Source organism: Struthio camelus, chromosome 3, assembly GCF_040807025.1.
Source record: "Struthio camelus isolate bStrCam1 chromosome 3, bStrCam1.hap1, whole genome shotgun sequence".
Classification (NCBI taxonomy): Eukaryota; Metazoa; Chordata; class Aves; order Struthioniformes; family Struthionidae; genus Struthio; species Struthio camelus.
The window spans coordinates 141,963,846-142,108,024 of NC_090944.1; the positions used below are offsets into that span (position 1 = coordinate 141,963,846).

The window sequence follows — 144,179 nt, forward strand, 5'->3', positions numbered from 1 at the left end:
TGGACTGAAAAGCTGAAGGGACCAAGACTGGTAAACATGGCCCCACTTGGATTCAGGCCCTTTAAATACAGTCTGACCCAAATATTGAAAAAAGTAGGAATTTTAAAGGATGGTGTAATGTTCTTCTCACAGTGTATTACCGGTTGTGTTATGACCCTCAGGCCCCCAGTTAATTAAAAAGCATCCAACTCTCCGCTGCTGCCACGAGGCCACCCAAGGTCTGCCCCTACCTCATTGTTCAAGAAGACCACATTCATTTTCTTGGTGGTTTTAAACCATCCATACTGGTTTTCCTATAGGCTTGCCAGTTTCTGTGGGAGCTACTGTGTGCATACCAATGATCTCTGCCCTTTGAGGTCCCCTTTGTTGGAGGAGGCCAGAGTTTGGGGAAGGGGACAGGACGTTTTTGGACTTTTGGTGTTCCAGATGTGACAACCCTAGGGGCAGTCAAGAACTTCCTCACGCTTCAGATCCCATAGGGGTGTCCCAGGTGTGCGGTAGGGCAATCAGGAGCAGAGAAACGGTGGAGGAGTTTAAAATATGTAGTGGACTCCACAGCTTCTTGATGAGTTTGCAGCTAAAGCATTCCCAGCTTCAAGTGCGGGAAATGGCAGTCAGCAGGGTGATGTAAGGAGTTTTGCTCCTCTGCCAGGAGAACTTGTTAAATGCCAGGTAGGTGCTTACTTGTGGGTTTGCAGCAAGTGGAAGAGCAGCAGCAGCTAAAGCTCTTGGAGGCTGTTGCGGTTGAGTGCTCTAACGCAGTGTCACAAGCTGAAGGAGGGGAAGAAAAAAGTAACATTTGCAAGGGATCCTAATTGTTCTGAGTGGTGGCTGGAGGGGTCCTGCAGTGCATTTCACGAGAGTTTACATAGTTCTGGATCCTCTACCACTTAGAATGGAAAAAAGAAAGCCAATCTGTTTGATCAGGCCTCTCCCACTCGATATGTGTATTGGATTCTACATTAAAGCTTTTAACAGTTACGTACACATCTGAGCTGAAGCTATTGTTAGCCCGTGTGATGGATTAAGATCAAGAATGTTAATGTTATCCAAAGGAACGCTTTTTAATGTATATTGCAATTGTATAAACAGGGTCACCAGAGCTAAATGGGATGTCAATGACCTATGAAGATCATAAAGTAAACAAAAGATCTTAAAATAAGCATGTAACCTGAACACGTCGGGGATTGTTGTATATCAAAGGCATTTGCTTATATAAAGTAAGGGAAAATTACTTATGGGTAATGTTGTTTGCCACAAGTCTACCTCTTGCCTGCTCTACAAAGGAAATCTACCCAGAGGGACTGGGCTATGTCTCCGTCTACGAGGAAGCCAGGAGCCCGTGGGCTCTCGTGGAGCAGGGCCTAGCTTTTGCGCACACATAATAAACACAGGCAACGAGCAAAGAGACTCTCTGCCCTCATCCAAAGGGGCTGAAGGCAGAAAGGGAGGGAGGAGCACCGCACTGACCTCCTCTGTTGGGTGGCTTTCAGCGCCCCAATAATTCCTGGACTCGGTTCATGGGGCCGGGCGGTAGCCTGTGCTGGATGGTAGAAAACACTGGGGAGAATGCAACAGCCTGTGTTTATTTGTTAAGTACGTAGCACTGCCCTCCTTTCTTCCACACCATTGGGATTGAAGAGTCGGGCTTTTTTTTATTTTGGTTTGCTCACTCAGTGGCTCTAAATTATTGATTTGGGAAGGGGAGCCCCTTGGTCAAGCTGCCCTAACCTGCAGAGTCTTAAGGGATGTCTTGTTAAGAGCCCAGGGTTTGAATCAGGGATTTGCTCTGAAAAAAAGGCATTTGGGGAACAGCTCCTTAATTGCCTGTTCCTATCCTGTCCTGCAGTTATTCTGCCCAAGTGCTGAGCCCTTCATTTGTCCTCACTGAATTTCATCATACTTTCTTCAAATCACTTCTCCAGTTTTGAATTCTCATCCTGTCCTTGCAGTCCCTCCCAGCTTGGTCTCCTCTGCAAATTTAATAAACATATGCTGTGCTGTTAGCCAGATCACTCACGAAAATAGAGGCCAGGGCCAGGACCGACCCCTGCAGAGCACTTCTGACCCCTGTGCTGCACCTCTGCTGTGACAGGGAATTGTGGAGACACACAATTTCTGGGAACGGTTTTAAGAAGTCATTTTACACTTGTCCTGCAATAGTTCTATCAAGATCACGTTTTCCTAACTTGTTTATGAGACGATCATAAGAAATAGTTTGCTAAAGTCACCATAGATGATACTTATTATTCTTTCTGTAAGGCTGTTATGATATTGTAGAAGAAAATTGTATTAGTTTGTTAAGATTGATTCTTGGAAAAAGTCTATGCTGACTAGTCCACAGCTCCTTATTATCTTCTCAGTTCTTTTCAGATTATTTACTTCTTCCAGAATTTTTTCTAGGTGGCAAAATTACCGGTCTAGAGTCCCCAGCTCTCCTTAAAACAAACAAACAAAAACCAAAACAAAATTAAACAAAACAGAAACAAAAAATAAAAACAAAAAAAAATTTCTAGTCTCCTAGTGCTTTACCTGCCCTCCATCAGGTCTCAAATTAACCTTTCAGAGAAGGCTACAGCCAGCTCTTTAATTGCTATCAGGTGATATTCATCAAGCCCAGCTGAACTGGAAACATCTAGTTTATTTAAGCACTCGGTGAGCTTGTTCTACCCTTGCTTTGGGTTGGGAGCTTGTCCTCTTGCTTCTGAAGTTATTTGTACTGGGTACTGATTTATGGTTGATCTTTTCAACAAGGACTGATGCAAAGCAGAGGTGAGAGAAAAGCAAGCTGGAGAGGATAGGGGATTAGTCAAAGATTTTCCTTCCCACATGGTGCTATTTTGATAGCTCTATGAAAGATCCTGCTGGACAGGAGAGCTGTTGGTAAGAAGACTTTATTTTGTGCTTTAATCTCTGTTGTTCTCTGTCTGAGACTATGTTCTTAGGTACCTAAATGTGATGATGGGTAGCAGCAGAAGTGAAATGAAAGTTTCAGGAAACTCTTGATGTTTAAAACAGTCACTTTAGTGGCAAAGATGCCCAATGATGTCCCTGACTGTTGCTGTACTACCTCTAGGGGTTTCTTTATTTTGGCTTAATTTTTGTTTGTTTGTTTCAGAGAAAGTTGGTTTTCATTTACCTTTGGGAATATGCATTAAGTTAATGTGAACTGGATTATCAGCACTTCAGAAAGCTCGCATAGAGAAATGTGGGCTTAATGCCTGGCCAGTGAAAAAGAAAAGAGTTCACCAGCAACAGTGATAGACCTTTGCTTTTATGCTTCTCATTAGGTGTGGTTGTATAGTTTTGATTTCTAAGATGTATGCAGCAATGCACCACAAAGGAATGTCAATCACCCATGTACAAAATGATCCTTCCTACTCAAGCAAGCTCTTCATAGCATGCAAAAACTCAGCTGTTCTCCATTACAGATATTAAGATAGTAATCAGCAATTTAAAAGTCTTTCAATAATTGTTAGCCCAAAAGGTTTTGTTTGTTTGTTTATTGGTGTTGAATTATGGTTATCAGCTTTGAATGACATTCAGCATTTGTCTTACAGCTCTGTCTGTTGTTAAATATTTGGAGATGTCCTTCTTGGGAATGTTTTCAATGCAATTTCACTCACAGCAACTCTAAAGTGTGCATTTTGCATGTGACCAATTAATCAGGAAAAAAAAAAAACTTGTAATCAGAAAACAAATTCTTTTAACATGCAGAAGCATGAACAACAAAGACCACCTTATATGCCTTTACTTTTTAAGGAAGCAACCTCCCAATATTTTTTAAACTATGTAAATAGGTTTGTGATATGCTGTGAAGTGTTGCTGTGGGGCTTATCTGAATGTGGACCTCTTCAGGGAGGAGCCTTGGGGCGTGGGGCTTTCCATGACTCTGATGGTAGCAGGGCTAGTGTCAATGTGCTGTGGCTTTGGTCTTGGTTTCAGAGACACTAGGAGTGGACACAAGTCTGACTGTCTTGTTTCCAGCCCTTAGACCTGCCTATCAAGTGCAATTACTTAGGAATTAAGAGAGTGCCAAAGGAGGAGACCTAAAAAAGTTATTAGCTCATGGAGTTAATTCAATTGCCAGTAGGGATTAAACATGCATTTGAATTTGTTTCAGGTAACTTAGGAACAACATTTATCTAGACTTTTGGGGAAACTGGGCATCAGACATCATCTGGCTTTCCTGCCCGGCCGAGGGGGTTACTTGGGTGTCTGGAGGTGTGCAGAGGATTTTCCAAGCTTATTGCTATGTTCTGCATGATGTCTGCATAGTCACTTTTTCTTGAGTGCTACCACTGAATGGGAATAAACCAAACTAAAAAGGGAGACAAATCCGGGGGTTAAGGGGAAGAGTTGCCTGTGAGTGATTAGCTGATCCCCTATCTGCCCATCATAGTCTTTTTGTTTGCTTGTCTTCATCATCTTCCAGGACATCTGGTACCAGCCTTTGTCACAACCACGTGCTGCGCAGGTTAGATCCTGTGTGGTCTCGTCTGCCTGAGCAGGCTATTGGGAAGGGAGGGCATTTAGATAAGTTAAGTAGTTGGGAGTTGCAGAAAGAGCCAGTCACAAAGGGAGTTTTCAGCTGAAGATGGATGAGCTCCCCTGTGCTGGGAGCCTGTTCCCCAATTTTACTATGATGTTCTGGCAGTTGTATTAGTCGGTCTCTCGCTGTGAGACAGTCAGCACCACACTCACAGCACCACAGGAAAAATAAACCCATTCAGACCAACTAAAACACTTGCAAAAACATGCAGACATCTTTCTCTGGCAGTATTTTTTGTGTGTGTGTCCTGAGTTGTGCTTCCTCTAAAACCTTTGCATACAAAGACCTTTCTGTGAAGACTATCAGTCTTTGCACTAGATTTGGTGATTTTTCTTCTGAGGGCACTATCCTAGAAAAAGAGAGAGGAAGGGGCTGGTGACAGGAGCTTGTTGATTAAAATTATGTACTGTTTGGCCATTGTCTTGAATAGCAAAATGCCCTGATCTTTTTTCTTCTCTTTATTAAAACAACAGGGGCCTGGTCCTTCCCTGCACCTGATGCATCCAAATGGGTGTCTTAAGAGATCTGGTTAGGCTTTGTGGATTTTCCAGGCAGATTTGTACCATCTGGAAGTCTGGCTGAGGAAAGGATTTGAAGTCTGAACCCTGATATTGGCTTTTTAGTCTTCCATTTTCCTGAAGTGGCTTTTCAGTGGGAGTAAATGGCTCTGACTGTATTGAAGGAGCTTGGCTAATTCACACCAGCTGAGGGACAGGCCCCTGAGGTGTGGGCTGGCCTGTTCTTTGTGTCACTTTTTTCTTTTTAATCTAACTATTTGGGTTATACTGTAAAAATGGAAACCCTAGCTGCTTTGCATGCAGTTCAGGATCCAGCAGTACCTTTTGGGAAGAGTGTGGATTTTCCCAGTTGCTCAGGTCAAAGATGTTTCCATCTATGGAAATGGGTCTTTGGGTTTTGGGCCTCTTCAGAGTAACTCTGGGCTTTCTGTGATTCAGCTGATAAAGCATAAAAATCTCTACATAAATTTTTGTGTGAAAGAATGTACCAAACATCCTTCTTTTTTCCTTTTCTTTTATGGAACCAGAGGGAAAAAATTACTGTTCAGATGTTAAAACTGAAGCACTACTCAATTTTGCTACATTTTCTCTTATTCCCCTTTAGCTGAATAGTCCTTTAAAGAAGAAGAAAAAAATCCCTTGCTTGTCACACTTTCAGATTGTATTAAATGCTGTTAAATTCCCTGCTTGAGCAGGGTGTTGGACTAGATGATCTCCAGAGGTCCTCTACAACTTCAACCATTCTGAGTTGTGAAATGACCTTCCTGTGAAAGAAAGCAAGCTAGTTCTAGGTAGCACTCTGAAGCTTTATTGTTAAAGTTCAATCCTATTTCTTAAAGCAGAAGGAATAAAAGTACAAATGTAAACAAACAGAAGAAAGAGGGGAGAAAACAAAGAGTGAAAGATAAGAATGCAATGTCTGCTTCTGATGCTTACGTTTCACTTGCTGGAAAATCAGTTTGCAATATTTTGCTTGTTGTGGGCTTTAAAGGAATTGGGGCAGATGCTCAGCGCATGTAAACCTTGCTCCTTTGTATCACTCAGTACCTGGCCTGCTGTCTTAGCTTGCCTCTAATCAGACTTGCAAGAGGAGATTTGTCCATGGCTGAGCCAGTCTAACCTTTTAGGCAGGAGGTTGAGGAGAGCAAATGGAAGACAGACAGATTTAGAGTGAATAGTTGTAGGAATCTAGGTTTACTTCCCAGGTATTGCTGAGGTATTTGGCTGAAGCTGGTAATCCTATCTGCTGAATCTGCTCCTACCTGGAGCAGAACTGCCATAAAGGAAATGTCTTATTTCCCTCCCTTCATGAGAAGCCTGCTAGCATATCTTTTAATGTCTGCCAGTAATGTAATGAGGAACGGCTGAGTACCAGCAGGCAGAGGTGGCCAGGTTGTTCAGTGCTCCCACATGGCACGAAATTACATACTACCCATTTAAGCCTTTGGTGAGTTGTTAAAGGGTTTCTTAGAAAAATCTCCAAAAAGCATGAAAACTGTGTCCCAGCAGAATTAGTCACCAAAAGCAAATACCTAGTCATCCTAAGAGCTGTCAGGTTCATGTGGTTATCTTTGTGTCAGCCTGGGCAGGGAGACAATGCACTTCTTGGGTGGTGCAGGTGAGGCTTGCCTCTGCACTTCTCACCACTGCCATCTATCCCTTACTTATATACAGGCAACCCCTTTCATGGAAACACTACCTTGGCGTGGCTAAGACGCTCCCCTGATCTCACTGTGTTTCTCAACAACCATGTGTCTTCCACTTGAAGCCCATCCAGTTGTCACGAGTTACTTGAGCTCCAATTTGGGTTTATTTTTGCAAATAATTTTTACATAGGATGTATGTGTTGAGGTGTCTGCCTGCTGCCTTTCACTCACTTAGGACAAGGAAAGACGTCATTGAAGTTCAGTACAGTGGTTCCTTTAACATAAATCGTTTATAAAGCTCACAAGAGTCCTTTGCGGGTAAGGAACAATTTGTTCCGTCAGTTCAAAATGTTACCTAATACCAATAAATGTTAATAAAGAGCTTGTAGCTGGCATCACATACCAAAGCACTAAGCTTTCATTAGGAATCACCTATGCAAGTGCAAGCCCAGCCAAAATAATCTCCTAATCAGTTATAAAAAGTCTACAGCACTTGTCAGGAGCTTGGTGTGGGGCAATAGCATTGAGAATTGTGGTTTCTGGCTGAGGCACTAAAGCTGCTGCACACGGAGACAAGCCACATTTGAGAGGTTCCTGTCAGGACCCAATCTTCCCCCTTTTTGGGATAAGGGGAATACAAATTAAGAGCACCAAGTCTTCAGTTAACTTTAGACTTGTTGTTTTAAAGGGAAGGACTTGTGTCAGAGGTCTACTGTCTTGTGGGGGTACATCTCCGAGTGTTTTCTAAAATACTGGTCTCCTCCAGAACAGTAGAAGCCTACCTACATGCCACTTATGTGCATTTGATGGTTCATATGACTTATCACACATGAGGATGTGTGAGGGATGCCTCAGAACAGCATGCAGTCTTCAAAGGAAGTCTCCGTACCACACAAGGTCTTCCCAGGTGAGGAAAATCCTTAATTTCTCTGAAGTTCTCTGTGGCTGCTGCCCAGCAGTGCAAAGCTTTTGCAGACAGGAACAAACTGCTCTATCCCTCATATTCCACCCAATTTGGCATTAAAACTCTATTTGATATGTCCGGTGATTTAGGTCTTTTAAGACCCCTTTGGCCTACCATCATTCACTGGTAAATATGTCATCTTTCTGTGCACTTAAATGGAAAAAAGAGTTGAAGCCTCTCCAAAGAATATATTTTTGACTGGAGCTGGAAAGTTTATATGGTAATTTTCTGGGCAGCTTTTAATGGGAACTGAAATCAGGAAATATCAGAATATGGGTCCCAAAGTGTATCCTGTAATCAGAAGGGAATATATTTTTGCTAAACACCCACTTACTAAGCTTGCTATGATGATTAATTAATTGAGAAATCTTTCCCAAGCTTGTTCCATCTTAATGATGATGGGGTTGAAGTTGTACTGTGTGGCTATGTTTGCTTCCATCCTGAGGGACCACAGACCTCCAAGCTACACAGGGGGACTGTTAGTCCATTATTGCCTGGCACTCTCCCTACAACTGAGAACTTTATCTCATACTTCAGTGCTTGCAAAGGAAAGTTCATTAGGGCCTGCTCCTGCAATGAGCTGGTCTGGCAGCATGGAGCTGCGTTACAGCACTGCATGGGTCCCGGAGCTGCACCTGGTAGCCAAATGCCTGTTGTCGTTGTCCTCTTCTGTGTGTCATTGTGGCTCAGGTGATAACAGGAGGCCTGAAAGATGTTTGGCAATAGGAAGAGCAGTGATAATCTCGTCCCAACCTCGCAGGCTGTCAGAGGGAATTATTGAGTTAGATGGTACAGTCTCTCTATCTTGAAATATATGCAGCTTCCACAAGAAGAAAAAATCATTTACTGCAGTGCTGGACCTCCAAGTGGAGAAGAGCTAAGTGATGTGGGGAGCCAAGGTCCCATGCATGGTGGACAAAGCTAAGGTTTGGGAGAGTTTCCTTGGCATGCTTACGTCTCCCTGAGTCTCTGGCTCTCCTCTAGGGTGAGGATAGTGCTTCCTCTTCATCTGGGAGCTGTGAGGATAAAGGCATCGATGATCACAGGTGTTCAGATACCATAGGCAAAAAAGACAGCTAGGTAGGTCATCAAGAGCCCACATGTTGAACCTCCTGAAGTTCAACAAAGACAAGTGCAGAGTCCTGCACCTGAGGAGGAATAACCCCATGCAGCAGTACAGGCTGGGGGTTGACCTACTGCAGAGCTGCTTTCCAGAGAAGGACCTGGGAGTCCTGGTGGACTACAAGTTAAGTATGAGGCAGCAATGTGCCCTTGTGGCCAAGAAGGCCAATAGTATGCTGGGGTGCCTGAGGAATAGTGTTGCCAGCAGGTGGAGGGAGGTGATCCTGCCCCTCTCCTCAGCCCTGGGGAGGCCTCACCTGGAGTACTGTGTCCAGTTCTGGGCTCCCCACTACAAGAGAGACATGGCACTACTGGAGAGAGTCCAGTGGAGGGCTACAAAGATGATGGGCTGGAGCATCTCTCCTATGAAGAAAAGCTAAGAGAGTTGAGCCTCTTCAGCCTGGAGAAGAGAAGACTGAGAGGTGATCTGATCAATGTGTACTGGAGGGAGGGATTAAGAGGATGGGGCCAGCCTCTTCTCCGTGGTGCCCAGCGACAGGACAAGAGGCAGTGGGCACAAACTGAACCACAGGAAGTTCCGTCTGAAGCTGAGGAAAAACTTCTTCACTGTGAGGGTGACAGAGCCCTGGCACAGGTTGCCCAGAGAGGTAGTAGAGTCTCCTTCCCTGGAGATATTCAAAACCCGTCTGGACACGATCCTGGGCAATGTGCTCTAGAGGACCCTGGCTGAGCAGGGAGGTTGGACTAGATGATCTCCAGAGGTCCCTTCCAACCTTGGCCATTCTGTGAAGAGGCATTTCTGGGTGTGAGTTGAGGTGGGTGAAGCAGGATGTAGCCTAATAAGGGGAGCCCTACCAGCACTAGCAGTGGAAGACTGGTTCTCTGCTCCATCCTCAGTCTGTGATTCTGTCCCTGACACGCAAGGAAGATGAGGACTACCTGGTGCTCATGCTGATAAAGGTATGAAGTCCTCAGGGGCCTAGCACCAGCAGCCTGCCTTCACACCTGCAGTTCACATCATTATCAGTCTCACTGGCCATTTTTCCCTTTTGAACTTGGGGCTCTTGCATTGTGGTTCAGATCCAGAAGGGCTATGGCTTGCAGCCCTTTCATAGTGCTTATTTTCCTGGAGGGCTCCTCAGATCTGGGCTTGGGAGTTCATGGTCCAGCAGAATTTTTCTGGTAGTTTTCAGCTGTCTGCCTGGTGCCCCTATTTGCAAAGATGTCAGAAGCTTGTCATGAGCCTGACCTGTGGGTGATCTTGTGGCATCTGCTCAGGTCCTTATTGTTCCTCCCTACTCAGATGTGAGGGGATGTCCACATTTCATTGTTTCAGGTGCGTCCCTTAAGTGGTAAGCTGTTTCTGTTTAACAGTGGTCTGACTAAAGAGGCTATGTGGCAAGAAGTGTTGGATCCATCTTTTTAGCAGCGTTCACACTAGGTTTGGCCAATAACTCAGCCCTATTTTGTCTTAGCTAGACCAGGAATGTGACTTGCATGCCAAAGTGTAGTCCCAAAATTAAGTATTTGAATAGGCAAAGTATTTGGCTTTTTTAACCCATACACATGCCTACACAGCAGCTGTGGCTGCCAGAATGTTTGAGGTGCGGCAGCTTTGGATTTGCCTCTCTAAATATTCAATCACTATGCTTTTTTAAGAGCAATGGGCAGAAAACTGAGAAGTATCTTTAAAATTATCTTCAGGAAAATGGTGCAATGCTTATGGTATAGGCGTTCCCACAAACTAGGATGAGTTGAAGTGTGCTTAGTTGCTGGTTTATAAGACCTGGGTCAAATGTGACATGTTTCCAGACGATGAATTGTTCAGATTACTTTGCCAAACCACATTACCAAAATTCTAGTTCTTTGTGCATCAACACTGTATATGTTTAGGTTGCTGTTTGAAAGCGGCAGGATGAAACCTGATGCATCTGCCATTTTGTATGGTGAATATAATGAGGCATGCAGTCAGTATGACAGGATGCTGGCTTTTACGCAACTGCTCACATTTTGGCCTCATTTTCTTGTTGCATTTTTAGAGAAAGAAGCTTGGAACAATTGTCAGTCTATGAACACTCGTCAGGAAAGGCATCTTAGTGCTGATTGTTCTTTTGATGTTGCATAGGTGGGCTCCCTGCTTATTAAGTCAGGGATGCACTGATTCCTTGATATCCCTGGGCTTGGACATGTGCATGAGAAGCTGGGAATGTACGTATGCTGAGCAAACTTTTCTACATTTAAAATGCAGATAGAAATACTTCCTACTTCATCAGTAGCTTCTGCAATGTGCAGTCCTGTTTGGAGGCCTACCACCAACTCCATAGCACATGTGGAGGGTCCGGGTTCAGATCTAGACCATAGGCTAATGCTGCTTGGACTCCTTTCAAGGCACCAGGCCTTGAAGCCTGGTATGGATGTATGTCTCCCATACTCTTAGCTACCTGAGTATGGATGTCTCCCATACTCTTAGCTACCTGAGACCCCATGCTTCTTGCCTTCTTCCTGTGCTGGACCAAGCAGACTAGAGCCAGTCCACTGTTTCTTTCTTGGGGAAACTTGACAAAATTGGCCAATAGATCCCAGCAAAAATGCCTGGAGCAGCCCCATGTTATCATATTGACCCTTGAGTAGCTGGTCAATGTGAAATGAAGGCACACAGCTGTGGAGCTGTCAGAACAAAGCCTGTGGCAAGTAAGAAGCAAAACCTTGTCATGTACATGGTGAGTTCTCATTCCCACCATGCTAGTGACATGCACATTTTTTTTGGCTAGTCCTGAAATGACAGCACAGAAGTAGATGGTCACTGAGGTAGTTTCCCATGCTGTGCTAGCACTTCATGTTCAGTCAGTGTAAAGCTTCAACTCCAGCCAGGTACCTTAGTACCGCAGGAACAAAATATTTTTGCTGCCAGATTTTTTTTAATTCAAATGAAATTATTGCAAGGCCCTCCAGAGTAAATACCCTAGATTACAGAACACCATTGGTAATATGGAACATGAGATTTATTTTTTAACAAACTGATTTGGGAAAATGTTTCCACGCTGACAAAAACAGAACAAATGTGGGTCAGTTTCTGAAGGAGATGAAAGAAGCCAAGTGTAATGAGAGCCTATTGTTTCATGCTGACATGTGCAGGAAGCTTGTGGAGAAGGAACATCAAACTAAAATGTGAGGAAAAAAGAATAGAAGGCATGAAAATCATCATACTCAAGAAAACAAAGAGATCACAGAAAGTTAAGGGGCATGCTAAGAAATCTGCACCAGGAGGCTAAATAAATGAGTTTCACATTTCCCCTTTTTCCTTCTCTTCAATTCCAAGTTTTTCTCCCATTTTTTTACTTGGTAGCAGCTTCTTCCTTCTGGGAATACTTTGATTTTTTTCCTTCCTATCCTACAGATGCCAGGGCCTAGAGAGATCCAGATGGCAAGCAGACCAGAAGAAAATGCCTTTTCACTATTTCATTTTTGTCTTCCCCTCAAGTTAAAAGACACGAAAGATCTATTGAAAAGAACAGACAAGCCTTATTTAGTTTTTAATAAGTAAATTTAGTTTACTTATTTAACAGCAGCTAATCCCCTGTTCAAACAGCTGGAATGAATATGAAGAAGCAATTTAGTCTAATTGTCTACTTGCTTTCACCAGTCTTACACTTTCTTTGACTTCAGAAGTGTTCCTGACTTGGGCAATGGGCATGTGAAATTGGACCTTCATGCTAATTATTTATGCCACCCATTGTCATCTGGAAATATCAGCCAAAAAGTTCTGGCCAGCCCATGCCTACCTTAAAATTTCAAAATGGATCTAGGTGACTTAAATTCATGCTTGCCTTGGTGTAAAGCAGAAGTGATGCCCTTAATCAACTGAGCTGCACTGAAATAAAACAACCATGAGAGGAGAATTATGTCCTGAACCTTTACAGATGAGGCATTGGTGCTTATTTTCCTACCAACTATTTCCTTTTCACATAGCTATTTTTCCACCTCTGGTAATAGAAATACATCTTGGTGGGAAAAGTGTCTGCAGAGTTAAATCACAATAGGATTTAGGCAATACCCTGCTGACTTGAAGCAAGTTGTAAGGGGGTTGGATGGAGGAGACTCAGCCCCGGCGACCGTAAGTGTTCCCAGGACTGCTCCTTCCAATATCCTTCCTTAAACAAGCAGGATACCAAATTTCCACCCTGTCAATATAACGAAGGATTCCTGTGACAGTGTGATTGATGCTCTGTGCCTCCTGTGTTGGTACCTTGCGAGTTCTGAATTTGCAGCACCATGAAATATGTTATCTGATGAGAGGTGTTAGCAGGCCATTGCTATTCCTTAAAAGTTCAATAGTTTCTGACAATAAAATTGTGAGCCCTAGCAAAGAACAAAAATCTCCTATCTGTCATCCTTACAACTTACAAAAATGAAGGCCAGATTTTGGGTTATTTTAGGGCACAGGGTGATGATGACTGTTTCAATGCACTTGGTGATACATTTAAATTGGTGATTTATGCAGCCTGACATTGACTTTAATTTAGCTCATGTTACAAGTAAAGTAATTCAGTCCTTAATGAAGTGTACTCCATATGACATATTAAACATGTGATCTGACAATCAGTGGTTGAAAACCAGCCTAGGTTGCATTTTCTTTTGTCACTGAAAGTGGTCTGTCAGTTCATAAACTTAAACAGAGGCATGCCGACCTATCATTCTCACTGGAGTATGGTGCTGAAGACTGAGGCACAGGCATTAAAATAAACTAATTGTTTGAAGGATAAAGGAAGGAAAAAATTACACATGAGCAGTGTTATACAGATGAGACTGTTAACAATGTGCACACACGTGTATATACCCATGTATTTAGTTTTCAGCTATAAGTATATAGAAAGAGGACTGTTAACAAAAAGACTTGCTCCCTGACCTATGCAAACCTTTGGATGGGAGAGCACTAAAGGGAAAGAATTGGATGTACATGCTTCTGAACAAATCAGTCTAGCTCTGAAGCTAGTATAAATTATGCTTACATCAGCTCTTACACAGGTTCAGAATAAGGCTCTATGTTAAGCGATATAAAATGTAGCTCCACTAGCTTTGAGAGGGGTTAAGGAGGCTTTGTGTGCCTGCATTTCAAAGGAATTAGAGCAGCTCTGAACTGTAAATATGCAAATCTTTAGCATTTGTGTTAAGGGTTCATCCTCATTGTCTACATACAGAGAATGAAGCAAAAGTTTTGAGAGATTCCAGTAGAAAACATTTAAAAATAAAAACTGCTGCTGCAGCCCAGGTGAAGTGACAGTTGTGTTTCTTGGTGCCAAAGCTGACTTTAAGTAGTGCTTTTGTGAGACAGTTTTGGGTATCTTTCCATTGCTCGCTTCTTTCCTCCTTCCTTGTTTTACAAAGCTGTACAAGTATGGTCTATGTATGTGATTGTGGGATTTGGGAGAAAGAAAGAAGATGAGGGGAACTGGTGATTCTGGGCCAGGTGAGAACTTTTTTGAGGGGTAGTGGGAAGGAGAGGGGGTGCATAGAAATTGGACAGATAATGTGTCCCCGAGTGCTCCCTGGGAAGGGGAGGACAAACGAAAGGAGAGGCATGAAAAGTTATAGCAAGGGAGAATTTGTTCATTGAAAGCATGTCTGTGCTAAGAGGGAGGAGTGTGGGAAAGACGCTAGGTTGGGTTAAAATGGCACTGAGACTGGGCAGCCTGGGTTTTAACTCTAATGTGGAATTATTCCAAACTCCCCTGCCACCCTGGACTCGAGATGCTAACTGAAATAACTCACCCTCGCCCTCCTCACCAAAACGACTGGTTGTGCTGGTGCTCTGCCCTCAGGCCTTTATCTGTGCTAAGTTGTCTGTTGAATCACTCGCAGTGTTGAGGTTTTTGTGATAGAGAAGGAAGGAATCCTGGGCAAGGTGGTGGGGGTGAAGGAGCTTGAGTTTTTGGAGCAGACTCACTAGTTGGAGGAACCAAAAGTTGCATTGATTGGGAACTGGTGGCATGCTGTTCATTTTTTGCGCTCATTGACAAAGCGTGACTCAGTAACTCTTGATTTTTCTGGGGCACTGAGCAGCCTTCATACCTCTTGATTGGAAGAGACTAGGGGTTGGTGCTGGAAAAAATGAGCAAAATGATCAGCATGAAAATACTGAAGAAATGAATTCCTCAACAAAATAGTTAGACATGGATCTTCAGGCTTTCAAGGTTACAGAAACACTTGTGAATATCCATTTATCCTTCACTTTAGGTTGTTCTTAATACAGTGAATTTATATTTTGCTGTTTTCATAACTATGCCTATGAAATCACAGAGGAAGGTGTAGGGGGAGCTGGCCCCAGGGTATGACCTTTTATTTTAGTGCTGTGAATGACATAGATTTAGTTTTCTTTTCCAGGAAGCAAAATATGGTATTTACATCAGTACCAAAGTGGAAAATGGTTTAATCACTAGTATTTGAAACATTTGTCCACCTTTAACCGAAGCTGATTGATCAAGGGAGGGTTGTTTGACTTTTTGGTGGAGGACATGGTAATTAAGTAGAAACAAAATACTTGACAAAAAATAAAACAATCCCAGGAACAGACCACATAATCAGAGGTTTCAGCTCAGCTTGACACTATACAATTTCATATTTGATTTATTACATTTTAGCCTGGGAGCTTCAAAAGTGTCAAAAAGTTTGATAGGCAAACCCCAATGAGATTCTCCTGGTTCCTTTGAAAATTGCTGGAATTTTCTATTTACAGCATCACTAGTGATCAATGGAATTTTTGGGACAGTTCAGGAAATATTAAACAGGCTGCGTTTGCTCTTTATGAATTAGTCCAGTGTTTATGCAGCAGTTCATTTTTCATCGAAGCTCAGTATTAAAATTTCACTTGTTTGTTATAGGGTTGTCAGAATGAAACCTATTTCTAAAAATATACATTTCCATCTTCTAGTACCATTTTTTTCTGCTGCAGCTAAGGTTATGTCAACACCTCCAATGTAAACCCTCTCATTTCAAAAGATTAGTTAATGCTGGCATCCTCAGTCTGGGCTCAAACATAGCAAAAACATAAAATAATCCCTTTAGGAGCATGTTTTGAAACAATTGTTTTCAATGTCTTTGCCTTTTGTGTTAAATGACTTTCTGTACAGAAAGCAGTGGTATTTAGCTTCTGTCACAAAGTTAAGAGAATCAAGAGATGTAGGCCTCCGTGTTGTCATTGTGGCATTAAAGCTTTTGTGTCGCAAAAAGGTTTAACCTGGCTGCCTTCCTGAGATTTAAAAATAAGCCCTTGTCCAAGTTCAGTAACTTTTTCCATAGCATTGTTTACCGTGCATAGCCATGGTAACATCGTAAGTGTCCATGCCAGTGCTCTTTCCGCTTGTTGCCATCTTTTTGGTCCTCCTATAATACATACACTTAAAATGGATATACAACTGTATGTTTGCTTAATTGGGAAACATTTTGGCATCTCCCTTGGAAAATCATGGGCCAAATCCTAGATGAGGCGTAGGAACACCAGTGCTGTGCTGCAGAGGTGATCTCTCACTCCTCCTTCCTTATCTGTCAGATTCCAGCCATTGAATTGGGCTAAGCTGGAACAGGATAGAGATAGGAAACGTGCTTGATCAGCAAGAGCCAGCTTGCCAGCAGTAACTTATCTGTTGCCTGCAAGCTGAAGAAGGTGGTCTACAGGCAAAGAGCCTGGTGATTTCATGGTCTGCACATGGCTAAGTACCCAGCTGGGTCTTGAACAGAAGTGGAGGCTGGAAGGGAGGAGGTCTCTAGGTAAACGTGGCATGGTGACAAATAGCTGCTATCAGTGCATTCTAATGCTTCTGCTGTCCTAACTTGCAATAAACTGGGGCCATAGTATTAGCCTCAAAAGAGCTAGGATGAGGACCACCAGACACTGGGACAGACCTAGCTTGATGTGACATCAAAGAATTGGCCAACAAGTTTTCATGAGTCCTTGTCCTCAGAAAATCTACCAAGTCCAGTTACGGTGCTAATAATTTGGCTGCCTGGTCTCCCACCTGCAGCCCCAAAATGGCGAAAGCATAAACTAAGAACACGCTGTTCAAAGATCGTTTCACAAGTTGGTTTCAAAGGAAAGAAAGGGCAAAAGGTGTGGGACAGCCATCTGCACAGAGAGGGAAAGTGAATGTGCTGTGATGGGAAGGGAGATGGCAAGCTGGAGAAAATACTTGTAGGATGGAGAACAGAAGGGTAAAGGGAGCAGTATTGGAGCTGGGCAGAGCTTGAACCCAGGCAAGGGTAGACTGGCCCCTGGTGCTGTAGGCGAGATTTGCAAAGGAGGCTGGTACAGCGGAAATGGCAGATGGAGTCGGAGGGACTGCTGAGCCCACTGGCTGCTCTGCATCTGTGGATGCACCTTGTCAGCAATAGTCAGAAAACCAATGGGAACTGTGGGTGAGGCCTGTAAAATGCATGACCTCTTGGGAGTAAGGGAGTGAGATCCCTTATTCAAGGGGATTCAAGGCTATTCCAAGGTAAGATGGGAGTGTGTGATCGCATACCTTTAGAAGCCAGCACTGTAGGAAAATAGAACTTCTCTAAATACCTGGAGGCTCAGAGGAAAATCATGAGGGTTCGTGACACTGAACCTGATTATCTTCTCCGGGGGAAAGGACCCCTTCCTTGGACTGTACAAGATCTCCCTTTATGTATTTTGGCTCTCTAATCTGGGGAAAGAGGTCTGAAGCAGCTGTGTCTCCCTCTGATGAGATTTGCCCACAAGAAGCCAGGCAATGTCAGACTTGGTGGTGATGTAGGTCTGTCCCTGCAGGCACTGGACCAAGTCTGTCAACTTATACAAGGGCACTTCTGAAGGCCAGTTTGAAAGCAAACCTGCAAATGTTCCTGTTTGGCTTTCTTTCCTTTTATTGTTGTTGTTTCAAGTAGAGGAGGCCATTTCTGGATATTCTTGACTGATGGATATCCCATGTTTTGAACATTGTGCTTGGAGTCTCTGTGATTTTTGCATGACAACAGGATTACATTTATACAATTAATTAACGTTTGCTTGACCACTTTTATCCAATTTCTTTCTCCAGCACATAAAAGAGAACTTGACATAAATTTCTCTTTCAAAACAATTGACTTAGCAACTGCTGACCTTCTGTTCTGTCGTTCTAAGGATTGATTGGATATTGTTGAATTGTTTCATTCTACAGTAATTAAACATAAAATTAATTATGCTAGTAACCTATTATTTCTTTGAACCAAGGACTAAGTCATTTGTTTTTGCTTGGTTACTCTGCAGGGTCTGACATCAGACAGCAAAACCTTACTGTTACAAACAAACTAAATAGTATAAAGGGAGCAATTTAATAATCAAAATATAATATAAAGACTTCTAATTTCCGTATGGCTGGCCTATTGCATTAGGTTAATATAATTTGATCTATAAATCTTTTAAACCTTATGATTTTGTAATTTAAACATTTCCTGGATGGCTAATCACGCAGGGAAAGAATAATAATAATAATAAACCCCCCCCCAACCTAAAACAAAACATGAGCCAAAAATATACCTTAAAAGTAGATTAAAAAGATTGGATAGGAGGAGCATATGTAGGAGACTCAGTGAGCCCTGGTGTGGCTGAATGTTTCTGGAGCTTTCTTGCTGCTTGCACGAGTCTGTGTTCAGTCTGGTGCTGATACAGAATTTCCTTTGTTACGATGAAAGCATTGTTAGATGTGTTTACATTGCTCCTATTTGGTGTAGAAAGGAACATCAGAATGACAAGTTGATATTATCAAAATGTATGTGCTCATGGACACCAAAATAGTATTTTGTGGTTTTCATTAGTAAAGACCATATTAATTTAATTAACATGATTGAAAGTTATACCATAGCATGAGGCAGATACTGTGCCTTGACTTATTACTCACCCATGGGTTATAGGATGCAATGACTGACAAAAGGGGTGCACGTTTGTACGTGTGCGTTGCTAGCTAGGGTTTCACGGACACGCTTTGCCCCAAAGCTGGTGGGAACAGTGTGATCCTAACCGTATAAAAGTTAGGAGGGAGGAAAAACCAGACAAAGGCCACAAAAAGCAAGTCCAGTGAGAGCTGGAGGGAGCTTCCACAAAGGGCTCAAAACCAGTCACGTTCCCGGGTCCTGCGGAGGGTTGTCTTCTCTGCGAGCCAGCTCCTGCCCTGGCTGTGTCCCTGCCTGCTGGTGGGGCTATCGGCTGGGGGGCTGCGCAGCTCCGGGCTGATGCTCTGCCAAAGCACTTGTCTCCAGGTTGCTCTGCATGTGTGTCTCCCTCTCTGAGGTTGAAAAGGAGGGGGGAAAAAGGGAGATTTGTTGCTGGAAGCCATCTTCTCATAACACTTGGATCTCCTGGCTGCCAAGCTAGGCTCTTCTGTGACAAGACATAAGCCGGAGACATGGGAATCTTGAACATAAATGACCTTTTAATTGTATGACTCCAAATATCCAGCTTCTGCAAGATGTGGCAGGTAAGAGAGCGCGATACTTTACAGACCAAATAAAGATATCAGTATGCGAGCCCTTTGTTCTCATTCCCTTGCCCTAAGGCAAGTAATACACTCAAGTCTGTGGCCATCGAGCCTAATTTGATCTCACTTACCCCAGTGAAACTATATTGACTTCGGTGGAGACGCTGCTTTCCACAGATAAAAATGAGAGCTAACTAGTTCTTGAGGCCACTAGCTATTATCACTAAGGTTAAGGATGGCATATGATAGTGGTGGCTGCCTGTTCGTCATCAGTTGAGAAATGTCTATTTTGCGGGTATGTTTTTCAAGGCTCATTTTGCACCTTAGCGATGGAGGAATTTTGGCTAACGAACCCTATTTCAAGTGCCTTAGTGTTTCTGCAGGAGTGATTTGATAAAGGCCTGCCATTAGCTCATAGTTCAAGTGTGCAGTCTTATTGCCTGCAAGAGTAATGTGGAAATCGTTCTGGAGGATTCCATTCCCTAATCTATTTTTTCAAGACTTTGACCTGTGCCGATTCTGTGTGAGATCAGTCATCTCCATCTATACTAAAGGGTCTTTCATCCTCCCAGAGCTTTGCCAGCTACCATCCATTCCTGTCCCTTAACTCCATGTGTGTGTACTTTGCTCTCTGTGCTTTTTAACCTTACAGCTTTGTTTGCAGCTGCCTTTTCAGGGCAGGCTGAGAGACTACATCATCCTGCAACTCCCATTCTGCAAGTTTTCTGTGGGATAAGGCCGTCCTCCATGCTTTCTGCCTGACTGCAAAGCCATCGCCATCACTTAAGTAGAGAGTTCCGGAGATTTGCCTTCCCTAAAAGGGAATTGCAGGGGAAAGCATATTTCTTCAGAGGGGGCATAAGGATTTTTTACCTGCTGTCTCCCGAAAGTAGGAAAAATGGAAGCTTCACAGGACTGGGGTTTTTTTAGCTGTGTATTTTGGAGATATGACAGGTGAGAAAGTTCTGCAGTTTTGCATCTTCGATATCAAGAGCCATCTTTTATCCCTACAAAAGCTCTTACGTGACCAAGCTTTGCAATGCAAGGGTGTGATGGTCTACACGCTCTTTTGCCAGACATAGGCAGGCTAAATAGTTTTTGCTATAACTACAGCCTCTGGCCTTGCTATCTTGAAGGGCAGGACCTTCACAGTCTCTTCTGGCCTACCTCAAATAATTAACCAAAAGGCTATAGAGAAATGAATCTACTCCAGTGCCTGCTTTGTATTTGCATGTTCACCTGTCTGGCAGGGTCTATTTCAACTAGTCTATTCCGCCTGCACCTGAATGGCTTATGAGTTACGTTTTCCAGTTGACTATTACTAGTCATAAATCTTGAGTTATTTCTTGTGCTGAGACCTTCTGAAGTTCTTCCTAGTGTCTTATGTGATGACAAAAAGAAGAAAATGTGTTAGAAGCTTTTGCACTGTGAGTTGCTGCTCCTTATGGCTCTCAGCATAAAAGTTCCAACTCCACTACTGACTTGCCCTGTCTTTAGAGGGGCAGCTCCGCATCCTTTGGAGCTTCAGGAAGCAGAGCTTGAACAAATGCATCCTATTGAAATCAGAAACTGAGGAGGACATAGAGCACGAACTAATCTTTGGCATATATGCAGCAATATGTGGCAAATATGTATTTTTTGGCCAAAGTAGCACTAGATAATACTGCATAGCATTAATTTCATAGGCCTCCGCAGCTGGACTGCAAGCAAAGTGACTGAAATCAGGAAGAGGAAAAAGAAAGTCTGGGAAAGTGAAAAGGCTCTCCTATCTTCCTCCATTTTATAAGGCAGACTTTTGAATCCTTGATTGACCAATGCCTTATGGAGACCTTTGCCCATACCGTGTCTCTCCCAGATAGAATGAACTGGGAGAGGATGTGGGGGAGGTATAGCTGTTGTCCTAAGCTTCTGCTCTCCCCTGGTCAACCACTTCTGATTGCAGTTGGCCAGGCAGACCTTTGATCTCTCCCGCTGGTTGTCATGTTATTTTACTGTTGACTGGAAGTTGGGACAGGGCTATTAAAACAGAACCTAGCAGTGTAGTAGGAAAGCAAAGTAGTAGCAGTGCAGTAGTAATAGTAGGAGAAATGGTTGAGGAGCAAGTAGTAATTTCTATAACTTTTCTTGCAGAAATTAGGGGGTTTTTTTTGTTAAATAATAGCAAGAAAATACAGACCATGGCAAGAGCTTGGTTTTATGCAAAAAGGATGTATACCAAAACACACTGGTCAAACCACCTAGTGTTTAGACTCTTTTATTGTGCCAGATTATAACAGCACAGTCCTCAGATGAAGTTTTTGGAGCTGATATTTTGGTTTCCTACTTTCTAGACCCAGTTTGCTTACTCGTGGTGGTGAAACTGTATGCTACAGTTGGAGCTGTTCTCTCTTTGAGCCTGACCTCTGGAACATGCAAGCAACAAAAAAGGCAAACAGCTGCCGAATCCCTCCTTATGGTTCTCATAGTGGAAAAGATCACCGTATGTTTCACCACCCACATTTATGAGGGTGAAAATCTACGCAAGTTTGCTCTCTTCTTACTTTGTATTTAATTTCTCGTTTGCAACAAAAAGATAAGGAAGAAAAATTGCTTGGACAGACCTGCTCTGGGAACAAAGCACCTGGAGTTTCCCTTTGACAATAGGCTATTGGAGAAAGTTAGCTCCAGATCAAACATCTATGTTAATGGTCCTCTACGGCAGACAAAAAGAGACCTCCAGTGTTACCATGTGGTATTGGTGTTTTCAGATTAAGATGAGGGATTAAGGAATTTTACTCAGCAATTTGAGATGCTTTGTTAAGAGTGGAGGAGATTTGAGCTGCTTTGTTCTCCAACCACATGTTAGCGAAAAAGCAAACAGGCACTTAATCCTGACAGACAGCAGAACTTGACATCAGTTTGTCCCTTGAGAGGTGACCAGGAGCTCCCTGACGGGCTAAAATTGTTGTTCCTGCTTTTCTAGGTGCCCTGTACCGATCCTGTCGAAAGTAGCGCTGCGTGCGGTACCAATCAACCCCTGGGGTCTCACAGCGGCCTTACTCTCCCAGCCAAGGGCTAGCATTTAAAAGCACAGCGCAAGGTGCCAAAATGGTTACTGAATAGGGCTAAAACATGTTCTAACTTCAGGTCATGCCTTTACTCTTAAACAGGATCTTGCCAAAAAAAAAAAAAAAAAAAAAGCTGATAATTTTCCTGTTTGGGACTTTGGCTGGTTTCCTGTAACAATAAAAAATATAGCAGTCGACATATAGACAGCTGAGTATATACATGCTTGTATACTGCCCTCTGACACAAACATTAATGTCTTATATAGATCTTTGAGGTTCTTTTAAACATCTAGTTACATTTTAAGGTCATGTCCTCAGAGGTCACTGATGTAAGTGTATTTGTAGAAAGAAACAAACAGCTCATTGAATTTGGTTTCCCATTTTAACATACATCAGTTAAATTAAATACGCGCTGTTATAATGTCTGGCAACAAACCCATTTTCTGATGTATAAAATTTGACTTTTCCCCTCTGTGTTTATGTCATAGCTAATACACAAAGATAAAGTGCATATACTATACTCTGCATATTTACTGAACTTTGGCAAGTCACTAAGAGCCAGTACTCAAATCAAATTAGAACCACCCGATTTATAAAACACCCTTCTCAACTAATCTTATTACATTAAAAAGGAACTCTGGGCTGATATGAAGCCAATCAATAACTCATGCTTCCCACTGCAGAGCAAATATCAACTATCCCTTTCCAGTCTTTGTGTTTTGCCACCATTGCAAGCCTGTTGTGAAAAGCTGCTCTGGTACTTTACTTAAATAAACAGTGTAAAGGTACCAAAGAAAGAAAAATCTTGGTGCGCATGCTTATTTTCCCTGCAGACACTGAGAATGACAGGCTTAGTTTCTTAGGGGGACATGCTTCAGGTAATTTGATTAATCTTCTAATTTGCTTATATTGCATTTGTAGCACCCATTAAACTTTTATTGGCACAATTCTGCAGTTACTTACTAAACCATATCCCCCGATTTCCATGAAAAGATTGCCTATATTGGGCAAGCAGGACTGGGCCTGTGTGAGTTTTAAATCTTTTTCTGAAAAGATTCCCCCCATCCTTCTCCCAAATCTGCATTTATCTGAATAGCCCGAAACCTCTGCAGGGTGATTAAATGCTTTCTGCTAAGGAAACGGGCCTCTTTCATCTTTCCAAAGAGCAAGATAAAAAAAAAAAATTAAAGATTTGGGGGAGAGGGAGAAGGACAAAAAAAACCCCCTTTATCTTCCTTCTTTATCATTATGACTTAAGAATATTCATAAGCTTTTAAACTGGTAATATATAATGTCAAGAGCGTTACTGGTATCAGCGCCTACTTCTTGTATATAGCACCTGAAACCTGGTAGTTGTGTAGTAGGTTGTGACTGAGAGAATAGCGATTTACTAATTCCCCCTTCAAGAATAACAGACAGTTCACAAACACAGCTTTGGCACACTGCTTAATTCAGTTGCTCCATGCTTCTATGAAGGTTTATTGACTATATAAGGATCAAATAAGGGGTGAACTGAAATCAGGAACACAGAATTCATTCATTTAACTCTGCTATAGTAGAGCAAATTCAGGGTGACTCAAGGGACACAATGTCTTGTAAAACATATGTACTTAATATAAGGGTCATAAAACTTATTAAATTAAAAGCTAGGTTAAAAATAGGAAGAAAATTTATGCTGCTGTCTAAAATAGCAATAATTTCCCGTTGGCCTTTCGCTTTCCAACTAATATGGGTTCTAGTTTTTTTTAAAAAAAGTCAACTGGTAAAATCTTCATTCTTCACAAGTGAATGCAAGTCACTCTCTACCAGGTGAATTGTATGACTAATAATATAGCACAATAAATAGAGAGGAGGGTTGCTACCGGCTGGGAGGATATATTGCATCCTTGTTGACCACATACAAAAAACTACTGGCATCCATTTAATATTTGGGAAGGAATAAGGGGTCGTTCTTGGCCAACAGGACACAATGGAAAGCTTTTTCAGCCATGAGATAATGATGACAAAGACAAAACTTCCCTTTTGTTCCTTCACAAAGTGTTCCATTGCTGCTGGGACTGTGGCCAGGCCCCTCTGTCCTCATGGTATGATCAGCAGGGATGTAAGAAGCCCCTCTCAGGTGACTCTTGAAGGCATATTCAAGTAAGGACTTTATAGGGGGTGTGAGGAGACAAGAGCCTGCTCCTTCTGTTGACAGACCTATCAGCAAATAGGAGAGCTGCTCAGATGAAGTCAATGTAATTATCCTGCAGCCCTAGAGGAGCAGAATTTAGCTCCTTCAATCAAGGGAAACATTTTCTGTTAGAGATATTGGGAGAAGGGGAGAAGTTAGTGTTGTGACTTAAATCCTCTTCTCTAACCGCCAAGAAGTCAAAATGATGCCAGTCCATCCTTGACTCATGGTGCTATCTGGACCATTTCTGAGAGCCGTTCTTAACGCTTGCTCAATGGCATAAGTTAAGGATGGACATGAAAGATTTGTGTGTGCTGGAATTTTACCCTTTTTCAGTCCTTCAGTGTCACAAACCACATCGTGTTTTGCTTTTTCCTAAATGGAAAAAAAAAAATCCCAGAACACTGAAGCTTCTTTTTGACTGCAGTCTTCCATGTTGACAAAGCTCATCCTGTTCCCTCATGCTCATGAGGGTTGTTTTTTGCAGTTCTCTGTCATCTTCCTTTGCCATTTTGAGTGGGTGTTCATCAGGACAAAGACCATCTTTCTGGTGTGTTTTTGTGCCATGGGATAATATAACCAGCCTTGATTCCAGTCCCCTGCATGCTATGAGCATCTATTTTTTTGTACACTGTTTAAACAGTTCTGCACCCAAATCTGTCACCTGTGACCTTATTAAGTTGCATTTGATCATCTGAGGATGTCCATCAGGCTTGACTCCATCATTTCCTGAGGAATTTTCCCCCGATTTACTTAATAGTTCTAAAGTGCTAAGTGGGAGACCTGAGAGGGGTTCCCTGCAAATGCTGGGTTACTGGCATTTATACTGTGTTTTAAATAAAGTGTTTTGCAGGCATGCTTGTGTTGAAAAACAAACTTCTGGGCAGAAGGACCTAGTGCGCATTAGAGTCAGATCGGTAGTGATTCGGATTTCCCCAGCAGATAGAAAGAGGTCAGGCTTTTGAGGAAGGGGGAGGGAAAGCCAACCTTCTCTAAATAATGAGGATTTTAGACACTTCAGGGAGAAGAAAAGCCTGAAACCACAGTGCTGGCTCCTTGTAGGGGGGTACTTGGGAAGGAGGTCAGGATAGCATGCCTCCAGTGTATTCCTGGGACGCCTCAAAGGGAAAAGATGGTGAGAGAGCTGCTCTAAGAAACTCATTTTAATCCAGAGTCCTCTGCAGCACCAAATGCCTCCTAATACCCCAAAACTCTGACCTATGCTTACTGTGATCTCTAGTGCTGGGACATATAACTTCATCTCTTCCTCAGCTCTGTCTTCTGCTGGGGGTATGTGGACCTACTGCCCTAATTCACATTTTGAGCGGCTTTCAAAGAGGTAGTCATTGCAGTGCCAGCTCAATTGCCTACTCCACTGCCCATAAAAAAATTACTTAATTTCTGGGATAAAACCGTAAAAGAGCTAAAGAGATCACTGTTCTCTCAAGGGAAGGTCTTTCATGGGACTCGCTCTTTTTTTTTTCCTCTTCTCTAAATTCTGATTGCTCTCAAAGAGGTTGAAGGAAGGCTGGCTAATCCTGGTTGTCTCGTTTCTTTCTAGCACTTCCCTTTCTACACAATTATTGCAAATCTTCAGGCACTGGCACCCTTTGTGTGCATAGCAATGGGCCAGGTAAAGACATACAAGGCTGGCGGGGACGGGATGGAGCTCACAGCTAACCTTAGAGTCATTGTTGCTGTCTTTGTACTAGTATTGGGCTGGATTAGGGATGCCTGAGGTGGACCTGGCATTTGAGAAGGACAGCCTGAGGAAAGCTGTGAAGAGGCATATTTGTGAAATGATTGTCTGACATAGTTATGAAAGGAAGATCCTTTATGTTCAGTGTGACCAGGTCTGACTTATGTGTGCACACAGGTTTGCTGAATGACTTTAGGAGGAGTAAAAGTTGCAGGAAGGGGGAAGTAACATCTACTTCTAGAGCCACCCCTAAGTCACTGTAATAATGCTGTAGCCTCCGTTTTCTATTTGTATTTCCATTGAAGGCAGTTAGCTTGACCGCGGTGTGTGGTCAGTGAATTTAATGCAGTGTATTTTTCAGAGAGAGACATTTCTCTAGTAGACTTGTGTGCTATGCTGTCTTTGCCTGAGAGAACTCAGCTTGATCTTCACCTGAGTTGCACCTTGTCATGACGTTTTCAGGAGAACGTATTTTAGAGTTGGCCTTTCAGCCCTGTTGATGGGATCACAGCTACTTCACCTGCACCGTATTTGGTGCTATTTCTTTTTCTTTTGTCTTAAGGAGGCAGCAGCTGCACTACCACGATAGAACATGGTAGCACTCAACCATCTACCACATCGCTGTCTGCTCTTAATGCACGGAAATAATTTATTAGGTAGGTGAGGTGAAACAGCATGCACTTGTTTCATGCTCTTTGGCCGTTCATGATAGCAAACATTGTCTAAAATTACTGCTAAAGTCACACCTGCCTTGCAGTATCTCAGGGAAGATGTTTGTAATGGTGGTACTGTTGGAGCTAGGGGGGTGGTGTGGATGCTTTAACACTGATCAATCCGAAGGCAGTGTGTCAAAACAAATTGTTCAAACTTCTGAAAAGGTGGTCTTGTGTGAGCTCTGGGACTGGGCTTCAATATGAATCAGTTGTCCATATGAGGGGTCACCAATTAATTAGCAATTTTAAATAAAAAAAAATTAAACTGGCAGCCTTTCTGAAATTTAAGTACATTGTTCATGGTGTAATTATAGATGAAATATTAGAGAAGTGGACTAATTACACACAATGCACTTGAGCCCAATTAAAATAGCATCTGCAGTGAATGTAGGGGTATTCTCTTTCACTAATAAGAAATACTTTCTTAACAACAGAAAATAAAAAAGCTAAATTGGATATGCAGTTGAGATTATAAATATCCTATTAGCATATAAAATGAAGATTAACCTTATTTAATCACTGCTTGCTTGATCATCAAAAGTCGTGTTTCACCTCTATAATGTAGCTGTATCCAGCCTGAAAAAAATTAGAAGCATATTAATAAATTTAGCTAATTAGATACTTTTTCTCATCTGCTCAACTGAGCTGTTGGAACAAACTGGCTGGTCCTAACCACTTGATTGAATGATAACAAGCCTCTTCCCCATCTTATGTGAAGTTTAAGCTTGTTTCCAGGTAGGGCCTGTCAGTACTGATCGTGTAACTGCTCAGCATGTGGATTTGTACGCCAGGCACTGACCCACATGGTTTGGTGGGAACCATTGTATTGAAGGGGACTTTGGGTGGTGCATGTGACAAGTAAATATGCTTGCTGCTAAGGGTCTCTGAAAGGCATGTAGTCTGACATAGGTGTATGGTGACGTGACAGTTTTCTTCTCCAAAAGATGAGGAAGAAATGGATTGAAATTGTGCCAAGCCCCAAGGTTAGGGAGAAAAGCTTTGGTCCTCAAACTCAGCATCAATTACGTACAACAATCTTAGGCCCAGGAAACGGAAAATTTCCTCCAAAACCTTCCCCTAGTGGCAAGGCTGATGTTTCTGGGAAGTAAAGGTAACAACCAGGGACGTGGGCTGGGATGGACTTCAGTAAGGAGGGCTCCCGCAGGTCCTGCGTGTTGCTGAGAGCCCGCTTCTCCACGGCAGGCAGCCGTAAATCTTGCTCAGCTTTACCTCTTGCAAGTACCGCATTTACTAACTTTCACAGAGTGAGGACCTGTTTTAATTTCAGCCTGATGACTTTGGGGGTCAAGTGGACTTGGTGTTGCTGTCAGTCTCTTGACGCCAGTGTCTGTGAAACCCAGCTGGTGCTTGGAAGGGGCTGAGTTCCTGTCTCCTGGCGCCCTACCTGCCAGCTGGTGACCTGGTCACGCCAGGAGCGCTCTGCTCAGACACAGGCCGCCGAGTCAGGAGCCGCGAATGAAATATCTTGACCTCTTAGCCTCTCTTATAAATATTCAGCTGCTCTGGCGTGTACAAAAGGAGCTTTGCTGTAAGAAAGAGGAGGGCTTGGAGGCGATTATTTTGGAATATTTTTGGCCAAGCCCTGTAGGAAACGAACCCTGCTGTGCACCGCTTAGCATATTAGAGGGTTACTCGGCAGGTTTTAGGCAAAACGCCTGCATCACGCCACCCCACCCACTGCCCCCTGCACCGCTGAAAAGGGAAAGAAAGCAACCTGAATGGAGCGATCGGGCGAAACTTTTTCCATGAGATACGTGCACAGTTTGGTTCAAACCCACGCAGCTTTGCTCCCTTGCAGTGTCCTGTTTCCATCAGCATCTGCGTGAGCTTTCCTGGCACAAAGGCTGGGGTCTGATAGCTTGCAGAAGCTGAGCTGTAAATGTGCGTGTTTGAGTATTCCCAATGGGAAAGCTTGAGCAATACCATCCTCACGAGGGCTGAATTGGGGCTGGCAGCACTTAGGGCGTGCTTTCAAGGACTGGGAGCTGCAATGGGCTCTTAGCTCCTGGTGGGGAGGGATGCTCTACAGATGAAGAACAGGAGACTACTCCCACTCCTTACCTTGAAGGAAACAGAAAATGCACCATGTGATGTAGCTGCCCAACGCATGCACCGAAACTCAGCCTGCTTTTGTCAGCAGGAGAGCCGTGCCTATGTGAACTGTTTGCTTAAAGTGGATTTTCCCTGCTGCAGCTAGCTTCTGGGTCCCCAGCCCAGTTTTGTTTTGACTGTGAGTGTTGGGCTTTGGTCCAAGTGGGCATGGTGCTATCGAAAAGACCGTACCAAAATAACCCCAAACCCAGTCTCTCAAGACACTTTATACTGCAATGCTCAAAATGAAAAAAGTTGTTGTCTCCACCTATCAATTGTGCAAAGGGGGATGAAGGCATAGAAAGCAATGTATTTAAAGCTCCTCTTTGTGAATTGGTCTCTCCGAGCTAAATTCAAGTATCAGTGAGCCTCTACTCTGACCCTATGCAGAAGCGTGAGTTTTCCTCTCTGTTCCACAAATACCAGTCAAGTGCACTGAGAGACAGTATTTTTATTTATTGTATTCAAGGAGCCACAATTGGATGTTTTGCAACAAACTGGGCTCAGTATGTGATTTACAGTAATGGGGAAGAGCACTCTGCTGGCATGGCCCTGGTGTTGCCAAGTCTTGTGATGGTTGCAATGATTTTTCCTTACTGCCACAATGCCTGCAGCAAAGTGTTCATAAGCGTTTCAGCTTTTTTTGTTGGTAGTGGCAGTGGAGGGCTTTGTTTTCTTGTATTAAGAGCAGCTTTCCATCCCTTAGGGCAGAACAAAAGAGCTTGGAAGCATGTTTTCAGTGTCCCCACAAAGCCTCAAAAGGCAGTAGGATTTTTTATTATTATCTTTTTTTTTATTTTAAGGAACCCCCAATTTGTTTTCCTACAATTGGTTTAAGTCACTCTGGCATGAGTTCATTTCCTTTCTTGTCTGATTCATGGTTTTGGGAGTGCAGACGATAGGCAATAGCACCAAAACAGCTGCAGTAGCTACCTTTGCTCAGCTCCCGCTGTGCCAGCGGGGTGTTCGGTGGCGGGGTGAGCGCTGAAGGGGGATGCGACCTGCTGCAGCCAGCACGCACCTTTTGTTCACTTCTTAAAAACATGAGTAACAAATGAGATTTAAGAACTTAACGATAATTTTTCCCTTTTCTTGGTAGAACAGAACTAAAGTAACTGAAGTGTGAATGTGTACCTCTAAATATGAAAAAAAAATGCGGCTGCAAACGACTTGTGGTCCTATTTCGATTCCCTTCAAAGCTACCACTTCCAGCGACTTTTTTCAGTGGCATAGGCCACCTTCTCATTAGTGGCCTGCCATTTTCCCCATCCGTTATTTTTGGTCCTAGAAATCACATTTGCTAAAACCTTCAGAGAAACACTGGAGGCAAATTGAAAGTGACTGGGAATAAAATAGACTTTGCCATTCGGAGGGATTTGAGGTGTTGTACTGTCAGAGACGGCTGAGGGTGAAGTGACTGAATCCAGAAACACACGGAGAACGGAAAGGTCTGTGGGTGATCATAACATCAAAAACATGAAATAAAGTCAGCTGCCCATGTTAGAAATGCAAGTTCAGGGACTCGGCTACAAAGAAACTAAGGGAAATACAAGAGGGAATGTGAAATTCTTCTCTGGCTGTCATGGCTATTCATAGGGCAAGAAATCTTTCTTTTGGCTCAGATTTTAAGGTTTCTTTATGTTATATTTCATTGCTGTTAAACCTTTGAATCGTGATAATGCTCCTGGGCATAGAAAAGACAGCTTGGGCACGTGAACTTCAGCGGCAGGAGAGTTCAGCCCTGCTTTCAGCATAGCTGCAGTCAGAAACCCTCCTTTCTTCCCTCCAGAGCATTGATGCATTAGGCAAACGCCATGTTAATAATAGCTTTTTGCTTTGTCAAGTGGGCCAAAGAGTTAAGCCACAATGAAGCTGGCAGTTGACTCTTATCCACTTCCCTCCAACACAGAGAAACTTTCTGCTCCTCATGAGCAGTCGCTCCCTGAGATGAGAGAAAGCTTGAAAAATAAAATCCAAAGCGCCCCAAAAGGTTCGGTTTTGGGGCTAACTTCAAACAGCAGCAGCCTTCCTCAGGGGTTATTCCCTGAGGGCTTAGTCATCAGCAATGAGTCAGATCTCCAAAAGTGCTTGGCGACCAGCAACTCCCATTGAGAAATGGGACTGCTTGTGTGTTTTTGTACTCAGACCCCCAGAACAAGCGGGGAAAAAACAATCCGGCCACTTCATTAAGATGCCTGAAACAGGCTTGAGGTCTCTTGAAAACCTGGCCCAACTTGTTGCTGCAGGTGGTTACTTCTGGTCATCCACTCCATAACTCTTCAGCACAAGTTTACCCCATGATTTAGCATCGCCTTGGGATGGTTGCGTTATGGGCAGAGCATCCCATCGTGACATGGGATCATTTTAAGGGGGGAAAAGCAGAAGCCAGGATGCTTTGAGGTGGGCAGGAGAAGGTCTGTGGTGATGGGATCAAAGAAACAGAAAGGACTTTGAGTGAAACGGGACCAGGGCTCATCTCACTGCCTCCTAATTGGAATTCGCTGCTTATTTTCGAGACCCATAATCCTGCCGTAACAGGGGAAGGACTTTGTTAAATTGTAAATGAGTATTACTTCAAGCACTCTGAGGAAATATGTCCTTTCCCCATATAGCCCATACATTATTTCCACTTAGTTATGGGGCCTCGCGTTTCCTGGAACTATCACACAGAACTTAATTCTCTTCACACGACATCCCTTTAAAATTGCGCAGCTCTCTTAATCAACCTTTGTATCAGCTGCAAATTTGCAGTATGACCTAATTTGAAAAATGTCTCAAAGTGCTGACTCAAACGGTTAGTGAATAAAGGCCAGTCATTGCCACTGTGACACTAATGCAATGCAAAACAAAATCGAGTTGCGTCAGCTGAACATTAGTTTGCAAAAATATTAGTGATTGAAGCCACTTGCTGTTCATATTTTATTTATATGTCTGAGATTTATACTTTTTGGGGATCTGAAACGGCTCTAAAACCAAATTCCGGAGGAGAGGCATGAAGAGACTGCTTAATGATGAAAAATCCCAGTCAGATATATACATCTAAGCTGCATCGTTTGCACTTCATAATCTCCTTTCTTTTATAAAGCAGAAGGCAGGCACATTATTTTAGAACTTTTATTAAAATATTTATACAGCAACATATGAAAATTCTCATTCTAATATGTCACTTTGCATTTTTAGGTTACGGTCCAAGTCGTTATCTTTTTTTCTTCTCTAATTGAAACACAGCTGATACTCCTTCAATCTCTGGATAAGTAACTGTCTTAAAATGACTAGAAATTACTTCACTATTCAAAAAAATAAAAACAAAAGGAAGAGATCTGGGCCAGAAGTCAAACGGTTCGGGGCGACGGGGGGGAGAGGAATAAACTAGAGTTACTTAAAAAGCAAAAAACCCCAACACAGTTTAATGAAACTCCTTAAAAAGAAAAAATGTGAGTATAAATTATTGTTATTTTGCTAGAATTTTGCAAGAGTCCTTTCAATTCTTTTCCTTTTCATGCTTTCTTAAGGCAACTTATTCAAGTCATAACAAAGTGGCTGCGTACAAATACAATGCATTTCTTAGCTGGTTTGTCACATATCGGCTGCTAATTAACGCTCGGGAAGGTTGCTTAAGAATCAGAGGTCTAGGGATGAACAAGCAGGCAGCAACTGTTTCTTCTGTGCCTTCTTTAAAAAAAAGGAAAAAAAAAGAAATGTCAGTAATGCAAATTGTCTAATACGTGCTGATAAAATGTCTGTGACTTAACACTGAAGTGGCTGAAAACCAGACACACGTGCACACATATACACGCAGAATGAGGAAGACAGGCCATTAATTTAGAATTTAGAGGACCAATAAGTTTTTGATAGCAGTGGGTTACTGTGCTAATGATTATTTAACTTGCTGCATGTTGGGTTAAGTATGTACGAGCATGTAAAGCGTAATGTGTTATTGAAGGGCTACAATAGGATTTTTTTGCCTCGGAAACATAATATTCAGATCAGCGGGGAAAAAGCAGCGAGATTATGAAAAGCAGTTACTGCATCATAGCACATCTCAATCAGTTGTGAAGCAAAACGTGCTACAGTTAAAGGAGTAAATTTTGCTGCTGCAGGAAAAATAAAACCGTACACAGAAACAAAACACTTCCCTGCCTCCCCCCCACTTCCCAGCCTGTTGTTTTAGCATGGCTGTATTTATCGATGCTTGCAGGCACAGGGAGGTAAGCGCTGCTGGATATTTTTCCTAGCTGGTTAATCTTTAAATTCTTCTTGTCCTTCTTCTTGGATTTTACTTATTTACTTGAGAAGCGTCTTTCCACAATAACATACTTGGAGGCTTGGGGGTCTTTTGAGCTTTAAGGGGCATCTGCATGTTTCATTTAATAAAATACTGATCATCCTTTTCCAGGTAAGAAGCACTGCCACTTCTAAGTAAGGAAAGCGAATGGGGAGGAAAAAGGTAGGAATGGCAATGAATGTTTGATTCCCTGTAAATGATTTGCTTTTTTTTTTGTTTTTAACTTCATCATTGCTCAAGTACAGTGCCGTTTGCTATTTCATCTTTTGAAACGGATTGCACTTGCTCGCCCCCCCCCCCCCTGCACCCCGGTGGTTCATGCTTTTTGCGGGAGATTCCTCAGCTGCAGCGTGTAAGTGCTGCCATTTGTGACTATTTTGTGTCCTTGAGCCCTCCTAGGAGGGAGATAGGTACGAAGGCTCGAAACCTGATAATTGTCACATGCTGGGGAAGGAGGGCAACGCAACGGCTAATGATGTGGAAGCGTGTTGGAATTCCGAGGCAAATACTACACATAATCAATATGTATAAAAAGAGGTTTTTTTTTTTTTTTTAAAAGAGGCAAAAAATGCAATGAAAATTTATGACCTTAACATTCCTTCAGGGTCAAGCAATTTATCAAATTCTCTCACTTTCTGGTTTCAATTACACAGCTATTGTGGAAGGAACTTATTTTAGCAGGTTCATTTGCCTCAGTAGGGAATACAGGACTTTGGCCTAATGCTTCACCTTTAGTGCAGGCCATTTGAGCCTTAGAACAAATACCAATCATCACTCCTTGGGAAAAAAAATCTGCATCGGCGTGGCCTATTGGAATGGGGTTTCTGTCAAGGTAAACGGTTGTCGGCAATGACTGTGGTAGAGTGGCGATAAATCCCATTTTATTGCTGAAAAATTCCAGCTTCTCTCCATGCCTGACAGCTCCCCACATTCTCGTACCCATTTGGGCAATTTCTGCACTATGTCCATCTGGTTCTTATTACCTCTCAACCTGCCAGTGTCTGATCCAGAAAAAGTGCAGGTCAAAAACAGGGGAAAGAAACCAAGGTGATGGACAAAACAGAGAGAGAGTGATTGAGAGACCAATTCCTCTGCACCCTGCTCCCTCTTCCTCCCTCCCTACCCAAAAAAAAAGGAGCGGGGAGGAGAAATAAGTCCGAGAGAGGTTACTAGCTTAATTATGGAGTTGCCAGAAACATCCTCATGGCACAAAACTGAACAGTAGCAATAAGCAACGTGCTTGAAACTCCAATAGCGTCACCGAGTCATAGCCTGTGATGTTTGCGCAGGACATTAGTGACACCTGCCTAAATAAAAACTTTCAGGGCAGAAGTTAAAACCTCGTGTCCTCGATTTCAGCAATGCTACCGTGATGATTTCATTCAGATGATTAGCAGTTGCTTCTATGGCAGGCCATCGGCTTTCAGAAGGTCAAGACTTCCCTCCAAAGATTCGCTTTGGATTGAAAATCATTGCAGAAGGTCAGCCAAAGTACAATTAAAATTTAATGTGGAACAATAATATAATAAATAAAAATTAGACTAGCTTCAGGTTATGGAAAGCTCAAAGAAAATGTTTCCATGCAAGCTTTTGCACACCACTGACTCCAAACCTACTTCAGATAGTTCAATTTCTTACTTAAAAAAACCCAAAAACCAAAAAACAAAACCCTTTAATCTGTGGAGGGAATGTTTGGCCATTTCCCTAATTTAAAGAAAAGCAAACAAACAGACAAATCCAAGAAACGGAGCTGTTAGGAAGACGAAACAAAAACCACAAGAGTACTTCTCCTTCTGCTCCTTTCCCAGTGAAACTACGCTTTGCGGCATTTGTTCAGGATCCCCTAACGATCTTAGACAACACGCCTCGAACCCAGTCAGACTCCTGCTTCAAGGGACTCAGGTGAGTTTAGTTACAATTACTGTGTTTATTCCACACGAAACACTGCGTTTCACTCATTTTATCCTTTTCCCCCAGTAGATCGCCGTCGTGAAGGTGCGATCTTGTGGTCACTTTATACCGAGTCTTTCCCTCACTTTCTGAAGGGACAAGGGAGATTAAAACAAACTTCTTGGGGCCGTCTCTGATAACGAAGGTCTGACTTAATTCCTGGTGGCAAGAAACCGGCAGCCTGTTCCGAATTTGCCCCCGTTTCTGGGCGCTTACGGCTCTGGGGCACCCTGGAATGGGTGTCTCGTACATGCGGGGATACCTCGATAGGTGCCATGGACTGATTTGGGGCCAAAGGGCTGGAAGTCGTGACCGCAATGTTACGCGAGGAACCACGCAGACTTGTAGGGACACATCGTGTGGAATCAGGGAACCTGTTGGCTTCCAGAAGGTTGAGCTGGGGTCCAGCGGTCAAAAAGCTTCAAAAATAAGCGTTTAGGAAAAGGAAGGTTCACGTAAGACAGCAAATGTATTGAAGTGTTGCAGTTTTCAATGGAGTTGCCGAAACTCCTTGGTACTGAACAGAGTGATGCTATTGCAGATGAATAAGAAACAAAAGGTGGAAAAAGTTCAACTTTTTCTTCCAAAATTAATCATTTAAACACAGCACATGTAAAACATGAAATCCAACTCACCCTTTGTTCTCTCAGCTTTTCTCTCAGTTGTTGATGTGTCTAATTGAGAAGAAAAAAAAAAGTATTTTTAGGGTTGTGCTTTAACAGAAAGGCTTCCTCCCCTTTACCTTCTGGCTGTCAGTAATTACACTGAAGAGATCTGAATGCCTAAAGTTAATGTTTGTTTGCGTTTGTAAGGTATTGGAGAACTAGGGAGAGACTTTTCAAACAACATTTTTTGCACGCCTATTTTCCTGCTTCCAATTGTGGGGGGAAGATGCAGCCGTGTTACACAACAAGACAAAACAGCATGGCTTAAAATGCCTCTGAAAGCATTTGTTAGCTGAATGCTTCTCAACTGCTACTCAATATTGGATTGTTTTTAAACATTTAAGACAAAGAGGCTCACCAGAGGAAAGCCCCAGCTTCACCAATAAAAATATTTCAGCATCAAAATGGTTAATAGTGAGTATTATAGCTTCAAAAGAGCCTATTGGCTAACCCTAAAGGATGCCCTGCAATTGTTAAACTCATCAGATGAAACTACCCTTCTCAGCTAGCCCTTACATTTGTCTGGCTAACAGTAAAAATACTATAATAAATCGGTAACATATGTTGCCAGACAAGAATAAGTGATATAAATAAAGAGTCAAGAGACATAGCCCCTCAAGAACAATGTGTAAAGATTTAAACTTTCAATGTATTAGTTAATCTAGGAACATTTTAAAGTAACTTGAAAGCAGTGTACTGTTTGTTTATATCATTCCTTATTTTTTTCTTTTCTTCTCTTCAGATTGCATTTTAAATCAAAATGCTCTCCATGACTGACTGCTTTGCAGCGTTAGGGTAAGTCCCATTTTTCCACAACTTAAAAATATGCCTAAGAAATCTATGCCAGAAGGGCATTTTGTTGGTTTTGCTTTATGAAATAAACACAGCGTTATTGGGAAGGCAGCCTCTTTTTTTTTTCCCTCCAAACATGTGAAATTGTGCATTTGCAAACAGAGCTACTACCAAGAAAGCCAATTCATCTGTGAAGTGACAAGTCTCGAAACTTGTAATAAATTATCAGCAGCAGCATTAAAAAAGAAAATGTAAAACAAAATCTACTTTGAGAATTGACTATTTTATTTGTCTTTTTTCTTTTATTGAGACATCCTTTGAAAAATGACATCAAATAAATAGTTTTACAAAGCAACAATATAATCAATCTCTAAACTAGAATATAAATCAAGGATTTCATTAACTGCTGGTAGCCAGTTTAAATTGTAGTCTTGTCCATAACGTCTATCTATCTATGTATGTCCAAGTTATATTAAAAACCTTTAAATGGCTTTGTAATATCAGCTACATCTAGCTATTATAATAATTAATGATACTGTTTTATAAATCAATATATGTATTCTTGATAAATTCATATCCAGTTAATGGTGTAATTTAAATAAAAAATTAATGTAATAAAGGACATACTGGAATAGGCAGGAAATCTTTAAAGGTTAAGAGGCAAATTTGTCTAAATTCTTTTCTTTGTACCTATTTTTGAGGAAGCGTCCATTGAAATTCAGCTGATATCAGGCTTGCTCTTATGATCACACTCTTGCCATTAGTTTTGTATTAACAGCAGTCATTTGAGTTTTTTCGGTCAAATGAAAGATCCTTCAGCTAAATGAGTAGTTTCCTCACTGGTTTCTAACGCTGCTGTAAAACTGAAGACAAAAATCACAGGAGGCATTCTCTAATGTTTGGCCAGAGCCAGAAGTGGTAGAAATGCTATTTTTACCATTACCTATTGATTCCATATTTGTGTTATTACAGGAGTATTTTGCTTATTCTACAAAGTGTTAAAAACAGATAAAATATGAATGTTTTGTTCCAGGCATGAAGTGCCTTTAGAAGGCTGAGGAAACCCTGCAGAATGTTCAGTGTAATAAAAATCCGTTCTTTATCTCTTGTTTTAAATACAGTTAATCCCGTTTATTCAGCAAACACATCGAAGAGCAACTTTAAAAAAAAAAAAAAAAAAGGAAATTGCCTTTTTATTTTTCTAGATTGCACATTGGTGAGAAATTGTGGCTCTGTTCCTTTGCTTTTATTTATAGTCAGTAACCACAAAATGTATCTCTAAGAATAACATGGGATTTTAATAGGCAATATTAATTGTGCTTACCATAACTTTTGATCTTAAATGTTTAAAACAAAAGCCCGCTGCCTGTTTACATACTGAATGTTTTATAGAGAATATCTTTTTTCGAAATTATGCAAAACATTAAGCGTTGTCAACCATACTGACATGGTACAGAAATGTCATTTTAATCCGTGGCAATTTTTTTTTTTTTCCGCGTTTTTCTTAACCTTGCTCTGCCTTATTTAGAGCAGCAACAGCGCTCTGTGCAGTTTCTCGTGACACTGATGGGTATTTCAAAATGTTCTGCGGAGGGGAGGGAGGAAGGGAAAGGAATTTGCTGCCACTCACTTCAGCAATTCAGCTGCACAAGCTGCTGCTATTTGCTAAAAGTTTACATTTCAAATGAGCTTTGAATGTAAAGATGCGTTATCTCGACTCTGGGCCTACGCCTGGAAACGGAGGGAGAAAACGGCGCGTGTGCAATTACAACCGTGTGCTAAAGCGTGGGCAAGTATTTGCAACGCGCCCATTTAAAATGCATTTTGTTTTCAGACGAAACGAGGAGCAAGAGACAGGCAGCCGTTCCTCGGAGGCTTAATTTAGGCTTTCTAGGCAAAAGAGCAAACGGCAGGTACTGTGACACACCAAAATATATTGCAGGTTTTAAACATCTGCCCTTCTGAAGCGCGCGTTATTTCCTCTCCTGGAGAGGACAACACGTCAACCTGCCTCCCCCCAGACAAAGCAAGGACGAGCCGCGTTCTTAAAAACTATCTGCCCTTTGGATCACATTCCTCGGCCTGCTCCGTGCTTTTTATTGCCACGGATAACCTCCTAACGGCATCACAATTTTACACTTGTTAAGCGGACATCTTCAGTATATTTAACTGCAAACAAAGCGACTTGGCTTAGGGGCGGCAGGAAGGTGCGAGGCTCTGCAGTGATTAGAAACATAAGTTTCTATCTGCTGTCACCCCGGCCTATCAATTATTCAAAACCTGCTAAATTTAGATGTCCGCTTCTGAAACGCTGTTTGCGCTCGTGCCGCGGGAAGATCAAGGCTGCCGGTAATTGGGCTCCCTTCTGCGTTTGAGGAGAACTGCTAGGAGCCGGAGCAGTTTTGGGGCGTCCCGGGGCGGTTCCCACCCGAGGCGGCAGGTTTCTCAGCTGCTGGTGATGCTCCTCGCGCTTGGTGCCCTGCCTGGTCCTCGCCCAGCCCTAAGGACCGGTGTAAGGAAGTAATTGCTGCCATCAGAGAGGAGAGGTGAAGGAGCGAGGGCAAAGGACCGGGCGCGCTCCTGCGCGGCGGCGGCCAACACAACTCCGCTCGGCTTATCGCCTGCGAAACCGCCCCTTCCTCGAGAAAAAAAGGTATTTCTGGGTGCAAATAATTCAGAGGTTACTGCAAAGCAGCAGGCTCCCCCCCGCCCCGCCAGCTGCCTGGGAGGCATTGCCTCGTGCTGCGCTGAGCACGAGAGCAGGGGAGGAAGCCGGGAAAGAAGCGCCGCTGCCACCTACGAAAAAGGAACGAGCGAGCCCCCCCGCCCCCCCCCCCCAAAAAAAAAAGGAAAAAAAAACCCGCCCAGGAGAAACGCCACCCGGCCTTTTCCTCTTGCAACGACAGTAATTCTTGCAACGCAGGCAGCCTTTTTTTTTTTTTTTTTAAAAAAAAGCGTTTAGAAACCAAACCATTTCAGCGAAACGGGAAGCAAATGGCAAAAAGCCCTTTCCGTCCCCCGACCCCACGCCGCCTCCCAAGCCCCGCCGACAGCAAACCCGCTCCAGTTTTTTACAACTCCCCGCATAAAGGCAAGCATCGGCGGCAGCAACGGGGGGAAAGGGGGGGGAGGGGGAAAGCCGAAAAAAGCAAAACAAAGGACGCGTAAGCGCTTTCATTTATTTGGATAATCCTCCTCCTGCTCCCCGAGCATTTTGCTGTCTTTGTCAAAGTGAATGACAACAATTTGGCCAACTCTCTCTGAGCCGCACTCAGCAGTGACAGGCAAATTATCAGAGGCCCTGCACTCCTTATTATCAGAGGAGAAGTCATCAGGAGGACGTGCGGAGGATCCCTCTCCCCTGTCACTATTTGTCAGCGGGACAAGGGCCACTGCTATGGGTAGCTGACAGGTAATTTCAACAATAACAATTACTCCTATTACTGGTGTCATAAACAATTCGCCCAAGGCATGACAATAGCAAAGCTTTATAATTCAATGCCATATAAATAAATGCCAGCAGGTAACAAGTAATTTAGCTCCAATCAGGCCTTGGCCCTGGCATTAATATTGTTATTGCGAGAAAATGGAAAATTGAAAAAATTCAATATGTTAATGGATTAAGAGCGGTTCAAAGGCTAAGGGAAGGAGGAGTGATCAGGGACAGGGGGAAGGGGCAGGGGGAAAAAACAAAGCCAAAAGAGACAAAAATCATGTTTTCAGGTTCAGCACGGTGCTTGCGTTCGCGCAACACGTTAGCTAGTTTTCTGATGCAAAACGCGGTCTTCCTGTGTTGCGTGTCAGGCCAGGGAAACGCAAACAGGAGCATGAAGCCCGTCCCTAGCTTCCAGTCACTAAGCTGCAAGCAATACGCATGAAAATAAATTGAATTTGTTTAATTGCTTTATTATGAACAGAATCATATTTGAAACGTTATGCAAGGTATATATTTAACAGAGGCATATTGCATTTCAAAGTCCACCGCTTTCTCGTCCGCTTCTTCCCTGCCTTTAATTTCTTTTGAACGGGCTCTGCTAAAGCCTCAATTCTTACTTATCAAGGCAAAGGACTTTATTGCACCCGCTCTCTCCCCAAATGCCCTTCTTGGGCCACAGCACCCACAACCCTCCCAGGAAAGTAAGCGTCAGCAGCAAACGCACAAGCGTCCGATATCCCTAAGCGCAACTTCTTGACCAAGCCCTGTTTGCAATTTTACTCTTTGTCCAGCAAGATAACACACCATCAGCCTGACAGCAGTGAAAGAATTTGAAAATCTCTAATTAGGGGAGCTGCGGAGCAATTAACGCATGTCAAATTTCACTTCGTCAAGTGCCACTCTAATTTTCCCACTAAAAATTAATGGACTTTTGGCGCGCGCGCGCCCGCGTGCATGTGTGTGCGCGCGCGCGCGTCCCCTCAAGGCAACGTTGATTCAAATCTGCTCAAGATGCAGCGTTGCACAGCTAAGCATCTTCTTGATTACAAGCCGCCGCACTTCTAACTGCTTTCATTCTCGCTGCCACAGATACTTTGTCAACAGTCAAATTACGGCCCGCTGATAACAATGCGTAATGGTGCTCCTCCAAGCAGGCTCCTGACAGGCAGCAGCCTTTCATAAAAATGTGCCATTTTCTTCTCCGGCGAATATATCTGTCGGAAAATGAAGTTTTTTGTGGTTTCGGCATTGGTTGCAATGTAATTCCCTCCCTCCCCCCCCCCCCCCGCCCTTGTACTAGAATTTATTTATTTTTGCGATCATCTGAAATTACGGCAGGGAGCTGTTTGAAGAGCTATAGAGAATGGAAAATATTTATCGGCGCTGTTTGTACAGACTTGGCTGAACCTCTTTGCTCCGAGGCGTTTTCCAGGAGCAACATCCTCCTCCCAATACCAGCGAATTTTTTTTTTTTTCCCCCCTCCTCTCCTTTTCTTTCCCTTTTTGCCCCCCCCCCTCCTCGAAGAAGGTACGGGGCAGGCTCCCGCACTCCTTGCATAAGCAGCGGCCCCGCTGACGTCAATGGGAATTGTGCCTGAGCAAGGACTGCGCGCCTTGGCCCACTGCTATAAACACGTTGGGACTTTCTCTTTTAATGGATGGTATTTGGATCCAGCGAGAAGCTTGTTTAACATGCGCATTCGCCAGAAGGCTTAAACATCGCAGGGCACGCAAGACAAATTGCCTTTTTGTCAGAGTGGTGTGCGGGGCAGGAAAAAGCACTGGCTCATCCCAGTGTGTTTTTGTTTTTGTTTCTTTTTTTTTTTTTTTTAAACTTTGCGCTCCCCTTCTTCCCCCCTTTTTCTGGGGATCAATAAGAGAAAAGGTGTAAGGGCGGCATTTCCAGCGACTGGAAGCGGGATGAACGAGAATAAAATACTTTGGAGACATTTTTCTTTATGTTTCAGCATTTAAATATGCTTGTCTGCTCACCAACTCAGGGAAAAAGCGAGTTAGCAAATCCCACCCTTTCTGCTGCTTGACTTATTGCTACGAACACAGGAAAAACCCATCCCAGTGATGTGAGTAAGGCGCATCCACCTTAGTGCGTACGTACATTATAAAACAAAACCGAACACACACACACACATTTCCTCCTGTCTGAGCCATCTTTCCGTACCAGTAACATCTCCCTCACTATAGACGAGGGACTGAAAGACGCTACAGCTCCAGGTAACACGGGCCCTGCTCTGCCCGACGCGTTTATATATCCTCCCCGTTTACATACCCTCCCTCTTCCCCTTCAGTTGTTAACATTTGGTCATGAAATCTCCCTGGTATACTCAGAAATTTGAGATTTGGGGTGTTTGGTCACTGAAGACTAGGTGCTCCCTTCTTTGTGTCTTCCAGCTCAAAAAACAGGAGGCCCCCGGATGCCTTCAGCGACACAGCGCAGGGCATGCACGGTGCCCAACTCGCCCCAGCACGGCTGCTCGACCGCTGCTAGGCCTGCGAGTTCACGTACGCGTGAGCATGCTTTTTCTTCAGCATCGCTCCCTGGGCTTTAAAAATTATAATGCTGCTTTTAAACAAAGCATAGCCGATCTACTTTGTACCAAAATGCTTTTTTTAGAAAGCGAAAAATGCTGTCACAAAAATAACAGGCAGGGCTGTAAATTAAAAAAAAAGAAAGAAAGAAAGAAAGAAAGAAAAATGTGATTATATAACGCATCCTGCAGTAATCAATTTTACCTCCAATATCTGCTTTTGTTTTCAAAATGCTAAATAAACAATACATAATGCATCCCTCATCAGCCAAAACCATGAGGGCTCTGTGCTCAAATAACAGGAAACATATTCAATTTTCCTAACAGAAGACAGTTCATTAAGCTGTGCCACATCAAATAAAACTTTAATTTCTCCAGCATCAGAGTCGCAATGAAAGCAATTGAGGAAGATGAGCCATATGGTACTTCTATCAGCAAACACATATTGCTCATTCCCCCAAAGTTTTCTAATTCTGCTCCCCAGACCTGTGTAATATAGATAATGTGCTCTGAGCGCAGCAACCATGAGCTATCTGGTGTACACTTCTAATACTGTATTTAATGGGAAATAATGAATCATAAAAGCCTGCAGAAGACGGCTTTTGCTAACCTAAATCTCAGCTGTAATTTCATTGTTCTGTGCCTAAGATGCTGTTTGCCCTTTTCAAACAACAGCAGTTGAGCATAATTATGCTGCTGCGAACCTGGGCTGCAAAAAGGAAGCCCTCCTAATATCACCAAGTTGCTGTTAACTCTTCCAGTCCTGGATGGGGGGCAGCTCTCGGCTCCCGGCGGAGACCTTTGCGTCAGGTTTGGGGGCTTATTAGCACGCGCATATACCTGTATCCCAATCGCCAGTGCACAGCCACACAAATTAAACTGATCGCTCCCGAACTGGGCCAAAAAAAACGCAACAGGAGAAGTCTAGTAAAAATTAGGAAATCTGCTTGACATCAGGAAATCCGACACTTGTCTGCTGTAACATCTGTAAGCGCCAAAGCTGTATAATGGTAATAAGAGATGGACCTCTTTTTTTTTTTTTTTTCCCCAAAGGTAAGTCTATTTTTTCTTCTTGCCAGGTAAAAAAACTGGGGTTAGCGCTCTGCATAAAGGGCCACCTAAACTTTAGAGTGCTTGTGCTTCCTTTCGAAATTTGTGATGAGCCATTTCATTGTAGCAGGGGGTTGAAAGTTAAGTGACACCGCTGCACCGGGCTCTCTGTGTCTCGCGCTGCAGCGAGGAACCTGTGTGTCTGTGAAAGAGCCTTGGGTCTGTTTCCTGAAGGTTCAGAGGTAACCGCGCGCACACACGCGCTTTCATGGACAATTCATAAAGGCAAAGGCAAGAATAGACAGGTATTATTTTGACATGACTAGCGCTGCCTGGAAAACGCCTTCAACGCTGCCCAAGTAAAGCCTCGCCCGCTCCTTCCCCCCCCCCCCCGTCCATTAAATTTAAAACACTGTCTAGATATGCTACTTCTACATATTGAAAACATATTTTAGTGGCTGTGTTTGTTTTGGCAATGTATGAGCCCAAAAACAATTAGATTAAAAAGAGCGACTTTTAAAAGTTAGAGATTGCCTTTTAAAAGCTTATTAAAATCAGCATGTTAGATGGCTGCCTTTGAATTAGCTCAGAGCCTTGATTGCTTTCATTAAAGCTGACTGTTTGGGTGCTGCTCGGTGAATGTTCAAGGCTGTTTCCCCCCCCCCCCCCCGGCCCCGAGCCGCTTCTCACTACTTGTCAGCTCGCGTTTTCCCTCCCCGGCATTTTAAAGCGCTCCGATTTTTAGCGGAGCGACAGTCACCTCCGTGCGCGGTATCGCAACAAAATCGCCAGCAGCCGAGCGGGGGTGGAGGGGGAGACCAACAGGTAAAATAAGAACGGCTAAGAATAGCTAAAGGAAAAAAAAAAAAGAAAGAAAAAGAAAAAAAAAGGGGGAAAAAAAGTTAAAAAGCCCCCCCGCCACCGCCTCAGCCCAATGAAAACAAAACAAGACATCCCCCCCCCCACCCCACCGCCCCGCGAGCCACCAAAAAACAAAACAGCGCATCGATCATGGCCCCTGAATGCCTAAAAAACAAATGTTTAAACAGTTTTTTTTTTTTGAAACGGTGCAGAAAAACCTCTGCATGCTCCGCTGGGTTACAATAACAATGGTCTATTGCAATGTAAAACAAGCTGGAGGATAAAAAGGTGCTTTTTGTTACCATTTTATCAAAGCTGTTCATCTTCTAGCTGCAGGCAGCATTTTGCTGGAATTGCAGATATTTCTCTGTCCAGGCGCCTTTGTTTGTGCATCTCATTTGCATATATTTATCTCCAGCTGAGGGTGCTTTCAGCTCGTTAAGGCCTCCCCTCACATTATTTCATAAGCCAGCTGCTAGGAGGGATTTCACCTGTGGTGCCTGAGAAAAGAGGGGTGAAAAACCAAATTCTTCATAAAAAGGCAATCTTCGGGCTCTCGTCCCCTCTAAATGGGCACCATTTGTGCGGAGCAGCCCCTTGTCATGATAGATGCCTCCTGGGGTCAGGGGGGAGAGTTGATTTGAAGGTCAGCAGTAAAACAACAGACAAACCAGACGCCAAACTGGTTCCTTAGCTGTCGGTGGGAGCCGCAGTACAACCAGGTCCTGAACCTTTTTCAACCTCTCATAAAACAGGGGAAGGATCTGAAGTGGAGCAAGCAGGCCCCGGAGGAAGCCGCGCTGCAAAAACACAAATAACACCAATATCAGGCAGCCGCGGGGAACAACGGGCCCGCTCCCGGCTCCCGGCGCGGCGCGGCACGCTATTGTTTCAGGAGCGCGGGAATTAATCCCACTTATTTATTTAAGGCGTGTCAACTCGCTGCCTAAACCTGTTTCAGTGTCAGGACGAATAAAACTTTTACGGCTCGTAAAACAGCGCCATTCATCTCCCCGTTCTTGGTGGTGGCGCTGGGGGTTTTCCCCGCGGACGCGCGGGGCTTGGTTTGCTCCCCGGAGAGCAGGCGCTCTCCCTCGCAAACCCAGGGAAGGAAAAGGCGCATCCAACCCCGGGCTAGTAACTCCTCCGGGAGACCCCGCTGCCAGCCACGTTTGCAGCTCGTGCTTTGCCTTAGCCAGGGCGCTGGCATGTAATCCCCACAGGCGCAACCATCCTCTCCGCCACCGCCGCCGTGCAGTCCTGCCATAACTTAAAAAAAAAAAAAAAAAAAAAAAAGATTTAACCGACAGCAATGTCGGTTAAATTTCTGCTGCCGTCTCCCGTTTGGCTGTGGACTACCGAATTATCAGCAATAGATGCAAATCAGATGAGGGCACCGCCGCCCGTGAGGCCCGGGCTCAGCTTCTGTGTTTGATTACAGATGGTAAATGTTAATTCATCATAATCGCGTGCAATGTTCCCCCCCCCCCCTCCCCTTATCCCAGGCCTAAAACCGACAATGAATTTATGTCGTCTATGGAGCTTCGGACCAACAGGTAATAAAATACAATAAAGTGCGCTTTTTATCAGAAAAAAAAAATCCCATTAATTATAGTTCATGACTACTCTAAACCAAATGTTCAAATAGTAGTTGGAAATGATGCATAAAATCTCAGCATGTTCTGATAGGTTATAGAGTCAGTGGTTTATTGCAATGTAAAACAAGCCACAGGAAGAGAGGGTGGTTTTGTTTACCATTTTCATCAAAGCTGTTCATCATGTTGATATACTTACGCTATATTGTGACCTCTACGTACGTTGCATTTCATTTATTTATTTTCCAGGTTGTTGCCACTTTTGCTGCTTTAACGTCAGAGAAGCCAAGTAATTCTCAGGTCTCTGTGAAATATGCCCCATCTGAGCTGAATTTCTGCCTACAGACCAACCGATAGAGACAAACGTAAGAAATATTTGTTATCGTCAAGTAAGGTTTTCTTTTTACTTAATCTGAGGCAATTAGTACCTGAATAAACACAGACTAAGTAATCTGCCTCCTCAAAATGTAATTACTCTCTAAAAGAATTACTCAGCTCTACCCAAGGAGAGCACAGCTCTGATGAAAATGCCTTTGAGATTCCCTTCTTATCCCCATTTCATGTTGTCCCAGAAAGCATTTTCCAAAACACGGGTAACTTCTAATTTCTCCCCTGCCAAACGCTGAGGGGACCCCGGGCCACTCTCTGCAGTTGCCGCCCTCTCCCCCCGAATCTCCAGCCCTGCTTCTCATTTTTCTTTGACTCTAATCTAATCACTAATTCCTTTGCTTGGCCAAATAGTTAAAAATGTTAAGTGCTAGCAATTCCTCCTACCTCCCCCTCATATCTGTCTCTGTTTATGGAATGGGCCCTGGTTTCCTCCTTCTCTTGTTCAGCTGTAGGTCTTCAGGTCAGGAGACTGTAAATACACACAGCACTGCCCCAACCCATAAATCTGAGCAAAGGGCAGCCTTATATATTCAGATAAGCGAGGCAGAGGGGAAAAAAGCAAAAGCAAAAGCAAAATAAAAAAAAAAAAGAGGACAGGGAGAACAAACAGACCCCGTGGCGAAGGAGGAGGCACTTTCCTGCAGACACAAATGAAATGCCAACGCAACGCCACCGAGAGTAACCCGCTCGAGGGCAGCGGGAGGGAATCTCCTCTCACCTCGCCGCAGTCGCCAGTAAGGGGTGAATCTGAATTGGTCACCCCCACCCCCCCCTTCATTGTTTGTCTATAAATCCTTACAAAACGCGTTTTATTACCTTCGAGGCAAAAAAATTAAACAAGAGATTTCTATGGCTTTATAACATGCCTCTCTCTCCCCAAGACCTTTGTTGGTCTTTCTCTTTTTTTCCCCCCCCATTTTATTTCCAGCACCTCCGAAGCTTTCAAGGGAACAGTCCCCCTGTTATTGCTTCTCAGTTCCAAGGTCTTAGAATAAATAACATTGTTATTACTCACTTCACCAATTTCCAAGAAGAAATATTGCTGCAGCAAATGCGAACAGCACTAATATTTGCAAAGTGATAAATGGATTGCTGCATACCTTCCAGTCTGTGTGGCCTCCAGCCATCCCCAGCCCGTCCGCGGCTCTCCGTGGGCCGGCAGGGAGGGCGCCCGGCACCCCATGGCACAGCGATGGATTTCGACATCGGGATCATCCGGCTCAGCCATCCCACCGACCGGTGCGCGCCCGGAGCTTTCCTGGGTGCTGGGGGCCAGGTGCCGGGTGCTGGGCCCGGCCCCGCTCCCCAGGTGAGCTCCAACATAGCCCTGGCGTCACCACTGTGCAGGCCATGGCACTCCGTGGCCTTCCCATCCTGAGCCCCTAAAAAAGAGGTTAAAAAAAATCATCCGCTTGGCCGAAAAAGGCTTGCAAGGCAGGGGATAATGATTTTTTTACATTCTGCAGCTTTCCCGCGCTCGGGCATCCCCGGCGCCTAAAGAGAAACAGCAGTCAGATGCTTGTGGTGCTGGCAGGCATGAGGAGTAAAGATGTTCAGCGGTGTGAAAGAGGGAAAGGAGTATTCCCTGCTGCCCTCTCCCTCTTTTTTGAGGTATTATATTCTCAGCAAACTTTCTTAACCGAATCTGGAGCGGGGGACCCAGGGTGGCCTTCTCACCCCAAGGCGATACGGGCAGGGAAGCGCCCTACCTGACTGCCTACTGCAAAACGAGGTTTGCCAGCTAAGAGTTCACTTGTAATGAATGAAAAAAAGGGGGAAGTATTTTATCTTTTTTTGAGTAGCAATATATATGTATGATGCAGACGTCTCATTTTTATTTAAAACAAAATCTCCAAATCCTGCCTTTGCAGGCTTTCATCTCCTGCCAGCCCGGGGAGCCGGCAAAAGCCTGTGCAAATGTGCAGGTCACTATTGTTAATAACAAGTGATAGTTTGTATTGGTTTATAATCAAAGCGTTAACACACAAACTATCCATAATACTCTCTCTTAAAAGTTGATGTCTGTGTGTAGGTTTATACAGCTATAAATATGCACGCAACTACATATATATATATGTGTGTGTGTGTGTGTGTGTGAGAAACTATATACACATGCGCGCGCGCGCACACACACACACACACACACACACATATATATATGCACACACATTATACGCATCTGCACACCTAAAAATACAGCTTGGACTAAATGAAAAAAAATGAAGAATTATCTAAGGAAAAATAGTCGAGGAAGCTGGCACAGTGCGAGTGTTGGCATTTTCGTCTCGGTGAGCTGCTCCACGTTTGGAAACATTCATAAACCTCCCTAAAAATTTATTGGCGCCTTCTCTAACTCTACAAACCGGAGCTGAGAATGTCTCAAGAACATGTTTTCTTGAGTGATTTCTACCACTTCCTGGTTTCCCAGTTAGGCAGGAAACGTGGGGAGATTAGCGTTTCTTGCGGCATTCGGCTTCCAGCCCCCACCAAAAGCAGAAAGCGCACAGGTAAGAAGAAAAAAAATCTGAATAGCTGAATAGATACAAAGCATCTACACATGCGTGCGCACGTTTACGGAAACAGCAGCTTTGGAAAAAAAGTCAGGTCTTCATTTTTTTATTATTTCTTTTCCTCGAACCTCAAAAAGAAAAAAAAAAGTCAAGGCAGTTCTTATTTTATCCAGACCAGTTCATAAATCCCCAGTCATAAATCCCCGTGATATCCCGGGCTGCTGGATTTTGCATTTGGAGCTCGGAAAGGCGGATAGCTGGAAGATTTATAAAATCTCAGGTAGCCGGCGCGCTCCCTGTTGGCAGCACATCGGAGGGCTGGGGTGCGGGGAGCACGCGGCCGGGCGCACGCCTGGGCCGCGCCGTGCTCGCCGAGCAGCCCCCGTCAACTGGCCGCCGGCGTGGAGGATGCCTGCAGAGGGCTGGAATTGGGTCATTTGGGATGGCCAGGCCCTCTTCCGGGGACTTTTCCATCGGGGCACCTGCACAGCCCTACAGCTCCAACAGCCCTTCCTGCTCTTCTTTTCCCCCCTCCCTTCTTGTTACTGAGCAGCTAAATTATTTGCTTTATATTTCAGATATTTACATCCATGGACCTGCATGCAGTGGCGTCGGTGGGGAAGGTCCTCCTTCGGCCTCGCTGGGATGGAACCAGCGTGGGCTCAGATCTACTGGGGTTGACATTTCATGAGAAGCATGCAATCAAGCTACTCTTTTTTTTTTTTTTTTTTGGCTTGTTTATATTAGTGGCAATTAAAGCAATGCAACAGTTTCTGCTTCCTGCATATGGTGAACTTCTCTCCCTCTGAACAGGTTTACCGCACGCAAGCCGGGCTTGCAAGCCGCAGAGAGCCGCTTGCTTCCAGCAGGCCTGTTCTCCACGAGCACCACCACGATGTGCATTAGAAACAGCTACTAGTTTGAGAGGTCAAACTGAACCAGATGCAGGCATAAGGACTATAGCAGAATTATGGCAGGGTGGGTTTCCTTGTTTCTTCTCGAAATCCCAAGCTTCGCCTTTCCACATCCGCCGGGGTGCCTCACTCTTCTGCTGTTCCCAGTAATGTCTGCAGACACTGATGTGGGTGCTGCTGGCTGCTCCTCGAGGAGACCGTGCTGCAATGCAGCCCCTGGTGCAGAAGGGTGAAGGGCAAAAGCATGTCTATCGGTGAGCCCCGTTGCCATACATTTCTTCTTGAGATCAGGTTGGGAGCAGGAGGAGATCTTTTTCTTTCTTTCTTTCTTTCTTTCTTTCTTTCTTTCTTTCTTTCTTTCTTTCTTTCCAGGTAGAGATTTGGGAGGGAGACTCTGCCCAAGTGTTTGCTTTTGCAGTTTTGAATGTTCAAGTAATCTTAAAGTTTCCTTCTGCTAAAAGCATCTATATAAGCTTTTTTTATTTTTATTTTTGCCTTTCTTCTAATTCTGTTCCTATTTCACTAATTAAAAATGCTGCACAAGAATAGTATTGAGCTATAGAAATGAAAGGTCAATACACGAGCAACACTTCATTTGTAAATAATATGGCTCTATAGTCAATTATCTCATTTTCACAGAAGACATATTAATCTAAAAGCCAAGGATGGAGACATTTGGAGGATGTGCAAAGGGGATCTTTAAATGTTAAATGTTCTTTAGCATGTGCTAAATAAAGGGTTTGGCAGAGTGAAAATGTAGTGTGTAGCACTGACACTCCAGGGAGAGTCTTTAGGTCAAGTGATTTGTGCCTTCAAAATAGTTCTCCATAGCACTGTAAAGCCTCTGCTGCTCGTAGCAGCAAAATGGGTTCGTGTTATTTAGGATGATAGCTATAGCAGGGAAAACACTATCCAAAAAAAAAAAAAAAACCAACCCACCAAAAGTCATCTGCAAAAATGTGCATTTTTTAATAACTTAATCTCAGCCCTCTGTGCATTCATTGCTTTTTGTTCCCGCTGGGCATTGGGAAGTGAGTTTCCTCACTTGCCTGCTCCGTAAAATCCCGTGCCGAGGCCGCACGCTGGAGCGGTGCTCTGCAGGCAGCTGGGGTGGCTGCGCGCCCTTGCCCCGGCACGCGGCAGGGATCCACCAGCCCTGATCGCTCCCGTGGCTTCGGAGCACGGGCTTGCAGGCCGCATACTCACGCAAAAATATAACAACTCTCAGGCATGCACAGCTGGCGCGGTTGCTGTGCCGGCTTCGACGCTGGAGCCATCCTTGCACCCCAGCTGCTGAGCACGGAGGTAGCTGCTGCTTCCCTCCAAACAAAAATCAGGTTTCGGGTGAAAAAAGAAGCAGCACCTCGGAGCGATTGCCAGTTCCTCGCAGGTGGCTCATGCCGGCGGGTTCGCTGCGGGCCATAGCAGCTCGACCCAGAGCCTTTCCAGGAGTGCCGCAAGCCTCTGTGCCAAAACAATTGTTACTTTACCGTCAAGAAGGCAGAAGAATGAAAGCAATAAGATGTGTGAGCGAGGAAAAAAAGAGCCCCAACAGGAAAAAACCCTTTCTTCTAATTTTGAAGGGCCGAGTGATCAAGGCTGTTCTGCTCGTTCTGATGTAATTAGTCTGCAGGTACCCAAATACCCACCCCGCCGTGGGAAGCACTCTCCCTTTGAGTCCAGCATAGGCCTTTCGAATTCTCCTGAAATGTTCCAGCGCTTTTTGAAATTATTGTTATCAATGCTAACCAAATGCTTTAGATCTTTTTTTTTTTTTTGGCCTATCTTTGAACACTTGCCTTATTTTTATGCAGCCCAGTCATCACTGTGCATGGGAAAAGTATCTAGAAAGCAAGCTGGTTTGCCTTATCTTTTATATCATATAGAGTTAGACACTTTAACCTCCTTCGTATTTACTTTGTTGCTTTAATATGATTTCTTTAACCCTTACAGTTCTTTTTTTCTGTATAACTTATTAAATATTTGTAATACAGTAGCCCATACACATCACGTAGGTCAGACTTTTATTACATCAGGCTCACCACAGCTATCTAGTGAATCACAAATCACTTTTTCCTTAAAAGTTAAAACCCAGGATTGTTGTGTCAGGTGAGCTGGGTCTCGGTTTGTGAGAGACCAGCCCAAAATAGTTAAGGTAGCTGAAACAATAGATTTACTTGTTTAACCAGAAAATCATAGATTCCCTAAGGCAACGGAGCTGCAAAGGTTAGCAACGGATTTACAATGGACAGAGAAACGTTTGGATGCTCTGTTGTTCTCCCTGTGCTCAGCAGTTGTTCTGCGTTGGGTACGTAAGCACCAACCAGGGCATTTTTTTCCTTGCTAGGATACTTCCTTGAGCAGATCAAGAGAGAAGGTCTACAGGAACCGCAAAGTCCTCCTCGTCGCCATGAGATTACAGGAGGGCAACGTTTGGGGGAGCTTTTAGGATGTGGTATATATTTTTTCCTCTTTGTTTTTTTTCGATTTTTAGGCCTTTTTGCCCTGAACCAATGGAGTCGGCATTCTTTTATATTTTCCTGCAAACTGAGATTCTTCCCCCATTACAAAATGCCGGGAGCAGAAGCTCGGAAAACGCCAGCAGACATAGGAGCGCTGTGACCCCTGCAGCAGCGAAGGGAGCACGTAATAGGGCGGTTTGCGTCGCAGCGAGCCGTAGCGTTTTCCAGGGAAGTAGCATGTATTGAGATAACAGAATTTCTTCCTGGCTATTTTTATTCAATTTTTTTTGGCTCCTACCAGCTTTTATTGCAAGCCAAAGTTTCTTCTTCAAACGGATCGCTGGATGCTGCGAGTGGACGAAGACGCCTTGATCTGGTGCTGTAGCGGGACGTCCCCGTGGCTAACGCGCGGCCACGTCCGATGCCGCATGTGCCCAACGCCATGATGCACTCGGCCTCTCGCTTTTTAACATCTCCCTGGTTGGCGGGCAAGCGGGGCCGGCTTGGAAAACCACCATGCCACCTGCATCCGCCAGAAGTGCCTGGAAGTGCAGCGGGAGTGTTTCAAAGCAAATCAAATGCATGCGCTGTTTCCACTGGGAAGTTTTGCTTCACTTCACTGCTGTGAACCAAACCATTTAGGATATTTGATTTTTTTTTTTCCCCTGCCCCCTTCTGCTGTCTCTCTCTCTTAATGCCACTTAGAGTGCTGGAATGAAACACATTTAGGTTTTGGATTTTTTTCTTTTTTTTTTTCTTTTAAACTCCTGTTCCTCTCTTCCCCCACTGTCTTTCCTTTCTCTAACTCCTGTAACTCTGCCATGCCTTTCCAGCCCTGCAGAAGTTATAGGGGTGTCTGCTTGGAGATGCACCTTTTTCCGGGCTGCCTGGTGACCAGAAATGGCAATTTATTTTTTGTTTTTAGCTAGTCAGATGAAAATAAGCAAGAATATAGTAGTTTGTACGAATGTTTAGCTAAAAAGAAAAAGTGCACATATACAAAAAAAGCCCTGAAAAAGACATTTTTTGGACTGTTCTATCATTTTTTGCAAAGTTAGTCTTTGCTGTGGCCTGCTTTTAATTAAGATTTTTTTTTTTTTAATCAGTGTCTCAGGACTCTGCTGAAAGGTGATTCTGCTGGAAAACAGCAGCTAGGTTCACTGGGGAAGCGCCTGGGCAATGCGCAAGAGGACAAGATGGGACTGAGGTCAAAGCACAGCTCTGCTGGACTTTCACCGGGCTTCCTCGTGGACCTGGCCCCAAACTGTGTCCCAGCATCAGCTAAAGCCTGCTAGCCTTGGAAAAGAGCCTCCTTGCTTGGTTTTCTCCCACGCCACTCACAGGCGGCAGACTACGGACCGGCTCCCAGAGCTTTTACTGTAAGCTGCCCGTAAGGTCATGCCCCAACTCTGCCCGCCAACGGCCGGCGAGCACCAGACGCTTGAGAGGATTAACATGACCTTGCTCTGAGAGATATCTGTGCAATTGGTCGTGCAACAAATCAACAAGCTCATGGAAAAAGAATAAAGATGATGAGATTTCATAATAATAATAAAAATAACAACAAGCAGGACTCGTCACCAGTGGGACGGCAAGGTAAAAAGATGCTGGGACGAGTCTGATCAGGCTGCAGTGAGATTGTCTTTTGGGTAAGATGTCTCTCAAAGTCAAGCTTGAAAGCTGCCTGCTCTGCCAGAGCTATGTGACAGTTTTATTCAAGAAGAAGTGATCCGAACATCCACAGCCCATTGCATTGCAGGGAGCAGGGCTTGGGAGCGCCATGGATGGCTCGGGCAGGCAGCAAGGACAATGGTCACGAAGGTCTTGGGGGAGTCAGGAAGAGCCCCAGCTGCCTTCAGTGGACATGCTCCGGCTGACGATTCGCTAAACCCTTCCGCTTTGGACAATGGGGCAGCCCTGGAAACCCAAAACTCATGTTTAAAATGCAAGGAGGACGGATTTGGTTCGCCTTCCCTTTACTGGGAGTGCAAGGCTGCTAATCAGGAGGTGGCATCAGTCAGATGGGTCCCAGAGCAATTTTTCCTTTCATTTGCACTCTCTCCTTCGCCACTCGCAATGAATACGCTTCTCTTGGCCCCAGCGCCACTGTCCCAGTCTCGTCTCCCCATCCCCACCTGGGCTCACATGCGAATGCCGTAGGTTAGGCACTCGCCTCTCTCCTCCTATCCCCTCCTTTTTTTATTTTTTATTTTTCGAATTGTTTGGGTTTATGCTGAGGAAGAGGGAAGAAGGGTGAAGAGGGAAGCAGGGCGAAAGCTGGCGGAGTTATCGCCCTGCAATGCAAAACCGGCTCTCGCTGCAGCAGGTCACGAGCGCGCTGCCCTGCTCACGCAGGGTGTACGGCTCTGCACTCGCACCTGACTGGAGCGCAGATTTCCACAGCAGCGGGTACCGGCAGCAGACAGGCGCTCGCTGTTTTCGAAACCTTCAGCAGCAGCACTGCCTACGGGCTGAGCCTCTCTATTTTCTGCCTACTGGTCTCCATTTGCTTTCACGCTACTTTTCATGCTACTATTTCCCTGTTTTATACTATATACCTCCACTAAAAAAGTCATAATGAGAGCATGTGTATATGGATAACGTATTACTCTCCTAAAATTTATCAGACCTAAGATAAAATATATCCTTTTTTTTTCCCCCCAGCTCCATGGTAGAAGGGCTTTTGCAGCCAAAAACACAAAGCTGATGTTCACCGCATCACAGCTCCGATCTTTATTTTTTTTTAAACCAACAATAGTGAAAAGATGTGATTTTTTTTTTTTTTACATGCAAACAGGAAGAAAAAGCCTGAACGCACCCTGGGAACGTGTTTAAGAAGTTGATTTATGTTTCATGCTGAGCCTTACACCTGCAGTTCAAGCAAAACTCAACTTTGCCGCCCCACAGAGTCTAGTTTATTAGGTATCAAGGAGTCACAAGAAGCCATGTAATTAAAACTGTAATTAACTGGAAAAGGAAAGTGCCACCTGAGTTTTGAGAAGCTGTCAATTTTCTTTCCATTACAGCTCTCCTTCTGGTTCTTTCATATATGTGGGTTGTTTTTTTTTTTTTTTCTCTTGATAAGGGAAACAATAACATTTATTTTTATTATTAACTTAAGCAGCCACCAAACTCTCTTATGTCTTTACTCACTAGAGAAAAAAAAAAAAAGTCAAGGCATGTAGTTTTGGACCCTGAAAGGGGTTTCCCACGCCGGCATTTGTCGCCGTGTTTGGCAACAGGTGTCAAGCGTGGTCCTCGCGGGAAAGGCCTGAACTGTCCTAGCGGTGAAGGGTCAGCTGGGTTCAAAGCCCGTTTTAACAAAACGTAATCCACGCTCTTTAAAACGGGAGCGGCGAGGCCTTGTGAAAAGGCCTCCCCTTGCTGGCACCAGCGGCCGGGCGGGTGCGGGGCTTCCCCAGCGAGTGTGGGATGCGGCACATCTCACCGCCGGCGGAAGGATGCTGCCCGGGACCTCCGCTGGCCTCCGCACGGTCCACTCACGGTGAGATAAAGTTTGTTTGGCAGAAATACGCCTTGACCCTGTGAGCCTCGTCAACTGGTGAAATTAAAAACGTGATGGGGCGGCAGCAGGGTGACGGCTGTGCCCGGGGCACGTGCTCGTGGTGGGGAGATGAGGGATGCACAGAGCCTTAATTCCTGAATAATGAAAAAGATTTGGGTCAGACATGGCCAGCACCATCCTCCCTCCCCCTGTTGCCACCGCTTGGACCAAATCCTCCGGATGCTTGTGAAGAGCATCCTCTGGTAATGAGGAGGCACTTCATAAGGTTTAAAGAAGCAAAGACTTAGGTAAACTTGACAGAAGAAAGCAAGCCGCGGCAAAACGTAGAGCAATTAGGACAAACTTGAAGAGTAATTAATTCAAAGGGTAAAATCACTAGAACAAAAATGGGATCTATCTTCAAGGTTGTTACAATGGAGATTTATGAATATATAAAACATTTTTAGAGGTGATGTTTATCTTCGAATGGTACATGGAAAGGGGGATTGACAGTCTTCCTTCTCAATTCAGCAGGTGACAAAAAAACCATCAGCTGAAGCAACAGCCTTGAGAAGGGAAGTTATTACCATAAAAAGCAATTTCCCTTTGGTGCTTTTCTGATCTGCCTGGGCAGATTTTTTTTTTTTTTTTTTGGCATTTTAACCGGCCGTAGCCTTTCCCCTGCTGGAGCGGCTCCCGAGGCCCCAGGCTCGGGCACTGGCCGGCTTCAGGCCAGGTCTCACCCAACGCCTTGCCTGGGGACGTGAGCGGAGGTGCCGGCGGCAGCAACCCGCCGGGCTCAGGTTCGCGTTCAGCTCCAAGGAGGCGGCGGCAGGGCACCCCCTGGCCATCTGTGCTCCATAAATTACAGTAACGCCGGCACGCACTGCTTGTAAATCACTGACGAACAGGCTTTGCCTCCTGACACACTACATGAACCCTGTTGGATATTCCAATAAACTTCCATAAACCCTCTGATATAAACGCTGGATTATGTTTCTTTGGGGGTAGCAGGAAAAAAACTGCACTTTTCCTCACTTGCACAAAACGTCTTCCATGTGAGATGAGGCTGTGTCCTGAGCTGTGTTGTGTGTTTACATATCAGGTTTTCTTACAAGAGAGATCTTTTTTTCACCCCTCTTTATTTTTACTGTATATATTTCAGTTCCCGAGGGTGCCTCATTCTTGAGTCAAGCAGGATCACTCATCTCCTGCAGAAACCAGAGACACCCCTGCACATCAGAAATGCCATTTCAAACAAGCCTTCCGGGCCCCTTCATCCATGTGCGTGCTGAGCTGCCTTGCACCCCGAGTAAAGTCCCGGCACGCAGCCTCGTGCTCCTACGCAGGGGACGAGTGGGAGGCTCAGCCTCCTCTCTTCTGAAAAACCTGGCACTTGCTTTCAAACATTTTTCTGAGCGCTGTCAAACGGCTGCTTTTGATAATTATATTAGTAAGGCCGGCATCTAGCCCGTCATCTGGGCAAACAGCTGGGAGAAAAAAAAAGCCCGTAAAATAAGTTATTCAAATTGTTGTGAGGTATGCCAAGGAAACGATCTGATAAATGCTGTTTGACCAGCTTTATTGCTAACCATTTTTAAATTTGGGAGGTAGCGCAGATAGCCAGAAAAGGCTGTGTCACGACTCCTTGGCGAGCGCTTTAATTCAGTCTGAAATACCGATCCCTCTCAGGCAGCAGGAGCCTTGCAATCTAATCGTTCCCTTGTGTCACATCTTGCTCATGCGGAGCATAAGATTGCTAAGGCAACATTATTTTTACCTGGCTTTCTTAAGGCTATATGGCCTGGCTTATCACGCACTGAATGCCCAGGCGTGTGGATGCGCACCCGCATGGGTACACCACTATGAACCGTGAAACCCCCTCCGTCGCTTGCAGGCAAACCTGACAGGCATCGCAGCGTCACGAAGAGTGGATGACCGAGCCAAGAGGCGAGACGCCTGCGGCTGCCCCGCAGCGAAGGAAAGGGTTGTGGCACAAGCTCAACCCTCAGTAGACATCAGAGAATCCACCCTGGCCGGAGCCATCCGCTGGCAAGGGCTCTCCGCCAGCTCCCCGCGTCGTGAAGTCACACTCCCAACTGCTCTGCATTCGCTGCACTACAGCACAGCTGCCGCGCGCCGACCCTAGGGATGCGCACCAGGAAGCGGCTAGTCTGAGATGAAAAAAGAGGCGAAAGGATGTGTTCTGGAGACACTGGGACCAACAGCATTAAATGGTTCGCCCAGGAAAACTGTATCTGACTCCTTGAAATTTTTCAGAGCCGTTCTTTTCCTCACCACAGATGCACATGCAAAACATTTGTTGAATCTAGGCTAAGTCTCTCTAGTTAGTTTAGCTAAAAAAAAAAAAAGAAAAAATGCTTTTTTCTTGTTCACTCAGAAAACCTCTATTTTCATTTTACTTCAAATTTTCAGAGGGAGGACATAGGTTAAAATCTAAATGTAACTAGTCTGTTTCAGCTCAAACAAATATCCTTTGTAAGTAGCAATGATTTTTCCCGGGGAACTTTTGATTCATGAATTTTTTTAAAGGTCTTTTAGTTTGAGGTAGCCTACAATTAACTTTTTTGCAGCACTTTTCCCTCCAGTAAGTGAACCAAAAAGCAGTTTTCACAGCAAACCAGTACTAGACCCAAGGAGTGATCTACCTATTTGAGCGCTTCCTACCCAACCCACAAATGTTGCCCCTCTTCCTGCTGCAGTTTAGCCTTCTCCTCTACCTTCTCAGCACTTTCATCAGGCCCTCTCCACTGGTCCCCTCCCATGCAGTCCCACCAGAATAAGAAGTGATAGCACTATTTCTGGTTTTTAACGAGGTCTGGAAAGCATTCAAGCGCCTGACTAAGTGGTAGGAAACAAGGAAGCGGAGCGATGTTTTGGCATCCCATGATGTGTGTGTGAAGCACATACATAGACCCAAGCACATTGACCATACATACTGTAAAGCAAGATTACAAGGAGAGGACGACTAATAAAAGCCTATTAAAACATCATGGACACTATTGCTGCTGGCATGTATGCCTTTGTATTAAAATAACAAATATTTCATGTGAACATACAGTTGGAACATGACTGATCGTAGATATAACTTTCAGCAACCTTTAAATGCATAATGCTGTTCTGTAATTAATGTAGCCTATCCTGAAATTTGAGGGATTTATTGATACTGGCAGAAACATTTGCAAATAACTTCGGGAAGTTCATGACATACCTTGTATCTCAAGAGATTTCATTCACGTTCCCATATTTTTCCAGCCACCATCAATAAATTCATTCAGAGCTCTTAACTTGCTAAGCTAGAGGGCAGTTAAAAGGCTGTTGGCCATTCTCAATAGAATGTTTTAAGAAAATATAAACATGAAGAAAGAGCCTTGTTGTGTTTTTATTTGTTTTGTTCTCTTTCACACACATAACCCTGTCTGAGAGGGGGTGCTTTTGAGGTCTGCAGTGAAAAGCAAAAGCAGACCATATGCAAACCAAGCTGCAAAAGAGCTACCCAGATTCCTCAGCAAAAAGCTGTGGCAAATCAGTCAGCTGCAGCCAGGGCTGAAGCGCTACCTATCAGTGCAGAACAGGCGACACAGCCACCGAGAGGTAACATCTTTGATAAGGCCAACTGATATAGCTGGTGAAAACGTGTCAACGCAGCCCTTCACTGGGCAAATTAAGACATTGACACCGCCAGCTTGGAAAAGCTGCTGGTCTGTTGGGTGGCCGAGTTAGTAGAGACGAATCTCCCGAATCTCCGCTTTGCGAGTCGCGGTCTTCAGTCGCGAAACTTGGCCATGACCCTGATTTGAAACAGGGAACACAGTAGGATAACTTACAATGAGATCAAGAAATAGCCTGTTGTTTTGGTACGGGAGGTTTTCCATACCCGCTCCCGGGCTATGCCAGTGCACAGGTGCAGCACCGTCGGTAGCAGCTGGCAGTTTCTTTTGCTAATACTGAGATTATCTAAGTAGGCTGGTGTAGCGGACCGGCATGAATGCCCTCTCTTGCTTGCTCTTCACTTCCCTTTGTGTTTTCCACCTCTGAAGAGCATAAAGCATTTCTTGTCCGAGATGACTTTACCACCAGCAGGGATTTCTGCTTTTAAGTACTCCTACATGCAGGCACTTACAGACAGAGGGTTAAAGATAGTAAGACAGAAGAGGGACATTTATTTTAGCAAAACGTATAGTTTTTTCTTTTTTAAAACTTTTTTCTGTCTTTCTTTCCAAGGTCTGAATTTGAGAGACCAGTTCTCACAGGCGCAAACAAACGTGATGAACGACTGGCCACTTATACGCAAACAGGACAAGAGCAACCTGGAAAAAACTGCCAAAACCGACTACCAGCAAGAGTGAAAAAAGTAGTTATGGAGCTGCTAATCCTCAGGCACGCTGAGGTGCCCACTTTCCCTGGCGTGGTGGGCTGGGGTGTGCTGTGGGTTTGAAACACAGTCGGCACCTAAGGTGCTCGCGGGGCAACCACAGCGAACATCATCCAGTTAGTGCCCTCCTTTCACGTTAAATGCCTCTGCCCCTACCCCCAGGAGGAAATAAGAGCCATAGACATCTATTAGAGAGTAAAATCTGACCCTTTGTTATTTCAAGGAAAACTAGTATGGGCATTTGGACTTTATTTTGGAAAGAACTGCCTAAGCTGGAGTAAATGTAAGTCAAGACAGTTTTTCTTCTTTTTGTGCTACCGTATGTGATACTGCAAAGTATGTCTTGCAGATGCTAGAGAGATCGACTTCTTGTTGGGCTATGTGACTGTGCAAAATGTTTGTGGTTTCATTTACCGCACAAAAATGGTTGTGGGTCTTGGCAGTTTGGTCTGATGTATAGTTTCTGCGAATGCCTGACTGCAGCTCCTTGTGGTGCTCTGCAAGTTTTCCCTGTGGCTTTATGGCTTGCTAAAATCATGTCACATTATACAGGTAATTTTTGTGCAGTGAAGACGGTGTGTGTGAGAGGCACATATGCAAAAGGAGGATAATACCAAAAACTTCCTGCCATGTGTTAGAAACATGTAGCAAAAATATTTGCACTTTGATATTTAAATAAGACTTCTAAAATTCATGCTCAGAGACATATGCAAGAAGCTGATTTTTGGATCCCGTACAAGTCTCTCCCTCTTCTTATTTACCGATGACACTTAGCATTTCACAAGAAAAAAAATCGGTGAAATTATTTAAGTGCTTAAATAAAGCTAGGTTGCCTGACAGTGATTGTCCAGATTTGAAAAAATGTTGCCTCCTTTCAAATTTTCTTTTGCTGTTCTCTCCATCTCAGTCCCCCCCCCCCCCCCCAAAAAAAAAAAGGTGCTGATGGAAAAATGAAGATGGACTGCTCACGTTTGGGTGGGTTGCCATGCAAATAGGCCATCAGGAAAAGGCGTTCCTGAAGGGTGTACACGAGGCATCCCAGCCATCATTTTCGGTCTGCTTCCGCATCGCTCAGGTATGCATCACCTGGTCCAAGTCGAGCAGGGTGAGGCCAGAAGGAAATGTAACCAATGGCTGGTAAATCACATGCCTTTCAACCCTGCACAGCAGGATAAAATAAATGCGGATTAGTGCTGAGGTCGAAGCTTTTTTGATGTGAGGTACCGAATGTGCAAGTGCCTGAGTTTCTGGTGTTAAAGAAACCCCAGCTACTAATAATATATATATTTTTTGTTTCTCAAAAGCTCCCTTAAACATGGTCTCAGCAGCACCGCATGGGCCCGCTGGGCAGCCCACGCGTGGCCGCACGCAGAACAATAGCAACTCGCTGTTGTTATTGCTATACGCGTCACCATATGTGTTTATTAGAAACAGCAACAAAATGCTGACAGGCTCCTTCAGCTATCGCCGTTGCTTGGGTAAAAAGCAAAGTGAGGGAGGGAGCGGGAGGCACTGGGAGGCCTAAGCAGTCGCCCCAGCCCAGGGGGAGCTGGCTGGCAGGGCTTCCTGCTCTTTAGGAAGCACGGCTATTTATTGCTATTAGTGCAAAATTAATATTATTCTTTAGGAAGCCTGGCTATTTATTACTAACAGTGCAAAATTAATATTGTTCCTATAAATGGCCACCAAGCCTAAATCTGCTCCTATTCACTTTTTCTTAGAGAATTGCTCCACAGACTGGAAACTGGCAAAAAAAGGGATGCCGAAAATGCCAGCGTGCTGAACCCTGCTCAGCATCTTGTGCTTTCCTGTGTGTGGCCTGCTGAAACCGGCCGCCGCTGCTGGGAGCTGTGGACCAGGAGCATGTTTCATTGACCCTTCTATGCAGAATGCAACCAGGCAGCCTTCAGATACGTGGGAAGCAATGGGACTGCGTACTTCTGTCCAGGTTCAGAAATTAGCTACTGCATTCATGGGCTACATAGTTTGTTCATGTTCAAAACTTGTTTTTTCCTGACAATTCACGGCCTCTCCATTTTGCTAGCTTTTTGTGACTAAATTAACAGACCTGAACCACTGTAAAAAAAAAAAAAAATCAATTTTACAAATCGGTTAGCAGTGCAGTGTTGTATTGTGTTTACTGTGACCTTCCAAGAATGACATTTCCACTCTTACTTCACTTATTTTTTACTTCCTACCCATAAAAGTAAACAATTCAAGACGATGTTTTACATCCTTGAAAAGCTCCCAAAAGAGGATTTTCTACTGAGGCTGCAACTCCTTCGGCTTGCTTTTTCTTTTCTTTTGCTTTTTAGCACACATCAATTTTGCTACCATGCTGCAACCCGCAATGCTGAGTTCTGTTACCTTTAATTATGCTGCTAATCCAATGAATTGTGTGCCCCTTAAAAAAGGAAGCTATTGCTTTTAGCACGTGGCCATTACCCCAGCAAAATCCCTGGCTTATTCTCCCTGCAGGCTCCATCTGCACATAAACTTCTTTTTACACACTATTGTTTCCTCACCACAAAAATCTAAATTTTTTTTTCGAATGAACCCATCCACTATTTCTCTACTTATCAGCTTGGAAATATTGCTGTATCCATTTCACATAGTTTGACATCTTAACCTTGAATGGATCTTTGTCTTGCTTACTTTGTCAGAGGAAGTTGTTTTCCCGCAAGCACCTTTAATTCTGCCTCCTTTCAATTATTGTCTCCAGAAATATCAATGCGTGGATTAAAAATATCCTGTTTATACTGTTTGAAGGGCAGCACTGGGTTAGGTATTACTGGCTTTTTGACTTCAAACAGCTACTTTGTATTTGTAGTACTTACTTATTAAGAGTAATCCCCATCCCACACCCACTAAAGATAATCAAAGCTTTGCCATTGAGTGAAAATAAAAGCAAGATGAGACCATATGGTTCTTGTTAAACAAGCCTCATCTTCCTATTGTTAATGCTTATCTCCAAAATAAAGTATTTCTGCAGAAAGCATATTCCCATAGTGTGTTCTGTTTCCAATGACCAGCTGGTTGCCAGTTTGTTATTTGCACCGCAGTAGACCACTTTCATCTCTTCCTCTTGTAGTCCAAGAACACCATTTGTACGTTGTCCAACTTGGAAATGTTCATCTGACACCATTGGTCATGGGCCTTTTAACTTGAAGTGGCAAACTTCCAACTAGCTGCCAGTTGAGTATTTACACTGGAATGTTTCTTAGCCCAGAAATAAACTATTTGCTCGCCATAAACATCAGCAACATGCCAATAATTTCTGCAGCACACATGGTGGAAGGTACAGCCTACTGCACTTCGGCATTGGCTTTTCAATAACCTCGCAAGTAGCTCCTTGGGGAGATGCTGCTTGTCTCGAGCCAAGATAAATGGCTCTATTTCCCCCTCGATGCGTGCACATAACTTTTATTTACATTCGGCGGAGTTGCACATGCATATTGAAAGGGAAGCACAGGAACCAAAATTAGGATGGTTGGGCAGGTGGCTGACAGCTTCTCCTGAGACCCAGCACTGTCCATCAGGGCCAAACAGCCCAGAGGGCTGTAGTGCAAAAAACCCGGTTGCGTTGGCCCTGTCGGCGACTCGCTGTCCATGCCCGCAAGGCACAGTGTTCAGGACGCTTGCCGGGTAAGGGGGAACATTGCATGTTCCTGAATGCAGCTTTTCGGAAAATAGAGTGGCGTGATTCCCAAGGGATTTTACTTACATGATTGCTATTACTTCCAGCAATACAATTCATGCTTCCTGAAAGAATATTATACTTTGGGTTCTTTTCAATAAAATAAAAGACCAGGTTAAAAAAAAAAAGTTCTGCTGGGTTCTGTGATTTAACTTAAGGAATGTTATGCAGTGGCAAGGGTGTGTTTCATGTACTTTGTTCAACTCTGTCAAAATAAAACATTTCCTTTTTACATATTCCTGTGGTGACCTGCGGATGGGAGAGGCCAAGGAAAGACTTCAGGGAGTTCAAAACGTGAACTTCAGAAATGGAAAACCCCTCTTTTAAACAACAACAAAAAAATAACAACAGCTCCCCTTTCGCCCATTTGCTTTTCCTATAGAGTCAGGCAACTTATGGATATCCCTTTTGTTTTACCTTGCTTGCTCCACACAAATAGATAAAATATTGGACTGGAGGAAAACTGACACTACAGAAGTATTTCCATGTGCATTTAGAACAAAACTCGAAGGGCCGTTTGGGATGTAGAAATGCCCAGCTCCCCAGTGACTCACAATGAGATTTGGATTCTTAAGGGCTCGGGTGCCCCTTTGCTTGTAGAAGTCACTTAAAAAAAAGTGCATTTAATATTCACCTGGAGCGACAGGTAGGGAGAAGATAATACACACTCCCTGCTGCCAGATACTCCATGATCTTGGGCAGGAAGCATCTGTACGGCTTAACTAAGGACCTCTCACCCAGTGCCGTAGGTCAAATGCATCTGCAGTCAATGAGATTTCTGCATGAGATGTATCAGCCCTAATTCTGACTTTGGCTAACTTCTTGGTGCTTGAATCTGCACCCTCAACATTCTTGCAATTTGGGTGTACGAAATACATACAAATGTATAGCCATATACCACATACCAAAATTTGATAAACATACATTTTTCATAGCTCACCTAAGGCTTCTCTTGCAATTGAATGAAAGCAAACAAAATATTTTGACGTCTTAAAATACGTTCTCTTTTCCAGGAGGGCAAATAAACAGACCTGACATAAAATAATGTCATAACAATCAGCAGCTACAACTCGATCAGAGCGGCTGTAACTTGAAACTCTTAAGAAAAGGTTAAAGTAACTCATGTCTGAATTCCTGGCCACTAAAAAGAACCCGCTCCTTTGGCTTTGGGTTTTTTCTGTATTGCTGAGCCTATCGATAGCAATATCCAAGTGAGCGAAAATAGCAAAGCGTTTTCCCCAAACGCTTAGAGAAAGTCGCCGATATGAAACTGCTTTCAGGTACTGCAGCCTATCGGTGAGCGCCTTTAGTTCGGACTCTGGAGCAGACAGCCTCAAAGAGGGAGCGAGGGGACTTGGACTCAAAGGGAAGGGGAAAATCAAGCCCATTGGAAGAAATCTGGCTACCGAGGGGAAACTGCGAGTGTTTGCAGAAGGCTAATGGGCATGAGAAGAGTGATTGGGAGACATCAGGTTTCCAGAGGAAAAGCAGTTGAAGAAAGACTCTGAGAACTTAGAAAGAGAGGCAGAGGAGCCTGGGGCTAATCTTTTTGCCGGGTCACTTTTTCCCTTGTTTGTTTATTTGCAACAAGTCAGATTTTGGAGCAATTAGTAAACTATCATACAAATATTCCCTGTGTGACTGCACACGAATAACTTCAATTTTGCTGAACATTTGTTTCATCATTCCCAAATACATCTGCTGTTTGCATTAAGATAATCTGCTAAAATGTTGTGAAGTAAATTACAGTTTTTATAAGATATTTATGAAGCAACTTATTATTTGTATATAAAATACCTTGGACTACCCTGGCTGGCTTTTTTGGCTTACATCTTCCCTCCCAGGGAGGATCTGTGCCCTGTTTCAATTACATGCAGTTTGCAAGCAACTGGGCTGAGTACCGTCTTGTGGAAAACTTCCAACTGGCTGAGAACGGCTCAGTGTACACTCATAATAGGCTAAGGGAATAGTGCCGTATCTGCCAGCAGCCTATGACAAAAACAAAGCGAAATACAAGGTTGCAAATTCATATAAATTGCCTTATATTTGCATAAGTCCTGGCACGCAGCAGCCGAAGCATGTGTCGATCCATTCGGAAGTGGCGCTGCTGCAAATGCCATCGCGGCGCGATAGCAATCATGTCCGCAGGCCCCTTCCAGCCCTTGCTTAGCGGCCACACGCCGTGTCGGTAAGTAAATTAAAAGCATTTTCAGATCCCTATTTCCTCTTTCCAGTGCTGCTCTGGGGTCCTTCCACGCAGCTGGGTCAGAAGGGGTTGGGCAAAGTTGTCTTTACTGGCACCACCACTGCCCCAAACGATCTCTGAAGCAACTCCTCATGCTGCAAAAAAAATCGGGTCATTTGTCACCTTCCGGCCCTGACGCAAGGGCAGGACTGGTGGGGAGCTCCCAGACCGCTGTGCCCCGCGGGAGGGAGGTGGGAAGCCAGCTGGGGAACTCGGGAAGGAGCCTTCTGCACAGGTCTGCGAAGCACCCGCGCACCGTCGCGCCGAGCCCCGCACCCCCGCGCTTATATCGCCAGCAGTGCCCAAATGGGTCCAGCGCAAGTTAGCCCATGTGCCCCTGGGTGAGCTGCCACCGCTCTAGAACCGGGGATCTGAAGTCTGGACGGAGAAGGTGGAGAAGGAGACCACGGGACTGAAGCACTTTAGGGCCGCTTAACGCCTGCACCCACGGATCCCTCTCCGGTTTTGCGCATGCGGGTGGCAGGTTCTTGGTATGGGCAAGGATTTTTTAAGAGGGGTGCAGAGCATTTCCTGCAGCCTGGACGCCAGCATCCACCTCGCCTGGCCGCCGCTGCGCGTGCTCTGGGGAGAGAAGCAGGGCGTTAGGGGAGATGATCGCGGCGTGGGCAGGGGGATGGCCGCCTGCAGGCATGCCGGAGAGACCTCAGCCGGGCACTAAGCCTGCTCCTGGCTCTCGCTGCGAGAGCTCTGTGCTGTGGGGCCCTCGCAGCAGAACATTTTGTGGCCGGTGTAATTGCATCGCGTTGCCTTCAAACCGCCCAGGCGTGCCCATGAAGGAAACCAGATCGCCGCGCCAACCCCAAACTCGCTGTGCGCACAGGCTGCCACGAAGCCGTGGCCAGCGCCCGTGCCCTGCTTCCCTGTGTTGGCTGCATGGTTATTAATGAATTTGTAATTGCATAAGGGACAAAAATGATAAACATAGGGTTTAGGGCACACATATATGTGTCATGAACATATATATATACGTACAGGGGTATCTTCTCTCTCTTGCACATCTATCCATATTTTTTTGGCCACTGCTGTCTTAGACCCCAAAAGCACCATTTCCTTATTTGTGCTGGGAGTGCCGAAGGAGCCTACAATTTATTTGTACAGTTGAATCAGCTACGGATGTGTGTGTGCTTTTTCCTTCTTTCTCTTTCCTTCCGTCTTTCTTTCTTTCTCTTTCTTCCCTTCTTTCTTTCTTTTCCTTCCTTCCTTCCTTCAGTGTTGGCATTTATGACATCCCTAGTTTTTTTCTCTCTAATTAAATAAGGGCATCTGAAAAGCACAGAGAACCAGCCCAGCGCTCCCTCTGTGATCCCGTCCACAGCAACAGGCGTCCCACGTTGCTTTGGTAGGGGTGCACTTTCCTCCCTCCCAAAAACGAAGGGTTTGACAAATTGAATAGGCCTTAAACATCAGGATTTGAGGAGGAAAGGAAGGTTTCTGCTGCAGGAATGTTTTGGTTTTTCCTCAGTGCTCCACCAGGTTCCTGTTTATTGGCCCAGGGTCTGTAAGAGATTGCACCATGCTGTCTTGTGAGACACCTAGGATAATTTTGGTCACTGATTAGCTATGAATGAGGCTAAGGAGCAGCAGCTTCCCCCTTTCATTCATTGGACCTGTAGGATGCCAAGAGTGGCCTCTGCTTGTCATTTTTAGGGACAGGGAGAGCACCTAGCCCCGCGCTGAGCTGGGGTTTGGCAATCCCTGCTGCCTTTGCGGACCTCGGAGCTGCAGCTTCCTTACACCAGCCTTGCTTGGCGTTTTGGGTTTATCCCTGTGAAAATCAGGCTCAGCTTTACCATGTTAGGTGACACAGCCAAAGCTAGAAACACCCATTTGATCTCTAGCAGTCTTACTCATTTTCTCATTAATATTTTTTCCTATTGTTGTGTTTTTGCTTTGAATGAGATTCACAGGAGCCAGGCACCAGCCGTTGCAAGCAGCATGAAACAACTGCCAGCAGAAATCAGGACAAATATTGCTCTATCCTTTTTGGCAGGATGAGGTCTTTGTTTTACTGCGGGTTTCTCTTTACCTGGAAGATAGTCATCAAGGCGTATTAGCCCCAGGAAGCAGCTTAGGCTGAAGCCAGAAAACGTAGTTTAGATTCTTTTGGCAAGAGACTGATGTTTCCCAATATCACTCTGAATGCTTAAATGAAGTGATAATGAGCATATTAGAAGCAGTTAGTAGCTATGACTATTAACCAATGATTCATTTTAAAACTTTCGAAAGTGCTTAAATCTGATGTAGGTGTTCCCCAGCTGAGATGCTTTTCACTGTTAGAGAGGAGCAAGGTTGAGTTCGGCATGCTGCGGGGAACTAGTTGCAGCCCCTTCTGCTCCAGCGAGGCGGGCTGAGCCCTTCTGAAAGCTTGAGACTATCTCTCCAAGGGCATTTCTAAGCACGTGCTGAGGGCACGGCTGCAGATAGTCTCTCGGGGAAGCCGGTCGCTAAGTCCCCAAGGCATTCCTCTTTACGTTCTCCCATATACGAGGAGGATAACTTGATTGCACTGATTTGCTTTGTAACAATTTTCCAGTACCAAAAGTATCTAATCTGGCTCATCCTATGCCATCTGAAAAGGTACAATATTTCTAGAATTATATATATATATACAGATTTTTTTTTAAATGTCTTGTCTACTGTCTTACAAAAACATGCGCATATGTATGCAGGCATAAGCACATACATGTACATACATATGTATAACATGAATATGCAATAATATGCAGCATGCATGTGTGTGTGTGTATATATATATAGTATGTGTGTGTGTATATACATATACACAAATATATTTAAATGTGTATGTACGTACACATGCTGGGTTATATAAAGAAGAGTGAATATCAGAACAGTGGTTCAAGGCACATCAGCTGCCATGATATGTAATACAAGGCTTCACAACAGTTAACAGGCTAGACATATAAGCAAGTTCACTTACACAAAACAGCATTCTGTTACACAGGATGAGCTGCTTTCATTAAAATTCAACACTTCTTTTAAGTGGCTTTTCTTGCAGACGCTACTCACAAAGACCGTTTGCCTTTTGTGCTCCACAGAGCGATCCTCCCCTCTGCTTGGCCGCAAACTCCTCCCAGCGCTCCTGGGGAGCCGAGCTAAAGGCGAAGCATGAGCAAAGGCAAGGCACAATGATGCCCTCACATTAAAACCGCTCATCTCCTTCCGAAGTGAGTTTCTACATATGGCAAAGTTGAGAAAAGGTCTGATGTTTGGAATGGCTTTTTTCTCCATGCTTTTGTACCCTGGGTAGACGGGCTCTGCATGATCAGAAAACGGGTTTTATTATTTGGTATAAAGGACTGATTGCTGACATAGCCCTTACATTGAGCTGGCACAGCCAGAAGATCTGAAACATTTACAAAAATATGGAATATTTTCTTCTAGGAATACCTGTGGAATGAGATTCTTTTTTTTCCCCTCTCTCTAACAGATGCACTGAAACCACTGTTCAGGTTCCCCAGGATTTCACCGAGGCAACTAAACCACTTCTCAACCCTGTGAGTTTTGTATATATGAAACAGGTTGTCCGAAAGCTGACGATGTCCCTGTTTTGTGGACAAGAAGCTCATGCTTTGGTCTGGCACCTTGCCCTGGAGTGGAGGCTGAGCTCCCTGCCCCTGGCCCCAAGTGCAAGACTTGCTGTGGGCCACAGCGATGCACCACGGAGCTGGAGACTGGTGAAACGTCCGGCTGTGTGCGGGGGAAAGCAACCTGGACCGCAGTGCCATAAGGCACTGCAGTGCCATTCTGAATCACAATATTTATTCTTGACATTTTGTGAGAGGGGGAATTAAAAAAAAAAACAATCCTGGAGCTAATTCAAAGTCTCTGCACAGTCCCTGGGAATCTTCCAAAAGGCTTCAGTGAGAGCAGGATTAGACCCCCCCCCCCATATCTATATAAAATTTGTTGTCTTTTGCATATCAAAGTGGCAAAGACTCTCTTCAGCTATTGCTTTTAAGTATTCTATAAACAGAGTCTTATCTGCCTAGAAAAAAATGCTTTGACAAGAAAGACGTGCTCAGATGCGAAGACAAACTTGGCCAGGTTCCTGAAGTGAAAGCAATGCCAATAAGATGTGGGCTGGTCTCTAGATACTGTCGATAACGTGATTTGGAGAGCTGTTAGAAAATCCTGATGCTTCACTGTTGCTGTTTACACCGATAAACCCTTCATCATTCCTTCCTCTTCCCCCTCTCGTCCCTCCCTCCCACATGCGCAGGGCGCCATATCTCAGCCACCAGTGTGCGACTGGCTGCAACAACTTGATATTTCTTTCTGACTGATGCCTGCAAGGAATATAGACAAAAATAAGGCCCCACATGCACTTCTGTCTCCTGAAAATAGACCTCGGAGAGTGGGATCGTGAGGTGTCATGTTAACTGTGACCCAATGACTTGCTGCCAGTAAAGCTAAGTTTCAAGAAAAGGAGGTGGTTATTTTTAGCCTGCTTTGAGAGCAAGGAACTGAGATTCACACAACAGTGCTGTTTGTCTGTTTGCCTGTTTGTCCATCCTGTCACCCTTTGGCAACATTTCAACTGCCAGCCTGTTCCAACTAAAGCAGGTGCCGCAGCATAGCTCTGAAGGATATTGAGCTCCTAAACAGTTCAGGAAGACATGGGCTGAAGTGAGGAAACAAGATGCAACTTAGTGCCACCACTGAAGGAGAAGTTGCACGCTCAGCTCAGCCACAGTGAGACACTAAAGAATCCACAAAAGCAAGAAAGTATAGTCAGAAGAAGAATGTCATAAGTTTGGTGCTTGTTGAACTACCCATTTCACTCAACTCCACTTTTTCAAACCCCACCTTCAGCTCTATTTCCTTTAAATGAATTTCTGTAGACCAGATAGGACTTCACCTCCTATATAATTACTGTGAAATTTTTGGAACCCTCCTCTCCTGGTGAACTGCTCACTGATGCCTGTGCACCCTATTAATAAATTAAACCTACCGGAAATGCAATCAATACATTGGTTGATGAGACAACCTATCAAAAGCACCTGCATGCTCCCATCACACCAAAAGCTTTTCAGGACCAGCATGAGCGGAAGGGATAAAGCCAAAGAACCCCCCTCCCCCAGATAATTGTGGGTCAGAAATCTGAGCATGTCTTGCTCCAAAGCCATGCAAAGAACTCGTGTGCTGGGAAGGAGAGGACACTTTTGCAAAGTCAGTTTTTAGACTAGAACTGACCATAAGAGTAAACGCTGGAGGGAGCAAGGTTGCAGAGGTCACTCTGGTCTGACGACATCCAGGCTGCACAGTGGATGTAAACAGCGTGGTGAAATCAGAGCAAAAGTGGACATATTAATGTTTCCCATAAATTGTATCTCTGTATTAATATACATGCATACTCACACACACATGCGCACACACACACACACACACACATAAAAATCCTCTGTGAATCCGTGAAAACCCTAAGGATACTCATGGGTTGGTCTTCATTAGCATTTGGATAGAAAAAGTATTTCCTTGTCTCGTTTCTGGACACTGAAAAACATCAGTGCTTTTTGTAACTTCTTGAAATATTTTCAGCATGTGCTGTCACAGCTTTCCTCTGCACTCAGGGAATTATGGAAATACCAAAGACTGATGGATCTGCCAGAAAGAGCGGTGGCACAGTGATGCCCACGCCAGGAAACAGAAGAGCATTTCAAGCTGATGCTGAAAATTCAGATTCCATCCAAGTCTTTGGAGAGCAGATGTCAATTATGAATCACATGATTACTCTGCCATATTTTTCCTGGTTATGCTCATTGACTTAGATAAGGTACCATTTTTCACTTACAAAATATGTTGCCTATACAATAAATAATATGCACAGTACCATAATAAATATTCAATATATATGGTGTGTTCATTATAGTGGTCCTGGTAGAGTTACAGCAGAGCATTCAAGGCTGAATTGGCATTTTCATTATAAAGGCTGATAACTCAAGATCAGTAGCAAAAGACAATGAAATACCATCTGCTCACATACAAACAGCTTTTACAAAGGGGGTTTAAGGTCTTGATGTGAGCAGTTCTGCATAGAGGGCAAAAAACAGAGAGCTCATGAGACATTAACTCTCGCTTTCGAAACTCTTCATCTGCTTTTGTTCCTACTTAGACAGTAGCTGATGCTTTTCCTAAATCTCCAGCTTCCGGAGTCATAAGATTTTGTGAGCATCGGCATTTTCATAAGAGAGTAAAAAGGGGTATTTTCTAGACTTTCTGGCACACGGGAAAAGCTTTGTGAATGTGAATTCTACAACTCAACAAACAAGAATACAGAAACAGTACCTACAGGTTTTAAAAGTCGTGTGACTTCTCTGCCGCTCTTGGACTTCTTAACACTGTGGACGAACCATGCTGCTAGCAGAGCCCTGTGCGCTCGACACTCGCTGAAGGCCAGGAGAACTTGGGGCTGGGGTCAATGCAGACCTCTCGTCGTGGTGTCACGTTCAGGAATGAGAATTCGATCTACATCCAATCCCTTCCACCAACCACCAGGGCTAGGTCAGCTGCAGCATATTACCTACTTCCAAAAATTTGGCTTCTTTGTACCCCAAATTATCATCTCCCTAAGCAGTGTAGCTTCTTCTACTCTTCAGTGCCATTTCTGCCATAGCTTAGCTGTGATGCGATAACCAGAACTCAAGGCAATATTCCCACCCCAACTACATGACTGGCTTATACAAAGTCTTCCTGATGTTTTTGGCCAATCTTTCTATCACCTCCCCGCTTTCTTTTGATGGCGGCATCAGGTGGAAGTCTGCACATAAACAGCGTCGTTTCTACAGGAGAACAGTCTAGTGGTGCCTGAAAGACGGTTGGGCGGACTCGGGTAAGCAGTGTTGCTAGTGGATAAGAGGACATGGTATTTTCCAGCAGAGGGTGTTAAAGAACAGCCGGGAGTAGCAGTGGTAGGTGGTAACCTCTTCTTTCAGCACAGCTGTTTGCAGAGGGCATGTCTGTTTACACCTTGAACTAATCACAGTGACAACCAGCAGTGAAAACCTGGATGCAGGGAAATCCATGGGAATTTTGCCCAGTTTTTTCCCTTGAGCTCTAACACTCCATGTGAAGCCAAGTGGTTCAAATGCATTTCTTCCAATGCATGGTACCTTTCCCTTCAGCAAGGAAATTCATGCATCAGAGCAGATTTTTAGCTCCTACCCAGCATGCACCTACACAGCCTCATGCTCCTAGCACAATAAAAGGATGTCAGCCACGCCACGGGGTGTAAAGATAGTTAAGTGGAAGGACCCACTTCTACCTGGGTAATGGCTCATTGCCCGTCTTGACATTTCTACCAGGTGAGTTCCTCCTGGTTTTGTAATTCACCCTTTCCCAGGTGGCTCTATATTTATGATAAGTATTATTTGCTCATCATCACAGCTTCAGTTCAGCAGCTTTTAGAGTCTGTTTCCAAAAGAAGCTGTCACAGACAATAAACACCGAAGTAACCCCACTTCCAATTTAATTGTTTTCTCAAAATATCACTAGCAATTAGACTATATTAGCAACAGATTGTTTGCAGTAGCTCGTTCGCTGAGTCCAAACTGGTTTCTTTCTGTTTTACAATCACACAAAACATCTGAAACTAGGAAGGACCTAGGGTTTTTTTTCCATCATCAGAATCGAGTAAACAACCAGCACTACTTCTACAAAAGCCAAAGCGTCTGAAAAACACAGGAGAAAAATATGCGATGGCTGGATTTTGTTCATGTTTATAAATTTATTGTGAAAGTTTAAAGAAAATACAGTAACAGCGTTGCCTGTAGTACAGTAGGGAATGACAGTCAATAAATAAAACTGAAGGGCTGTGCAATAAATAAATACAAGACTAATATAATATGTTTGTAGCAGGCCGATCAGTTTTAAATCTGCTGCCTTAGGCTGAATTTTACAGTAAACAAACCACGCCTGCACGCTTTTCTCTTTCCGTGCTGTGTGAGCCCATTTATTTACGGTTGGGCTCACCTTCCCCATCCCCACTTTTTGCCCAGCTCTGTTTTCCCGGCTTTTTTTTTTTTTTTTTAAATGTTGGTAAACCCAATAGAATTTAACATTGCCCAAAGGTCTAGCTTTAAGACACCGCTCTTCTCTTCCCGAGGGGGCACCCAGGCTTTGCAAGGCCATGCGTGCCCACTGAAGAGCGATGCACATGCGCTCACTGGCTGACAGCAGCCCCTTCGCTATTGCGTGTGTGCGCCCTTCACTTAAGCAAGCTGAGCGGCAGCAGCCCCGGGGGGATTCCCTTGAGCTTGGCTTTGCCGAAGAACCGCTCCTCTTTTATTACCTTTCGGGGGAAAGCATTAGCCCTTCCTCCGGAGCCTGCCTCACGGTCGGGGAGGCTGCGAGCGTGGCGACCGGCGGCCGCGAAAGCATCCCCGGCTCAGTGACTGCCATCCCGGGCGAGGTGATTTGTTTGATTAGAGAGCATCCGCCTAAGACAAAGAAAGCGCAGTGGGGCGAGGCGGGCTCCCGTCTCGCTCACAGGTCTGGAGCCGCGTGCAGAAGCTATTACAAGTGACCTGTGCCCTGGCCCACCCTCAGGTGAAACGGCTCAGCTCTTGGGAGTCGGGGCCACTGCCGCCGCCGCCGCCGCCGCCGCCGCTGCCGAGTTAATCATCCCGACAATAATCAGGACCACAGGCCCGGCCCGGAGCTATGCAGATGCAAAAGCAGACGAATTTAAAAAAAATAATGGCTTCTCAAACTTATTACGGTGATAGTGTTGCTTGCAACAAATCTGTCTGCAGTTTTTTTCGGGCTGCAGAGACAAAAGCCCTCGGGAAAAACATCAGTGGCTTGAGTTTATTTATATGTAAGGTAACCATGAAAAATGTCGGCATACCACTAATTGTAGGGCATATTTATTCTGCACAAGTTGTTTTCCACATTAGCACAGTTGTTAAAATGCAGTTTTGCCTCAGGAATATTATAACTTTATCTTCTGTAATTATAAATGTGGATGTTGCTGGGGTAGTATATACACTGAGGAAGAAATGTAAGAAATGGGCAATGCAGAAAGGAAAACAAGCATAATTAAAAATGTAATGTAGTAATTATACGAAACGCACTTAGGAAGTAGAGACCCAGGGATAAGATAGCAAAATAAGTAAGTACAGCGCATTACATCCTGGTTTTAGATTTCCCAGTTTCTCCTATGTTTTTTAGTCTGAAACCCAGGTAACAAGGAAGGACCAGTTGGCAGGGCTGAACATTGATGTGCAACATCATGTTAGTCCGGGTTGTTCCGTCATTACCGTATAAAAGCAGTCTTACCAACAGAAACGAAATAGAGAAACCTGTAACACAACCTCACATTATAGTCACAATACGGTGAATGATTAACGAATGACAGTAAAAAAGTATCTTCTGACAGAGCAGGGAATATTCTAATACTCAGTAACTTGGCAGCAGAATACTATGCAAAAACCTTAATATTCCTTGATGAAATCATAACTCTGCGTGCATGAAGTAGGAAATACTAAGGGTCCCTGACCTGCCATATGTTACAGGTAGCACTCAAAGTATAGATACACCTACTTCCCCGAGAAAGACGTGTCAAATGAAATGTTTTCAACTAAGTGATAAGAGGAAAAATTCAGAAACAACTTGCTAATCTGGGATGTATAATGCCAGAACTGTCTTCCAGATTGGTACGAGCTGCCCCATCCCTGCTTGCCTGGGAGTGAATGTTTTAAGAAAGAGAGAGTTAGCCGAGAATGTGGTCGAGGTGGTGGCCATATCTGGGAAAGCAAAGGGCGACTGAGTATATTGCCTCACTTCAACTCTTCCCGTTGGGGTGGCTGGGTTTGGCAGGGCTTGGAGGGGAGAGTAGCTGCCCACTGTGCCGTAGAGTGGGCGTTTAACAAAGCACGAATGTGCACTGTACTATTTCAAGGTTTTAAGCTTTTGTTTGATTGATTCCTTATTTACATACCAAACTGTGGATCGTGCCATCTAGAGTTTAAAAGACAGGTAACAACAAATTTCCGTTACCATCTAGGCAGAGGCCAAGCAGAAACGTATTTATTACACACCTACAATTCACACCTACTTTAGAAGCAAGCGATCCTGTTGACCTACCCCACCATGCCAGGCCACATGGCATTACTAGAAACCAGGCAGGTGTAAGCAAGCTACTGTCTGGAGGCTTGTCAACTTCCCTGGTCAAAAATCTTTACAATTTCCCTTGTCTCCCACTTGAACACCCTGTCCCGTCTCCTACCTATCACATCCTCCTTTTCCTTTTTCCCCCTCCAAAGATACTTACTGCCCTCTAAAGGCTCCTCATGCTTTATTATCCCTTCTCCCACCTCAGCAGTTCCTCCTGCAGCTATCCCTTGTTACAATTTCTGCACTAGGCTTTTGGCCATCTCTGGATCACCTAATAAAACACACCAAACTCTGTCCCCTTCTCCCGGCCACAGAAGGTCCATTAAAAGACTTGAGCCTGATTCTGCTTGATTTGCCTAAGCTAAGTCTGAAACTGGCTATGCTATTATTATTTGTACTCCTTCCTATTTCCTGCAAACTCATTTATCCCTCTTCAGGGTAAATTCAGTGGTCCCTCCCATCATGCTATTACTGCTCCCCAGACCAAACAACACAGTGCCTCATCACATCCCAAGCAACAACCAGCAAGATGCATGACTCTCCGGTTGCTTCACGCAGCGGAGCACCACAAATTGTTTCAGCTTAGAGTCATCACCTCTAAGGGCTGGAGGGGATTTCATGAGGTCGCCAGTCCAATCCCCAGCCTACGGCAGGATCGTTTCTACCGGGGCCACTCCTGAGAGATATTTATCTCTGGGGTTTTAAGGCCTTCAGTGCTGGAGACGCTGCAACCTCCTCCGGCAGTGTCTTGCGGTGCTTCACTGCCCTTATCACAAGAAGGCTCTTACCTGAATCTTCCTCAGTGCAATTAAAGCCCATTACTTCTTGTCCTAACGGCAATAGGCTTGGAGAACTGATTATTCTTTTCCTCTTTGCAGCAGTCCTTTACATATTTGAGGATTGTTCTGTTGAGATAGGCACTTCTTTGCACCAAAAGCACATTCTGATATGAGGTTTATCTCCCCATCACTGAAAACAGCATAGTTTTGGATATAATGTCCAGTGGCAGGATTTCTATTGTAAATTCACTTTAGAAAATGAACTCAAAACTAAAATGCAAACTTAGTTAAAGCTTCAGATTAAGGGAATTTCATTTTCTCTTTTTACTGTCCTTTAAAATGCAAACAAGACTATTTTTGACTTATTTGTAATTAAAATAAAAATAAGCAGTGGCAGCTTTGCCAAATGCCAGCACGGAATATTCATCATTTAGGCTCCAGAAATTATCAACTGGGCTTAAAAATAATAAAATTTCAATGAGGCATATGAAGCTCTTGGTTATTACTGTCTAGGCCATGTTCTCTGAGAACTTGAGTTGGACTTCCACTCATCTCAATCATCTGTTCACCCGCCAGAAAATTAGGGATCTTGTTCGTCTGTTTTGGGCTAACGGGTATGGAAAATACCACATATGTATTTAAGGTGGCATGAATGACTCCCTGGAAATGTCATTCATGTTAAGATGGAGCATAGGCACCAAAGGCCTGCCTCTCAGAACAAAAAAATTGCCCGTGTAGTGGTTACATTTTCATAGTCCTTCTCCCCGGTGAAGCAGCACCCTCTCTGTTGGTACACTTGCTTGTTTCAGACAAAAGCTGAGATTCGCACGTCAGCTCACATATCTGAGGCCTTTAATAAAGACACCAAATATCACAAGACCTGTGATAAATTCACCAGCAAGTTAACAACTTCTACAAGATGCTTTAGAGTAATGCAGCCTGAAAAAAAGCCATGTTCATTCCAACAGACCATTCACAACTTTGCAGCTGAAATTGTCTCAGGAATACGTTTCTGCTGAGGAACAGCCTGCTGGCTACTTTTCTACTTTCATGCTACAGGCACCTTCTTCTTCTTGCAGAGTTTTAGGAGCTACAACTTTTCTAAACTGAAGCTGCCTGTATTTCAGAGGAGAATAGCCCATACATCTGCTTGACTGATGGCCAACCTTTTGGCTGACTGCTGGAAGTGAGCCTTTCCTCATGAAGTACTGAGTTAGCACATACTGCCCGGTCCCAAGCGTGGCAAGCAAGCTCAGCATGCATTTAAAGGCGTCTCTTTCAGAGGGCTTCTGAGGCCGGATAATTTTGAGGCCAAGGGCTCCGCTCAGGGTCCTTGCCTTGGGACAAGGTTAAAAGAAACAAAGCGGGAGAAGCATGGGGAAAAGGAAGATGGTTCTCTCCTCCCTCCGCTGGTGGGAGCTGAGGAAATAATGAACTTAGGTCAGTTCAGTATTACAGCGCTCGGACATGGCTGGGGAGAGCTGTCAAAAAGGTCCATGTTAGCCCATTTCCCATGTCTGCCAATGGTTGGTTATAGGTGCTTAGTAACGACTATGGGAAATAGGGTACATACTGAGAAATCTTCCCCCGGGTATATTCTGCTTTGAGAAACAGCACTCTAGTGCCCCTGAGGTTATATTCACACAGTTATATTTCATAATCATCAATCAACATTTCTGCCATGAACTTGTCTGCTTGCTTTTTGAGCCAATTTATATTTCTGGCTTCTGCAACATGCTATACCCATGAGCTTCACAGTTCCACGAGGCCTTGTATGCAGAAGTACTTCCCGACGTGTTTGCTTCAATCCAGCTGCCCAGGCATTTCATTGTGTACACCCTGGCTGCCACAAGAAGTAGCCAATAAATATTCCCTCCGGACTTTCCTCTGTGCAGACATCTCCCACGTCTCTGATTCAGCAGTCTTTTTTTCTGAACTGAGGTGGCCTTTTCCGAGGTGTCAAACACTGCTGGCCCCGCATGAGCTGCAGAAATGCAGCAGGCTCCCTCTGTCCCCCAGCTCCAGGCCACAGCACCGTGTGAAAAGGCCTATAAGCTCCTTTGCTAAGTGCCAACGTGCCCGATTTGGACCAAAACAGCATGCGGTGACCTTTAAGCTTTTCTTTTCTTTCATCATCTCTAGTAGTGAGGTGCACTTGTGCTCTTAACGAAGTTAAAACGACAACAAGAGACCCTTCTGCAGCCAAGTGACACAGTTCTGGCAGTTGCTGTGAGTGAAAGGCTTTCCAAGTATGTTCAGTCCCTTCAAGCTAAAAACGCATTCGGAGCTCAGGAATCTGCTCTTGCGCTTTCCACAGCAGTGAAATTAGTCAGATGGATTATAGATTTTTTTCCGTTTGCTCCAAAACTGAGCCAGAAAGTCTTCTTGGGCAATTCAGCTGGTTTTGGTCATGCTGCCTTATAGTGCATCAGCGGGAAACTGAGTGAAATGCAAAATGGTTTGAAATGTACTGCCTGGATGAGGATTTTCCTCATTTCTATTAGGAGAAATCCGCTGGGAGGGACAGTTGTGCTCAGCTGCAGGTATACAACCGGGCCAGAATCGCTCCTGGCGGAGTGGCAGCCCAGGATCGCCTTCTGATCGGGGGGTGACTGTCCCTCCTCTCCACCCCTGTTCAGATCGCATCCGCGCTTTGCGCCCAGGATGTCCCGGCAGTGGGGCTGGATTGCACCCATTTTATCCAAAATATTCCACCTGTTTTACCCCCGGCACTTGCAGGGCTGCTCAGCTGCGATGACCTGAAGGAAGGCTCATTTTATACATCTCACCCTGATACATTTCAAAATCCTGCACTGCAGAAGTCAGGCGCTTTCAAAACTGACTGAAAGTTAATCCGAAAGGAGGATTTTTTCCCACTCTGGTCTAAAGCCAGTCAAGAGTCCTTCTGTTGACTTCAACGGGCTTTGGACCCCTGAGACTTGATAGTTTGCTACGTCAAGTAGGAAGAAAAAAATACAGCTTTGATTTGTTTGCCTCCTGCATGTACTGCATCCTTCGAAATGCAGCACAAACAAACAGAAAACTTTAGATATTGCCACTTAACAATTGCCTCCTACTCAGGAGGAGTAAAGTTTTTTTCTTTCCTTTCTTCCCTCTCCCCCACAACAAATTCTCACTAGGATTTTTTTTCACTACAGACAGCAAACATAATTACACAACAGATCAGAACAGCTTACATAATGCCCTTTATAAAAACCTGCCTTACCTCAGAGGCATATTAGCATTTCTTATGGGTTTAAGGGGTGAGGGATTAATTACAGATTTTCAAAAAATGTCTAATTACATATTTACTGGAGGAATAAATAATTCACGTTTCATAACTCGCCATGAAATGACTATTTTCTTTTGAAGATTAAAAATGTGGGGCTTAAAGGATGTGAAAGTTTAAACTCTGAATAAAGGCTCCTAATCCTTTATAGATCAGCATTTTACTCACATTAAAAATACAGTAGAAACTTGCTCTTTCACCTGAATGACTCGCAGACCCATTGAAATTCCTCACTTGGCAATTTATCAAACAAAATGAGCAAAACATTAAAAATGCAATTTGTTCATTTACTTTGGCAGTTTGGTAACTTAGGGTAGGATTTCTGAAAGTAGCTAAGTGACTTAAGAGCACGAGTGTCATTGATTCCTGGGTTTTGCAGCGGGAACAGAGCAGAGGTGGGACTGGTGGCACCAACGTCTAGCGCGTGCAGGAGGTGGCTGGTACCCGCCACTCCCAGCCAGCGTGGGGGCTGCAATTCTGCTGTGCATGGCAGCGGCAGGCTGGGGACTACTCACGTGCTCATGAGTTAGCATGCCTTTAAACGCTTCATGGGACTGGGTTGGTTGGAAGCATAAATCAACTTGCCCCTTTCCTGACCTGCCCTAACATGCAGCCAGTGGTTTCCTCAGTTATATTTTATTTTATCCAGAGCTAGGGAGAGGATCATCCCTTTGGCATTCAGGGAATATACAAATTATTACAAATAATTGCCTGCAGAAAGAAAGAACTGCTTCTGAGCATTTTATAAAAAAACTATCTATCTTCCACAACAATTAAAGTGATGTGCATTAACAGATATCACAGAAAATAAAGAAGGAACGCTGGACTCCACATGCCGGTACAACCGATGTGTATCCAGGTTTCAGTGGACTTGCAAAAGAAGAGAGTAGACTGGAGAATCAAGTCCAGTATTATGACTATGCAGCTATACTTGCCAGTCAAAATCTATACTTTTCAGCCCTGGTACGTTATGGGACCTGGAAAGGATAGAAGAATTGGTTAGAGGACAAAAGAGCCGGGCACGGCAAGAGAACGCCTTGGCTAACGCATCCCCTGATCCCCCTCCCACAAGACGGCTAGCTAAGGGGCATGCTGAAAACTCCTCTGCTGCCTGGCTCACACTTTCCACTGCTCTGTTCTCCCGCTTTGGGAGGATCCTTAATATAAGGCCAATATTCTTTTGAAAAATAAATATATACCAAAAAAAATGCATAGCATGTACACTAGCAGTGGAGTCTACCTATGCATCTACCAAGATGCCTAGAAAGCATGAAAATAAAACACTAAAATTATGGCAGTTGTGATAGTATAGTTGTGATTAACTTGTAGATGTGAACAAGCCTATGCGTTTTGGACACATATATGAAAGTAGAAACTTCCAAGTAGTATTTCAGTTCTTCACAGACAGAGCTATACATAGAGTAATGTTACCCAAAAAAACCCAATGCTTGGATATAGGTCTGTTCCCAGTTTGGCTTTTGTCTTTTTATGTCACTTTTTTGGAGCCATTTCTTCCCAGGAGGGAAGGGGTCTACTTTTCCATACATTTTATGCATTTTTCAATAGTTCTAAATCTAAATGTCTCTCTAAAAAATATATATTGGTTTTCTTCTTAGAGTAATGCCTTCCTTTCAGTCCTGCTTTCAATAAATTTCAGTAACAAGGTATACAGGAAAAACAGGAGATTAATATTCTGGGGAAGGTACTGATGAGATTGGTACAGCCTGTAGAGATGACTCCATTGTAAAATTTTGTCTATCATAATGTTCAGTTTTTCTGGACAAAAGCCCATGTGTTGCACCAAGATGCAGCTGGTTCTTTTATTAATAGTCATTTCTGTATCAGCAGTACTTAAATGTAAAAGCATAATTTAAGCTCAGCAATTATTTAAAGCAGGTAAAAAACCTATGGTAACGACATCATCAAATGGAAAAAGTCAGTCAATGGCATGAGGTGGGTACCTCAAGGGTTGCAAAGCATCCTTAGCCATAACTGCAAGGGGTGAGTACTGTAGGACAGGTTTATAAATGTACTGCAAGCCGTTTAAAAAGTCTTCTCCCTCTCTCGCCCACACAATATTAATTACCTGTACGGGCTTGTGCTAATTCATTTTCCTTACACCTCAGGAAAGGAAGATGGTGTTCGAAACACGTAGCATCAAGACGGAGAGTAAAGAAGCTACCGAGACTCTGAAATTGCACTTTGGGGGCATGGGGAGAGGGGGGAGCGAAAAAATAACACCTATAAGTTATGCTTCAAACTCGGTTTCGTTCCCTGAGTCATGTAAATAAATAGGCAGGCAGTTCAGTCCCCATCCCACAGCTCCAGCGCAGTAACTCTAATTACTCAGCTATAAACAATGCGGACAAGCCATCGCTCAACGCCATGCTACGCCTCGTGGCCACACGCTTTGCCTTCTATCTAGGTAAATATTAAAATGAATATAATCTACTATATTCTAAGGGAAAAGTTATCTGCAAAGTCGGGTGATTCATGAGCTCTCCGAATGTACATAAAGTGCTTTAGTGAAAGCATTTCCTAAGGGCCTGATCCAGCCATGCCTCTCAGACCCTCTGCAGCTGTCTAGACTGGAACAGAAAGGTCATTCAGCCACTGAAGGCCAATCCATCACTCCCATTAAAAAAGAAAATACCCAAACTGCTGCAAAGGTTCAGCTTGTGGATGCAATTGGGAGATACTGAAAAGACAGCAAAGTTACCATTCCAGTGGGGAAGGGGGCCAACGCATGGCTGGGCCCCTCCTCGGGGCTCACTTTGGGGATGCCGGCGCAAAGTCAGAGGATTCCTGGAAAACTCCTGACTCGAAGCACATCTCCGCCATGGATCTAGTCTCTTTAAAGTGCAAGGCAAGGAGCTGCTGCGCTCTTCCCTTTGCTGGAGTGTTTCTGCCCGCTCGCCTCTGCTCGGCACCGGGGGATGCACGCTTGTGAAGCCTGGAGTTTACGTCCCATCGTGGGAAAAGTCCCTGGGAACAGCTCCAGCACCAACGGAGCCTCCTGAAAAACCGATGCCAGCTGCTGCCTTGCCACTGCAGGCTGCTGCCCCATTGCTTGCCACCACGAGCGTCTCTGAAGAGGCATTTCTTGGGTCCGAAATGACCTGCCTCCCAACCTGGGAGAAAGGAGGGAGAAAAGAAGAGCAGCCCTCCACTTGGACCTCATCCTTTCCTTTAGGATTTGAACCACCAGCACCGCTACCAAATACAGTGCCAACTTTTTCCCTCGTTCATTAACCTGTGCTGCAGCTCCCCTGCATTTCACTGGGGATGAGGGGGGCTCCCATCTCCCTGGGAGAGACCAGTCCTGCCTCCTCAGCGGTTTGCATGTTTAATGAAGATTGAATTTAGAGAGAGAGAAAAACCCCAGCTTGGTAATAATTCCCTTCACAAGTTCTACGATAATTAAAAAATAGAGGCAAGGTCATGACGAGTGCTATTGAAAATAACAGACAGGCCCGTAATTATAGCAGGGCCAGCTAAACCAAGGGTTAAAGGTCCCTTAATACTCTGTCAGCATTTCCACTATAACCCCTCAGTTTCAAGGGTTTACAGCCTGCACATAAATATTTGCTGCAGGCCAAAAATGGCCCTTCAAGGGGTCAGCAAAGGGAGGTAAATTTTATTTGCATATTTATAAAAAATGGCCTCGCTCCATAGGAGTTGCCTCTCCAGCACCAATAGTGCGTTTCATTGGGAAAAGGAGGCAGGGCTGACAGTCACGAACCTGAGTATATGGGGTGGGTGGAGAGGCTCCAACTATATTTTATCCAGAGCAAGTGGCTCCGACTCTGCAGAAACCCATGCAGAGGCAAGGATCTACAAATGCAGTGTATAATAGAAAACCGAACCCTTAAATAATAAGGCTGTATTCCTACCATGAATTATACAGATAATCACTCCCACTGTTCAGCCAAGCATGCACATAAGTCTTTGAAAGATGAAAACCTAAGGCCTTGCTAGCATATTGGTTTAACTTAAATCAGTACTTTAATTGATTTATTTAAGACAGCGCCAAAAGCGGTGCGACTCCCTGATTTCTGCAGAAGAGCAGTCTTTCAGTTTACTTTCCAAAAGGGTGTCTCCATCTTTTTTCACAGCACACCCCTTGCTCCCCTTTCAGCCGTGTGGTATTCACGTGCCCAGTGGGTCGACGACAGCTCGGCTCCCGAGGAGCGGCCGCCGTTCCCAGGACTCGCCTTCCCCGAGGAACGGAGCCGCTGCCAGCAGACCACGGCAGTGAGCACGGCCCCGGCAGCCAGGAATTACAGCCACCTACAGGGTGGGGAACCAGAGCTGCGGCTATCTCCGCAAATCCTGTTTTCTTTTCTTTGAAAGAAAATGCCCTTGAAAGGGCCCTTCTGGCCCTTGAGGGCCTCTGGGGGAGAGGGTTAAAAAAAAAGAGGAAGAAGCCTCACAAATCCAAACTAAGATTACCCAGAAAACCAAGCAGAGTCCCAAGCGAATGGAAAAAACCCACAGTGCAAGCTCTTCTCCCAAACCCACATGACATGTAAGGCAGCCTCCTGACTTTGGGGAGGTTCTCCCTTGGTTTTCAAACGCTGGCCGCTAGCAGTCGACACGAAGGCGGTTTCATTCGCAGTAAGAGCTTCTGCGTTGTCTTCTGCCTCAGTCGGGCTGCCCTTCTCACGTGGCCTCGCGTCACGCACGGGCTCTTGACGCTAATTTAAAGGGAATGGTGACAGAAACGTGAGAGCGCTCAATGATCTTGGATGTAATGAAATTAATTTACTGGAGCTTTTTCTGATGAACACAGTGGTCCAGAGGTGAGGAAAAGGAAAACTCAGCTAAAATGATAAACCAGGCAAAACCTTCCAGAAACCATTCTTTTCTTCTGTACCTAAAAATGTCACAAAATAATACATTTGTTTTCCTAGGTAAGTTCAATTTCTCTTTCAGTGTGATCCTAGAGGGGCTTGGGTTTTTTTTTAAGCCAAATTATATTGAGGATATATAACTTTTTTTTAAAGTTTCTAACAAAATATTTATTGTGCAGAACCCAGAAGATAAAGAAGATGCAACTATTACTCTTGGTTTGTTTTGAGGTTATTTACTTAGGATTAAGCACCTCATTTTTCTTGTGTACAAAAAGTAATTATGCAGTCAAAAGAATTATAGCCCACATACTTCAAAACATATGAAAAATGTAAAACTTTATTACATACATTAATTTCTAACAAAGGACGTCTCCAGCATCAGGGTAACTGGTACAAGACAGATAACTGATGTATGGTATATTCGTGGATGTTCCTCCCAAATGGGTTTTATAACAGCAAACAAACAAATAAACAATTTCTTTCGTTGTGTCTCTCCTTCTCTTATATATTTCATCAGCCTCATCCAGCGGACTGTAGGCTTAGGGGGGTTTTGTCCTCCGATGTTTTTTTTTTTTTTAATATTAGGCTAAAATATTCTGCTCGAGGAATCTGCGCTATCAACTGCCCCCCATGAAAAGCCACGCATGAGGCAGACCCCAGCTTTAGGGGAGGCTGCAAAGCCAGGATGTCTCTCGATATCCCGGCCACACAGTCTCCTTCTTGCCTTCAGAGGGAAGATCTATGCTGTATTGTTATTTCTCTCCCCCATTTTTTCCTTCCCCCATTGAATTTCTGTGCATGTGGTGAGCTTATTAATACTAAAGCAGCCAGGCTGGGAGGCGAAGGTAGGAGTTGTAAAACCGAAGTTCACAGCATCCTTATCTTTAGCTGAGCCACTTTAACTTTCTAACTATACGTCTGGGTACCATATCTGAGAGGAAAAGTATGGCCGTTTAACATGTCAAGAATAACTGAAATCCAGTCTCCTCAATGCCTCTCTTGGAGAAACAAAACAAAACTGAAGCGTGCAAGACAGATTCAAGGTAGTACTATTCTTTTGTTTTAAATGAATGAAAAAAGCAAAATCTGACTTTTTTATGTGAAGACAATAAACTAATCAAACAGCCTGTTCTCCGTCTAGCACGTGTTTATTTGTCTTTGCAGTTTCCAATGTAAGAGATATAAATATGTAAATATATCATGGTTAGGCCAAACCTTCTGCTCCTTGGATACATGTACCGCAAGTCTAAGTGACCAGAAGAGAAAAGATTCACAGCACCCAACAAATAACACGCACAAATAAATACCAGAAGTAGCCATTTCAGTCATACAGAATTACCCACTAATTCAGACAAACACGAACCTGTGTGTCCTGATTTAAGCACGGTCCTCCTTCAGTCCGGATTATTTCAAGATTTCCTGGTCCCCTACCAGGGTCCGTCACCCAGGTGCAAACTCAAAGGAGCGACGAGGCAGCAGAGAAAGAAGAGGGCTCTGCTTGCGTCCCACTTTGCTCGCAGTCTGCTCTTGGCATACCCAGGCGCCAGAGGGGAAAGCGATCCTGATGGCACTAGCAGTGAGGATGTGGTTGCTCATTTGTCCCTCAGTTCTCATTTAGATGGGCCTGGACTCAGCCAGCCACACGGAAGTCTTGAAAAGGCAGAGAAATCCCAAAACGCTGTTCTGGATCTGACCTCTCCAAATTTGGTGGAAGGCTGAACTCGGTGCAAACTTGGGGGCCATCTTTAATTAAAATGTAGTATTTGGAAAATTTGGGACAGAGGGGAGGAAAAGACCTGTTTCATGTTATACCTAACCCAAGATAACCAAAGCAACGCAGAAGGCCAACAGCTTTCAGGGCAGTAAGTAACTCTGCTTCCCCAAGCCCCCGCGCTCCCCTGGGCTACCTGCTGACTTCAACATCTGAAGCCACAAGGCTCTTTCTTTTGCACCTTCTCTAGTCCTCTCTCCCTCCTCTCAATGCCTATGAGAAAGCTTTCAGTGTTTCAGACATGCTCATCCCAGGTATCACGAGGAAAGTGGAGTGGTGCCGGCCCTCAATGGCTTGTTTGTTTTGGGCTGAAATCCATCCACTTCCATTTCAGTCTTCCATCAGCTGAGCCACTATTCGACATGCCTGGCCCCAACAATCACAGGGGCTTGGCGGGTTAAAAATGCTAGGATTTCATTTTATTGCAGGGATATTATTCATTCTTGGGAAGGTTCAAAAGTACATGCGTCAACTTATGTCATCAGGGTCAAACAAAGTGGCATGCAGAATCACCACCAGACTGCATCTGTGGAGGGCTTTGGAGGCAGAGCTGAAGAGCAAGGAGAGAGGAAAATGCTTTCCAGGACATACCCTGCACCGCTTGGTCCTTTGGTAGCCGGAGGGCAGAAGGTAAAGGAGCTCCTCTGAGGACTTCACCCTGAGCGGTCGCCACAAAAAGCGACCTGTGCAAATTTTGCTAAGACTTCCTCTGCTTCTTGTCCAGCAACAAGCCCTGTATAAGGCAACCAACTAACAACGCCCACCGAATAGCCAAAACGTGCCTCCGACATATACCGCAAGCCCCCAAGTACACACACGCTAGCACAATAATAGCATTAGGGTGCCATTAACAGGCTTTAGCCTTGTTTCTTTTCAGTGGAAAAACTACTTGACATCCCTCAAGCCTGGACTCAGCACTGCTTGACCCTTTCCCTTCCCTGCCTGCATTCAAAGAACAACCAAATAGTTGCACATAGAGAGCCCAGCCCCTCCTCACTCCAGGTGTCTGTATTTTACTTAGGGCCCCAAGCTTGATTCAGCTCACACAGTTTCTGACAAGCTTCAGCTGGCCCTCGTCACCAGACAGGCAGATCAATTAACAGAGGGATTTTTCTTCCCTAGCTCTCTTCCTGGACCTTTAACCCCTTGTGTGTCCTAATGCTCTGTGAAAGAAGGGCAGAAAGCAAGCACTGGAAAAAAAGAATTGCCATTCAAGGCTTTTTTCTCCTCCCCCAAAACCTGGTGCTTTTTTCTTCTCCTTGAAAAAAATCCATCTCAAAATCCCCAGCCTTTTGTAAAAAAAAGCTTGTTTTTTCAAAGTTCTCATTTTTTTCCATCAGAACTGGAAATTCTGAAATTCCGTTCCCCCCTTCCTCCTTTTAAAAAATCTCTTTGCGTTTTGCCGTTGTAGGTAATGAAAGGAATGAAGTTTAACCTATTCTTTGTGGTGGAGAATTATTTTCCGCTCATTCATTTTTGTTCCTCTTTTTTCACTGCACCAGTTTTTTCCACAGGGAAAAGATCAATTCTGGCTAAAGAGGCCAAAGACCAAGTCTGTAGCTGATGCTCTGCAAGTTTCCTTGAAAGGCTAGCAGAAGATGATAATGAAAAAAAGAGATATCTTGGCCAAAAGGGCAAGAAGGAATTAAAAGGAAGAGGGGTGAGGAGAGACCAAGGCAAAAAAGTGGATCACCAAAAACTATAAAATGAAAAACAAGTGAAATAATTTCTAACTGCAAAAGAGTGTAACTGGTTACAAATTACCTTGTGAAAGGGAAACAATGTCAACATTGAAAATTTTGTTCTGCAGTTTAATTATACCCCAACTACTCTTTGGCGAGAGTGTACAAGAGAGCATGTCAATGGTATGAGAAGCTCCTTCAGCAACAGCAAAACATAATAAATAAATTTAATTGCTAGTGATAATAATTAGACATTTCTGTGAAAAACAGTTCCCAGAACTAGAGAACTATTGAGAAAAATAAATGTAATGGCTGCCACAGAGAAATCAATTTAAATGCATTCATAGTGATAAGCAATTAATAAGTCAAACTGATGAGCAGTTTTTATTATTCATGCTTACTTTTTGAAAAAAAGTCCTACAATCCTTAGGACAAGGACTAACCATTAACAGTGTATACAGTTACTAGCAAAAATGGGTCCTGTCCATCGCTTTAGTATTAAAGTAGTGCCACCACCACAATGGTAATAAATAATTAATGATAAATAATAAAAATTCCATAGAATGCGTTAATTTAAGAATGCCATACCACCATGATACAAAACAATAAAACTAAAATGTGAAGAAACAAAGGCTGTCCTTTCTATAAATAGCCTTCATCTAGTGAAATACGTCTCAGCGTTTGCACCCTCAGGATTGTGTAGAAAGGAAAATGAGCACAGAAAAAATCCCCCACTGAAGTGGGCATGAGAAACTTGAACTGTAGGGCAGAGTTAAGGTTATCATGTCTTCTCTACTGTTTATAGCACGATTTTCTTAGCAAGGCAAGGAGGTGGAGGGCAGTTGGTAATCTTTCGCTGAATAGCGGCAAGCCCTCATCCACGACTTGGTAATGCTGAGTTATTTCTTTGGCTGGACGCTGCTTAATGTTTTCAATGCTTGCTTGTTAGAAAACACAACGTCACTGCCAGCACGGCTTGGGAAGATGGCAAATATTGAAGGCAGGTCACTGATGCACAGAGGAAGCAACGAGTGCGAGGAAGTGTCAAACACTATCTTGAAGCAACCTAGTCAGGGGAACACTTACAGGAGGGGAGGACTCTCTCCTGGGAAGAAATGGCTCCAAAAGGAACATGGATGTGTTGTGGTGGAGACTGAGCTAACCACTAGCTCTGTAGCTGTAAGGGTAACTTTGGTCCTTATGATATGTAAACAGGAGGATAAAGCCTAGAAGCCTGAAGGAAGATTATCTTTGCCTGTGGCACTGGTGTGACCACTAATGGAACAGCGAAGTCAGTTCTGGTGCCTCTGTTTCAAGCTGTTGTTGATAAATTAGAGAGAAGAGCCATGAGAATGGTTAAAGGACTAGAAAACACTGGAAGGATTAGAAAACAATTGTGAGAGGCTCAAGAAGCTCAGACTGTTTAGCTTAATAGAGAAAAGGTTAAGGAGTGACTTGCTCACAGTATACAAGAACCTTCAGAGGAAACAGAAATTTGATGGAGAGCTCTTCAGTTTAACAAAGCCATACATAAAACAAGATCCAACGTCTGGAGGTCAGAGCTGGACAAATTCCCGCGAGAAATTACCAGGAGTTTTTAACCGTGAGCATTCAGCAACTGGAGCAGGTTACTGGATTTTGGGGTGGCTTCTCTGCTGTGATATTTTACTGTCAGTTTTGAAAGGTCTGCTGAAAGATGTTGCATCATCCAAAGGAAAACCTTTAAGAGGTCCTGCCTTCTTTACTAGGCAGAAATCCAAACTGGATAATAGCATTGCTTCTTGCTGGTTTTAGAATCCACCAATTTCTAATCTGCGCCTTAAGTCTAAAACATACACAGCTACCTTCACTGAAGTATAACTGTGTGCCTGTTATTAAAAGAGCCTCTTTTTGTCTGCCTCTTAAACTGCTACCAGGGAACACAGAACGTGACTCTTACGTGAGACAAATGGCTCTGAAAATTTTTCAGAATGGGTGCTGCTTCCTTTCAGGTTAAGCCTGCTTTAAGAAAGCTAAAAAGAATAATTCTAACATGTTAGTCCTTTACAGCAAATTCGGTGTAGAGCCGATGATTCGTTCCATTTCTCTCTTTCAGCCAGATGATGCTGAACTTTCACTTTTGAGTGTAGATTTTGCCTGCAATTAATATTATTCTCCTGAAACAGTCCCAGAGGGAAGCTCAGCTGGTATAAGATAACATGGTGTTTTCATAAGAAGTTTGCAAATGTGCCACCATGAACTTAAGAAGCGAACTCTGTAGAATGCAGAATGGCATTATCTGTGCTGCTGTATCTACTCCCAGACTTGCAATCCTCCTCATTATCTAATTCACTAAAGAGCAAGTCTAATGAGCAAAATGAATACATCCTTCTACCAAAGTTTAGATAACATTCCAGAGGGTAAACCTCTCATTTTTACTTCTTCATGCATCCCTACAACCTTTCACATGCACAATCAATTACTGCAGATCGGTTTCGTGTTGACTCGACATGGCTTGAAGATAGTGCCTCTTTGAAAGTTAAAGGTAAGATGAGCAATGCCACGGTCTGATCAATCCTGCAGTCCCAAACATTTGTCAAATGGGATTTAATGAAAGAGGAGGGGCCTTGCTAACATGCTAAATCCAGCCTGTAATCCCCAGTAAAACAAGAAAACAAAGACGTTTCCATCCCCTCTTATAGCAGGAAGAGAGATAGGATGATGGAATGACGCGAACATAAAATAATGGTACACGCGGCGGCTTACGCAGAAAGGCTTTGTTGGCAAGTGCTGGAAAGGCACTCACCCCGAAACAATGGGGCGAATTAGCATGCCTCCAGCCCAAGGGTGCGGGCGGCGCACACCCGCGCTCGCCGTGACGGATGCTGCGCTCTTGCTGGGAGGTCACCACTGTGAATCGCTCTTGAGAAGGCAGCATGTCACATTTCAGACACTTTCCCTACAAATGGGCTTTTGCAGCTCAAAGAGGGGGGGAGCTTTTCGGTCCAGATAATAAGGTCCATTTACATGAAAAGATGCCGCTTTCAATGACATGATTAATTTCGGAAATACCTGGCATCTGAATGAAGCAAAGACTTCAAGAGATGACTGATGATGAGAAAAGATAATTAGGCAAATGTCAAGAGTCAGTGTTTTGATTGGTGACTGCGAGGCTGGTCTGACTAGGTTATCGTACACTCATTCCAGATGGAAAGGAAAAGTCTTTGTAGGGAGTGCAGGATGATCCTCTCATGGTTAAACATAAGCTCTGCTTAAGCCTTGTTTTTTTCCTGGCTTTTCCTCCACTGCAACCAGCAGGGCAGCCAGCCCAGTCTACCAACTCCTGCGCCAGGCTTGCCCTGGCTGAATCTTAAGATGTTTCAAATACGACTGATTTCTCTCTTATTTTATTACTGACTAGACTAAGAAAATCTGTCCAGTTTGCAGTGAGGGCAAAGAGAGGGCCTTTCTCAAACACGTCCAAACACCCCTCCTTGGCTTGCAGCGCCCAGGGCAGTGACGCAGTGTTGGATGCTGGTGCCCTCCACAGGATGGACACAAAAGCGGACGGGCTGCCACAGCCCCCGGCTCCTTTGCAGAAATGGGAGCGTTTCCCAGCCTGCGCCTGCCACCGCCGGCCCCCTCTGCCCACTGCTTTCCATTCGTGGGAGCTGCTGGCCTTGGGTGGACGCACTCACTCCTCAGTGGGAAAATGGCCACCGCTGGAGGCTGCGCTGGGTTTCTAAACTGGTTTTCAGATGGTCTTAAGGCACCGCTCACTCCATTTCTCCATCACTCCGGTGCAGACCGAATATTTGCCCTGATTCATCACCGTTTCGAACCAGCCGCCAGTGAGGACCTCCTCTGCGAAGCCAGGCTAGAAAGAGCAGTAGACGAAGCCCCTGTCTGATAAGTCATACTTAATTTGGCCAGTCATCCACTGCTGAGGTTGCTATTAGTTCATCTTCATATAATTTGTTAAGGTTGGCTTTATGAAGTAGTGGAAATAATCGTCTCCCTCCTCCCGCTGTCTGAATTCTGCAGCCGGGCACGGTACGGGGTTTAATAACAGACTGGATCATGCAGTCAGAAATGGTGAAGGTTTTATAGCAGTGCATTAGCCAGAGGTGGATAACCTATCTCTAGAGGCTTGATTGACTGGAAACATATTCTTAGCCTGCTTAAAACTGCTTAGAGTGTGTCACGGAGGTCCCCCAAAATAAAACGTTCAGTGTATTTAGTGAAACCCTACACCCTAAGTACATGTAAGGGCACTGTAAGATACTAATTAGGTTGTAACATAAAACACCGTAAAAAGCAAAGCATGACACACACAAAAGTGTTTAAGCTCTGGCCAGCTCTTTTATGTTCGAGAAACACATTAAAAATATATTCATAGCAAATATAGCAGGGCTTTAAAAAATCTGTTTCTAATAGGAGCTCAGAGCTGGAAAGGATAGATATTGCTCGTGATGGAGAAATTCCTACTTAAAACTATCTACAAATAACAGAAATTATCCTTATTTACATCTTTTTTTTTTTTTTTAAATTATCATTTACCATGAGGATCAGCAAATGATCATTACCATGACATTGGTAAAATAAGCATGCCCAGTATTTTTTTCCCAGGAAATGTGAGGAGAAGGATGAGATCAGACAAAAAATGGCCATTCTGCACGATGGCATACAAAGCTTGTTTTATAATATTAATAATATGAATAAGAGGAAAAAGAATAATTTCAGAAGTGGAAGCAAGGTTCTGAAAAATTTGTCTGGAAATTTAAAATTCAAAGTATTGCTTAAACACCTTTCACTGAACCACTAGCAGAAAGTCCCAGTTTTTAAAGGTGAAAGTCCTTAGTTCTATCTCATCGAATCACTGATACATTATAAAAGCAATGTCTTACTTGCTTTTTTGAGTCTCCATAAATTCTGAGATTCTTAGTATTTTACTTTTTAGCTATTATTTGTCAGCCAAAAGATTTTCTTCATGATTATGCATTATTTCTTCTGTTATGCAGTGTCACTCAACTATAGCGCATCATATAAATTAGAAACACTACCCCCTTAATAATGTTGAAATTAGTGTAATTTTTAAACACCTAAGAATATAACTATTTACCTGCCTCAAAAATATTAACTCCTAACATAAAACATATGTGATGTACTGAGAGAAGTAGACGTCAGCACTGGCAAACATAAATTTAAATTTATCAGCCAATATAAAGGGTACGTACACAGTTAGAAAAAAAATCTAGGTGGGATAGATCCAATGCTTTCCTAAACATGTCTAATGATATACATGTATTTGTGCTGGGCAAAAATAACTCAGTATAGATGTAAATATTATCATACCACTACCAAAAGTTACTTCTTGAAAAAGCCTTGGCATTGTTACACATCACTGAAAGGAATGAAGTGCTAATTTAATAAATATGTTGCTAGCTGTGTTCGAACTGAACGCCATTAACGTATGTTCATTGTTGTATGTGCATATAGTCAGAGACTGCAAAAACCCTTATTAGGAAACAAGCTGCCTTTTACCAATAAACATATTCTTCTTAGGATTTTAGGGCTTGCCTTTAATGTGGATGGTCACTTTTCCTCCTTTGTTTAGAAAGGTTTATACTTCTATATTTAGCATTTCCCTTGAAGGTTTTTGTGATTAACAATATAATATTTTTATTGAGTTATTTCACACACAAATGACTGGGCCCGAAGGGTATTTGAGGTTTACAAGATTTTACTAATAACTATGCTCCCCTTTGTATTAAAGCTGCTAATTAGTGCTTTTAAACAGCTCAACATTTAATTCTTTGAAGGCACCATATCAAGGGCTGATATAAAACTGTTTATGTAGAAGGATATATAAAATGAGAAGGTGTTAAACCCAACACAAATTGAGTGGCAGGGGGTTCCCTAAAGTGCTAATTTTATGTTTGTTTTCGTCTCATTTAAAGTTAAGATGTCTGCATTATAACAGTGATGTGTAACATGCTTTACATACAGATTAACCAAAATGTGTCAATTTATGAGCCTTATTTGTCTGCAGAAGTAGCCACCGGTAGTTTCATCAGTGTTTTTGTGTGTGTGTGTGTGTGTGTGTGTATTTTATATATATGCGTGTGTGTGTGTGTGTGTGTGTGTGTGTGTGTGTGTGTGTGTGTGCGCGTGCGCGCGCACGTGTGTGTATGCTTTTGCATGCAGAGATAGAGATACAAAAATATGTATATATATATACACATATATATACATGTGTGGGCACCCAACCACAGAAGAACACATTTTTATATCCATATTAGCCAGCCTCTATATGTCTGCTTACTTTAATGATTCTGAATAACTTGTAACTGATTAATCATGTGAGATTGCTCATTTAAAATTTTAAAATATTTCATTTCATTTAAATACACTGTGAGATTTTAAGGCTGCATTTTGTTTAATGGGCATTGCTAAACAGAACTGATTTACACTCACTGAGGATATTAGATGGCTGTAGCAGAGAGATAAATGACCTGTAAGCTATATTTTTTCCTTTTTTCTCCAAGTTAGTCTACAAAACACCTCAGAATTTCATTTAAAAAAATGGAATTTTCATTTGAAAGTGCTGATTTCCTATTTTTAGTGAAAAATTGATAAACTGCTGCTTAGGAAATAAAACACGACAATTTCCATTTTGGTCAAAGGCATCATTCACATAAACAAAACACTGAACGCTCTGCGTTCAACAAGGTTTTTCAAATAATCTCAACAAGTGAACTTCTGGGTTTCGCAACAAACAGTGAATTGCGTGAAAGTCTCAACTGGCCATTTTTGCCGCAGACCCCGCTTCACGTCCCACGAGAGCAGCTGCAGCCCTCCACTTTCTGGGACCGCTTTCCAACATGAGGTTTTCTGATATACCTCGCCATACCTCTATCAGATAACGCAATTTCCTGCAGACGCCGGAGACAGGACCATGGAAATGGAGTAATTCAGTGCAAATTCCACCCAAGCTAATTGTTCCTGGTGCAATCAATCGGCTTACAGGTCTTGAGCTAGCACAGGTGTAGTCATCTCAGGGTTCACATGCAGCATTGATGAGGAATTTTTTGCGACTTATTGGCTGTGCATAACTATGTGCTAAATATAATTTACATAGTACCAGGGGTGTTGGATGCAAACATTAAGAAGGAAAATGTCACTAATGTAAAGACACAAGAGGGGAAAAAAATGGAAAACTATCTACTGGGGAGGATGACAAGTACATCAATGTCATCTCTTTAACGCTAAATTTTATTGCAAAGCAATGGGGCTTAAGACACAAATATCCACCCTTTGCATGGTATAGTAAACTTTTTCTGAGAATTCCCTTCTTAAACTGTACTCAGTCCCGTCTTTTCACAGTATTAGACTAGTATTAGATATCTTATCAGGATCTCGTTGTACCGGCCAACGTACAAACACAAGCTAAAAATAGACTTCCCCCATTGACATCAGTGTAAGTAAACTGACTGTTAATGGAAAGATGATAACGTAAGTAGAAGGGCAATAGCATCTTTGTGAGGTTGTAACTTCAAGAACAGTGCTTCACCACTATGTTATGTTTATTTGGGCATGCATTCTTCTCTTTTGCAGGATGAATCACTTCTTTTGCAACTGATCCTACACTGAGCTCTAATGTTTGGGTCTGTTTATTTAACATGTATGCATGAAGGCAGTGGGTGGAAGTGAATTGGCTAAACCCAAGGTTTTCTTGGCATGATCTTGAGTAAAATCCAGTGTGGTTTCTTTTTTTTTTTTTTAATCTATTTCAAAAGGCCTGTTAAAGCCTTATCTCATCCTAAAGTGTATGACCAGCTGTCATTCTCAAAGCAGAAGGAGTAATGCTGTCCCCACAGCTTCAGGAGCAAGCACTGGCATCTACACCCAATTTATACTCTTTACCACACACTGGAGTATCTAGAAAGACTTGTATGTGATTTTTATGCTTAAAATTTAAGATGAAATTCCATATATACTGCTCTACACAGCATCAGAACCTAAAATACTCAGATCTCCCATTTCCATAGTCTTTGTTTCGCTATTCCTGAAGTCAGCTTCCCCTGGAGAGCATCTGGGAGCAAGAAAAATTGGAAGGCTGCCCTGATTCCCTTTCTGCCCTGACCTATGTGTTGGTATGCTTCAGAGCAGCCTAGAGGCAGCTTCGACAAATAACATCTGGCAGTTGGCCTCCCAGACACGGAGCTATCCTACCTAACCTAAGGCACAGACACTCAGGCATCTCTGGTAGGAGGCCATCACTTTGTTTCCTCTCTAGGCAGTAACAAAAGGCAGACACATCCAGAATGGGCACCTGCAAGGCACACAGGATTTGGTTTTCTTTATAAATTGCTATTGTAAAAGAAAAAAAATAAAGCAGTTATGATATGACCTCTGGATCAAATCGAAATGGGAGAGCAGCTCTGCCATTTCTCCTCTTTGTGACTTAGGAAGCCTGCCTATGAATCCACCCGCCGTTTGTGCAATAGGTCCATGGGTGACACTGGCTTGTACTGTGCAGGGTCAAAGTGTCTCCACAGCCCAACATCTAGAAAAGCCAGAAACAAACTGCCTGTATGGTCTAAGTCATTTATATTACCATGACAGGTACTAGCTTTCTCCTTTGCTTCTCTGTGAACTTATTGTACTGAAGAGTTGCCTTGTACTGCTGTGTGACAGTCCAATTCCTAATAAATCCCACCTGACTGAAATGAATTAGATCTGGGAATATGTGTTCCAGATTATTAACCAGCACCTTTGCAAGTAACTTACCATCCACATTTATTAAAGATATTGGGTGATAATTTGTGCAGTGTTCTGGATCTCTCCCTGGTCTAAGAATTATGATAATTAGTGCTCAGAGAGAAGATGTCACTCATATGTTTCTCGGGGTGCAGAAAATAGCATATCATTACACTCCTTGCAGATTTGAGACAGATAACTCTAAGGCTATTCCTATTTTTTAACCTTGGTCAGCCAGGAGGCTGTGTGGCCAGAGTATCAGAGTGTGGTTCAGGAGACCCACAGTCCACCCTCAGCTTTGCCACACATGCAGCCTGGGACAGTGGGCTACTTGCTTTGACCTGGCCCTGAATTTCCAGCTGCAAATGCCAACAAAGATCCTCCGGCCTAGATTTTGGTTTCAGGAGACACTTGGCCAACAAGAAACGCTAGGCCTGGCAGCTTGCGGGGAATAAAAGGTACCTGCGCCTTTGTTCCACAGTCCCAGGTGAGGCTCTGACTACAATTCAGAGGGCTGCAAAGTGAGGACTGCTCCAAGAGGAAAGATTAGTGAGGAGCCCTGCCTCAAGCTGACACGTGTAAGAGTGCTGCTGCTATGGAGTGACCACTCAAAAAGCTTTCTAAGAACGTCTTAAACAAATGCATAAAAGGGCAAAAGATAATAAACTACTATGTGCATTTGAACACACCAGAAAGCAGGTCTTTGAAATCTAAGAGGTACTTTAACCAAGAAGAAAATGTTAAGCTCCCCCAGGAATTTAAATATTACTTTAAACCCTCTAAAGGAACCCACAAAGCTGGGTTCATTGCTGATCTTTCTGAAGACTTTCCACTTTGCAAAGTCCTTAGAACAGAGCCTGTAGTGGTCTCAGATAAATGACCCGCCAGAACTATGCAAATCAAAGGCCATACCCATACACTCATGGTTCAAAGTTTCAAGAGCCTTAGATGCATACTTCATCTGAGTTACACTGATCTTGCAACGTTATCTAAAAATCTTCGGTTGTTGGATTCCTCTGTGTGTTGGAACGTGGCGTCTTCACACCGCTTTCCTGGAAGAGAAAGTAATCTACCTTGCCACATCTTTGTTTCCATGCATGCTCATGCATATGCACAAAGGACTGTGATAACAGTACTGTCAGCTCTGCTTTCTTCACCCCTCTGAAAAAGTTTCCTTTGGCTTATTTCATCGCTAGTCATTAGAGAGTGGCAATAATATCCATGGTGCTATTTTGGGGAATGAAAAAACCCGATTTTTCCCTTCAGCAATGTATTCCTGCTTGATTTTCATCAAAGAGTTAAACAGCCAAGGGCTTTTAGCATCTCATTTCACTTACACACACAGGCCATTATAACCTGCATAAACAAGGATGACAAGTTGAGATTAATGAAGGTCCCAAAGTGACAGAACAATTTAATTGTCAGAAATCATAGGAGGTGAACTTTGCCAGTGTATTTATATAAGACTGCCATAGTCTAAAAACTTCCCTAATTGATTATGACCAATAAGTAATAACACTGGAAGCAGTTTTCTGGTATACAAATAAGAAATGACCCAAAACAGTTAATAGTGATATTAAGACGCTTGATATTAGAATATTAGATTGATAAAATAAATGACCAATAGCACTCTACAAATAACTGTAGCGTTTACACTTTAAAGTAGAGCAGAGGAAAGCTGCAGCGCTGAAGAAAGTCAAATGGAGTGAATGGAGTGGTCTGGTTTTAGAAAAGCAACTTGCAAGGATCAAGCAGAGTGCCTTGCACGGATACAATCACAGCAGAGGCAGGCAGGAACCGTTTGGATCTGAAGTGGAACGGCTGTCGCTCTTCTCTCTCTCTCTCGTATTACTTTAAGAATCTTAAAACTGTGGTGCATTTTTGTTCAGAAGGGGTAAAACCAGTGCTGTATAAACAAACACACATACACACACAAATCTCTGATATTAAATAAGGGAGAAGAGCTCTGTGAAATAACTCTTCTAACCTTTGAAAGGGTCACCAGGTAATTCAAAACTCAAAAAACCCACCTGCAGGTCTGTGTATTTTTGAATTCTACATGCTCAGTCAGTTCCTGCCTAAATCTACTACTGCCTTTGGAGCTCACCACTCAATTGGAAGACTGTTCAACCTTTTCTCTTGCCTTTCTATAATCATATCTCCTTATTTTTCACTTCCATATATCCCATCTTATGTTCCATTTATATCTTCTAATCAGACTTCTCCAATGATCCCGAGCAAATCATCAAGCTAATTTGAATGATAACTCTTAGAGAGCTGAAATAACCCCTCTTCTATGTTTTTTTCCTTCTTTTTTTTTCCAGAAGGTAAGGAACTAACTGTGCTGGCAGTATTCCCCCTTCTAAATACAAAGAATATCTCTTCATTCAAGTAATACGTTACTTAAATGGCTTCGAGGGATTGGCTGTATAATTGATCCTGCCTTAGAGCAGGGGAACAGAATATATGGCCTATGGAGTTTCCTTCCAGTCTTACATTTCAATGATTCCCTAATGATAAAGGAAAGAGGCAGCACTTAATACTTTTCACCCATATCACCTCCTAACTGTCCCTTCACATGACTAAATCAGGCTCGTTTCACCAACTTGTCCTCCTGTTTGCAACAGCACGTGTCAACGTAGCTCCTTCAAACTTCTTCCAATATGCAGACCAAACAGGATACTGTAGACCAAGTTCTGCCTCAACATACACGAGTTGTTCTGATTAGATTAAAGGGAAAGGTGAATATAACTGAGGCAGAAATTGTCTCCATATGTCATATGCAGCCTAACTGGTGTCGTATAAAAGGATGCTTACTGTCACTAGCAATCTGTGAAAACACTCCCAAATTCTGTAGGACCTTCCCCTCATCATTCTTTTGAAATGCTTAGAAAAAAGGTTAGGTTTTAACAGGCCTTTTTGCAAGTAGAAAATCTACCTTTGCTTCTCAACAGGAGCTTCAAAACGTCAGTCCCAAATGCACTGCATGTTTTTGGAGTTCAGAAAGGAAGTGCCAGCATTTCAATTTAAATTCATTGGACACATCGTGATAAAAGAGGAGGTCTAACTAACCCTCCTTACTGCTGCTTTGAGCATGGAGTAGCTTTAAGAGAAAACTCTTTCCTCTCAATTTTAGCTGCTCTCTTTATGAATAGATTGCCTACAGGATTTTTTAGCACAATCCCTATTTTTGAAAATGGCCAGGTATACATTATTTAAACCTCTTTCAGAAAGTGGATAACTTCTAGCTGCTGCTTGGGGGATATGTTTTGAACGATTAATATTCACAATTCGAGATGTCCTGTATGGTCTCTGACATATTTTAATTCTGTGATCAGATACATGTAATCATTTCAACAAAAGGTTCGTGTTTTGAAGGGCTAGGAAAATGAATTCAAAATGTGCCTTCACAACCAGTTAAGGTTATTTACAGAGAAGTCGGGCTTCTACAACCTTTTCTCCCTAAACTTAGGAGTTTATTTATTTATGCAATGTGAAGAAAAAGGAGCACAAGCATATCGAAAAGGGTTAACAAAATATGGTGCTTGGGGCAGGCTCAGGTCATACTCCTATTGAGCCAGCTTATGCATTCATGACTTTTAACATCACTAAAATCCTCACAGATAACAAAAACAGAGCTCCTTAACCTTCTAACGTCATCTCAGTTTGATGGTTGGAAGCCCAGTGAGTAACGGCATCGGGAAGCGCAAGCTACACACACCACAGTTTGGCTCTGGCACTTTTACTTGATAAGTCCAAAACAGTCCCGTTTGACAGGCCCTTTATATGTAAGCTTGAAAAATAACCTATTTAGCATTCCCCAGCCCCGGCGCATGATTTCACTGGGAAACTATGCAAAAGATACTTTGGAAATAAATATGCACAAGGAATTACAACTCTGTCTGAATGACCCCCTACCTTGGAATGTCTAGAACTGTGAGAATCAGAAGGTCAGGAAACATGTCCAGGCCTTGTGCCTTGGAAAGTTACTCTTCCTTATTTGGAATCTGCGCAGACATGGAAGCAGAAATTGTATAAACTACAAGGAAGATTTTTTTCCTGTCGCTTACATGCCTAGTCCTTGACCTCTCCCATTTATAGCTTCCTTTAAGACACTATGCATTGCAAGTTCATTTGTTTCCTAGTAGTCCTCCAGCAGTGTTCTTCAGATCCAGCCAATGCTTCAGACAGAGCTGGGCTATGTAAGCAGAAGCTCTAGATTTATATGCCTGTAAAATCACAGGTATTCATTTACATCACTGCTAACAATTTTGAGCCCTGACTCTACAATTTCCAGGTAAAAGGTATCCTTACTCTCTGTCTAAAAATGTTAAATACAGACATATAGAACTGTTTAGTCTGCTTTACTATAAATAGGAGGTAATATGTTATTTCAAACAAAAAGCATACCATAAACTACACACTTAATTTTGACAGATTGTTCTTTCCTATATATGGCTTGGTCCTGCTGTGCTTTCAGAGATCAAACTCCCACTGGCTTCAGCTGCGTCTCCTAACAGCGCAAATCCAAATACTGCCTTTCGCTATATTTCGCACCTTAGGTTTTTTCCCTAATCCTTTTCTCTGCATAGAAATACTGTGTTTTGCACTACCCAATCGGTAGTTTGCATAGGCTACACAAAAGCCTCTTAAGAGCTGGAACGTGTTCGCGAGAGGAGAGTCCCCCCATTCCCCCCCCGCCCGAAGGGCACGATAGACACCGAACGCTAGACATCAGTGCCAACGCCGCTGCTGCGTATCACCTGACCCCAAAGCTGCAAAAACAAAACAAACCCCATTTACAGTCTAGATAACCTCTCAGCTCACATTCTCCCCAGTATTCCCCCAGCTTGCAGCTAAATCATGCCGGGTGCTTATTCTTCCAGTGAACAGGCCCATTATACGACTTGAAGGGGCCCCGACACGTCCATCTCACCCATGCATGCTCCTGCCAAGATTACCGGGCCGCTTGGGTTACCCACTCAGGAGCCCGACCTGCGTCTCCGAAGGCGAGGGGCAGCAGGAGCTCCGGTACGGGTGGCTCAGCGCACGCGCTGCCAAGGGTGCCGTCCGTCCGCTTGCCGAACGTTGCTCGACCCGCTCCAGGTGGCACCGTGCAGAAGGAGGGTGGACCTGCAAAAAAAAACAAAAAAACCAAAACCACCCATCCCAAATACAAACGCCAAGTGCCAGCTCATAGTTTAGCCCCCCTGGGCAACTTTAAAAATGATGGCCAAATTGCTACGAAGGAAGCGGGCACCGCGTCGAAAAGAGGGCGCCTTTAGGCCGTGCTGGCGAGGCAGGCTGGTCCCCCAGCCAGTGCGCTCTGCGAGATGTGTGCAGGTAAAACCTCATGAGGTTTTGAAGGCCGGAAGGCTGGAAAAGCGCGCAGGCGGGGGCTACGGCAGGTGCCTTTGACGCTGCTCTTGCAAGGGCCTCGAGTCACGATCCCGAGCGCTGCAGGGCGGCGACACCGCTCCGCGCTGGCAGAAAGAAGGGGTCCTTCGTTGCGGGACCCTGGCACCGCTTCCTCCGCGCCTGGGGACGGGGACGGCTCCTCTGCGCCGTGGCAAGGCCCAGCTCCGCGGGAGATCCTCCGCAGACGTCCGTGGGAACAGAACTGAACCTAAAGCGGTTGTCAGGGGACGACCGGGATAAAGGCAGCTCGAGCCACTTCCATTTTATTTGAAGACGTTGTTATGTGCTTTGACAGCTCAGCCCCACACATTTAAACATTCAGTTATGTAGCTTTAGTGAAAGTGATTCTCTCTAGCAATACAAATCTCTGGTTACCAAACATTTACTTTATGCTCTCAAAAAGATAATCTAACAACGTTCAGCGTTTTCTGTTTCCAAATAAAACGAATTCAAGATATCCCCTCAGCAATGTGTTATTGCTACAGACTGTACAGCTAAATTTAACGCCTTTATCTCATGCTGATCTTTCAAATAAAGTTCATTATTATATCAGGTATGTTCACGGTTAGCAATGATTGTTTAATATTAAACACCCTGTGCCAATAAAGCTCCATATACAATTGACCGTTACAGTCTTGGTTACAGCTGCTCCAGTAATAAAAGCTCTAATTAAAATCACATTCACATCTCTCAGATAATCATTTTGGACTCTCTCACATCGAGAGTAGTACCTTGTAACTGTCCTAAAGACAGGAGTGCGACCGTTTTTCTGAGAAAGCTACTCCTCAGTGGCAGATTGCAGAAGCTGCTCTTTGGCTTCATTTGCTGGTAATGCTCTCCTTTGGGAGGCAGGTGGCTGAAATTTTTATGCTTTCAGATATATTTTTAACGGGTCAAATTCTTTAGAGGCAAGATGTCCAGGTGAACGTTTGAAATACGAGAGTTAGCTGGAAATCTGTATCACTTTCTTTAACTTTCTACAAAGCTTTTCTAATAACAATATTTTTTCTTATTTTTTTCCTAATACCAATATTATTAAGCTTCATATATTTGAACTGTGAAATTTCCCCCATTCCCTCTGATATTTGCTCCTCTATTTCTTTTCTATCTAGCCCAACTTTAAAAAACTTAAGAGAAAATCTATTCATACATGCCATCTCTAAGAAATCGGAGATAGGCGCTGAAAATTGCGGTAGTTTAGAAAAGCAAATCAGTGGACTCGGAAGTTAATTTTGTCCTATGTGTCTTTTCTGCTGTAGAAGAAGCTATTCATGGCCCAGACTGTGCATTGGCTTAATTGGATAAAGGAGGAAGACATGCCTCCTTACACATGAGAGTGTATATAACTCCTAAGTAGATGCTTCCCAGAGGCAGGAGAGCACGGCTGATACTTGAGAAGAGCAGGAATCTGGACCTGCTGTCCCCAATACCTGTAACCACGTAACCTCTGCACGCCAAGAGATGTCCTGCCCTGCAGCAGAAAAGAGTTTATTCTTCCCTGAATGACAATCAATCTCATAGGCTGATCTAGGTGCAACTCTATATGTTACTCTTTTATATAGGCAAGGTCATAATATCCTTGTCTACCCTTAAGGAAATGTATCCGTATATAGTAATAACAGCTAAAACTACTGTTGCATGGAAGAGACCAGTAATCTCCTGCCGCTCAGGTGGCCAGCCCTGCAGCAGGCTGGGGGCAGACCTGTAACGAGTGACTTAGGCAGAGCTGAATCCGCTCTGCATCTACCATCATCTCACTAAATCACACTCAGGTACATGCTCCACAAAAACAAAGTCAACTTTGCCATATATCACGTAAAGAAACCACGCGCAGCACCGAGTGCTGCTCCACTCCTTCGTTTATCTTCCCCCGCCTCCAAATTACTCAGCTTAAAGAGCCAAGATCCTCACAGCAGCGGGAACAGACAGCCATGACCGTATAAATGCATGGGTTCTGCCCAGATAATCTAGCCTTACAATAAACCTTTGCAACCAAAATTTAGCAGAAGCAGATGTCTGAAGTAGCCTCTTTCCTCAGCCCAGTCATCTCACTGGAGCATAGTCCAATTTTCTTAATATTAACATTACAGAGCGCTAGCAGTTCAACTCTTCTCTCGCTCTTTAAATAAAGCAAACGCATAGGGAAACTGAATGTGCTATATGTTTAGTGACAGAAATAAACTTTCTTAAGTGAGGAAAGGAAATGAATAACGTTCCCATCAGAAAACTAGCTCACTGACACCGTGACTTCAACTACAGGCTGAAACTTCAGCCAGTGCCAGCTGGTGTTGTTCCAGTAACTTTAGCCACATTAATCTAGTTCACACCCTCCGAAGAGCTCAACCCTTGCACATGAGCATGCAATTATGGTTAGGCAGCTCTTGACCACCGCAGGGTTTGCCCACTGCTGGGTCATCTTGAAATATTCCAGGAAAAGATCTGCCGCTCTGAGATGTCCTCTTTCCTCCTCTTTATCCAGCATCAGTCCAGCTGCAGCTGGCTAAAGCTTTCTTCTTTGCTCCCAGTTCACCTGCTTACCCTGCTGGCTTGTTGGGACGGACTGAGGAGGCAGTGTCGGAGGTACACAGCAGAAATGAGACTTCGCCAGTTTTTGAGCATGTTCCTAACCCATCTGAATTGCTCCATACTGGGTGAGGTGATTTAGGAAAGCCCTGCTACGTGCAGAGCAATTGTGCAATCATGCCTTCGTGTTTGTCTGTCCCATGCAAGCGAATGAACACTGCTGTGAAAATAACTCCTCCTTTGCTTCTGGGCTTCCTTACATTTTAAATTTATATCCCAAATTTGCATTGAGAAAGTGGTTTGGTGTTTCCATATGAAAATAAAAGTTTGCTTTTATGAGGATAATGTGCCAGGCTAGATAGAAGCAACCTCATGTAGCACTTTCAGGTACAAATGATTTTTGTGACATTTGTGAAAACAGTGACATCTATAGAGAACCTGTAAATCCACACTTCCCCTGCCCTTTTGTGCAACAGTTACATAGGATAATATTAGGTTTTGTAGCATCCTTCTCATTGCATCATTGCAAAGTGCTTTACAAAGCAGCTCCAGTCTCATGTCAGGCTGAGCGCTTATGTTACGGTCTGAATATGCACAAGGAAAGGCACCTCTTGGACCTGCGGCATCAAAAGGGAAACAAGTTTCACACATGGTCACTTCAGCTTCCACCACACATCTGTGGTGAGACTTTTAATGTCCATCTGGTCAACTCTCAGAGTCTAAGAAAGTGTCTTTATTCAGCAGTGGATCTGAACCTCTCACTTGCCATAACAACTGACCCATCTCCCCGCAGTCACCACCTAAGAAGTAAGTAAGTATAATATACACATGCTGCATGTTTAAATGTAATACAGGGCTCCCCAGTTGTGTCTCGTTCATTTGACAGCTTCTCCTTTCTGGCACCAAATTCTGATTAAATATTAACATGGGGTGGGTCCCATTATTTCCTGACTTCCGAGAATCCATTGGTAAATTGAGACCTAGCTGCTAAAAATTTCTGACACAACATAATTTGTATTGAACCCCCTTCCCATGCCCGAGTACCAGTGCTAATAAATCAGGCTGTTCACATTGAATAAATCTATTTAAATACTTATAAAATATTAAAGATGCATTTGGGAAAAGCCTCTAAGGTGATTGTTGCACCCATGCCCCTCACAGTAACTAATTTATTAAAGAGTTTGCAAACCTGTGAAGGAAGGGAGAAGAAAAATGGTTTCATAAACCAAGAGCAGAAGCCAATTTTTCAGCTCTGATGATGAAAGGAAGCATGCATTTCTAATCAAAAAGACAGATACGCCTTTTCTCTCCCACCATTCCCTCAACGGCAAAGTGCCTTTTCATCATCAACAACACTCCATTCCTAATGTCTGCGGAGGCCTTTCTGCACCTTCTCCATGCACTAGTAATGTACACACAGCATCCCTTTGAAACAAGAGCCCATTAGCCGTGGCAGACTACCTTTTCACATGAAGTCCTTCCGTTGGTAGTCATCAGCAGAGTGCTAAATCATCCCGACTGGGCATGCTCACATCACGGCAGCGGGATAAACAGATATTTAGAGCCTCAGAATGAAAATTGCTTTTCTACCTTTTTTGCAGGTCTTATTTATTTATTTATTTATTTATTTATTCATTTCAAGAAAAGGTCATAAACTACCCAGCTCTCCTCTCTCATCCCCTTCCCCGCTCCCTTAAATACAGATTTTTTTTAACAAATCCACTTTTGCTTACACCCAGGTCATCTGTAATTTTAGACCTTCAACCAACAGGCAGTCCCCTTTAAAGATTACATAGTAAACGCGACCATAAATTTGCCCCACAATAAGAAACAAGTTTGAGCGTGCCCGGGAAGAGGGATTTATGTGATTGTTTGCCTTGCAGTGGGCGTGGGGAAGGGATATAGTAACTGTCAGCGAGCGCGGCAAGCGGGGCGATACTTCACAATAGCTACCTGAGTAATGCAGGGGAGATTAAGCCTAAATTGAGGACTGCCATTTCAGAGGACAATTAATTTTCAGGCTGTCGTAAAAGCTCTGTTGACATTTCTCAGCCGAGGTTTGGCTTCTCGGTAAGGGTTTAAACAGCTTCGTTCAGCACAGGCAGGAGTGCTGCTGCCACTCTTTTGGCTAAGTCTGGACGCTCCCCCCGCCAGAAAAAAGCATAATGCCGTTTGTTGTATTTCTGTCTTTGACACGCAACAAAGCTTTCGTGTACTTTGTTAACGCTCCCTTCCAGATCTTCACCTGAGACCCCTCAGTCTCTCAGAAAGAGCTGTTTTTCCCTAGGCGACTGGTTCAGTATCCCAACGCAGCATTGGGCACACCAAAAACAAAGCAACGAAACTCCAAGCAGCCACCTCTGAACACAGCTGGGCAGGGGGCCGCTTGGAAAACCCCTTTGCTAGTCCCTTTCTTTCGAACCTCATCAAGCAGGTAGGACCAGCCTGGAATACACCCAGGAAAAGGAGCTCCCCTGACCTCTGACCAGGCAGTGTGTGGGTAAGACATGCTCTTCTGCACGTTTGGGCCATCTCACAAGTCAGTAATCACTGGTACTGCAACAGATGAACAACATCCTGGCATTCTTTAAGCCTCTTTGGCCACTCTGGTTGGGGCATATTTTTTCCAGGGACGCGCCCAAAAGCAGGTGCTTAAGTGAGCCAGTGAGTTACTAAGAGAGCCCAGAGACAAGATATGAGTGAGCTAAACTTCCAAAAAGGTCTTGTGCTTCAGCTAGGGCACTGCAAAACTCCACACTGAGGTACCTGCTTGTAAGCATCCCTGTTGGAAATGGCTGGCCTTGCCATTGGGTCCCGTTTATTACCAGTGACAAATTGTCTGTCACGAGACAGCTGCTTTGTATGAATATATAAATGTTTGCGTACAGCGACCAAAGGACGAAAGGGTTAATTATCCAACAAACTCAGGCAGAGGGGGGAAAAAAGTTTCAAGCTCAGGGAGGTTATCATTGCCTTTTGCGCAGGCTGGTTTTAATCACTTTCTTGTACCTCTCCCTGACTTCATTTATCAAGCCTTCACATAAAAGTTGCAAAGTGAGGTTATTCAGCGGATACCTCCATTCATCTCAGATGATTGACCAGGGTGGTTTGCAGTACAAGCCAACCTGGGTGATGGCATTCCTCTTGTTTTCATTGCACAGCCTGCTTTCATTTTATGCTGTAATTGTGTTTGCACAAAACCATAACCAAGCAGGCTGCAGATCCCAGGTTCCAGATTTATTTACAAACACCCCTGACCAGCCCCCTCAGCCTTCTTCTGTTATCTGCTTTATGCTGCTTTGGATCTTACCGCCAGGAGTCTGGGCTGGATTAGCACAAGATAGGAACTAGATCCAATCTAACTGAGGGGACCTCATCAACCCCTTCTTTCACCCCCACTTCTCCTCCTCAGAATAAATCCAAGTCCTGCTTCCACACAAACGTTTTGTGGGAATTGGCATATCAAGGACTTCTTTCTGACTCTACAGGAGTGGTGTTGGTGTCAAGTAGGTCACAAAAGTGCCTTTGTTTGTTGACAGAAGGAGGTGAACTGCTCCACCAAGCGATTCAGGAGACCTAAGCGAAGAGGCCACCTTTCTCAGACTAGGCTACTCAGGGAGCTGAGGACCATCATCTACGCACCTCCATCAGACCAGCCATTGGGGTAAACGAGGCAACTCACAGATACACTCATTACTCAGGGTGAGTGATCGGTGAAGAGCAAGGGGAGAGGCAATAGCTCAACCATCTTTGAATTAATACAAATGAATGAACTGAAATTTCATCCACCAAGTAAGGCTTCAGAGCTGATCACAAGGGAAAAAGTGATAGAAACTTCTTCCTGCCTTTTGCAGAAGTAAAACCATCAGACTCTGGATCCCACTGATTAGTTAACAACTGATTCACATGTAATTTAAGGAGGCTTTCTGTGAAGCTCAGGAACCTCACCTGGGGTAAATCAGCAGCACTGATGGCTCTAAGGCAGTTGACATAACTCCATTTCAAAATGGGACACAAATTTTTCAGTATACTCCCTTTGGGAAATGTACACTGAGTGGGAAGAGCCTAGCCAGCGATTATGAAGAGTTCCTGTCAGCACTGTCCATTTGCAGTCACTTTCTAGGCAAAAAGCCTTTGAGATAAAAGTTGCATTTCCATCCAAATAACCGAGCTGGGTGGGGAGAGAGGAAGGGCACCCGGGCAGAATAGCCTACCAAGCCTTTGTTCTATTTAAAGCATTCCAATAAGAACTCAACCACAGAATATGGCAGCAGAACTGATCACAGGGGAAAATGCAATTAAAATACCTTTCTGCATTTTGCAGCCGCAAAATCATTGGCAAATCGCCGTAATCTGGCTTTGCTGAAGTGGAGGGCATGAGTCAACGCACCAGGAAAGAGTTTCAGCTAAGTACTTTTCAAGTTAGTAAGCCTGCTCAGAGCCAGTTCAGGGACTTTTACACCTTCCCGCATAGAAACCAGGATCCCGAGTGACTCTTCCTGCTGCCCTTTGCCTCCATTGCAGTGTGCAAACACTGGAGAGACTGAATTCAGAGACTGCATATGCCTGTTCAAGTGTAGCAGACAGCAAGATTGAAGCTTCAGGTTGATAGAGATTCTGTTGCTGTTTCTCTCCTTGAAGTTTTGCTCCTGCCTCTTAATGGCAGATGGGCTTTGCAGATTACAAATTAACTTTGAGCGAGAACAGCAAGCAAATCCACCTGGCCTCAAGCAGGCAGAGCCTTCGGGCGGGTGTTTGTAGGCTCCCTGGACACATAAAGAGAGTTCATTAGTGCAGCTTTGTATATTACTGCCGCTGTCTTGTTGATAGCATGTTTGTCTCCAATCTTTTTTGTCCGAGGCCAATTCAAACTGGAAGCCAGACAGCAATAATAACCAGAGAGGGCTTCTCGTTCATTTTTTCATCTCCTTCCAAATTCCTTGCTTGCAAAGGTAGTTCTTAGATTGCACCTTTGACAAAAAATCTTCCACTATTGCTTGTTCCTGGACTGAGATCAGTCTCCCCGAGATTATTTATTCTTTTTTTCATGTATATTAAAGTGGAATATTAAGATTAAAAGGAGCTCTTGCTTCTCTCTCATCAAAGACCTGCATGCTCCCTGACCTCTCAGTGACCTCTGAGGTGATGCATCGAGGAGCCTAAAATCTTAGAAAAAGCAAAAACTCAAGACCATGACTATTACTAACATTAGCTGCTGAGAAAGCCTTTGATCGGGTGGAGTGGAATTATTTGATAATAGTCTTAATACAATACTGACCTGGAATTGCTTTTGGAAGTAGATTTCTCTCTTTGTACGACCTCTAGCAGATGTCAGCATGAATGCAAACAAGCAGAAAGTTTTGTTCTTTTCTGGAAATATTTATAACATAGGCATATTTTATCATAAAGCTAATGAACAGGGTTTTAGCAGGAAGATTATTAAGGTTGCCATCCCACTGAGAAGATCATACCTCGCTATTACAAGTGTAAATTGACACGTTACCTTCCTGAAGAGATGAGAGAAAGATTTTGCTGCTTAGCATTTGAGACCATAAACTTTGGGACAGAACGGTAATGGCAAAATGAATGCATCAAATTAAAACTTGGCAAGAGAGAGAGAAAAAAAAAAAACTTGTTTTTTTTCCTCCTAAATTTTCAAAAGACGCATTCTCCAGATGTAAGGAAATGAACCATTTGAGTGTAAACCTGGCATTATCCCGGCATGGGATCTGAGGAATGAGGCCGGATTCATTCAGGGCTGCTTTTTCTTTGAGGATGGCAAAGATTAGTTGATTTATGTGAGAAATTTTAAGGGATTTTTTTCTCCTGTCGGATTTCACAGATTTCCCTTTTTTTTATGACAAAAATCAAGTCTTGAGGGCTTTTTGGTTTGTCTTCTTTTTTCCCCCCAATTGTCATTCCAAATCAAGACTTCTAGAAGATTTTTCATATATTAATAAGTCTTACTGCCAGACGTTTTTCTTAATAATCAGCCTAACCTTTTTGTTGCTCATTTCAATAGGCTAGCCTATTTTAAATCTCCTGATTCCAAAAAGGCAGAAAAAAGCCCTTTTTGAACTTTACCCTGGGATGTAATATCTCTTTGTTTGTACTCCAGAATTTTATAGGCCTCCTTCTCTATTGTGCCTTATTGAAAACTCATGCCTTATTTGCTGTTCATTATTCTCTTTTCAATATTTCTGCTTCTTAAGATTCCTCATCCTATTCAACATTTGTTTCAAATGATTTTTTTCTGCAAAGGTATGCACTTCCATTTTTGAAGGCAACTGGCATTGTGTTATTATCTGTCCATTTTCCTAATTCTCTGGGTCTCTGTCGTGAGCCGTGTGTTGTCCAAACAGATGTTTGCAAAGTATATTACTTAAGAGTTTGCAGATCTCAAATATATAGCATTCATGGATGATGCAAACAGTTTTAAAGACAGGAGTAGGTAGGCTTGAATGTTCATTTACTTGTGAAACAGCAAAAACTCATAAATTGATTTGGAAGAGACTCCATTCTAAACATATATGATACTGTGTTAAAGTCAATACTAAAACACAGTGCTGCTGTATTTTTAATGCACTTGCAAGTTGCATCTGCAAATTTCATTAATATGCTCCTGTAGATCCAGGATGGCTTCTCCTCAGGAGTCTCTACTTTCTGGATCATAAAGTTGTCTTCACTGTAATTTAGGAACCTCTGCGATGATGCATGTTCAGCTGTATTTGTTACTCAACAGATGTCTGGGTAGTTAAATTCCTCCATGAGCCTTTATCAGTACTTCTATTCTGGGATTCCCAACTGGTTCAAGATGTACCTCTCCTAGTCGGCAGCAGCACCAGTGCTCAGAGATCGATACGCACAGCTCGGGTCAGGCTTGTTCAGAATGGCTCTAAGGCCGCTTGTTGCCCTGACTACCACCAGTCAAGCTGAATGAGTTGACCTTGTAGGCCTTGGAAGCAACGTCTTGCTGGTTCTTGGTCAAGAAGGACTCATTTATACGGGCAGCTGGGGCTGCGCCCCACATTCATAACTCTTGAGACCATCTGCTCCTGTAACTGTCGCTGCTCTTCCTGTGGGGCTGCCGCCTGGGCTTGCTGCTCCTCCATAAATTTCGACAACACCTGCTGCTCTCGCTATTCCCTCATATATTACATCTACAGCAGAAGCGCTAAAGCATGCACTGCTCACACCTCATTTAACCGGCTACCTTTCCGACATAACACGCCAATTCCAAGTTTGCCCTTTAGAGGAGTTTGGTTTCAATAAAAAAGGCAAGATAACAAGTTAGCAATGCTTTAAGGTGAGGCTTTCTCTTCAGACCTATCCAGGGTTCCTCGGCCATCCCAGCCACTCTTCCCAAACCCCGGCCCATTGCTCGTCCTGGAGACCCACTTGGGCCTGTCTCTGCCACTGGGTTCGAGGAGTCAGCAGGGTGCATTTAACCTTCTGCCAGAAGGATCAACACCTGATAGCAGTGTGGGAAAGTTATAGGGAAACGCTGCCAGCCTACTCTATTCCCTTAGGCTACTTCTTTGCATTACATATTAAGGAGCTCTCCCTAGAGCTGGTCAAAGAGCAAAATAATAACCTGATTTGCAACTGGAAGTGCTGAATCTGGCTCACTATGATTCACAGAGTCATAATATTAGTTATTAACAAGTATTCAGCCTACTGCTGGGTATCTGTGAAAATACTCCCAAATTCTCAGAGTTTAAGAAATTTTAGCCTGAATGATATTCATCCAGGAATTTGTGTTGTCATTCTTCCACCTAGAAGTATTATCTCTGATCATCCAGAGACCAGACGCAATTCCTGCCACTTTTTGGTTTTCTGAGCAATCAGAAATGAAGAAAATAAATACAGGTAGAATAAATAGTTTATTTTGAATAAGCTGAAAAGCCATTGTCCACATTCTGCATTGGCTATGCACACCTAATTAATTAATTTACAGGTAGCAGAATTTGTTCGCAAAATATTTCTTGTTAAGGAGAGGATTATATTCCCAGCTCCCAGCAGAGGGGTTGCTAACTCAGTCGTGATTTCTACTGGTCCTGTTCTGCATTGCAACAACTTATGAGGTTGTTTCTCTGGCACAGGAAGTTTTGACTCCATTATAGGGACCTTTCACTTCTTCTGAAGCCAAAGTGCTTCCTTCTCCCACTCAAAACAGGCAAGAAATGAAGAAGGTGAGACAATCATTTGAATACCCCCATTGACAAGAAGCAGTTTTGGGTTTTTTTTTTGCCCCTCGGCTAATTTTTCTTACAGACCAATTAGACCATGTGGCCTGATCTGATAAAAAGCAGGATTAGTTTCAGGACACTATTCACTTTCTACTTAAGAAGAAGATGAAGAACCAAAAATAATTGTTTCTTCCTTTTCAGCAACTAAATTGATCTCATTTCGTCTACACCCTTCACCAAGAATCTGACTTCTCCTGGCTAGCTAGCAAATATAAAATCAAACACCTGCTTACCAGACACAGAACTATGTGTCTGCCATTGCTGATCCATCTGTGGAACATAAACATAACTTTCACCAGCTGCTTCTTTTAGCCTGGGCTGGTAATGGAAGCCATTACAGAGCACATCAACAACATACTTTCCTAATAATAATGGGCCAGAGCATCTCAGGGTGCAAACTGGCATAACCTGACCAAAGGTGATAATGTTGCACTGAATTACACCATCGGAGGACCTCACCCCACAGTTTGTTTGTTTTCTTCCCACTTTTACTCATTTTACCACCCTTATTTCCCTAGTTTCTAGTTTGTTTCTGTTTCTCCATTATATATAATGAGGCAACATGTGGTGGAATAATTCCTGGGCCAGGCCCAAGCAGTAATGGATAATTATTTTGGGTACCATACAGTCTCAATATTAATGATGCTAAGAAAACGTCAGAAGATTCAGAGGTGTGATACCGCAAAGGCTCCATCTGGATTCGGGCCAAATGCCCCATTCGTATAAACACGCTCAGCTCTGTTGACTTCAGTAGACTTATATCTGCTTTTGTTTTTCGTTTTTGGTTGTTTTGCAAATGTTTAGACATTTCACAAAAACATGCCCAGCCGCATCCACACTCACATGAATTGAGTCAAGCTTAAAATCTCATGATGCAAATGACGGATTCCTTTGCGTGCTGCACGAAGGCTAGTGTGTTATGACTATGATTAAATTGCTGCCATAACCCCTTATCTCTCGCTCTACTCCAGGAGGCAGTAGCGAGGCACTGCCTCTGACCAGCAACAACATCTCTCTTCCCTATATCACATCAGTTAGGCAGGTCAGGACTTTGGGGTGACCCAAGAACGTTCATACGATGTCTAGGCAGGTCATTTTCCTTTCAATGTAGAGCACAGAAAGGCTGTGGGACTTTCTGAACCTTCACTTTCCAGAGGAGAGACAAGGAGCAAACCTAGGAGTCAGAAAAGAAATTCCTTTAGTACCTCAGACTCCAAAATGAAATGGACTCACAGACCTTGAGAGAATTCAAATTTGCGGAAGCCCATCCTTTTGAGCTGAGCCCAGAAACGGTAGCAGCCTCTAAGATTTACCCGTTAGAATTTACTTTCCTTTTAGTAATTTTGTACCTCGTGCTGAATGCTGAACAGTGCTTTCCAAGACTTCTGCAACTGCTAAAGTCAACACTCACCTCTAATATATTCCGACTTAAAGTGTGCAACCTTGTTTAAAATGCACTGCTAAAGCATATATTTTCATGTATCGTTATGTCTGAATGCATGATAACCAGGCTGAAAATCAAATTATGTGTGTTAAGGTGAATATTACAATGTGACTACTGCCTGCTGTGCTGCGAATGAATCTTGTAAATACAATCAAATCTCTCTCTTTCTCTCCCTCTCACACAGAGAGAGAGAGACACATGCATGCCCTTGCACAAGAAAAGAGATTCTTCACCTTCTGCCATCGTATTGTCATAGCAGCTCGTGTTTATTGTGAATGACATCTTCAGCTACAACTCAGCATGAGCTCCGGGATGCTGGAGCTGAACATCCTACCAGGAAAATCAGCAGTGACATTAAAGTTGTTTCATGAATAATGAAAAAATAAATATCACACTTACTATAGGTACACAAAATGCTTTGTTTAACTAAAAGTGTTTGTAGAGAAATTCCAGGTCTCTGAGGGTAGATTTTATTAACTGTGGATGGAGAAGTTATTTAGATGGAGCTGTTTTCATTACATTGGCAATTTTCTAAATTATACAAATGAGAGAACATGTGATCAGTGCTGTTGGTAGGATACAGACTTGTCTTTACAAAACGCCAAACTGCCAGAAGATCACAAAACAACAAATTCTCTCTACTTGCAGTCAGCGAGTCTTTCAGCAACTCACGCTCTGAATATGGACAGAGCTTTAAATATGTCTCCCAAGTCCACATTTGTGTAACAACAGTTTTAATCATTTACAGAGGAAAAAGGCTTCAGAGACAGTAATGCAATTACGTAAGTGTATAAGGAGAAAGAGAATTCAGTTGTCTCTATGCCATACAAGGCCAGCTTATTACGGGATCCCAGCAAAGGACGCTCCAAACACGACTGCGCTGGATCCACAGTTTTGCTGGCAGCATCAGCATGTGTTACTGCCAACCGTCAGAGGTCCATAATCACAAATTTCAGGAAGAAAGAAACAAGCCTTGTTTGAATTACGGGGTTACAGTGACCAGAGATTTATATAGCAGTTATTGTAGTGGAAATGCTACATTTTGCCCTATTAAGGACCGAGCAAACAAACTCCTGACATAGCATTAAAGTGTTAGGCAAAAGTGAAATCTCTCAGTGATTTTGGGCATTGTGCAAGTCTGAAACTCGTGAACCTAAAATGCAATGGCTTCTACCAAGACACAAATACACTTGTTTCCAGAAGGAGAAAACAAGTCTTGCTAGTGTCCCTCAAAACAAGTACGAAGAGCTGTTGCTCCCTTTTTTTTTGGAATGTTTCATCCATATTCATAGCAAGAACATTGAGGAAGTGCTCCAAAGTGCTAAGTATGAAAACTAATACTAAACACATTGTCAATATCTTCCTAACTACTGCTTATGAGCAGTATCTCCACTTATCAGCATGCAAATACTTATCCTCAGTACAACTTTCTGAGTAGCAATCACAAATAATCAATTTCATAAATAGTGCAAGTGGTAAGTAGAGGCTTGTTATCAACAATTCAAAAGATCCACCTTCTCTCTCAAAGAGTGTGCGCAGACTTCTTTTTTTAGCTTGTACTGAGGCAGGCAGAATAAAGGTGTCTTTACCATAAACCTAAGGTCTTCCCCTTTTTATATATAGTAGTCTACTTTATGACTCCTTTCTCATGAATTCAAGTTGCCTGCATTTCCCATCATACAAAAATGCAAATGTCCTGTCTAAAAACACCACATGCATTTATTCATATTTGCTTAACAACATTCTCAATGACAATAACAAAAATACTAGTGAAAGGAAATATTCCACTTTACTGGTAATGGTACACAAAACCTCTCCTTCTCTTGGTTCTCTCACCTTTAAACAAGACAGCAAATTAAAACCCTTTTACAACATGTGCCAATGCTTGCAGCAAAAAACAAGAAGGACATAAGCCTAAGGAATGCATCTCTCTATGCTCCTGTTATTGTCAGGTGAGCTTAGGCAGGTGGTTCATAGTTCCTCCTTACTATCCGCAAGGCCACATCACGAATTGAGGGAGGGTCAACGTGTAGATCTGACATGTAAAAAGAGGAATATCATGTATCCCGTGACAGGTCATCAAAAGAGTTAAAAGTAAGCAGAAGTATGAGCAAGTTAAGACTCACACCTTACTGGGGAACAGTCAATTGCAATGCAGGCTGTGCTTCTATCTATTATACAAGAAAGGTAAAAAGTATCCTACTCGGTCACTTAGTTACTTCAACCAGATGGAATCCAAAATGTTCAGAAAATTAAAAATCCATTTATTCCTCCAAAGTTGCATTCCATCTGTTTTCAGACATTTATGGAATCTTTTTGCATAAAGGATATGGCAACCACTGGTGCCTTAGAAATGTTTCTTCCCCATGCAGCTCACAGAAAGGCAGGCTGGATATAGACGGCACTGGGGTAAGCCTTTTTTTTCAGGTGCTCTTATTTCTCCTCAAAATATAGGAAACTCTAACCTTGTTTTAAATAGAGGAATCATAAAACCCAGTGTATTACTGTCTGTAAAAATACAACAGGAACTTTTAGTCTTAAAAAAAAAAATCAGGTTCTTCCCTACTCCTTCCACCTTGAAAATTTCAACTTTCCTGCCAGTCTGTTTCTCATTTTCAACTTGTGGAGACAATAAGAATGATTCAGATGCTATGAAGGAATGCAGCCTGGCATGTAGTGATCTCCACCCTGAAGATAAAAGTGACAAAATTACCCCAGAAGTTATGAGCTTTAGTCTTCATAAATCATTTTTCAAGAAATATTTCATTTCATTCAACTACCCACTGTGCCTAGAACTAACCACGCTCTGGTCCCTTTCCTTCTAATGTTCTCGGCATCTTCAGCCTCACCAGATGGAAGCATATCATCTGGCATGCAGACCAGGCTGAATTTGCTGTGTATGACACAAACATCCACGTTTCCTCTGTTGCTCAGGACTTTCTTTCCTTTGCAGTCAGTGGCTCATATAATAGTTCAGCATCACTGAGCATTATCCTGCTCGGTGCTGAGCTTATTTTATCTCCTGGTGAAGCTGACTCATAAGATAAGTAAGTACAGGCTGTGTCTGTATTGTTAGCTAAGTTATTTTCCCAGTTTTCTCCTGATCATCCATAACTTCATGTTAAATCACTCTCAGTTTCTGGGTCAGAAGGAAACGACTGTACCCCTGTGAGCTGAAAGACATTCGCACATGCACAACTCTGTCCAAGGACTGCTTCTTATAGGACAAAATTGCACCAGTTTGGTGGTCCTACACAGTCCTCCAATCAATATCAACAATCTTCCAACATCAACAGTCTTTTGCACCATAAATACCCTTCATGCACTTACAACAAGGCACAGACTGCTCTGGAGTATGCGATAAACCTAGGATTGTAAAAAAAAAAAAAAAAAAGAAAACCAACCTTCAAACTCAAGCAAACGAACCCAAAATGCTGAAAGAGAAATCACAAGTGGTTGATAATTTATGTCTGTCTTTGAGTTTGGTTTTGAATGTCGGGCCATGTTTTTCACATTTTATTTTGCAACCCCAAGGATCAGAAAAAAAAGAAGGAAATTAAAATTCATACTTAATTACATATCTCCCAAAGCTGACACTTAAAACAAAACCAAACAAAAAACCCAGTGAGAGTACTGCAAGACTCTCACTGAAAACTAGTAGCAGTGACATCCAGCCCTTATGTAACAAGCCCATACCTTTCATCACTCCAGAGCTGAACTTCACAAGGTTTGACTTCAGGCTTGAGGAATGCATGCTAAAAGACCATATTCAGCCAGCAGAAGAACCAGAGCCTAGCTTTTTTTTTTTTTTTTTGGGTCAGCGGTCCCTTTCGGTTGCTGAGAAGGCTAACGCTGGGAAAGTCTGCTGCCCAAGACGGAAACAATGCAAGAGAAACCAGCAGAACCAGAAAAAAAACTAGCGGGTACATGAGGAGCCTGCTTAGAAGGCATCCATCCATGTAAAGGTAGGCCCACATCTCCCTAAATGCCCATCTGCTCTCCAAGGAAATACCCATCTCCCAAGACTTGGAACTAATTAAAGGTTTTTTTGGATGACATGGAGGGACTCAGACCCACACCTTCTTGTCAGCTCAAGCGCCTCTTTAGTTTCACCCATCCCCTAGCTAAGTTTAGAAGAAAAGACCACAGCTGTGGCTACTGACAGAGCAAGGTTGGCAGCTGCAAAACTGAGATGCCACATTTCAGTATATAATTTTCTTTCTGCAGTGTCTCTCCCTAACTTTCCTCTTTAAGAGGCACTTAAAATCCATGTGTCTGATTCAATTATTGTTATTGTAGCTATGGAACAGAATGTGATGCTGATGAGGGCCTACCTGTCTAGTTAGCTTCCCTTTCTGGATGCTTTCTGTCTTTGATTCATCATTGCTTGTGACACATGTATTGTCTAAACTATGTTCAAGAACAAGTCTCTAATACATTCAATGGGCCAAGGTGAAAATGGGAAAAAGAAATATCAGTTGCATGCATAAATTCATGTAGTAACTTTAAACATCTATTTCCTGAGAAACATCTCCTAGAGAAACCACGTTTTTGTTGTAAATTAAGAATAACATTTACATTTCTTTTGCTTCCTTTGATTAAGCGAGCACCAGCACTGCATAAATGCTCTGTCTTTAGGAACTCATTTAGAGATTCTGCGTTCCTTCAGCACTCGGTACATTATCGAATCATATCTGAAGTACTATGAATTCATGCCCCAGAGGGCATGAACCCAAATTTAAAGTCATCATCATTCTGTATATTTTCAACTCAGTTGAAGGTTTTATGATACAGACTGAATGTCTTTTCAGGACAATCCTAAAAATAAGCTAATGCAGTGGGGACTGAACTCATTGGACATGTATACTCACCTTCAGTTGATGTTCTGTCTAGGTCAGTTCTCATGTGATTGGCAAGGGATCATGACAGCTTGTATCTTCCTATGAGAAACATGTGTAGACACCGGTAATTAGAACTGCCACTCAGTCCTTCCTGACAACAGCTAGTGCAGTCGCGCTGCTCCTCTGAACTAGCTACTACCTCTGGAAAATCCTGTTTCCTAGTGTTTTCTTCTCCGTAGGCAAATACCTAATTGGAATACCTGTAATGATTAATTCCTGTAATTTATTATATGAAACAAAAATAGAGGTACCTTCAAGCCTAAAAATATAGCAGTTGATAAATATCTGAGAACTATGACTCCAAAGGTGCTACCTATAATGCAGCTCTCCAGACAGCTTTCCTTGACGGGTTGCTGAATGACTGATACTCACTCAGTTATGGAAATTTTCAGAAGGGTCTAAGCCACTGTTGTTAGGAGCCTAATTCTTAGTCAAAGTTAGTAGCATTGAGTAGTTTTGAAAAAGTTACTGCATTTGAAAATATCAGTGTATTTTTGCTACAGTTTTCTATCCTAAACATCTGGCACCAGCCCAAGTGTGTTGAGCCCCAAAGAGTGAGGAAATCAGGCTGCATGGGAAGGGGCAGGCACAGGTAACTTCTACTTCCTACCCCTTCCCACCATGTCAACACTGAATTCACCGGTGACAGGAATTTCTAAAGCGGCATGCAGAGCCACAGAGCACGCCAGAGTTAGGAGGAATTGCAAGTATTGCAACGCTGAGTTTATTGCCCCAGTAACAACCTAGCCTAAGAAGAGCACAGCACCAAATTCCTCATGGTAAGCATTTTGAGAAAGCAGTGTGCAAATGCTCTTCAAAAACCAACCTACACATGGCAGTGCTATAATTTTAGACAGATAATTACAAGGCTACTCTCATATCTGTGCTTCAGAATGAATCCAGTAGTGTAATCATGCAACAGGTCAGAAATTACTGAGTGAACAGTACCGTTTCCGTTTTAGACTTTTACTACAGCATGATGGTAGTGTAACTGTGCTCAGTTTGGGTAACGCTTCAGCACAGCGCACAGGGAAACAGGTGTGGAGCTCTGTCCTTGTTCACAGAGACTCCTTGCTGAAGTGGGCATCCACCACAAACACAACACACCATTTCTATCACTGTTAAATTATCTCTTCCTGCTCTGGAAGTTCCCACTAAATTCAACACCAAGCAGGTAGACTTCTACTCCATTAACTGTACCCAATTTTCAGAGGGCACAAACGCCAATATGTTAACAATGCCAAGCCAGGTGGCTCATTTATGTTAGCCCATAACCCTTTTTTCAGAGCAGTGGGGGAGAACAGAGTTAAGAGGTAGGTAATCGAAAGTACTCATTGCTAATCTGAAATAAAATACATTTTAGAAATGTTAGAAATAGCTCAAAAAATATTGCAATCACAGGCAACACAGGCTAAAGGTTTAAATTTAAGGAAATCATAACATCTTAAGTGCTGAAGTAAAGTTATGGCAGCCAAGTAATTAGAACGCTGCCCTTTCAGATAGCATGTAATATCATTTTGCTTAGGAGTTCATAGTGTTCATAGTTTACGATTGAGAAACACATTAGCTTTTTCTTATTCCTTTCCTCCACCACCCTTCACCAGTGTGTAATAATCTCTATCCTAGTTTTCCATGTACTAGTAGAACAGGTAGCTTCTGAGAACATCGTTCTGAGTTCAAGATGATTGCAATAATTGAACTTTTAAAAATGTAACTGTTTATCTATTCACAAAAGGTGTTTTGTGGAAATTTCTCTTTTAGAGAAATTTGTGAAGAACCATTCCTTTTCCAAATGGTTCTTGTCTGTCACTCTTTCCAGTGACCACTCTGTGCACCTCCAGCCTTTCCTACGCCCTGTTGACATGGTGAAGAAACTGGAGTATGCACGTACTCAAAACTCCTCTTTGTAGGAATGCAAAAGCATGCACAGGTACTAGTAGTTTAATCCTAATTACATTTGAGTCCATTTCAATTACTGTTTAATTCTAGAAATCTTATTAACATTGAGAAGTCTCTCATTTCCACTGGTATGTTCATGAATATCAGCATGGCTTCTTGTAGGAGAAGGTCAAAACCATCCTGAAGGTCTATAATGGCTTGAAGGGCGCTGCAGCTGATACCTTGGAAACGCTCTTAGTTTATGTAGCGCACACAGGCAACTAGAGAATGATTCTTGTTGAACCTGACTAAAAAGTATGCTTGCAAGATCATAAACTGAAAGGCAACTCGATAAACCATCCTTTGCCAAATAGTGCCACTAATTCCAATGGGATCGGAGGAAAATCCAAAATGATTCTTTTAAAAAACCCCACACACCCTGAAGGCACATTGCTGGCAAGTCCATGAATGTTTACGTTACACACCAAGCAGTTTAAATAATTCCCCCAAACCATTACATTCAAATGGGTGCTCAGGAGAGATCCTCTTTTTCCCTGGCTTGCAAGAATATACTAATATAGGGCCTCTTAGTTTCCACAACAACTGATAGACTCTCTACGGCTAGGAGTAAATTACAGTAGCACTACTTTTAACAACTGTGGAAAAGACTATAAAACTTTCTGCCCCTTATTAACTACTGTGCAACTATTAGGTTTATGGGCAACATTAACTTTGCAGCATAGGAACAAAAACATTGTAAACAGTCTCCAAAACTTTGGGAAGCAATTTTCCCCAAGAGAGGCAAGGGGCCCTTCCATTCCCTGTAAGGTATGGTAAGGGTCATGTGGCACATATGTAAAATTAGATTAAACTCTCCGTTCCTGAGTAATTAAACCTAATTGTAAACCTGGGTAAGCGTTAATTTTAAAACTGAGCTCCCTGTTCAGAGCTCCAAATTCTCTACTGAAAGTCCATGGAAAATGAAAACTGCCTCTTTAAAAGAAATCAGCTTGCAGCTTCCCAGAACGGAGCCCCTGGGCAAGTGGTGCAAAATATGATTTTTATAAACAAATCTGACATAGCAAACTTAATGCAAAACCCTATGCATATAACATCACTTATGTGTGCAACTCATTTAAATCATAGCTGTAGAGAAAAGGAACTAAAACTGGCAAATTAACCTTTGGCACAACAGTGCTCACATACGAGCAACGTTCCGCAGCAGATGATATTATTGTGACTCCCACTAGTATTGTCATAGTGAAGGGTCTGTCAGAATTTTTGTTCTAAACCTCTTCAGTCAGAGTTTATTAATTCAGCCATGAGCATCCGTTCCAGACCTACCTTGGCATGTGCAGTCTTAAGAGCAAGAATTTTTTGAGTGCAACTTCCCTTCCCCCCATCACTGTTTTACTTGCCACAGAATGCAAAAGTAAAATAAAATAAAATGGAAATTTATGAAATACAGCAATCCTCAGCCTTTTGCCAAAAGCTCATTGGATGCCTTGCTTTCCAGCTGTCCTTTATACAGAACAGACTGCTAATTCTTCCTTGAGAGAGATGACCCTTTGCAGCAGTTATGCATAGATATGTTCAGATACGTTTTCAGCCGCGGATTGTGGAGGGGCAGGCAAGCGGCCACAGTTGCATTGCTATACAGCAATATCCACGTCCTCCCCTGCCCCTTCTCAGCTATAGATAAGCTGAAAGACACATTTTCAATAGGTCAGACTTGGAAGTCTTAATTACACTCACAATTTTAAGATTAAAAGGACGCTAGCTCTGAAGCACATAAGACACTTCTGAAAAAAAGGCTTCATGGTATCACATAACATGGAGCAAACAACACCTAGATATCTTAAAATCCAACCACAGAGTGATGAATGAACTACTACAAAAGAGACTTAAAAAGCAAGACAAAATTTAATGCATAAAGCTCTCAGCCTTTTTTCTGGTGAATGAGCCACATTATTGAATGTATTTCTGTAAATTCAACAAAAGCACCATATAAAATGAATCCTCCTTATAAAATCATGACATAGTGTGAGTAGTATTAGTAATGTTCACTCAGGCCTTGGCATATGTTTTGGTCATGTCTATATGCTCTAAAACGTTTTGGCCAGAAGTTTCAGACACAGGACTTACACAACAACCTGGGACCTTCCTTCGTAGGGCTTCTTTGCACATCTTGAAAGTGTGAAAATTGTCTCCTGACTCCTTACATATGAAAGCCTTGAGGCTTACATGTTGCATGATTTCACCTGGAGAACTCACTTAACCTTCAGGGGGACTCTAACTGAAGATACACCCCAGCCTAGATCCAAGGAGAACGTATCTTGACTCTTTGTTCCAGAGAGTGACCTATAAAAGACATTAAGACAAAACTTCAGAGCTAAATAAGTCCACAAAACTGACGTCAAGTGAACTAATGCTGAGATACAATAAGCAGGGCAAGTTTTAGTGTCCCATCGTGTTTTCTTTGCCTGGGCAATAAAAGTGAAGCAAGTGCAGGTATGCTGTTGTGCTGGAGGACTCAATGGTTGAACCCATCATTGGACTAAACGACAAAACTGCTCAATATGGAAAAAGTTACTTTACCAAAATTACACAGCGCCACAGCAAGACACATCTATACTAAAGATTGGTTTGAGCAGTCCTCTCTTTCTCTTCTTTGTGGAAGAATCTTGAGAGCTATCTCTATTTCTTCTTCTACCTGCAGCCCCTTGGGCCAAGCCAGGACCTGGGCAGTGCTAAGTCAAGGACTATGCGTTGCACCTGAGACACACTCTCAGTATTGCTGGGTTAAGGGTGTGACACCTGCTCTACCATTACCTCCCCTGATGAACCCGGGGCAAATCAGGACAGCAGGATCAGTCATGCAGGCTGTACCTAGCATGTGGCCAAAGATCAGTGCACGTGAAGCAGAAGGAAAAAAAAGGAGAGATTTTCAGTACCAGCAATAAGCTGGGAAGAAACTTAATCCTCAAAGGTCAGATGTACATCTAAAAGGCCCGGGCCCTGTCTTTGTATCAGAATGTGACAACATTAGCCCTAATGACTTAATAGTTTTGCCCTTGACTTGTGTCAACAGGACCCTGTCTTCTTACACCGTAAATTAGTTGCTTCCAGCCTACCCCAGATTCCTAGGTGGTAAGAAAATAGAGGCAGGGCTAGCAAGATTAGAAATGTAACTCAGCATCTAAACAGTGCTGCTTAGCAGCACTTAGTGGTCTCTTAATCCATGTGTATGCGTGTGTGGAGGAAGGCTGGGCAGGGAGGGGGGAAGGAGCTGCCATGTTTGGCATTCGGGAGCTGAAATCACACAGAAGGTATCTCCTTTGTGCACTGTCACATGGTGTCCTCAAAGGTCGCTGTCTGCTGCAGATATCAAGGGATAACGAGTGAGGGTCAGGCGTCATGATGGCAGGTACTCGGTAACAGAAGAGGCATTCTTATGCTCCCTCGCTCCCGTCGGAGAAGTTTGCATCCTTGACAAGCTTCAGTCACATCTACACAGACACCGTTTCCAAGCTGCCGGGTGACCGAGGTGCTGTAGGTTGCATTAGCGCCGCCTCTCCCCACATAAAACAAGGAAAACCAGGAGTTTCTGAAAGAGTTACAGTGCCCAGGCAAGTGTCTCATTCTGTTTAAATCCAGAAATTCCCTATTTTCTTATTTAACTGGAATGCTTTGCTTCACATCTGTCCTGAAAACCTGTCTCCTGTCAGCTAGACAAAGGGTTAGTTTTCACTGTAAATACAGAAGGGAGAGACATGCTTATACGGTTATGTAAGTCTTTAAGGAGTTTTACAGGCAAGTAAGATGCAGCTCCAGACACTAGACCTTTTAAATCATTTAAAGCTGACATAAGCTGATCCTATGCACAGTTTATAACCATGTTTTTACTTTTCAGCCCTGACAATTACAAATTGTTTGTATTAGATCCACAAGTATTCCTATTTAGCAGCATTGTCAGGGTCCATTCACCCCAGTCTCACAACAGCACGCTAGCTCTTTGCTTTACCAGCCTCCATCCATAGCCTTCATCCAACTGTTACCAGGAGAGATCTGCAACAGGCAAAAAAAAAAAAAACTGCAAGCTGTGGTAGCTGCAATTCCCCATGTTTCAATGTGGTTTTCAGACCATCTCAGCTCAACAGGAAGAAGCCTGGCATCCTCGACGCATGTTGCACTAGTAACCTTTGAAGATGTTCAAAAGAAAAGAAAAAAAAAGGTCTTAGCCATTTTGCATGAAGTTGAATGAAAAGTCTTGGGGCCTAACTTGACTGGAACTGCTTTAAGTACTTCTCCACTACAGCAGCGGTGCGTCATATGAAAAGCTCTATTTGGCATCTATCCACAGTTATAAATAAAAAACATATTTATCTTTGGTCATGCATATAATTTAAAAGTCGGACAGAAGAAACCTTGTTTCTCCTTTTAAATCTGTAGCAAGCCCAAGATAAATTCTTATAAATTATTTCTTTTAAAAGGAGGAAAAGAAAAAAACAATAACAAAATAGTTTGGCTATTTGGAAATCTGGAAAACAGATTATTTCTTTGGATGGAACAAAGTGTGTGCATGTGTCATCATGACTTTAAACAGTTCCTCGGTTTCCCATGGAAATACTTAATTGAAGTTAATAAGATGTGGAGTTATCAGTGGTTTGCTGTGATAGATTTCATATGGTCCTTCCAAGACATTTTTCTCCTCTGAAACTTACTGACCTAAGATTGTGTTAATCGGTGATCTGAGCAGCAACCATCACACACGATAAATTTGAGTGAAACCCTACTCAGAAACACAAAGGGGACAGGAGTTTGGGCAAACCCTCTATAACTCAACCTCAGTAACACAATGATTTAAGCTTCCGATTTGTAGCATGTATGACAATCCTCCATGGAAACCTTCAGACAAAAGACTCATTTGCCTCTTGACACTTGCAACATTGTTCAGAAGTCCTTTAAGCATCATATAAGTAGGAAAGAAACTATTGACAGCAGAATACAGAGCTTCCCTCAAATTTTGCGCTTCATAAGGTGATCATACAAGCTCACGTTTACAACACTTCAGAGGGCCAGGTCCACCTGCCTTCTATCAGGCACCTGAGTCACAACGGTACAAGCTAAAAAATTCTTGACTACTCAGACCAATAAGAAGAAAAATTGCCCCCCTTTTACACCCCAGCTTAGGAAACAAAACCCTTGTATTTGAGATGGATGTGTAGTGTCCATAGGACCTTATCAACAGTGATCATGTATCTACACAGCCTGTTGGATAGCCAGTAAAGCCTTCCATATGTGCTGAAACACGTTTTTTGGCATCTGCAAAGTGTAGGTGCTTCATAAGCATCTGTATATACACTTTTCTGATAATATCTCAAAATAAGTTTGGCTTGAGCCAATGTATCTGTGGCACTGTACACGATTAAACTATTCTAAAGTTTACGTAGGAGCAAAGGTTTTTTTCTAGACTGATAACAGCACAGTTTCTAAAAGACTTGAGTAGGTACAATCTGCTTAACTTTGGCACCCTTTTCATATCTATATTTTAGGTAATTAGTGAAGCTGTCTTCCTAAAATTGGCCAAAATTAAGCAGCTTATCATTACTGTCCTTCAGGATAAGAAATTCATAGAGACCTTTTTTTGGCATAACCACCTTTTGCCTTCAGCATTTTTTTTTTCTTGAAAACTTACTCCCTGCTTCTGCATCCACTGCATACGTTTCTTTTAAAGTTAATATTCCTCTCAAATATACCATCCCCACTGGTAAAGTCAAGTACCTGTGTATGGGTTGCAGGGTCAAGGTCAGTGTAGCGCCTATCAGTAATTAAGTCAGTCAGCAGCAAGCATAGTGCACTCATTAACCTATAAGCAACCTTGGTATTTAACTTACACTGACCAATATTATACTCAGGATTAAAGAAAAAAGGCATGCAAATATCATGATATATGAAATGTAAGTGATACAACAAAGGCCACAAGGCAACACTGCATTTGGAAATATTTAAAGCCAACACAAAGAGCGAATCATAAGATGAAAAAACTCTAGCAGTTGCTTCTGCACAGGAAAAATCTGGGGAAACCTACACTCAGAACCTACACTCGTTCACTTTAGGCAGTGAACAAGGTGAATGGGAGCCCCGTGTTCACTCTCTAGCCAGCAAAGAGTGAAAGTCACCTCCAGAAGGCAATTCCCATCGTAGACATTTACACTCTGTGACACCTCTGCCTCCTCATCAACCGCATCGCGAAGGCAGGGCAACCGTGCTCCTAATTCAGTCATCTCGTGTAGGCAGCAAGAAGGGAATCCAGGTTGAACTTCCTGGCATACTTCTGTTATCAAACTGCTTCCTTGTAAGACAGTCTGTAACTTTATGTATGTTCCTTAAAATGCAAAACTGTGCAAGATTTACAAGGTTAGCAACGTAAGCTGCTGTAAATGGTATGCAAACTCAGATGCTGCGGGATTCTTTACCAGTTAAAGTTTTCATACATCCCAGCATATGGATGAACTGAGCACAGGAGAAGCAAGCCTGACTGTAATTACATTAAGCACTTTGGCAATAAGGAAAAGTTTGTACTAGTACACAGATGGCTTTATGCTACAATGCTATAAATGTGCCAAGTTTCATAGCTTTACCACATGACGCAGGGAAAGGGCCTGATCCAAAGTCTGTACAAACCTCCTGCAAAGCTCCCACTGATGTCAGCGCATTTGAATTAGGCTCATGATGTGTTCACTAGATACACCTGGCCAAATGAGTAGCCTTTGGTAGTAGAATTCAATTATTTTTTAGCCTAGTGGAGAGGCTTTATGCTTTGGTGACTCTGTCTTTCTTTAAAGAAGAAACAAAAAAGTCCAATTTGGGCTGAATAAAAAGAATTTGACTAGTCACTGTAGCTCTCATCTAAGCTGTGAGCTTAAACTTTGCAGACCTTCTGGAAACTACCTGGGGGAAAAATATTACATTCTTATCCTTATGAGGCCTCCTGAGTCTTTTTGATGTTTTTGATTCAAGCCCTCTCTTCTGTGACCCTCCCACCTCTAGTACTTCATGAAGGTAAGAGATTTTTAAGCTTACTTTAAAAGTCCTTAATTTAGAAAAACAAACAAAAATTCCATCAACCCATTCCCCAGTGTCTCACCATAATTTATTTTAGAGTAATAAATTTCCACCCTGACAGCTCCCTGATGATGCATTACAATAATACATCACAATGACAATACTTGTGATATATTATGGATATATTTTCTAAAAGGGGTATCACCTACACATTCCATCGTCACAGCACAGTAGAAGATTGTTTGGGAAAAGGGGGAGAAGGGGAGGTAAAGGATGTTCCTTACCCAGAAGGCAAAATCTCACAAGAGAATGTGGAGTTAAGTTGATTGCCCTTGTTAAAATACCAAAGAGAGAAAAAGAAATAAAAGATGCCTCTTGCAGACCAGCAACTTCTATCATATCAAGATAGGATTGCCTGTTTGTTTCTAAAAGACAGATACTCAGGCTGGAATATAAAACAGGAATTTTTAAATATACTTGTATCAGTCATGCTAATATGGGAGAAAAAGATAAACAAAAAAAAATCAAGTGAGATTTCAATAAGGTTGAAAGACTATGATAATGAGAGGTGTGATATTTAAAAGGGTAGCTAAGAAGGTCTGCAAACAGAAATAACTGGCAGTCTCAGTGAAAACAACCTGCTGAGAGTTATGAACACTGGAAAAGAGAAAGAGTCACCAATGACTGATACAAGCTCACATCTTTTCAGTGCCTGAGTACAGACAAGGTGATGACAGGGCTTTTCAGTAGGAAATAAAGTTAATTTCTGACATGGATATTTGGTCTTCCATAACACCACTGCACATAAAACCAGATTACAGGTTAGTATTTACTGTGCTGGGCTCTGCAGAAACACAAAAAAGACAACCTCAACCTCAACAAATATAAACTCGATTTCCAAGATTTAGAATGCAAAATTGGCCCTCAGCTTTGAAGAGCCTTTTGCCCGGGAAGAACGAAGTAACTTTGCTCTGAAGGCTTCCCTCAAGCATGAGAATGTGTGGGCTGAACAGAACTAGACTCGACAGAAACCTTTGACAGAAACTGGTCCAAACTGACCTTCCTGAGGCATTTGGCTTGCACACAAGTAACTCTGACAACAACCGCAGTGTCCCCATAGATATCTCAAGGACAGTCAGCACTATTTTCAACCTACTGAAACACAGTCTCTTTGCCCTCTGCCAGGGTAGTGAATTCTTAGTATTCAGCTTAGGTGCGTTTCTCTGGGTTCTTTGGAGGGCCCTGAAGAAAGTCAACAAATATCTGTGTCCTGTATTTTTTCTCATTAGGGCCCTTCTTATCAGGTTATCTAGGGAGGGAAAGGCATACATTTCCTACTTCTTTACATCTGAAATTAGCCTTATAAGGAGCTTTGTAAAACCCTTCAAGACATCAAAAGGTTTTATAGTGGAAATAGTCTTTTAATAGAAATAACTGAAACCATTTCATGGACTTGGCCCTTTTAGAAATGGCAGGTGATGACTGTTGGGGTGAAATCTCTGGGAGACATTACAGTTAGGTTTGCATTTCAGGTCTGCATCCTGAATCTCGGACTGGAATCATCTTGGGTACTTTTATCTTGCTAGATGTAATATCCCTTCTGGATCTTCAAAACAAGAAAGAGGAATGAGTATCACCCACAGAACCTGTTTCTCCAAAGGAAAAAGTGGAACAATGGGATTCTGGCTTTTTAGGGGTTCTGAGTGTGAGCTGCTGTTTTGGAGGAAAAAAAACGAGTTTTGTAAAATGTTTAAGGTGGATTCCCTTTAACACCAAACTGCCTTTGATTACCCACGGTCCACAGAAATCTGAAGCCCCTCTGGACCGCACCATGCAGATTCCTGAGGTCTTGGCAGAACTGTCCGAGAATAAACACCACCCGTGAGCTCTCTTCTCTTACACACTTATCTGCAGGTGCTCAGTGTGCCACTGCAGTTGAGTCTGCTGATAATTTTTCTGTCATGGCAAATATTCATCTGTGCGTCTGCACACTTCACAGGACTAATGAGAAGAGGAGGACACGAAGCACTGTCTGTCTCCGTCTGGTTTTGCTAATGCTGCACCAGAGGGGTAGTTCTGACACTTCTTTTCTGAAACAACTTGGGGGACTGAGGTATTCATTTGTTAGCTGCATAATTAGTAAAAATTTCCTGTGAGACAAAGATGGTGTGACTAAGATTCACATCAAATGATTAGAATATTAAAATATGAGTGAAATCAAAAGATATATGTAACTGCATGTGTACTGCAGTGTGCGGTCATCCCAGTTGACAAGAAAGTTGGGTTTGAGCCTGTGGCACTAACCTTAGCTCCAGTGCTCTCTGTGAAGGGAGGTCTTGGACTTTGCCGTTGCAATGTTGGTAGAAACACGTGAGGGAGGAGTCTTAAAATTCTGCTGGGGATTGGCAGATCTCTCTCCGTCTCGAGACTGCTGAAGACGGAGTCATCACGGGTGTAAGCAACACTGTGACAAAAGTGTTGATATTACTCTGGCGGATACACAAAAACAAGCAACGATGGCAATGCAATGGAGTACAATAAACATATTCTCTGAATGTGAATGGAGTGTTTCTAAAAGGTGCTTATTGATCTCTCAGTCTTCAACCTGCAAAACACATCTAAGCTATAATGAATATAGGGAGACGCTACGCAATAGCCATGGTGCCTTGCTAGCAAGCCTATCTCTTGAAGGTCCATTACAGGCAAAAAGAAAAAGGTTCTAATGGAAATTAGCTGATATAATTAACCCTACCAATTCCACTGTCACTTTTCTATGACCACTTGCAAGAGCCTATTGTAATGTTATTTTTGCCGGGCAATTTAGCTCTTGCAGGGAAACAACTAGCTTATTTTGTACAGGATACTGCTGGCCATCAGTTTCTCGATACTGCTGCTCTGAGTCAAACAAACTGCATTACCCAGTCTCATCTGTGCTAAATTTCTTGGACAGGCTAAATGTCCTCTCACTTCCAAAAAAAAGACCTGTGTCCTCAGAAGCACCAAGGGAAATGTCTGTTAACTGACTGGCAGTGAGGCCAAGTATATCTGTAGGAATTACAAAAAATAGCTCCGTTTACTGATGTTACAGCAGGGATGGCACCCCAGTCCTTGTCAGCAATGCAAGAATGCTATTTTCTGTGCTAGCCCAGCCTACGCTGCTGCCTTACCCTAGGGCGAGCTGGTAAAGGAATAGCACAAAAGCTTTTCAAAGATTCTCCCTGTAAACAATGTCTCTGCTCTTTTCATCAAACATAGCTCTGGATAAGATGTAATTTTAGTTGATATTAGAGTCTGAAGTGTTCTTCCTGTCTACACTTGTTCCAGGCATCGAATATTGGTAGCAGGGCTGTTTATTCTTTCACACTCTTCTGTCTGATGTTATTCACAATTCAAGAAGTAACTGTCAGACTTGTATTGCCTTTTCATGCTGGAATATAGTAACTTTTAGGTTCACTTTTAAACCCAGTGATATGGACATCTGCTAAAAAACCTGAAACAGGGCATCTTTATTACTTAAGCTAGCTGACTCAAATTATTTCATTAAAATGGTCTTTGTTATTTTTCCTTATATGTCAGGTGAGAAGCACATACAGACATACATCCCTGTTAAGCACCATACAATTCATAGATGTGTCTTACGAAAAAAACTGCTCAGCTAAAGTTCACGTAAAACAAAAGCGAAATTACCCCAAAGGAATCTGTGTTTCAAGACAATTTTCTCGCTGAGTTTCAAATATTAAAACTCTCCTAGTTGTTACATAGAGAGTGATGAGAACATGCATGCAATTTTAATTTCCACTGGGATCATGCCTGGTGTGAGACAACCATGTTGTTAAACACTAAAAGAACGTTACAGTGTCTGTGAGAGATGTTAAGGGGAACGACGTACTGAAATAAAAACATTTTTAACCCAGATTGGCTACTTGTTATGCTTTTGCTGAAACTGCTTGAATTAGGCGGGAATTTATGCAAGGTTTTTCCAAGACACTTGAGCTCAACTTAGTTTAACGGATTTATCTATTAGCTTATCTATCCTGTAGTCAGTGAAAGGTAGCTACATTAGCCAACAAGATTCTATGCAAGTCCCATGGAAGTTTATCAAAAGCGACATAATGTTCACATGTTTACCCTACCACTGGTATCAAAGCAGAATTATATTTTGAAATTAGAGCTGACAGTCACATTCGGTGCAGCCACTTGTTAGTGGAAGAGTCAAATATTTGCAACGCCTGTACTCACTCCTTTCTCCTCTGAGGTCTGCTGCGATGTCAGGTGCTCTTGACAGGTATTTGTAGGGGAGGTGAAAAAAGGGGAATGGCAAAAAGGAACGTTTGAAAACACACTGCAGTCTGAAAATTGACTAGGTCATAATCCCTAGCTCAGAATTAGACACTGAGAAACACTTATATCAAGTATGAAGAAGTTCTGGTTGAGAAAGAATTTAAAGGGCTTACTGAACAACTCTGTTTTTAGTAGGCTAAAAATGTCAATAATGGCTATGAAAGTACGCTAAAAAAAGAAACATTGCATTATTTTACTTTTTTTTTAATTATTTTGTTTGTCAGATCTGTAACTTTTCCTGAAATGCTTCACCTTAAAGAAGGAAATAGTACTTATGAAAAAAATTTCTTACTTGAAAAAAGTTTCAGTTTTGTATTTGATGATAAATCTGATAATACTGATGAAATTTACAGAAAACATTGAAAATAATGTATGTTTTTGTTCCTGCACTCCTTTAAATGTAGCCAGGCAAAAAGAGATGGGAACTCTCTTCTTTAAGCTCACTTCCCTGCTCTGACAAGGGTCCATCTTCAACAACTTACAGGAAGCTATGGAGTGCCTTTATACTTTTTATTAGTAGTAGCATTCAATAAATACACTTAGGACGAGGATGGCACAGGAGAACTACTAAGTTTCATCTCATCCTAGTTTCAGACCATTTTCACCAAGGAAACTGCTCTCTAGGAAATGGGGTATCTAGCCAATATTTAGGAAGAAATCAAAGATTTCCAAAACCTCCTATATTTGATTGTCTTGATGCTGAATTTTCGAAGGAAGATGTTCTGGAGGGATTTAGTCGTTTAGAAGGAAGCTTGTTTGATTTGTGTTGTTTCCTGTTTAATTGCAAGCTTCTTCATGGAATGCTTAAAACGTAGGCGAGCAAATCACATTTGTGGATCTTGGCCTAACATTTATCTGAGGATGAGGAATGGATAATAAGAGGAATTTTACCATGTATTCCATGACAGGCAGCTGCATAGCTGGGAGGACCTCTGAGAGTGACAGGGAGTTTATGTATCCTGGAGATTCGGACCAAAACAAAGAGAAATAGTAAAGAAAGGAAAAAAAAATTAAGCAGCAGTATCAGCAGTTACTATAGCAGAGCTATAGGTTATTTCATTTTTTTTGGACTTGATTTAGAAAGAAAAATAATAAGCACATTTTTTGTTTTATTATATTTGGAAGGTAGTATATTTAAGCAGAATAGGCAGAGGGGGTGATATGAGTGACTATCTAATGACAGTATTAATTAAGGAGAATTTCAAGGCCAGCCAAGAGTGAGGGAGACATGCTCTCTGCTCCTCCCGCTATTAACAAAGTGGTGCCTCTTCCATTTCTTGTCATCTCCAAAGGCAAACTGGGACAAAACAGAAAAAAAGAAGACAAAACAATGCCAAAATCAGGATCTAGGCAACAGCTAAACTGTCCCAAAGCCAAGTCAGTATCAGCTGAAGAAGGCAGTGCACCTTCTTGCTTTCTTCTGGGCTCTAATTAGAGCCATCTGCAGGGTGTTGGTCCACTTAGATGTTGACACAAAAAATCCTTACCTTTCCAATCACGCTTTGTAAGTGACAAATAGATTTCTCCAAATTAGTTTACAGGATGCGTGCCCATGCAGTAGAGAGCACACAAACCAGTTTCTGCAGTTTGTGCCTTGATAGCCTCCATCTGGGTTTCTGTAGGAATGTCCTGTGATTTGGTAGCTTTGTCCCCATTTCTAAGGTTTCTCCAAAGTCAGTGCCAAGCTCTCAAGAACTTTTGGAAATGAGACATGCAAGTTTATTTAGGGACTCCAGAAACTCTGCCAGTTCCAAAAGCAGAGCTCAGACCTGTGTGGGGCATTATTATGTACCACAAAACCCCTTCTTCCAGCAAGTAAGTTGCTATGGCCTGGGCTACAGCTTGCTAAAGGGGTAGGTAGCAAATGTCAACATTTGGCTCATGTCTGCTAAGCAAGGAACAAGAGGCTTTACAACCTGCAGGGGCAGAGAGCCTCTTTCTCCACTGTAATCAGAAATTCAGTGCTGCTTACCTCCTGATTCTTCAACTGCCTTTACTACACTTGAAGCATTAAAAAATTACATTCTCAAAAAAAAAAAAGTACTCAGGAATTTAACATGTGTAGGACAGTTTTGTATGTGCAAGGACAGCAGTGAGTTATAGAATGAACTTAATATAAATTGAGGGAAGAACATCAGAAATAGAACAGTTTGCAGCTTATGGCATCACACTGCAGCGGTCAAAAATGTAAACCACAGGAACATAACTTGAAATTTGAGTAGAAATGCTTATCTGAACAAACAAATCCTTGACAACTTCTGCAGAATGAGGGGGTTTGCAGGAATCATGGTGGCACAAGGAGGAAGGGAAGAAAAGGCAATGCCTGAAACGGTGAGTACAACTTGGGAAAAATCAGGTCCGTTACCATCTCTTCCATGGATTGTCTATGTAAACAGTGGGCAGTTTTGAACTTGGGTCACTCCAAGCCCGTCACGTTGTACCTTCTATAGTTTCACAACCAGAGAAGTGTAATGCGTGCTAGGATCTGGCTTCCCTGATCAGCAGTGTCTCGCTGAGCGCTCCTGCTACCTCACAGCCTTTGCATCTACCTGTTCTTCTGTGTTGTAACAACTGTAAGCTCCCGAGGGCTGGAGCTGACAAAAAAACAAGGGCATCCCTTTATACAAGGCTAGAGTAAAGCAGAAATGCACTAGGTAACTACCCATAGACATCCACCGGGCCAACTCTTCCCTATTTTACTTACAAATGTAGGTTAAGCAGAAAGAATGGTAAAACTCCCACTGACTTCAACAAAGCCAGCACTTCTCTAACCTCATTGAAATTATTTGTCAGGGCAAAAAGGTTTGGCCCAGTCTCTCTGCCCCACTTCACCTTTTCCAAATCCATTTCCATTTCTCCCCTGAAGAGATTTCTGACCACAGCTGTTTCATCATTAGACAAATTGCTACTTTAGGCTAGAGAGATTTTCATTCTATGTGTTCATTTATTTAATGTGTGTACCCCTATGAACTAACATCTTCTTTGCATTTAATAGGCAGTAGCGGGGCGTGCTAAAGCAAGGCTATGTTCTGCTGAAACTGCAAGATGAAACGCAAGAGCACTCCTAACTTCAGGGAGTTTTGTGGAGAGAAAATAGGAAGTGAAACAACTTTAAAAAATGCACACTTTTGTAATGCATTAAAGCCTTCATTGCTTTTGCCAAAACTTCACTTTTAAGGAGAACCAGCTGTGGATTTGATTTCTATGTTTCTCAGCCATAAGTCAACAGAGGATTCAATTTTAAAGCACAAGACCTATAACATACAGTGTGAATCATTTCTTGTCTGCATATAAGATAGCATAGATAGATAACATGCTTAGTGAAAGCTTTATCACCAAGGAAACAACATTCATAAGCATTGAATCCAGCACCTTAACATTTACAACTCACTTTAAAAAAATGCCAGCTGTAAATAAGTCCATACCCATAACGAGAAATATGCGGTATCTATCACTTGCGCCTATTGCAAGAATTACTCACCGCCTACAAGTGGCAATGGGCAAAGTCAATTTGCAAAAGTTCAGAGCTTCTGGAGATTTGGAAGTTTGATCTACCAAAAGTTAATTGTTTCAGAGAGATAATAATTTTTTGGTAATTATGTCCAGCCAATCCATAAGTAACCCCTCACAGAATAGGTTTTATCTAGTGCCACTTGCTATTTCCTAAAGGTCATGGAATCTCTTTCCCTCACCTCTAACAGCTCACCTTTCCTGGGTGCACTATGGGGAAGCATAATTCCAGCAGAGTGGAAATTCAGTCAGCAAATGAGGCATCGACATAAATATTCATGGGGGGAAAAAAACTTTTGAAAAAATGTTGAGAAAAGAGAGTAGGTAAATCACAGTGTCCTCAAGAGACCACTAAGATATGCACTGATAATTTACACGGATTTCCTTAAAATTTTTTCTGTAATTTAAGAAGTGTTATCACACCTACCAACTTATCACCTTCACATCAGCACTTGGACACCTCTTGAGCAGTGGGCACTTGATCGAGGACAGACCAGTTCCCCAGATGGTATGCTGTACTCATTTGTCATACCCCTGATTTACAACCTGGGAATTAGTCAGGGTAATTATTCTGCATATTACTCAGGGAAGTGCTTATACCCCAGTCAATATACAAGAGTTGCTCAGTTTTTAAAATATGAACTTGACTTCCTATCTAGGATTAGCTTTCCCTTCCCCATTTTGCAAACCAAGGACCTGATGTGAAGGCTGTCCATGCGATAAGCACATGGTTTCACAGGGACCATCTGCATGTGTAAGGTTAAGTTTCTGCATAAGCGCTTGAGGACATGCTGGGCATTATCTCAGGATAGAGTCCCAGTGGAGTTAAACACAGCTTAATATGATAATAATTCAATTTCAAGAGAAAAATCTGCAGGAAGAATTTTGAAAATGCTTGATTGTGACTTGCTCTGCTTGCAGCTGAGGTCACTGATAATGCTTTTACTGACCTTGGTGAGAAAAGAGGGAAACTGATGCTGCATGCCTTTGAAAAGCCAGCTCTGAAAACACACAAGACACTTTGTGCATTTGACTCCTTCTAGTTAGTCCCATTCACACCTGAAAGATACCCATTCACAAAGACCTTTGTTTAACTGAGCATCCTCTGAACTCAGTTCTTATCCGGCCCATGTCTGGCTCCAAAAGGCTAGATAGGTACAACTAAATGGAGCCACTTGCCAACTCAGGACTCAAATCACAAGCAGTCATAATAAAATCCAGTGCCAACAATAGTCTGACACATAAAATGCCAGACTCCAGCATCCAAATTTGACCATTCTCTGAAGAATAATATAGAAAGGATTACTTTAAAGCCGTTGACCATGAAGAAAAAGAACACCCACTGGTGGGTAATGACGCAATCTTGAACTTTCACACCACGTCTCGGTAAATATTACTGCACTGTAATTGAGTTCAGCAGGTTCCACGAGCATGCCCATGCTTTCTTTTCCATTTCTGGATGATTTCCATCGGTGTTACGCAAAGGACACTACTCTGTGCTGTGAAGTGGTCCACGCGAACCTGAAGCACATTCTTCTGAACTGTTTATTTCACACTTCTTTGTAGCTTTTCAGCTCTCACATCCTCCCTAATAAGGACAGTGACCACAGGGCTATAAACATACTTATCTTTTGTTAGCACAAAATGAGGAGAAATGTCAAGGTTTCCTCCTCCTTTTCCTTTTTCTTTTTTTTATAAAGAGCCTTTTCTTCAACCCTGATGCCATAAAAGAAGGTGATGTCATAATTTATGATCTTAAACTGGTTACTAAAATGTCATTACACAAGTGATGTTTTAATTGATGATGTTAAACTGGTTAGCAGGAAAGTGTCAAGTGTCACTTTCATGACATAAACTGCCAGTTATGATTATATAATATCAATTATTCTTTGGAAAACTACATTAGATCAGTTAGTTCTGAACCAATGTAGTTAGGGCAGGTTCATATTTTTTTAAAAGCTGTTCATCCAGTTCTCATTATTAGGAGTAAAATATACTTTGGATGCAGTTTAGACTTTTATAACTTTCCCCTTGAAATATAATACCTATCTTTCTCATGTGCCTTTCAGCTGCCATCAGATCAACAGCGAGCTAAAAAGAAAGCAGTGAGATGAATTTTTATAGACTTAACTGAGCTGGCTTTGTTCTAAAATCTTACAGAAACCAAACTTCTGAGTTGAAGGTAGGCAGTAATAACAAAACATAATTTTAATAGTAGGTTAAATATAGAACACTAAGATTTGCTGACAGGATGTTGGTCACTCTGAACTCTGCTTTGTCACTGAATCTCTTAAATCTTTAGTGTCTAACTGCTTTCCAAATTCCACTAAATCTTATTCAGGCAGAGAACCAAAAGAGCATATTAGTATTAGAAATGCATGTAGCCAGATCTAGAAAAACTTAATTCCTCCTAGGGATAGTTGCAAGTAAAAGCAGCATGCTCAGCTCGTGTACACTCCTCGGGTCCAGTTGGGCTAGGCTGATCTACCACTGAGGCTGATCTGATCTAGTGAACTCACGTTTCCTTAGAGCAAAACTGCCTTTCCCTCCTCGCTTTCTATGATGCATCCCCGGCTAGCTAACAAAGAGAGATGCCCTGATAACAAGCTAGATGCAATGTAGGAGGATGAAATTTTTCTGGGGATATCCCAGCCGAAATCTTATCTATTTCATATGAGAACGGGTACATTTTCACTAATGTGGAGGCAAGTAACAGGGCAGGTCTTACCTCTTGAGCAAGACTGCTGGGGGACTACAATTTGTTTGCGTTTAAATAACAGGATAGTTCCAACAGATCAGCGCTGGGACCTGTTGTAAACACAAGAGAAAATTACAACAGAGGGATAAATGCTGTACAAGGTTATAGCAAAGTGCATTCGCATGAGCAGCTGGTAGCAGGTCCAAAACTGGACTTTCTCGCTCAAGGGCTGATTGGTGAGCTCAGGCACAACCAAGGGCAGAGTCCTTTCCTGGAGAAAAAAAAAAAAGCATTTGACCCCAACAATAACAGGATAAGCCTTGCAGTTTGATTCAGCCACATATTATCATATTCATAAAAGTCACGAGAAGCAGAGCTTGCTGCTTGAGATGTTATTTGTTTCAGATCAGCCAGTTGGCTGTGTTGGGAAGTTCAGCTGATAAAACGGGCCACGCTATTACTTTCCCGCACTACTCTTGCTCACACGAGTGTCACTTTAGTTTGAATGCTGGCTGTAGAGGTATCTAACGGGCTTCCTGAAAGAGTCACTCTTCACTCCCACATGTTAGTTTAGAGGAGGATTTCTTCATACTCTTCATAAATAGGAGATGCTTTCCTCTCCCTCCTAATAGGTCAGTAGTATGTCCTTCAGCACTCTCCAGCAGCCAGCTTCCCCCCTGCATTTCATCCCCCTTCTCCTCCCTGCCATGTTTCTCCTGTAAGTCCCCCCCCCCCCCCCCCCCGCAAAATCAGAGGCTGTGGGCTGTGAGCTGACGGTGAGATGAGGTGGCTTTGCTGTGGTTTGAAAGACGCATACGGCCCTTACGCTGCCTTCCGGGCAAAAGGTCAGGGAAGAGCCAAGCTGGCCTTGAGCAAAGGTATGGAGCGAGCCCCCGAAGGCAACAGCGCTGCTGGCTCCTCGTGGCTCTGGCCTCCCCGAAAAGAGAAGGTGAGGCAGGAAATTCCCAAACAGACATTCAGCTGCTCTTCTTCTTATACGCAAGCGAGGTCAGCTCTTACTAATGTTGACCACATTTTCAGGGGGGAGTCCAGGAGGTCTACTCAGAGCAATGGCAGCAGGTCCAAGGGAAGAGCTGTGAAGAGGCAAGCAAGGAACAGGCTAAGAAATGTGCAGAAACGCACACAGGATTTTCATTAAGCTTAACGGAGATGGTGGAAATTAATCTTTGGGGCAAGGTTTTGAAAACTTGCCTCGTGATTTTATCAATGCAAAAAGTATCTGTTGTCTCCTTTTATGTCTCGTGTTCTCTATGTGCTATTGTAAGTAATGGATTTTGATATAAACCCACTTCCCCACCCTCCTAAAAAAACGTAATGATGATTAGTGGGCTGAGTGGTCCAAATAAATAAATAAATAAACAAAAGAAGAGAAAGCAAAGAGAGAAGTTTATTATTGATTATCCACATGTAGCAGGCATTTTATTACCCACATATCTCTAAGTGGCAGTCCACCCCTCCGACTTGGGGGATATACAAAATTCCATTAGATAGCAGATCTTGAGCGTAGATGGCTGAATAATGCCAGAACTGTGACAGTTCATACCCTTAACCCGGTACCAGGTCTCTTCTATCTCACAGAGATTCTCCCTGGAGACAGTAACTATTTTTCTCTTTTTTCTGATCTGCTATCATTACTGAGAATATAAATTAAAGCCAGGGAGAGAGTTAGTGTCAGACATGCAAGCGATGCATCACAACAGTACAATTTACATAACAAGTCAGATAAAATCTAAGCGTTAGAGTGTGCACACTTGTTGGCATGACAGAGGGTTGAAATCCTGAGAGACAGACAGATGCCTCTTACAAGAAAGAGGAGGATGGAAATCTTTTCAAATTCTGCGTTAAGTCCAACCTGCCCATCCATGGAGTTGTTGCAGCGCGGGAAGGCACATGTCACACACTGCAGTACTGCTCAATCTGCAACAAGGTTCCAGCTCACAAAAGCGAAATTCCTTCTAACAGTTCCTGAAAGCAGGGATTCAGACAGTGATGTCTTTTTGAAGCTATATCATAATTTATAATTGGTTGTTAATTAATGTCAGATCACAGTGGAATTCCTATGGAATTACATAGCAGAGTCTTTTTAATTACCAGTTTATAATTATAAATCTCATTGGAATGAATAACACAGGAACTGCAATAAATAATAATCATCTTGGAAAATTTCTTTGGCTAATAAAATCTTCATGCGTGTATCTTCGGGAATCTTAGAACAGTAATCTTCAGTTGGGTCTGAATACATTTTCCATGATGCAGGATTCCCCTTCATGCATTATGCAGACAAAATATATTTTTTGACTGTTGCAGCTGCAGCAATTACATCTTGTGAAATGAAAAAAGGTACCTCAGGTCTCTTAGCACTACATCTCTTGATACCTACGTACCGTAGATCACTAAGATAAGTCTTTTTCCAGTGTTGCTCTGCAGTTTTGTCATTCTCTACTGATTCACCCACACAAAGCCCTGAAACTAGCCTCTGCTGAGAGATATTCTCCATGCAATCACATAGTAGAGGCCTGCAGATTATTGTTCAGGTCATCCTGATCTGGGCTGCACTTACGTTTGATTGAGGATGAGGTGACTAGTACTGTACATGTTCGCTGTTAATTAAATGCACCCACGGCAGTCTGTCCTCTGTTCTGCTGCACACGTTGGTGCCTCTCTAAACACCCACGGGTCCCTCTAAATGCCATATTACAACCGTAACAGCTTTACACCAGTGTCCCATAGATCAGAAGCTGATCCAGTATTTCTGCTGTTATGAACCTATTTAATTATCTATTTTCCTCCCTTCTTTTGAGGACAGTGGAGGCACAGAGGAATAACTGTAGTTTATCTTTGCGCTGGCTGAAACGACACAGGAGGAGGAGGAGGAGGCGGCTGCCTCCCCCAGTAGGAGTGCCACCCCGGCGCGGGACCCCCGCATGCACCTCCCCTGCTCTCGGCTGGCGTCGCTCCTGAGCAGCTCTCGGACCTCACCCCCAGGGCGCCCCTGGCAGGAGCAGGAAGGCTCTGAATTTGAGTTCAATAATTTTTATCCTAATTGCATTCCCTTTTCCCCACCATTTGCTGGTTGGCAGCCTGTCCTGAGCCTCGCCAGTTTGTTTCCAACTCCCAGCGAGGCCAGTCGCTTCCTCTCATCCTCGTGACCGCTAGCTACTCTTTCCAGCCTCGCTCCTAAGACTCTCTCTTCCTCCACAAGGACAGACGTGATTCAGCTGGTGAGCCCCTCCTCCCCACTGGGCACCGTTGCAGCAGTTTTCCCTGCTCCTTGTTGTTTTCCCGGGGACTTCCTCAGCTCTGTTTCCCTGTGCCTTTGATGCGGCAGTCCTGCACTTCTCCCTTTGCCCCATGCACAGCTGCGGGAAGCTGTAAACCTGCCAATGTGCACTTTGGTAAAACTTGTTGCAAATCTGCCAGGTTTCGTTTTGGGAGCCAAGGAATCCAGGCTTACAACATAATCGATACTAACAACTCAACAAAGGAACTACAGCCCTTACCTAAAATAAAAGACAATCACAGTGAATCAAAGGTCACGTTTTAAAGCAAAGTGCAGAGGGACATTGGGAAATAAGAACAAATGTATTCCAGGCTACAGCGGAGTTAAACCAGAGAAGGATTTGGCTAAATAAAACATAAGAAACCTATTTCCTGTACTAATTACTCCCCTTCTTAGAGAAGTGTAATGTTGGCATCAGCCTTCATTCTAAATTGCACCACAAAACCCCAACACTTAGCAACGTTTTAGCATACACATTAGGCAGGCATTTCACAACTCTTATTTTGCCTAGCTGTTGTTTCTTTGCTGACAAATTTTAATTGTAGGTTTTATCAAGTGCAGAGATGCTCCTTGCACAGCAGAAAACCTAAGGAAACACACTTCCGGGCTTTCAAAAGAAGTAACACTGTTATTTGATTCTCCATTTGTTTTTCATTCCACTTTCCAAAAGTGTCCATGCAGTAAATGCAGGCCAGCACCCGCAACAGGGAAACTCCCACGCCCAGAGAGTGGTCTCCCTTGAGTAGACAGGTTACATGCACAGCACTGACGGTCCACTGAGTCAGGTAACAGGACAGGGCGTTTCTTCTAATTCATTTTGTCGTGGCGAGAAACAAAAACTACGGCACGTTAGCAACGGCCCGGCCCACGGACGCTGGAATTAATCAGACTCAAGTCTGCCTTGCCTTAAATCACGGGGTCACGCGAAGGTGGGGAGAAGAACGCATAGCCATATCTTTTTGGGACCGCATTGCCCATTCTGCCAGAGCTAACGGCATCCCAGCATTTGGGATTGCTCATTACTGCAATCACCAACATCCCCACATACATATTCAGGGAAAGTGTCAGAGCTCTCACATTTGTATTCATTTTACTTTGACTTGACTGGAATCATAAAAGGAATGTGAAAACGAGGAGAGCCTGTTGCTGAAATGAAGTTGAAATTTTTCCCCACAGAAACTTGGGTTCATGACAGCTTTTTGTTGGGCAGGACATTAGCCTTTGGTAATTTATTGCTTTTAGATTAAATCTGGGGAAACTCAATATTGCAGTTGAATGATTAGAGCAATACCCCTCGGAGTA

The 144,179-nt window shown here is 43.2% G+C and overlaps 3 long non-coding RNA genes across 8 annotated transcripts; 1 reads left to right on the forward strand and 2 right to left on the reverse strand.

The window, feature by feature from the left end:
* The first annotated feature begins 2,670 nt into the window (after nt 1–2,670).
* On the forward strand, nt 2,671–49,840 carry LOC138066904 (uncharacterized). Of its 4 annotated transcripts, none has more exons than XR_011140597.1 (8): nt 2,807–2,883; nt 33,373–33,423; nt 35,070–35,163; nt 36,619–36,671; nt 38,503–38,581; nt 42,514–42,624; nt 46,406–46,521; nt 49,635–49,828. It is a non-coding gene; the product is annotated as an uncharacterized lncRNA (long non-coding RNA). The 4 variants fall into 4 exon arrangements; XR_011140594.1 differs by lacking the exon at nt 2,807–2,883 and adding an exon at nt 33,143–33,184 and having other exon boundaries at nt 49,635–49,840; XR_011140595.1 differs by lacking the exon at nt 38,503–38,581 and having other exon boundaries at nt 2,671–2,883.
* LOC138066905 (uncharacterized) lies at nt 32,085–47,045 on the reverse strand. Of its 3 annotated transcripts, none has more exons than XR_011140599.1 (5): nt 46,931–47,045; nt 46,356–46,495; nt 45,233–45,361; nt 44,864–45,061; nt 40,556–41,318 (listed from the first exon to the last, which is right to left on the reverse strand). It is a non-coding gene; the product is annotated as an uncharacterized lncRNA (long non-coding RNA). The 3 variants fall into 3 exon arrangements; XR_011140598.1 differs by lacking the exon at nt 46,931–47,045 and adding an exon at nt 46,585–46,844; XR_011140600.1 differs by lacking the exons at nt 40,556–41,318; nt 45,233–45,361; nt 46,356–46,495; nt 46,931–47,045 and adding exons at nt 32,085–35,743; nt 35,847–35,885 and having other exon boundaries at nt 44,864–45,177.
* A 63,565-nt stretch (nt 49,841–113,405) lies between the features above and the next one.
* Nucleotides 113,406–138,445, reverse strand: LOC138066906 (uncharacterized). The gene is made up of 6 exons (XR_011140601.1): nt 138,185–138,445; nt 134,260–134,327; nt 131,332–131,516; nt 124,105–124,320; nt 120,052–120,120; nt 113,406–114,910 (listed from the first exon to the last, which is right to left on the reverse strand). It is a non-coding gene; the product is annotated as an uncharacterized lncRNA (long non-coding RNA).
* Nucleotides 138,446–144,179: the final 5,734 nt, after the last annotated feature.